The sequence below is a fragment of the Carassius auratus genome, unplaced genomic scaffold, assembly GCF_003368295.1.
Source record: "Carassius auratus strain Wakin unplaced genomic scaffold, ASM336829v1 scaf_tig00214575, whole genome shotgun sequence".
Taxonomy (NCBI): Eukaryota; Metazoa; Chordata; class Actinopteri; order Cypriniformes; family Cyprinidae; genus Carassius; species Carassius auratus.
In genome coordinates this window covers 3179-127002 of record NW_020527719.1, presented here as the reverse complement: position 1 = coordinate 127002, position 123824 = coordinate 3179, and the positions used below count along the sequence as shown (strand labels likewise).

The 123824-nt window shown below is 35.0% G+C and overlaps 3 protein-coding genes and 1 long non-coding RNA gene across 6 annotated transcripts; 2 read left to right on the top strand and 2 right to left on the bottom strand.

Annotated features, from left to right (window-relative positions):
* The first annotated feature begins 24070 nt into the window (after nucleotides 1-24070).
* LOC113092372 (cytochrome P450 1B1-like) lies at nucleotides 24071-28054 on the top strand. Its single transcript, XM_026257957.1, has 2 exons — nucleotides 24071-25294; nucleotides 26181-28054. The coding sequence occupies exons 1-2, from the start codon at nucleotides 24282-24284 to the stop codon at nucleotides 26776-26778; spliced, it is 1611 nt and encodes a 536-aa protein (XP_026113742.1). The 5' UTR covers nucleotides 24071-24281; the 3' UTR covers nucleotides 26779-28054.
* Nucleotides 28055-32813: 4759 nt separating this feature from the next.
* On the bottom strand, nucleotides 32814-58442 carry LOC113092370 (regulator of microtubule dynamics protein 2-like). Its single transcript, XM_026257955.1, has 12 exons — nucleotides 58407-58442; nucleotides 57456-57538; nucleotides 55442-55869; nucleotides 48432-48606; nucleotides 47865-47967; nucleotides 47045-47105; nucleotides 39623-39698; nucleotides 38720-38797; nucleotides 37680-37778; nucleotides 35846-35899; nucleotides 34969-35049; nucleotides 32814-34874 (listed from the first exon to the last, which is right to left on the bottom strand). The coding sequence occupies exons 3-12, from the start codon at nucleotides 55861-55863 to the stop codon at nucleotides 34827-34829; spliced, it is 1197 nt and encodes a 398-aa protein (XP_026113740.1). The 5' UTR covers nucleotides 55864-55869; nucleotides 57456-57538; nucleotides 58407-58442; the 3' UTR covers nucleotides 32814-34826.
* A 17930-nt stretch (nucleotides 58443-76372) lies between these two features.
* Nucleotides 76373-84104, top strand: LOC113092368 (cdc42 effector protein 3-like). Of its 3 annotated transcripts, XM_026257952.1 has the most exons (3): nucleotides 76373-76513; nucleotides 76648-77120; nucleotides 82540-84104. In XM_026257952.1, exon 3 carries the CDS (start codon nucleotides 82741-82743, stop codon nucleotides 83647-83649), a length of 909 nt encoding a protein of 302 aa, XP_026113737.1. In that variant the 5' UTR covers nucleotides 76373-76513; nucleotides 76648-77120; nucleotides 82540-82740; the 3' UTR covers nucleotides 83650-84104. The 3 variants fall into 3 exon arrangements, with proteins under 3 accessions (XP_026113737.1, XP_026113738.1, XP_026113739.1); XM_026257953.1 differs by lacking the exon at nucleotides 76373-76513 and having other exon boundaries at nucleotides 76591-77120; XM_026257954.1 differs by lacking the exons at nucleotides 76373-76513; nucleotides 76648-77120 and adding an exon at nucleotides 80733-81386.
* An 18135-nt stretch (nucleotides 84105-102239) lies between these two features.
* Nucleotides 102240-107378, bottom strand: LOC113092390 (uncharacterized). Its single transcript, XR_003287554.1, has 4 exons — nucleotides 107114-107378; nucleotides 106809-106846; nucleotides 105069-105190; nucleotides 102240-102483 (listed from the first exon to the last, which is right to left on the bottom strand). It is a non-coding gene; the product is annotated as an uncharacterized LOC113092390 (long non-coding RNA).
* Nucleotides 107379-123824: the final 16446 nt, after the last annotated feature.

The window sequence follows — 123824 nt, the reverse complement described above, 5'->3', positions numbered from 1 at the left end:
ATTTTACAGACCTTTCTAGCAGTACTACAGCAATGCAGCACACCACACAGTAATCAAGACGATCTGAGCAGCAGCTGAATGCAGGAATACGTGCGAGCTGGCAGCTATGAATCGAGGTTACGTGAAACTCTTAACTCCTATGCTTTGCTCTCAATAAACATGACATTTTTTCAGGTTCTTATCAGATTAAATGTGCTGGTCTTTGAGAAACTGTGTGAACTTATGTCTAAGGTTTCATCTCATGTTGGTGTACGTGTAAAAAGTACAGTCTTCAGGAAACAATGTGACGATTTACTGTAGGCCTAATTATACAGTTGAAATCTAGCCATATATACAAATAAAAGAGTTCACAAAGGCTGCACAAATGCACTTTTCCTATTAAAAAAGGAAGCTTAAAATCGAGAAATACTGTTAAATATTTAAATATAGGCTATTACTTTTCTCATTTTTAAACATGAATAGGCTATAGCCTACCTGTTTACAACCAGCAAATAGGGCCTATTGTTTTCGTTCACTAGTACATTTAATTCCAAAATGGAAAAGGGTATAGCTCATTACTATACACTATTTGGCATTAATTTATGAACACATGAGTAATTTATAAGGCAAGCAAATGACATGCACTTACAATCATGGCCACATGAGGGCCTCCGGTCACTACTGAGTGCACTGAAAATCAAACACATCACTGAAACATGACCTTTCACTACCAAAGACTGAAACGTTTTGTTCCTTTAGTTATTGGAATGAATTAACACTAAAACAAAGCACCTGGTCACCACAACACCTGTATAACATGCGGCCATATAGTATTTTTGTAATAAATCCACCTTTGAGGACAACACCATAGAGGTTGAAAATGTATAACCCGTAGAGTAAATCAACTGGGAAATGTGCACACCTATGAAAAGTTACTGTACCACATTAGATGTGCTAATTGCACATTGTCACACAATTATTGCCTACTTTCAAAACCACGGAATGTTCACTGAGAGGAGCAAGAAATTACCCATCATTCCATTTATCAGCATTTTCTTAGTGCAAACTCACCTCAGATAACCCTGCTGTGATTCTTCCTTCTTTACACTCAGCACGCACACACCTTAAGGGCTCTTCACTCACCATGAGGAACACTTACAGTTTTCATAGTAAGCTTTTGTGGTTTGATACTTCTTTAAAAAAGGCTGCATACAGGGGAAACCGCAGCAGCACTCCTGGATGCATTAACCGCCTTTCTTTACATACAGTGGCCCCAAAAATTATTTCTAAAACCTGAGCCACGAAGCATGAATTTCATTGTATTACATAGAAAACTGTAAACCAAAGTGCTGTTTTTTTCAAAGTAGGACAAGTACAGCATACTTTTTCAACAAACCATCTCACAAAAAAAAAAAAATACATTACACATTTGTTAGGTTATAGATCATGATGTACTGTTCAGATTGAAGACAAAAGGTATTAGGAAACTTTCTGGTTGTGAAAGAGTTCCCTTATTAATCTGTGTTACTCAGCATATGACTTCATAAATCACTTCAAAAGTCAAAATAGCTCATAAAGGTGAAGCGAGTTCAGAGAAAAGGTTTAATTCTACCACTTTTATTAGTTAGGATCTGTATTTAAAACATGCATGTATTATGACAAAAAAAAAAAGTGAGCCGATCTGTTATCTGTTGCTGATTACTGTGCAGCTTGCATGTAGAGGAAGACATTGAGAGCAGTTAGCGTATCCAGAGGAAGTGTCATGTGTTGTTACTTTAAGCACTAAAATGACACTTGAGATGACACTTCTCACTCCCTCTCTGTCGGATCTCGCATTATGTAACCTTGCGTGCACTTGCACCTGGCCCAGCGCCAAACGTTGACACGCAAAAATGTGTGACTGCATTCTGCTCTCATTCTAAGCACGATCAGAAATTGGAGCATTTCTCACGCATGCAGATTCTGCTCATAGCACGGATGCCAGTCTCTGTTCGAACAATTCCTGGTCATGTAACGTTCCTTCCAAAAACACGTTCTGTAAACAGAAGTTTCAGGGAGTGGAAGTGTGAGAGAGTTAGTGAGTGTGCTGATGCCTACCAAAACAAACACTGCAGCAATCACAGCAACAAATCTCAGCTCACTGATTCAGACTCATCCTTCTGATGGATGCATTGTTAGAAGCAATAATAGAAATTTGAATAGGAATTTAAAAAATAATAATTATAATTAAACGCAATTTCAAATACTTTAAACAATAGTTATGTGCAATGTTATTTTGACTAAGTATTGCACTCCATTTTTTATTAATTAATTTGGATTCAATTATTACACATTTCCGAACCAAATATCAGAAAGATGTTATTTTATTATGCAATTTAAACTACTGTAGTAAGCAGTGTTAATTTGGTATAATTTCAATAATATTATATTTTAGTACAACTGCAATAATATTATAGTTTTTATTAAAATTTAGAATTAATTTGTATATTTTCTGTTTTATTTTAATTTTAGTAATTTATTTGCTTTAGACATTTATTTGAGTTGTTTTATATAAAAAGATCTATATAGTATTTTTTATTATTTTTTTTATTTAATTTCAGCATTTAGCTAAACTAAATCAAAATTAAATATGTTACCTCAATAACCAGACATGAAATGAAAACATGAAATGTTGCCTTGCCAACTAAACTAAATGAAACAAACATTTTTCATGATTCCAAGTATGATTCCAATGCTTTATGGTTTTAGTTTTAGTTAACTATAATACAGTAACCTTTTATAAATAATAACATAAGAATAACAATTGGAAATCTTGCATTTCATTTTCGTTGCTCTTTTGTAATTTTTATATTCATAATTTCAATCATAGGCATCTTTAAGAAATGTCTATTTGTACACACAAAACTGCAATATAATAATAGAATTAGTTAAAATTGGTGATTAAACCTTTTTAAGGAATTGCATATTTACCTTTAAGTACCAAGAGTTTTTTTTAAAGGTGGCATAATATACTGTATTAATCTGAAGTAATTTGTTTTATGAATTTTGCACTGCATTGCATTGTGTTCTATGGTTAACAGAAATGACCATACAATTAAAGGACAATCTCCAGGCAGAAAATTAGCAGCTTTTTTTATTTATAATATTTTTTTTACAGTATAATAAAATTTGCATAACAAATTTAATTTGGAATTTTTACTAGACAAAATTGGCATATAAATGGCTTGCCATGTGTTGAAGTGCATGAGAAATGACACTGGAAACCTTGTAGCTGCTCTTCTCCATAGGCACACAGCGCTCTGTTTTGCGTTTCAGCTCAGTGGGTGGTCAGGTCTCCAGTCACACGCGATCTCTGTGTTCAGCACAAGCCTCCCCCACAGACAGCACGGCGTTCGGGTCACCTTCTGTTTAAATAGCTCAGATAACACCTGCACAACAACACATCCAGCAAGTGCACGAGGGTGCGGATCCTTTATTCTTACAGTTTTACATGAATATATTTTGCACGAGAAAAGCAAATGGCATAATCGGATGTTCTTGTGGAGGGAGTGTTCAATAAACAGCATAGTGTAAATTTAATTTAAAAACAAGGCTAAAGCAACACTCATTACATTAGCAACCTTACTGTCAACGGCAGTAGTGGCACTTATAGTGACACAATGTGTCATTTATGTAACACAAGATCTGCTGATATTGCTTCATTTTTAGCACCTTACACAAACACACTCTGTGGTTTGGAAAAGAAAACTCAGCGTACTTCCACACCTGCTTTCAACCATGCACCGTATTCAGCAGGGAAATGTTTCCTTGGTTCACACCACTATGACTCTGTGGAATCAGTGAGTCAAAACTTGTATTGCCAAATTGAAATCATTAAATTGCATTGCTGAAATGTTGCGGTACGGTTAGCAATAAATCAATATGATTAAGAGTGATATCATCAGAGATGACACTGAGTTACAAAAAAAAAAAGAGCAAAAAACATTCTTATCATTTACCTGCACTGAAAGTGGCAAATTTGCTTTCATTTTATAATTACAGTAGACATTTAGTCAACACATCCATGAGATGATCAAGTTGTGCTGACAGGGGTTTTTTTTCATCAAATGTTACACCAACATAAATTAATAGTAGCTACTGTCTGGCAATATCAGTGGTAGAGCATTGCGTTAGCAGCACAAAAGGTTGTTGGTTCAATTCCCTGGGAACACACATAAATAAATAAATAAAACATAACCTGACATGCAGGAAAAAATAGAAATACTAATTCGTTCCCTCACTGTACTAAAACATGTGATTACTATTGTGTTCCCACAATCTACTATTTTATTCACTCGATTTATAAATAGTGGGCACGATTTAGCAAATTGAGGGAACGCAATAGTAAATCGAGGGAACACAATAATAAATCGGGGGAACGCAATAGTAATCGTGTGCACGTTTTAGTACATTGAGGGAACTAATGAGTAAATCGTGCACACAATTTATTTATTTTTTCTTGCATGTCATGAGCAGGGCTCTGTGTATAATCAAATAAACCTACAATAAGTTGACATACTACTAATAATATAACATTTATTCTTATGTCTAGTTAGTAAAAATCAGTAAAGATTTCACGGCAAAAAGACACGTGAACCACAACCTGAAGTAGCTGTTTTTATAAATCTATGAAAAGGTCGTTTACTTACTAAAAATGAATCAACTTTCAGTCAGATGACAGAAAGACATGTAGTAGAGTCTAGTTTGTTTACAACAGCAAAGTTTTAAAAAGGCCTTAGAAATCTATGTATCAAATATGACATGAGACTTGGGCTGTTAGACAACCACTACAGAACAGCAAAGCACAGTAACACAGTAAAACTTCAGAAACCTCTCAGAGAACTACAGCCACTGCATTAGACTCCGGATACCTGCACAGTTGGACAGGCAGAAGTGAACGAGGCCCTCAGTCAGAGACTGAGAATGTAGACAGGAAGTTCCTGCATCCTTTATGATTAGTGATTGTATATCACTCAACGCTGAAGTCACTTCAGCTGAACGCTGACTGTTTTCTCCCTCCTCAGGCTGTTGATTACCCGAGTCAGTGTTTCCATTAGAGTCATGGAGTGAGAGGGATACCAACACATCATAAACCAGATGGGTTTATGGACATTAACTACACACTCCACACTCAATAACAACACATACCGTTAAAAACACCAGCACTGATCCGGAAGAAAAGACCAGCAAGAATTTCCATGCATACCACGTCTGTCCTTCATGGTGAAAGCATACCATGCTCAGTTGTGACCTGCTTTGTTAAAAAAAAAGGATATTAGAAATATAATTAATTCAATACCAAAAAATATATCTACACAATTAATATAATGTTATGAAATAATATACAACATCATGCTCAACCCACCCATTAGGGTGCAATAATAATAAAAAAAGCTCACTAAGTAATCGTTTATTTGATCAAAATAATAATATAAAAAAATCTGTAAATCTAAAATATTGTAAAACATTTAAAAAATGTAAAAACACTATTTTCTATTTGTGTGTATTTATATATATATATATATATATATATATATATATATATATATATATATATATATATATATATATATATATATATAAATTGCAATATATTTGTGTGACACCAAAGCAACTTCAGTCTCCAGTGTCACATGATCCTTCAGAAAAACATTTGCTCAGGAAACATTTCTTATTACTGTCAATGTTATACACGCACACACACACACACACACACACACACACACACACACACATATATATTTGAAATATTCATGTATTTGAGTAGTTTTATAACTAAATACATTTATCAGTCTTTAATGTCATTTTTGAACATGTTAATTCATCCTTGCTTATTAAAATTATTCATTCCTTTGTTTTTTTGAAATGTATTTACTGAGGGTCACATGGACAAACATTCAACATGTTATTATAAACTTTATAATGTATACATATTTTTTCGAATATTTATAAATGTGCATACGAATATTGACGTTGAGGCAATGCAAAAGGCACCAGGAACATGTGATTAGAGTTCTCGTTCTCTGTCTGCTTCATTATGCGCTTCAGATGGTCATTAATAAGGTATCTAATGACAGATGTCTTTTTCTGAGTGATAGAAACATGACGTTGATGTGAGGAAAACTTCTTCCTCCATTATCACATCACCGGAGCATTTCTGAAGAAACTTCAGGGTTATAACTGTGCTAAATATAAAAAGAGGAACAGTTTTAACAAAACTGTTTATTTATGTCAAATGATGACGTCGGATTGACATTTTATACTTGTGGAAAATTTTATGTAAAAGTTCTTTCCCTCAATGCAAATCATATTCCATGTTTAGATGAATATAAACTTACAGATATTTAGTGTACTATAATGAACCGATTCCATCCAACCTTAATTTTGTGTACATACAGACAGAGTCACACACACACACACACATATATATATATAATGAGAGAGAAATTATATAGTTTTTATTTTTCATTTTAGTTTAGGTTTTAGTAAATTTGTTGTTGTTTTTGTAGTAATTTTTTTTTTTGTAATTTTGTGTCTTACGTGTGCTTATATGTCTATATATTTCTTTTATTTCAGTTTTAGTCCTACAATTTTAATGATTATTTTTTTTAATCTAAATCTATTGCATCTGAATCAGTTTAATCATGCAAAAAATTTAAGGTTATCACAACAATGCAAAGTAATGCTTGACCTCTACACAATATTAAAACATTATTATTCTGTCAAGTCTAAATATTTGCAATAAACATATATTTAGTTTCCATGTACAGTGAAAACACAGATTCCAGCATTTTGCAGGATCTTGCGTGTGAATCAATATCAAAATGACATTGGATCCTCGGCTCATATTAACGGTCTTTTCACAAACTTCAGCCTTTTTTCTTTGCTTTTGGGTGACATAACAAAATACCAGGAACTTGTAAATCGCTTGATAATAGACACAGACAAAATGGCACCACAGTGATCTCTAGCAACCATCAGGATAGATTGAATTTTCTTACATACAAAAGCAAATTCACACCGTCTGCCACAAACAAGCCCATACAATCTTCACCCCAGAGAAGATCTGTCCAAAACAAACAAAATATCTGCTGGAATCTCTCTCAAAGACTAGTGTCAGGGGAATAATAGGAGCTGTCACCGAAACTGGAGAGGATGGATAGACACCAGCTAGGGAAACGATGCAACTCTGCAGAGTTTCCCATCAATGAGATTTCTGTACGTGAAACATGCAAAAAGGAGAACATTCTGCAAATGTTTGTGCATGGAAAGTCCATTATCTGATGATCTGGTGGCCTTTAGATCTAAATATAAGAGCTAGCTCCTCAAATGCCATTTATTTTAGTCCTTGGTTTCAAGGAAAATAAATTACAGATGAGCAGTATTAGATTAGAGGGGAAATTCACTATGGATAAACTGTGTCCAATGACTGCATTATTCATTTGCATGCACGGTCTGCTGTTTTACAAGTTGATTCAGAAAAAGAATTATGCAAATTAGGTAAACGGCACAAAATCCCAATCACTTCATTAGCATATACTACACTCCTGCTACCATAACAAATAAAAAATGCATTAAAAAATATGCATTAAAAAAAACTCCTATTTGAAATCTGTGGGGGAATTTCCCTTACAATAAATAAAAAAAGTAGCTTTTGCAATGTTTTTGAGTTCCATGGATGAAACAAAATCATATGCCTTCCAAAAATTATGAGTATTAATGACTGAATTTCCATGTTTGGGTTGAACTGATTCATTAATAACAAATACACGTACTAATGGAAGCTGACATCAATGCTGACATTAAATAGCAAGACACGCACAAACGGAACAAGAATGCGTCACCAGGCTGAAGTGAAAGTGTTGAATTTATCACCCTGCTGTAAATTAAAGCAGAGACTTACCACTGTCACTACAGCAACTGCCTGGCGAGAAATCAAAGCTTTCGTTAATCCTAGAGGAAGGGCAGTATTATACGAAACGTTTACAAAATACAGGATGACTGTAAACTCAACGCAAAGAAGAAAGTAAACTGAGAAACTGTCATAGAAAATACTTAATAGGTAAAAATTAAATAGGTGTATTAAATAAATACATATATAGTCAAAAATAAATTTAACAATTGCAAAAAATAAACAAACAAACAAAATGAATAAGTAAATAAATAATCAAGCAAGCCACTAAAAAGGCCAAAAGTGTGAACAAAACTTAAATAAATAAAAATAAACAAACAAACAAATAGATAAATGTATAGTAAATAAATAAATAACCTTTAAAAATATAGGTGTATTAATTAAATAAATATATAGGTAGTAAAAAAAAGTGGTGAAATAAACAAACAAGCCACTATAAATAGGCCAAAAAAAAGCATGAGGAAATGTCATTTTAACCAGCAATGAAGCACATTATCCCTTTTGAGATAACAACAATCATTAAAAAGAGAGAAATATGAGAATACTAAGTTAATGTCACAAGTGAAGAGTCTTTTGCCTGTCAGTGTCTGTGTGACTGTAAACAGTGAAATGAGATACTGCAGCTGTATTGTTCAATAAGGGACAGAGGTCATAAGTTCATTTAGCAAAGAGTATTGCTTCTTAACCATACATTATAATAGAGTGTAGTTTTGCACCAGGAGAAAATTACAATTGGCTAGATGCAATGAAGTCAAAAAGTCCAGCAGTGAAAGTGCTCCTATTTTGTATTTTTAAATCAATTAATAATTAATTAACAGTGTAATATTTCAAAATTTTGTTCATTTATTTATTTGCTTGCTTGTGTATGTATTAATGTGTGTAAAACATATTATCCAAATAAATCAGAAAACTTGAAAGTCAGTGTGATCTCAGTTTTTTGTTTTTGATCAATGGTCATCCATTATATGGCATATCTATACAATATTTGTCAAATAAATATATTAAAATGAGCCATAAAAAATCCATAGCAAAGGGGGATCAGAAAAAGAAAAAAAATGATGTAAAAATTCTGATGAAAAGTCAGAAAGCATTAGTAAAATACTTCTATTTTGCATCTGATTAAATAAAAAATGAATTGTGGAATATTTATTTATTTAAAATTATATTATATTTTCAAAATCATAAAACTTTATAGTCAGTGTTTTTTTTCATTGGTTTGGTCATCCATTTTATGGCACAGTTATAAAATATATGTAAAATAAATCTATTTAAATTAGCATACAGAAATATTTAATTCATATTTAGTCATTTTACAATTGCTATGTTAGAAGGGTTAAGGTTATGTTACAATTGTTATGTTATAATAATTTTGTCTTTATTGACAAAACAATAAGAAAACAGTGAAATACTTCTATTTTGCATTTTTTTATGATTAATTAATCGTGGAATATTTCTTTTATTTGCAAGAATTCTCTTTTTCTGAGCACTATTGAATTCATTACTTATAGGGATCAATCTTTTGTTCATAAGGAGGATAAGAAAGACAACAAAAGCAAGAAATGACAGAAGAGAAAGGCATATTTCCTCTTCTTCTGTTCTTATTGTGAGAATATGGTATTTAGGGAGTTGCTGGGGTTAAGCGATGGCAAAACTGGGACAATACGAACACGACAGAAACTCAAATTCAGCTTCCATGTGCAGTGACAAAGAGCAAGAACAATACAGCAGAGTTTTGTCTGTCTGACTCATGACTTGTACTTTCACATGCTTGAACTAAACTGAGCAGTGCAGCTGATCTTCTGGCACATTGTATTGCATTGTTCACATGGTCACAGTGACCGGAGCACAGTAAAAAAGAGACAGTAATCCTAGAGAGCGGTATCGTGGGTGTTTGGTGTATGTGTGCGTGTGAGCGAACTGCCTCTTCCCACTCATCTGGCCAATCCAGTCTGGTGTGTTCCATTCACACTGACACCGATTCTGTGACCTGCTTGCATAAGTTAGTGTAAACTACAAAGAACTAAATCTTATGCACTGTAAAAACATCCATAGAGCTTAGTGACCGACACACACCCACATATACAATCATCCGCTCAATACATAAAAAAAAATATATATAATTCTAAATAATAAAAGTATATATATATATATATATATATATATATATATATATATATATATATATATATATATATATATATATACACACACACACACACACACACACACACACACATCTTTCCACACATCATTGATAAATTCACATTTATAGAATAAATGCTGTTCACATTATTTGAGCACATTTTTGAATTTCTAAAATTACAAAACTTACATATGCATGTATTTATAAACAAAATATATCCGTAATTAAATTGTTGTTGAATTAACAAATATATTATTTATATATGTATATATATATATATATATATAAAATGTATATATCTTATAAAATCCTTAAATATTATATATTTTAATAGTTTATGAAATGTATATTAAATGTAAATGAAATATTACAACAAAATAATTCTGTAAACATTTTAAATGAACAAAATTAAATAACTGAATTAAATTTTATTTTTTTAAAGTTAATTTTATATTTAAAGTTTTTATTATTATTATCATTTATTAAATGTGAATAAATATTAAAATGATTTTTTTTTTATTAACACAATGGTAACGCTTTAGTATAGGGACCAATTCTCACTATTAACTAGGCCTAGTTGATTATTAGCGTGCCTAATATTAACATATTGGCTGCTAACACTAACACTAACCCCTACCCAACCCAACAACTACAAACTAATAATAAGCAGCCAATTAGGAGTTTATTAAAGCAAAAGTAATAGTTAATGGTTTGTTAATGGTGAGAACTTGACCTTAAAATAAAGTGTGACCAACACAATTAATTGAATAAACTCCATTTAAATGATTCTTAAAGGTTTGTTTTTTTTAGATCAGTTATTACATTAATTAAATATTTAAAAAAAAGACTTGATCAGATGATGCAGACTGAAATGGGTTTCACAGGTTTTGCGAAATCTATGCTCTGAAAATTAGAAACTGAAATAAGAAGCTGCTATCATTTATACAATTCTAAAGATTGGAGATTGTATTGAATCAAATCAAACTGAATTGAACTGAACTGAAAATTGGATTCAATGTTAGTCTTTTTTAACCCTGGCAGCCTTTGGTCAGGATTCACTGGACAACATCAAAGTGGAAATTCTGCTAATGGTCTCCTTTCAGTTTTCTGGGAGGAAAGAAAATCATACAGGTTTGGAAGTACAATCATACAGTTTTCTGCATGATAATTAGCATGCAAATACATCATGGCTGTCATTCTCTGAGATATCTCATCTTTGCTAGCTTAAGAAAGTTTGTATAAACACAGAGTTACAGCAGTGGCAGGAAGCAGTGTGTGTGCATTGCTTCAGACGGTCGCGGCACATCAAAGTGCAGCGAGACACATATAATCCAGACTGACAGGCCAGCCATTCTCCTTTTCACATTACCTGTGGCAACACCTCTCCTTTCTCGCTCACTGGAGCAACAAAGCAACCAAATACACCCCTAGCAACCGTTACAGAGGTGACTGACCTTAAACATGCATACTGTCAGAATTCAACAATGTACTACATGAAATAATACAATTAAATAAAAAAAAATAAATAAAAAAAAATTAAAATTAAATTAAATACATGAAATAATAAAAAAGTAAAAAACATTTTAATTTAAATTAAATTAAATACATGAAATAATAAAAAAAAAAAAATTAAATTAAATTACATTAAATATTTTTTATCAGGTTCACTTACATTCTTTGTACTCCACCATGAAGTTTTTTACTTTTTGTCCAGGTAGAATTAAAGAAATCTCAAACTAAACTAAAACTCAAATGAATGTCAAAAGATAAATTTAAAGCTTGACATCAGGTCTGTAAAAAATGCTAAGTTCTGTGCTTTGTAGAAAATGTAACGTAATGAGGCCTTAATGAGGATAAAACTCCCAAATCCCGTCTATGTGTTTGTGTGCAATGGGTCTGCACTGAGGTGAATTCGGGTTTGTGTTTTTGGGGCCGCCGAGGGGCAGCTTCTGTTCCACCGAGACCTTTTCATTTCACAACAGAAGGACTGATCTGCAGTCCACAGCGACAAAACAAATGACCGGTCTAATTAGAGAAATATCAGAATTAATAGAGCATAGAACTTCTGGAGGACTTGGGAATGCAAAAACCCAAACAAAAGGGTCATGGTCCAGTAATTCTTTCCTCCCATCTGTCTTAAAAACTCAATTTATAGACATTATCTATCCATAAAAGTATTAAATATTTTATGCATTATTCAAATGAAACCTACCATTTGTGTCCTTATATGATGATACAGAACAACTGATATGAATATAACAATATTTGTAAAAAATTTCGGTAATAACAATAAATAATATTGAAAAACACACAAAAACAAATACAGCAATAACAGCAATAACACAAATCAGTTTAGGGTCTGTAAATTTTGTATTTTTTAAAGAAGACTCTTATGCTTCCCAAAGGCTTCATTTATTTAGTCAAAAATACAGTAACAACTGTAATATTATGAAATATTATTAAAATGTAAATAATAATATATTTTTGAATATATTTTAAAATGTAATTAAGTTCTGTAGATTATTTTAAAATGTCATTTTTTTAATTTTATTCCAATTGTGGTGCTTAATATCTTTTGGAAACTGTGATACTTCTTCTTTTCAGGATTCTTTGATGAATAGAATTTTATTTAGAATTTATTGAAATTATTATTATTTTATTATTATTTTATTACATGTATGTATTTTTTTGTAACAAAGTCTGTACTGTCACTTTAGATTTTTTAAAATCTTAATGACTATATCTTCAAAAAAGTAATGTATATCAGTTCTATATATATATATATATATATATATATATATATATATATATATATATATATATATATACACATACACACACACACACACACACACACATACATACATACATACATTATATATATATATATATATAAAATTACAATTCATAAAATGTGATCTTGAAAAATACTACATATGAAATCTCTGATCTACTGCAGTACCAAAGCCACCAGTAAACACCCAACCTACAAAAAAGACATGATATTTCATCACCCCAGCACATTTTCAGTGGGTTAGATGAAGGTCACTGTCCTTCAGTGCATTTCTGCGACTCATCTTTGGCATCTACTGTAATGTTCATATTCATTGGTTCCAGTCTAAGAGCTGGTGACATTCCTGCCGTGTTATGGCAACAGTGTGAGATGGTCTTGCTTGAGCAGTCTGGCTCCTGCTGCTGGAGGAGATTCATGTTTCCTTACCAGCTCAGTGGGACATGAGAGAGATTTTACAGCCAGTGAAGCCGAACACTCATTAGTGCCTGTGTGTGTAGGTACTGTATATCAGTGCAGCTGATCAACAACCAACAGATAGAAAAAAGTTTTCACCTTAAATCTTTTTCTTTCTGGAAAATCCATTGTACTCAACTTTATGTCCCAATACTGAAGACAAGACCTATTGTTCTTCAGTTTAATTTTTTTTTTTAATGGAGCTAAGAGGACTAACATTTTAACAGCTAAAACATATTGACAAAACAAACTGGCTAGAATATTTAATAAATGAAACCACACAGCAAAAGAGGTCTACAGAATTGTATAAATGACAGAAGTTATCATTTTCAGTTCTGTGAGTGTAGATGTCATGCAAAGCCTGCATTCACAATCTGTGTTATCTTAATATCAGTTACACTTATACTATAATATTAGTTTACATTTTTATTTATAATTGTTTTCTGATTTCACTTTATTTTTTGTTCAAGTTTTAGTTGTTGGGTTAGAGTTAGTTTAGTTAAGTTAAAAAAAAATGATGTCTTCTGTTTTTATCAATTCTTTGAATTTTAGTTAATTTAGTAGTTAAAATTACATTTTGTTTTGTTTAGGTTTTAGTGATTTTTAATTGTTTCTGTTTTATATATATTAATATATATATATATAGTTTTTCATACTTTTTAGTTATTTTAGTATTTCAATTTAAATAAAACAAAAAAGAGAAATGTTACTTGGCAACTACCTGAAATAAGTTTCATTTTTAAATTTCTTTTAAAAAAAATTATTTTAATTACCTATAATAAACTATATAAAAAAAATCAAGTCCTTTATTATTTAGTTTAATCCACCTTATTTATGTAATTATTTTAATCTCCAAAAACATTCCAACTGGAACAGAGTTTTCGATTTTTGAGACATTTTGGGAATCTGTCACCATCATAATCTAATCTTAAACTGGACAGTTTGCAGAATCTAGAAATACTGGCCTTGGAATGTGTTGGTACCTGTGCATGCTTTTGTCTCTTCTGATATCTACGGCCATAAAACCCTACAATCTTTATCTTGGAGCCAGATTTCCCATTGCTGCAAGACTCTGAACTTATCGTCCCGCTCAAGGGGGTATGGGTGGAGAGGAAGTGGCTTGTTTTCACTGGGAACTCTGGATGTTTGGGATGGCGTGGACTCGTGCCAACTGGTTATAGCGTGCGTGTGTACGTGCACTTTCAGCACTCACCTACTGTAGCATTGTTCTTCCAGGCCACTGGTGTGTTACCACACTCATGATCCCTGCACATGATTGCACCATAAACCTGGAGATACAAAAACCCAGATTCAACAACAACAGCAACACTTGGAATTGTTTTACTCATAAAGGTCAGTTATTCTTACTCTGCATTAAACAAGTGATGAATCATCTAAACCATACCACCAAAAAAAAGAACGATGTATTAATGATAACAAAACGTCCTGAGGAAATGATACAAATTCCTCCCTCAAACAATACTGAGGGCAGGCAGAACTTCAGATATTACTAGCTGTAGGGAAAATTCAGCATGTAGCCATGTCTTGCCAAAAGGGGATTTTTCTTCCTCCTCCTCACTTTGCTCTGTGTCACGCAAGTTCCTTGAAACAAAAGCAAGACAGAAATAAAGAGAGAAGAAATGCAAGAAAAACAGAATTCATGCCAGTGCAGAAATAATTACCATGTTGATTAGTCAAATCTCTGCCCTCTCCGCACGCGACGGACGATCGGCTCTGCATAATACTCTCATGCCTTGTAATATCTGCTGGATTCTTTACAAGGAACAGTTTATGTATTTGTGTATGTGTTATATTTTCTAATGAGGGGAAAAATGTTCAGCAAAATAAAATACAATACAATTCAATACAATACAATAGAATACAATACAACAAAATACAATTAAATTAAATTAAATTAAATTAAAACCACTCACAACCAGTTGTTATACTATTATAGTTGTGGTTTGCTGTTTAAATTTATTTATTTTATTTTCTATTTTCACTTTGACTTATTATTCGATTAATGTTGACAATTTTTATCATGTTTATTCTTTTAAGGTTTATTTATTTCATTCCTTCAATTTTAACTAAATAAAAATAAAACTAGCTGAAATAACGTTTTTTTAATTTTTTTATTTAACCTTTATTATATTTTTTTACTTTTTATAGTTTTAGTTCTTGTTAGTATTAATTATAATAACCCGGCACATAAAAAATAAAAGGTACAAAGCTGTCACTGGGACAGTACCATTAATTACAAAAGCTAAAATGTACATCTTTGTACTTTATTTTCCCTAAATGGTGCCTTAAATATGCACAATAGTTCTATAAAAGTACATACTATACCTAAAGTCCCAGTGAACACACCTTTTGACATTTTTTTTTTTTACTTTTTATAAAATAAAATAAATACAAAAATATCAAAACATAGTAACAAACTCCACAAAATAACAAAAACAGCCACTACAGAAAAATAAACAGGCAAACAATAAAAAATGCAACTCCTTATTTAATTAATTCCACAGTGCATGCTAGGAACTAGATTGCCAACATAGTACAAATCTGTAATTTCTCAATTAATATAAATAAAAAAAATTAGTACAAATATATATATATATATAATATATATATATATATATATATATATATATATATATATATATATACATATATATATATATATATATAAATACTGTAAAAAATACTGTAAAAGTATGTGACCTAGTAGCCAAAAATAAACTTATATGTCAAGAATATGCGGGGGATAAAGCTGGTCACTTCCCTTTATCATAGTGGCAGAAGTTCTGTGCTTTTCGTGCCAAAAATAAAAAACACTTTCATGATGTGTCTTCCAACTCAGAAGCCTTGCGTGACTCTGCAGGCTGGTGTCTCTCATGCATGACTGTCTGTCATCATTAACTGCTAATGAAAACACTGCCGTCATGTCTCCTCGTGGGGGAACAGAACTTCTCTTTGAGCACTGGCTGACCTCTGACCTCTTCCAAGGAGGCTGGATAAATAAAGGAGGTAAAGAGTGGAAGTCCACTGACACGTAAAAACTTGGTTTGTTCATTGCCAGATCTCAATTGGATTAGCATTCAGCAACATAACACAGCTTGATATAGATGGCAAAACAGGTGTAAGGAACTGTTTGTTAAGCAACAGCAGTAAAGGGAGTTATTGTCCAAGAATGAAGATCTAGTCAATATTTACTCACTCTAATTGATGTTCCACAGCAGCTTTGAATTTCTTTCTTCCACTGAACACAAAATTTGTCACAATTTTCTCTGCAACAGGATTGGAACACTGAATAAAATAAAATAAAATAAAAGTTAGTATAAATATAATAAAGACACATGCCATGAATTGTTAACAGTCACAGGATCCAACTTGTTATATTATGTTTGGAGAAAATATAAATGTAGACAACATATAAACACATTAAAGAGAGTTTTGGATAAAATAAAACAAATAAAATACAGAAATACTGAAATGTTATTACATAACTAAAATAAACCCTGATCATAACAAAACAACAAAAACCGCAACAACTGAAAAATAACTGACAAATAATTACTAAATCCAAACACATTTTACATTTTCATGTCACAGTGCAAAAAAAAAAAAAAACCTTTATAAATGATATATAAATTATATAAATATATATATACTTACAAGTAATTTGCAAGATAATCACAAATATTCAGTATTGAGGGAGACAAGCTAATATTTTAATAATCATGAAATTGAAAACCCTATAAAGATCAACCAGTCAAAATACTATAATATGGTGTTACAGCCCTGTTTTGTCATAATCTCAACATCACAAAGTCACCAGATTCACATGATAATTATATTTTTGTATATATTCATCATGCCCTCTTAAAGCCGTTTAACCTGATACTGGCAATGCAATACTCTCGTTCTCTAAAAAACAGACAATGAGATTTATTTTAGAAATAATGTAAAGTCACAGCTTGCCTAGCTTTTACACTCAATTACTGTAGTTTATTTGAATGATTTTTGAGACTTCCGCTACCTACTGTATGTGTTCCCCAGTTCTGCTTTAAAACAGCATTAGGCAATCACACAGTGGAAAAAAGTCATTGTGGGCTGAACGTAAAGCGCAGTCATGCGGTTGATCACGTACCACCATGTGGCTTCCTGCACATTCTCCCCAAAAAGCCCATGTTTAGACATCGGCCACAAATGTTCCCTCCAGAGAAAGAGAAAGGAGAGAAAAGAAACAAAAAGAATGTAAATCCGATGTAGGTGACCGTTTCAAAATTCTGGGGGAAAAATGCCCTCTTAGTGTCAGGAAGAGGAGACGCCTTCACGGACTAGTGACTACGCTTTGGCAAGGGGCCTCTGCAACAGTTGGCTAGACAAAAAAAGCCGCGCAGCCTGATGGAGGTTGCACCTCAATTGGTTGTTAATTTGGCAGGTCGTTAGGATACTTTGAAAGACTCATTAGCATTGTTTGTCTTTTCAAACGTTTTAGTATGTTTTTGAGCTTTTGTAGGGGGGGTGAAAAGAGGGGTTTATCATTTTCCTGGGAAACTGAAGGTTGAGGAGAGTGTGGCGTCATGAGGGTCATTGTGTTGTAATGAGGGAAACCGGCCTGTGCAGAGCGGCAGGGGTGATACTCTGGATTAAACTCTCTGACGCTGCCTGGGATAAATCCAAATATCCTGCTTGCATGCATTTGCATTTGTGTCTGTTTGAGTTTGAGAGTAACACTGACAAACAAAGAAAGGTAAATTCAAAAAAGTTAAAATTCAGCAAATATAACTATAAAAAATTTTATGTATTTTTTGTCATGCACTCTGGTATGCTGGTGACATAATTTGCAATGACATTACATTAAGTATCATTAAGTGTTTTCAGACTCTGTATTTATCTTTGCAAAAAAAAAAAAAAAAAAAAAAGATTTCACCAATGGTCATTTTCTCCTGGTGCAAAACTGCTGTTAATATGAGGGTGGAAGTACAATATTCTTTGCTAAATGAACTTATCTTACCTCCTATTCAACAACACAACTACAATATCATATTTCATAGTGGATACAGTTACACAGACGGCGACAGAGCAAAACTTGCAGCTGAAATGACAAGATTTATTTTGTTCTTAATGATACCTTTCAGCCTTATTATTTTGTTTTATTGCCACTTCCCAATTTACATTTACACTAAGTGATTTAAAAATAAAAATTTGAAATTCATATGCGATCTTTCACTGCAACCAAAAATTAAAATCCTGTCATCATTACACCACCTTCAAATTGTTCCAAACCTGTATTAATTTTTTTCTAGGGAGGCAGTGTAGAGAAAAATAAATCTCTGATAGCCGAGGCACTCCATAATTAAAATGTCTTTACTGCAAAAATGGCATGTCCTAATGGACAACATCATTTAGGACATGTCATTTTTGCAATAAAGACATTTTAATTATGGAGTGCCTCGGCTATCAGAGATTTATTTTTCGCTACACTGCCTCTTAAGATGTTTTACCTTGGACCGAAGAGCACCCAAATCAAACTTAAAAGGGATTGAGCAAGCCATTCATCTTGAACTTAATTTCTTTCTAGTTGAATACAAAAGCAGATACAGTATATTGAAGAATGCAAGTAACCAAACAGCTGCTGTAAGTCGCTGACTTCCATATAGTATAGAATAAATTATGACAAAAAATTTTTTATTTTTTGGGTGAATTATCCATTTAAAACTGATATGCAGACAAAATTATTTGAAATTACTATTTGTGCATTAAACTGAAGTACACAAAACAGAAGCATTTTCTCTTCATTTTTCATAAAGCACTTGAATATTTCAAAGTTTTAGCATTCACACGCTCTTCCTGTTTATTTTCCTTGAAAGTAACACAGGTAAACTAATCTGCCTGATTCACTTAACCAGCCAAGCCACCAGAAACACTGAAAACAGCAAAGATTTAAGCAGGCAGCTCCTGCAGTGTCTAATGTCACGTCTCGTGATAAAGTGCCTGTGCGTGACTGCAGCGCTCAACTCAACGCCCCATGGCCATTTCTCCTGTAGTCTGTTTCCTCCAGAACTCGACTGTTCTGACAGAGTGCAGAAAATAAGCCAAACTCAAGCACACACCTTTTTTCCAATGTACTGTACACACAGCTATGACAAAACTACTGCAGTCAGTGCAGTTACTGAGTGCAAAGAAATTGCACATTTTCCTGAGCTGTCAATTCATTGATATCAGTTTATATAATCACTGGCTTGCCCTGGTCATACTGAACAGCAGATTTTATTATTAGGGTACTGTTTTTGTTCAATCAGAAATCTGCAGGATTTAGAACTGTGAATGTGTCTAAGAAGAAAGATGTCAGGTTTTTCCTGTTCCTACTGGTTAGAAGATGAAGTCATCATTACTTCACTCAAAAACTCAAACATGTGCAACCAGAATGACTTCACTGACAAGGCACTGTCATGCAAAACACCTCTGATGAAAGTCTCGTCACAGTTTTTAAAAATACTTTTGTCATGTCTGAAACATCAAATGGCTAAGCATGATTGAGAGCAGAGGGCCATATGTAAATGTCTTAAAATATAAATGTAAATATAATGTATTGAATAAATAAATGAACAATTGATTTAATAAATTAATAAGTCATTTATATATACAGTATATATATATAATATATATATATATATATATATATATACACACACACATACATATATATATATATATATATATATATATTATATATATATTATATATATATATATAGATAGATAGTAATACAATTTTTTTTATTGTTTAAATTAAATTTCAAGTTCAAATTTGCTTTTATACAACCTATAATATATATATATATATATATGCAGTTCTTCTTGTGTCTCTAGAGTTTCACAGGATGCAGTCAAACTGGCAGCTTTATATAAAAACACATAAAAATGACACCACAGAGCTTTACAGTCACCTGGAAACACCTGGACCACAGCAAGGCATTGTGTGTATGTCAGGCCTGTCTCAGCATGGTCTGGCTCTTTGATGTACTGTAGTAAAGAGTCCTTGGGGTCCGGAGTCTGTTTATCACAGGGAGACCACAAGTCCACCTTTTACAATTTTAAATGGTGCAGAGACCATAACTGAAAGAAACAAGTACTAAAGATATATTGTATCAAGTCAAATTCATGTATATATCGTATTGTTTCAAAAACGAGAAAACTAACAGAGAATAAACATTTCCTTTGCAGTGTTGCATATATATGCAGATTTTAAGCATGTTAAGCAAAAATAACATCTTTTAGTCAGCGCCATATTTAATTTTTGACAGGAATGAACAGTACAGTGTGTTCACTGTTGTAGTTTACTCTTGGTTATCAACATACCAATTGTTCAACATGTTGAGACATCTTGAGATGGCAAAATTTTAGCAATTTATAACCTTTTTCCACCTTTTTCCACGCCCCATGAAGCTTTTTATGGGAGGAACTTCCGTGTGTACTGAAAACAATCAGCAAAAGGTTCGCTCTATGAACGCATGCATTTTTAAAAACTGGGTACAATATGGTGAAATTATTTTACTCACTCTTCAACCGTCGATCATTAAAAGAACATTTAAAAGTGTAACAATAACAAATTACTTTCCACATACCATGCAAAATTCCTAAAGATCATCCTTCTATCCACAGCAATATACAGACATGTTAAATATCATTACAGTAATATGTCTATATTTTCTAACGATTCCGTTTTACAGCATGCAACTGAAAACAAACCTGGAATTAGACATGAGGATTTGAGAAGAAAAATAAAAGTTTCTTATATATCGTAAATTAAATTTCGGGAGAGCAGACCACTAATGCACAGTAGCCTATATGTACAGCGGAATACAAAATAATCGTAGGAGGAAAAGGCTAAAAGAACTGTTCTATATACTGTTGTCAAATCACGTCACATTAATATACCAAACGCATTGTTACTGTCCTGACTTCTGAAAAAAGAAAATGAATGAAAATAGCCCATTCAGTCAAAATGTTTTATGATTTAAAATGATTGGTAACACTTTATTTTGATGGTCAGCAGACAATCAATAGACTATCTATAGGGGGACCATCAAAATAAAGTGTTACCATATGATTTGTTGTAGTCTTTTTGAGTAGAACTTCCCCAAACCGGAAGTACCTCCTATAATTTTAAAACGCAGTAGGCTCGTTATGATAAAGCTGGATAAGGTGTTATGGCATTTTTCAACCCCCTGCCAAATAATTACTCCTCTGATTGCCTAATTCTAACCACTCTCCCACAACTAACCATAAACCTACCAATACCAGGGGGTTAATAATCTGGCAGGGGTCAGAATTGGGCACAACATTTCGGAGGATGCATGAGGTGTTGTTCGCTGCTAATCCACAATTCTTCCTCCTCGTTTTTTCTCTCTTAACAGACGTCTGATGTTCATACACTGCAGCTCTTCAAACATAATACAAGTAAAAACTTTTTTTGAGGCAAATGAGGCAAAAACTGTAACCTCGTCCGCGTTAAATTCAGTTTGGCGTCTAACACGCATATGTAAGTAAATAAACAAATAAGGTATGATCTATAATAGTCATGTTAACCATCGAAATTATTCAGATTAAATAAGACAATTATTCTTGTTTTGGTGTGTAGAGGTGTGGCGTTTGTCCGCTGGGTCCTACAGCTTGAGCGACTGGTTCGTTTTTTTGATAGAGGCCTCTTTTTTTCTTTTCTTTTTCTTTCTACTGTTGTAAAACTACAAATCAATGAAACTACACTATTCTTAACCTGTAAAAAAAAAAAAAAAAACTAACAAGAACAAAACGTTAATTCCACTCACTGCACATTAACCGAGAGATAACCTATGTAGGCTACGTCATATTTAATGATACAAACTAAAACTAAAAACTAAAACTAAAAAAATTATAAAACTACAATATTTGCGTATAAATCAAACTTATTTTTTTTTTCCAAATGTATGTTTAGGCCTATCAGTTTCCCTAATTTTAGAGCAGAGGCTAGTGAATGAAAAATAATTAATAGTCAACCATAGCGTGTATACTCCTTATAAACAGTTTTAAAAGCATCTCTTCATGCAACTTATGAAGTTCGCTGAGACAAATAGCTTTGATGACTCTTATCTTAGAGTGTGTAAAATAATGATAAGTAATAAAAAAAACTGAATTTGTCTAAACGGTGTGCACATTTAGTTGATTGTTCATGTCTTAAAAAAATTGTTATTTTATTACTTATGATATAATATTTAATTTGAACTTGTTTTAAGTCTCGGTTGCTTGCTGTAAAGAGTCAGTCTTCCTCTGCCGATTAAACACGAAGTAATTTGACGTGCCGTGATCTGCGCAGAAGTGCTCGCGCGCTGTCCGTGGTACTGAACACACGAGAAGCTGCTGCTTTCAGTCGGCGCTCTTGCTTCTTTATAAGAATTTCGTTTTTATTCATATAAATGTTTTTATGAACTTTTTACATTTTGTTGGTCAAATCAACTATAATAGTTTATATCTATTTTAATATAGGCCTACGTGTTAAACAAAGCTCCAAACAACCTGATGTCATTTAAACTGAGTTTAAAAAAAAAAAAAAGTGTATAAATTATGAAGCGAATTTTAAAAGACTCACTCGAAACACATAACAGCTATTTACCTGTTTGAGCACCATTTGAAATTGTGCATCATCTTAGTGAAACCAGTGGATCGTGACCATCATGATGTTTTCATATTAAACATTGTGACATTTAGTGCTTCTGTAGGAAAAACACAAATGTACCTATATATTGTTGCTGTTGTTGTTGGACAACGACATGATTTTTTAATTATAACTGCATTTATTAATTAATTATATTTACAATAAGAAGATACAATTATAAATATACTTACATTTGTAATATTTCGGCATCCCAAGTATAGAATATGACAGCATATAAAATACAAAGCACAAAAATTGCAGAACTAAAAACTAATACATTTTGTTTTTATTAATTAATGCAAGTGTCACAAATTATAATTTAGGGCTGGTTGGGAATGGGGTCCTCCTAGTGGCAACAGGTGGAAACATAGAAAGTGGAAAATACTATCTGAAAATCTCCATCATTGCACAATTTTCCATCACATGTTAACTTATCAATTTTATTTTCCACAATGGTGAAGCTTAAAGGAAATATGGGCTATTATTTTCCTGTCAAACGTTAGTTCCTCATGAAAGGTATGGTTTGATCCATTGTTTCAGCATCACAGTACACATCTATTCTCACGCACATCTCCGAAGTTACACATACAAAAACAGAACCGTTTCGAGTCAAGCAAAAATACTTTCTCCGTCCTTTTTGTAGGCATCATATGACCTATCCTTTACTGTATAACTCTTTTATCTTGTTCTTTTTCTATTTGCTGCATGAACCCGTTTATCAAAATGAGGGACGAGTTCATTTATATATTAAAGGATATAAGCAGCCTAGCCTACATATGATATCAACCAGCTATCTGCAACCGAGGAAATATGTTTATATGGAGAAAATGTAAATAAACTGAGTGAAATAACCTTTCACTGGACAACTTTAAACTATTAAACACACTTTGAAGAATATTTTAAATTAACAAATAAACGTTATGCATTGTTAATACAGGCCTATAAAAAAATTCCACAGAGAGGTGACATAGATATGACATGCGATCACATAGAGGCTATCCTATACAACAGTAGAAGTCACGCGTTCAGAGAGAGAGAGAGAGAGAGAGAGAGAGAGAGAGAGAGAGAGAGAGAGAGGAGTGTGTAAAGGAGGAGACTTTCAGTAGTGTTATTTAGTCGTGGATACATTCTAGGATGAATGCATCTTGGACCGACCATCACAACACTTATGCTCTCTGATTTCATATGAATCAGTCAGACTCTAGCCTGCTCAACAGGTTAATTTGCTTTTGATTATTAAGAGTGGATCTGCATTGATTGTGATGCTTGCAAATACATCGATGATGGATTTCCTGGCGGTTCTGGGCGATTTCATTCAGCTGTCAGCGCGTAGTGTTTTACTGTCTCTGCTGGTGTGTTTAACGCTCACGCTCTGGCGTCTTTCCGGTCGGCGGCAGATACCGGGTCCGTTCTCCTGGCCGGTCATCGGAAACGCCGCTCAGCTCGGTACCTCACCTCACTTTTACTTCACCCGGATGGCTAAGAAATACGGCGACGTGTTTCAGATCAAGCTGGGCAGCCGAGACGTGGTGGTTCTGAACGGAGACGCAATTAAAGAGGCGCTAATTAAAAAAGCTGTCGATTTCGCCGGCAGACCCGATTTCGCCTCGTTCCGGTTCGTGTCCAATGGGAAAAGCATGGCGTTCGGTAACTACAGCCAGTGGTGGAAACTGCATCGGAAGATCGCGCACAGCACCGTGAGAAACTTCTCCACAGCCAACATCCACACCAAGCAGACGTTTGAGAAGCACATCGTGTGCGAGATAGGAGAGCTCATCCGCTTGTTTCTGAATAAAACCCGCGAGCAGCAGTACTTCGAGCCTCACCGGTATCTGGTGGTGTCGGTGGCGAACACAATGAGCGCCGTTTGCTTCGGGAACCGGTATTCGTTTGATGATGAGGAATTCCAGCAGGTGGTTGGCAGAAATGATCAATTCACTAAGACAGTCGGAGCTGGAAGCATCGTGGATGTGATGCCTTGGCTGCAGTACTTCCCAAACCCAATCAAAACGCTCTTTGACCAGTTTAAAACGCTCAACAAGGAGTTTAACGAGTTCATTGATTCCAAAGTGGCGGAGCACCGCGAGACTCTTTTACTGAGCCTCGTCCGTGACATGACTGACGCGTTCATCGTTGCTCTGGATAAAGGGCTGTCAGGGGGCCCGGGGGTCTTTCTGGATAAAGAATACGTGCCACCGACCATCGCAGACATTTTTGGGGCCAGTCAAGACACTCTGTCTACAGCTCTGCAGTGGATCATTCTGTTAATGGTCAGGTAATGCGTAAATTTATATTTTAGGGGGTGACGTCATTTACTCACCCTCGATTATTTCATTTTAACAGCCTACACTAGTCAACATCTGAAGTGGATCAAAACCTTTCACAAAATTGTCCTAAAACCAAAATGCGTTCTTGTCTTAAACTTGATGACCTTTTCTGATCCACTTGAAATGTTGACTGTATATAAAATTACAAATTAATTTGGATGTTTACGCTGCACAATGGTCCATGATTTATACTGGGGGGTAAGCATATCAAATTTATAGTCTAACTGTAAAACAGACCAATAAAAATGGTTACTCATCTTGCACTGAGGGGCATATCCTTAATTGTATGCTCTTTAGAATAATCACGCTTTTATGTTTTGTCTGTGTGTGTGTGTGTTTGAACACCATACATCAGCACTTTCATCGCATGAAAAAGAGCCAATGCAATACATCATCTTTTATGTTGCACAGAAGAAAGTAAATATATGGGTTTGGAATGACATGAAGATAAACGAATGATGCCAGCATTGTAATTTCTTTGCACTTTAAGTGTGCAATGCGGCAACTCAGAGATTGTCCATAAGAGATGGACGGATCTCAATAACACCAAAGAGCTCTCCTGTTATGTAACTCTTCCGTGCAGGTATTGGCAGCAACTAATGAGGGCAGGTTACAGCAACACAAAATGAAATCTGACACACTAACACTTTTAGACATGTAGGCCACTCTGTGAAACTCAATGACTGCTTCATGTAGGATACTAGCACAGATGAGATAAGAGGCCAGGTTTATTTATAAATAGAAGTTATGTGGAATACAACTTCATTGTAATCAGCAACCTAAACCATAAACCCAGACAGTTGAAAATGTTGGTCTCCACTTACATACTTGCAGGTATCCAGAAGTCCAGAAACGTCTTCAGGAGGACGTCGACAAAGTGGCGGATCGCAGTCGTCTTCCAACAATTGCAGACCAGCCTCATCTTCCATACGTCATGGCTTTCATCTACGAAGTCATGCGATTCACCTCGTTCGTCCCTGTAACGATTCCCCACAGCACGACCACAGATACCTCCATCAATGGGTATCCCATCCCTAAAGATACCATCATTTTTGTCAACCAGTGGTCTCTGAACCACGACCCGACCAAATGGGACCAACCAGAGGTATTCAACCCACAGCGCTTCCTGGATGAGGATGGAGCTCTCAACAAAGACTTAACCACCAACGTGCTGATCTTCTCCGTGGGGAAGCGTAGATGCATTGGAGAAGACGTGTCCAAGATACAGCTTTTCCTCTTCACCTCCTTGCTGGTCCATCAGTGTAGGTTTAGTGCAGAAACTACTCCCAGCATGGACTATCTGTATGGGCTCACGCTTAAACCCAGAGCCTTCAAAGTGTCAGTCTCACTCCGTGACAGCACAGAACTGCATGAGAGTTTGGTAGGAACGTCTCAGACTCCTACACAAAAGAGACAGAGACCTCAAGTCTGAAGGGAAATCAAAGCATGCAACTTTAATACTTTGCCAAATGAAGCTGGCTAAGAAAACAAACACTGAAGAATCTCTCATATCTGCATTATAGCAATATATTTATAGATGTAAAACTCAGGCATAAACTTTTTTTTGGCTCAGAATGAGCTAAGACAATAAAAACACACCCATTCATTACTGTAACTACATGATGCACTGATTTATAGTTTATTATGCAAGAGTAGCATAGCGGAAGCTAAACAACAGGATACTGCATGGTTTATTAAGACAAATACTAGTTGCTTTCTAAGAGTACTGAGGCATATACATGCATAGCATTATTCAGTCAAGAAACTTCTAGTTTAAATATAGCTTGCAGATATATATTTAAACTCAGTAATAAGTTGTTTAAAGTCAATGTGAAACACTGTTAACAGCCCATTTTACTTCTGTGACATATTTCCGAATGAAACTATATATTCAATGAGAAAAAACTGGTGCAGTAACTGATTTTATCTATTTGAAAATGACTGGATCATGAAATATCATTAAGTCATTACATTTTCTAAAGGATTACAGACAAAATAATTAACTTGGACTAATATGCAACACTTAATCAATTGATTACATTTCATGTTGACTTTAACACATTTGGTTATTATTTTAAATGACTGCAATGAGCTTAAAGTACTTTTTTCAGTTGTTGCTTAGGGTAATTTAGCTCAAACTAGCCCTATACTGCATTTTTAACCTCCCTACAGTATAATCTTACAGCACTTTATTGTTCTTGATGATAATTTCCCGATTCTTACTACAGCACTGTTGAAGTCCGTGCCTTATTATTAGAGACTTCTTAGCATGAATCTATAATTAAAATAAACGTAGGCGGGTTTAACACAGTTCACTTCCATTGTGTTCCCGCAACATCCTTCCCAATCAAATATTGTCTGGAGATCCTCACAGTGGGTCACAGGAAGTCTCCAGTGAAACTATTCTGAACATCTATGTTTATTATAAGCTGAATGTGATATTTCGTATCTGGCACATGATGTGTAGGCGAAAGGAAATACATTTTGTGTCCCTCGGGTCCCTTCTAATTAGGGGAATCCTGAAGGGGAAAATCAGGGTTTGCTAACTGACATGTATAAAATGTTACGATTACTAATTTTTGCTAATTTCTAACTGCTGCAATATATTTTTGAACTGTAATAGCACTTGTTAATAGACTGCTGGTCTGTATGAGATCTACTATATTTTATATGCAAAAGATTGATGTGTAAGTTTGATATGTAGTTCATATTATGTGATACCAACATTTAATATTATATTTTTCTACTTCATATAAGCTCTGACATTTGGCTGCTTTGGCATTCTAAACTGCATTCAGTTTACAGTTTTTGTAATTAAATAGTGGTAGTGGTTTATATCATATATATATAAAACACTAAGGTCAATATATATATATATATATATATATATATATATATATATATATATATATATATATATATAGCATTACTCAAGCTTTTATGATAATAAATGCAGTATAACATTGTCATTTGTAATCAAATTAGTTTTGCCAGTGTTTTTTCCCTCCTGCAACACCTTTTTTTTGTATTCAAACAAGTTGCCCTTAAAATAGTGGCAAGTAAAAATAACCATTCTAACTTTATTGCCCACATCATATCTGCACGCAGCCACTCAATTGGGCATTTAAAATAGAAGGAAAGTGTGTAGGATATACCCGTCCCTGCGAAGTGCTTTATCTTGCTTTCCCAGCACATCCTGTTCTGATCAAGCCCGAGGATTGTAGCCAGCTGAGCTTTGAGTGCGTGACAAGTCCAGATAAAGCCAACTGATTACTGATACACCAGCAGCCGCCTGCTCCCCTTCCAGGCCCTGCTGAAGAAAAGAAAAACACGCTTCACTATTGTTGGATTAACAGTACACTTTCTGTAAAAAAGGCTATAAAGCTGTCACTGGGATGGCACCATAAGGTAGTTTATTTAGATCTAAATAGTACCAATTAATTCAATTTGAAAGCATGCCACCCCAGTGACAGGTTTGTTTACCTTTTTCTAAAGTTGTAGGAGATGAAGGAATCAATGGATCCTTAAAAACTGATTACAAAATAATCAGAAGTAATAAAAACTAAAATAAAAACTAAGATGCAATGAAATATGAAATGCTTAAATCATGTGGCTTTCTTAATGTAACACTAAGTTTTCTTTTTAAATAAAAAAAAAGTTCAATTTTCAGTATTTTTCTTTATTTTTTTTGGTAAAACAAAAAATCGTCTTAAATACAATTCTAAATGCGGTTCCAATTCATCAAATAATTCGTAAAAAAATGATAAGTTTCTATAAAAAGAATTGCATAAATTGCTAAGGCAATATTTACTTGAATTGCTTGATCTGCTGTCAGTTCTATAAGTCTTCATTAAGATCAAATCTAGAAGACACCTCCAGGAATCCAGGTCATGTCCTGTGGGCATTATTTCTGTGCTGTACGAGAGAACAGACTTGCATACATTAGGTAATATGAACCTTTACCCTCTTTATCTGTGTTGTGATGACAAATTATGCCTTAGACAAACCTCTTTCCTCATTTACAAAAGTCTGGGGTCTGTATGTTTTGCATTCTTTTATTCAGCAAGGTTGCATTCAATCAGTTAAACAGACTTTAAAGACATGTATAATAATAAATAAATAAATGAAAATATATTTCAAATAAATGCTGTTCTTGTGAACTTTGTATTGATCAAATATTGATCAAGGATATATGCATCACAGATATCACAACTATGTTCAACATTGTTAAAGGGGGGGGGGGGGGGGTGAAATGCTATTTCATGCATACTGAGTTTTTTACACTGTCAAAAATTAAGTTGTACGTTTGAAGGAGTATTTTTGTTCCAAAAAAAACCTCTTCCGGTTTGTCACAAGTTTCGGAAAGTTTTTTTCGAGTATGGCTCTGTGTGACGTTAGATGGAGCGGAATTTCCTTATATGGGTCCTGAGGCACGTCTGCCGGAAGAGCGCGTGCTCCCGAATAGCAGAGCAGAGACATTCACTGATCAGAGAGAGAGCGTCGCGAATTGTCACAGAAGAAGTGTGCCAGGGCAAGACAACCCTGCACAGATTACCAAAAGAGAAACAGCATTAAGGGACCAGTGGATGGAGTTTATTTTTACAGAGCATCAACGGAGTTGTGCAAGTGTTTTTGTTTTGTTTTGTTTTACAAACAAGGCCCAGTTTGACGCCGGATTTGCACATCGTTTATTTCTTAAGGATAATGCAGTCCCAACGAAAAAGGGTCACAATCGTGTGTTGGAACCGCAGGCGGTGAGTAAAACTGCTTCAAATATCTCTGTGTTGTTAACTTAGCTATCGGCGCGTAAGCACATCAAGTAAACAACATGCGATGTTGTCATCAAACTACACTTTCCACATGTAAAGGTAAAAAAAAAAAAAAAAAGACTACATAAAGTGGAACTTAGGCAAAACCGCTAAGCAAATATATACAGTTTCAGTACATACCACATAGAGACGCCTTTGCTGATGCTGCTCTTGTTAAATTTTAGCCTCTGGATCTGTGTCACAGCTTCCAAACGCTCTCAACGCAAAAGCCTCCTGGCGCTCATGATTCTTTAGCTCCGCCCACACGTCACGCCTCTAGGCGCTCGTGTTTTTCCGGGAAAAATCGGTACAGACTATCTTTCTCTTATAAATATAATAAAAATAAAGACTTTTTGGAGTTATGAAGGATGCAGTACTACTCTATAGGTACTCAAGATTAACAGGATATTGAGTGAAAACGAGCACCCCCCCCCCCCCTTAATAAGACTTTTTTTTGAGCAGCAAAGCAGCAGATTAGAATGATTTTTGAAGGATCATGGAATAACCATCACAAACAAACAAACACAATTTCCTCATGCTAAATATTACTTTTTTCTATATTAAATATATATATATATATATATATATATATATATATATATATATATATATATATATATATTATTATATTATTATTCAATATATATATATATATATATATATATATATATATATATATATTGAATAATAATATTTAATATTTAAGTTGCTAGGCAATTCAGTTTAAAGTACAAAGGCAGCGCTCTGATATACAGCATTGAAGACACATAGACCAGATATATTCCCAAAACTATTTGCTCTGGAACAAATAGATTTATGAGACCAAATACTGTCTGTTAGATTCTCAAAACTAAATATATCTCATGTTTACCCACTCAAGAGACATCAGAGCCAGAGGTAAATTCCAGAAGATCTGGCCCAGGTTAGGCTGCTTGAGTTCATGAGCACTGTCACCCTGGAGCTCAAATCTCCAAAAACTTTGACGCAAATAATAAAAAAAAGACTTCTCTTTAATAAAACTACATTGTGAAACAAAAACAGTATTATTATTAAATTATAGTGGATTTGGGATTCCGCCGTGACACTCACTTTAAGAAATACAGCAAGCAGAGTGATACAAATGGTGAAGTGGTGGGAGGAGCTCTGTTATCACTCTAATATCACACTCTTATCAGCCAATCAGATTCGAGGGCCAGAAAGAAATGTTGTATAATTGTAAACATAATTTCCCCCGATTCAACGCAATCTCTAAGGCTACGTTTACACAACAACGATGTAGTCAAAAATTTAAGTTTTTCCCGTGCGTTTTTAAAACAATTCACATTTACACAGATCCATGAAAAAATGCTGTATTACGTCATCCTGTAGTTGGTGATGTCATCTTGTTAGTAAACAGTACCTGTATGGAAGTGACGATTATATGTTGGACATGATGCGTCTCCGTTGTTGGTTGTAATATTGGTGAAGTACACTTAGTACACTCTTCAGCAGCAACAACAGTGCCATATACTCCGCCATTTTTGTGTATGTTTGTTCGCACTTGCCTTTAAAATCGACACACACTGCTCATGTCTACATACCTAAAACGTACTATGCACGTGCAAGATGTCACCGTTTTCAAAGATTCCCGTTTTGGGTGTTTGCTCTGAAACAATAACGGCGGCATTTCCAAAATTTTGCACTTTGAAACTCATTTTCCAAAATATGCAATTTCAGTCCCCAAAACACTGTTGCTATGTAAACGAAAAAGCAAAACGGATAAAAAGTTTCCCATTTATGGCTGAAATTGTTGTCGTGTAAATGGCCCCTTAGAAAGACAATCTCTGGATACAAACGGTGAAACGGTTGTTATTACTAGAAAATCACACCTCTGGAAAAGGCTGTTAGCCAATCAGAATTAAGGACCAGAAAAAAAATAAAAATAAATAAAAAACTTGTATACATTGTATACATTGTATACAAGTCTTTTCACAATGTTAATGATTTACTGCATTTCTGATCAAATAAATGGAGCCTTTTAGTGAGCATTAAAAAAAACTTATTTCAAAAACATAAAAAAAAATCTTACTGACCCCAAACTTTTATAACTGCAAAAAAAGCAAGAAACGATAAAATGACTAATAGCCAAGAAGCATTATGAATAAATGCAGACCACCTCAGGTACCTTTGGTTACACAATGTCAATCCACATAAAACATGTCGGTACAGAAGAGTCCCTGATCGGAAGCTGTTTGCTGCTGAAGACATGCTGTGGTTCTTATATAAGGAAAGGCAGATGTCCAGACATGTAAATGTTATTTCTGTTTACAACTGATGAGTGTTAAGTCTGTATGAGTGTCCTGTAACATCTTATTAGAGGCTTGACACCTGAAAATAAGCGCTTTTTCTTCCACGTCTTCCTTGCATTCCCTATAAGGTCCACTACTTCCTGGACAAGAGTATACATTTACATTTAGTAGATGCTTTTATCCAAAGCAACTTACAGTGCATTCAGGCTATATATATATATATATATTATTTTTTTATTTATTTATTTTTTTCTCAGTACGCGTGTTCCCTGGGAATTAAACCCCACAACCCTTTGCACTGTTAACGCAATGCTCTACCACTGAGCCACAGGAATTATACAGTATAATACAGGCATAATACTGACTGAAAACTATCTGACCTACATTTATGAAGATAAAAGTGAAGTGTATAAATTCTTTGCCACTAAACAGAATTGCATTAATAAAAATAATGAACATTTTGAGGATTTGGAGTAGACTACAGTGCCACTAAAGCTGCAGAAATAAGGACTTTGCTTTTAACAATGAAAAAAAGAAACTTGAAAAACACAATATATACAACTGTTAGCAATTGTGCTCCACCAGTAGCATAAAAAATTATCTGATTAACGTATAACACACAGACTGATTTCACCTTATTGTACATTGTATTGAGCAGCAGAAAAGTGTTACATATGCACCATTACAATCTTAATATCACCAATAATCTAAAATGTACCATACAGAGAGCAATTGCAATCATTTTAACATAAAAATGCTTGCATGCATTATGCTGAATACCAACAAACGATATTAAAACTATTTTAGCAATAACATAATTCAAAATATTACATTAGACTTACATGGACCCCATAATTTCTCTGTGATATAGAAATCATCTTTGGTCAAAAAATAATGTCTAGGGATTAAAATCTATAACAGTAATATATAACAAAAATATAACGTTCTTAAAGAGAGAATTTGATTAACAAAATTACATCCAGATGGAGTTCAGGTGTTCTTAATAAAAACTGCAAAAGACTGCATTTCATTAGGGAGGATTGTGCTATGAAAGGTTAAACATTTTTGTTAAACATTTCACTTTTGCAATTTCATATCAGCAGCTTTTCTGGAAGAACTAACCATGAAATGTGCCACAATTGTTCTAAAAGTTTGTTTCAGACACTTTTCAGGAGGTTTAGAGTCATACTGTTTCGTAAGTTATGTCTATGAAATAATAATTAATTTCTGTTTTTTTATTAACAGAAATAGGAAGAAATTCTAATTAGAAAGTACATATTAACATGCCCCTAAAAGGCACACAAAAACAAATGGAACTGTCAATGCATGCTTTTAATGCCAACCAGCCAAATCTTTTTGCACACAATTGCACCAGACTTCATGCTAATGGTCAGATTTACTCATCTCCAGGCCATCCGAGATGTAGACAGGTTTTTTTTTTTTTTAATCAGATTTTGAGAATTCATAGCATTATATGACCTGCTCACCAATCGATCCTTTGCATTGAATGGGTGCCGTCAGAAACAGAGTTCAAACAGCTGATAAAAACAACACAGTAATCCACACCACTCCAGTCCATCAGTGTATGTCTCGTGAGCTGCATGTTTGTAAGTAACAAATCCATCAAGACTGTCATTTATGGCTAAAATAATAGTCCTCTATCCAATATTGCTTTTTCCAATGAAATTTTTCCAATGTAATCTGAATCAGGAGAGAAATATGCATAGAATTCAAGCAAAAACTGGTGAACTTTGATTTAGGAAAACAACAGGGGATGGACTTTTTCACTTGAGGAAGCGTTATTTTGAATAATAGACCCAAAAACATGGTACAGTTAAAGTGTCTTGATGGATTTGTTTCTTACAAACTAGACTGGAATGGTGTTGTTTACTACTGGATTATTGTGATGTTTTTATCAGCTGTTTGGACTCTCATTCTGATGGCACCCATTCACTGCAGAGGATCCACTGGTGAGCAAGTGATGTAATGCTAGATTTATCCAAAACTGTTTTTAAATGAATAGAGGAAGAGGTAGATTTTCAGCAAAATTTCTTTTTTTAGTGTAATTCATTCTAAATTCATTCTAACAGCAGCCACTGATGGTCACTGCAGTTTCAATAGGTGACAGCCAAGCTGTGTATTGCAACTATTATGATGTCTAAAACAGACACAAATTATTAAAAATAAACTGTCCTGCAAAACACATACAGTATTTTGTGCGTAAACTAAAAATAAACAAAATATTGCTGCTGGTTTCCCCTTTAATAGAGGAATAATGTGGCCTGGCCAACATTAGTAGCTCATATGTTGGGTTTGTGTGTAAAGGTCACAGTAGAGTTTAAAGAGACGGAACACAAAGACAGACAGCTTTTGTTGGAGACTTGTTAAAGTGATGCAACAATAGTGTCCAATTCCTTCTGTGCCTCCTCATCCTTTAAAGAAAACACACACACACAGAAAAACACAAGAATTACAAAGTGCAGACTCAAACTACAAAAAATCTGATTCATCAGAATAAGAAAACACCTCTTTAGTCTGAATGTTCATTGCAGAAGCAGCGTCACACATCTGTTGGGCTTGACTCCTCTGACCCAAGTCTTTGTAACACTGAAAAGAGATATAGTGAAATAAAAGTAATATACGTGCAGTTACAGTAACACATTACAATGTTCTCAATGCTCCTTAAAGGCTTTACTGGCTCGGTTTCAAAATCTAGTGCACTGCAGAAGTAGAAAGTATAATTGTGTTGCATGTTAAATGATCTAAAACTAGTGGAAGAGAAATAATAAATGTCAATTATATACAGTGCTACCATTGAAGTCTCTTAATCTCACCAATGCTGAATTTATTTGATAAAAATACAGTAAAACAGTGATCATTTAAAATATGATTTAAAACCACTTTAAAGTAACACTTAATCATTAACAATTGTTAATATACGTACACAGGAAATACTGTGAAATATTATTACAATTTAATTCATTTCATATTATTATTAATGTTGATAGAAGTATTTGCAGTTTAATATATATATATATATATATTTTTTTGGAAACCATTATACTTTTTGCAGGATCCTCTGTGAATAGAACTTTTTTTTTTTAATGGCATTTATTTGAAATCACTTTTTTTTCTTTTTCTTCCTTTTGTTACAAGTAGAACATTCTATATTGATTAATATTAAATATAGTTAGGATGCTGCTTTACATTTACATTTAGTCATTTGGCAGACGCTTTTATCCAAAGCGACTTACAAATGAAATGCTTTGGAAGGTAGCTGTCTTTTTAGGTGGTTTTCAGCAAGGCAGCTCAATAGGTTTGGAACAGAGCCAACAAAATTCCTATGTAATTATTAATCAATATTCAGTTCATTAATAAAATAGGCGAGACCTGAAGTCCTTACCTTGGCTAAAAACACATAGTTGAATTTTGAATACTTGGGACTGATCTCTTCTACCTGTAGAATCAAACAAAGGACAAACATAGCAAATGCAATCTGTCATTCACAGGCAAAGTGAAATTACTTATTCACTACAGACTGCTGATGTCTAAACACAGACTGTTTATGTAACAGATTTTCTGCATTTTAGGTGTAGTTAATTAAATGAGATCATGAAAAACATCTCTCTTGAAAGAAGGACTGCACTGCTGGCAGGCAAACATCTAGGGTACGTTTTCAAACACTTTGCGTGTTAAATGAGATATTAAACAATTAACATTGCAGGCAGTAAACCTCCACCTTATAATCAGAGCAATAAATAACACTGTAGACATTTACGAGACTTACACAATCACACAAAATATAAACACTGCAGTAGCCACAAATATGAGGTTATGTTTTTTACAGGGTTCTTACACCCTTTGATAAACAGATTTTTTATTATATTTACATAACTTTTTTTGCTGATTATGATTATTGGATGAGGACTTTACAGTCAATATCTTAGGGCTTTTCCCTCATATTTCTAGGTTTTCCATAGCTTTCTTTAGATTAATTCAGTATTAGTTTTATTTAGTATTATTTAGATTTTTTTTAAGTCTTTCTTTAGTTTTAACACCTTACCCACTATAGCAAAAATAAGTAAATAACTTGTATTTTAAATTGTACATCTAATAATAAATTAACCACTTTTCTTTTAATAAATTAAACACAATTTATTTTATTTATCAAATGTTAAACAGTACACTATGATGATATATATATATATTATTATTATTTTATTTTTTTAATGTATTTATTGGATTTAATGTATTTTAATTTCTTTGCATTTGATGGAAATGTCTTTGACCAGTTTAATGCATCATTGCTGAATAAAAGCATTAATAAAAAATAAAAAAACACCTCTTTTGAACTGTAGTGTATGTGAACATTTCAATTTAAAACCGAAGGCATTTCCAGCTTTCACTCTTTTATGAAGGATTTTCACTAGATGACATTTGTGCATGAACCTCACTTTGTAAATGATAATACAGTATCATGTATGTTCTTAAAAAGCCTAAGGAGATCATGGCTGTTCCTCATGTTTGATTTTATGCACCTACTGCACTAGTAATAGGTGTAGCTGCAACGTTACTGGTGCAGTAGGTTTCCACATACTTTTGGCCATGTAGCATGTAAAGCTGGATTCTGTATGAAGCTGGATCACTCAGTAAGTGAATGTAGAGACAATGCATTATTTAGTCACAAGCTGTTGGTACATTTCAGTTTTTTGCACAAAATTAGACTTATATACACTTCCTTTAATCAGTCGTGCAGTTGCTGTAACTCTCCAGAATGTTTGTTGTCTTGGCAGCGTGCAACAAGTCTAAGCACAGACCCCTTAAATAAGAAGTGATGGCTGGGATACAAAGGACAGGAGAACATCAGAGGAGAGAGCAACTTATGTAAAAACACTGGATGTAGGTCAAGGGCTTTCAGAAATGAACAGGGTTTGTTATTTAAACTAGGACCTCTAAGACATAATCCCTCTACAGCACATACTGTACTAAGAGAATCTCTGCACAGTTTATGGCGGGAAAATCTGGAAACTGGATTGGTTGTTGGAACTGCAGAGGCAGGACAAAAAAAAATCTGTCTACCTACAAATTTGAAAACAAATTTGAATTTTAAATAACTAATTTTATCAACAAAATCTGTTATTTGGTAGCTCTTATCGCCTACCCAAACTTCATGTTTATTCAACTGTTTGGCCTCTAAATAAAGAGGCTCTTTACAATCAATCAAAGGCACGTCTCACCTTGAGGAAGTTCTGCAGGGCGTCCTGGACCGTGGCACTGGGTGGCTCTCCAAACAAAGTAGCAGCGACTTTCCTCTCTATCCACGTACATTGTGACACCTGCACACAACGTGTTTATGGACAAAGCAAAAAAGAACAAGAACTCCACTTATCAACATACAAATAGGCCCATTGCCTAAATAAATGAATTAGTTAATTAATTAATAAAAACGGTTTATATTAAAATCATTAAGAAACACCTTAAGAAACACTCAATATATATTCACTCGAAAAATCTAATTTGCATGAGAAAATTAATTTATGCCAGAAAATTACTGAAATAAAAAAAATATATTTTTGCAGCACTAACAGTCTTTAAACATTTTTGACCAATGAATTTTCCCAGCCCCAATTTTTTCATCATTACATAGAATTCACTACTGTTAAAAAGTTTATATATATATAAAGAAATTAGACTTTTATTTAGTCAGGATAAATTAATGACAAAAATTGCAATAAATAAATGTATGTTACTAAATTGAAATTAATGCTGTTTTTTTCTACTTAACACACATACACACAAACCACGACACAATTTCCAAAAAAATATTAAGAAGCTCAACGTTCAACATTCAGCAAATTGGCATATTAGAATGATTTCTGAATGACTGTGTGATAATGTAGACAGGAGTAATGCTTTAATATCACAACAATTAATTACATTTTAAATGATGCTGAAATTGAAAGCAGTTGTTTTAAATTGTAATAATATTTCTTCATATTTCTGTTTTTACTTGACCTATGATTAAATAAATGCAGTCTTGGTGAGACTTTTTTTCAAAAACATTCAAAATATTATCAACCCCAAACGAGTGAATGCTAGTGTATATTCACTATAGAAATGTATATTAATATTTATTTTTGTATAAATTTTGGCCTTTCAGACTTTGAAATAAAGAAAAAAAATACATTTATCTGATATTTCCAAGTTTTCCATGAGCGTGGGGACCCTGATTCATGAATATCCCAAACATACTAATACCAATCGCCCCGTCACTCACAGCATAACACCAGCGACCCAGCAAGTAATACGACAGAGGATCTTCAGGCTTCAGCTCAATTGCTTTATCCAGATGATCCTTGAGACATAGAGCAAGAGAAAGGAAGAGAGAGAGAGAGAGTGAGTGTGTGTGTGTGAGAGAGATCAGTTTCTTTCAATGTTGCACGACTTGTCTTTTTGTGCTGATCTCTACAGCTGAGATACCACAAATATTTCTCCTGAACTCGCACGAACACAGAAAAACCCACCACACGCATCTGTCATTCAGCTCCTCGTTCTCTCTCTCTCTCTGCTAGCTCACCTGCCAGAGCTCTGCAGGTGTGTGGTGTTTGGAAATCTAGCTGACAGCTAACATAAAATACAGCGTGTATCAGGGACTGATCTTCTCTTATGAAATACGTGTGTGTGCGTGTGGTACCCTCATTCTCTTTCCACTTGTTTTAGATAAGATTATAAACACTAACTCTTACAGGAGCTGATGCTATGCTCCCATCAACACATACAACCACTGAAATCAACTAAAATGACATTTTGGCTGAGATCACCATATCATTTACTGCCCTTTAACTCTTCTCTACATGAAACGCAGGAATAACTGTGTAAATAATTAAAAGTGGAAGTAACTGGAAGTAACTATTTCCTATGTTGACATGAGCCTAGCAGTAAACAGTCCATCTGAACTGCTCATATATTCTGCTGTCTGTATTTAAGCTTTAAACATCCTGGACTGAAAATATACAGGGGGGGTGGGATGTGTATTTGATATATTTGAATTGTTTTGATTTTGCTTTTAAGTGTAATGTTCTACAACATGGCAAATAACCTATATTTGTCTACACATTTGACATCCAATCAAAACATAAGAAATGTGGACATTGTGTAAAGAACAAATACGCATACTCACCTTAAAAAGATAACCATTTTTTATTTTATTCTGAATAGATTCATATTCTGACAGGAGCCCACAGAGTATAGCATACCTATGCAGAGATCGACAAAAACAGAGAGAGAAAAGAAAACAGTAATTAGTAATAAATTAATAGAAGCTATTCTACACTCTTAAAAATAAAGGTGCTTCACGATGCCATAGAGAGAGACCTTTTTGTCTAAATGGTTCCATAAAGAACATTTAACATCTGAAGAACCTTTCTGTTTCACAAAAGGTTCTTTGTGGAGAAAGAAGGTTCTTCAGATTACGTAAAGGTAAGAAAGAGATGGTTCTTTTGAAGAACCTTTTAAAGCACCTTTATTTTTAAGAGTGTGTATTCTATTAATTATAAGAGTTTACTCATTTGTGAAGACACTGTGAAAAAACCTCAATATGCCCTAACCCAAACCTCAATATTCACCTTGAACAACCTGTTTCCACACAAACCAATCACAAAGAGTTTCACAAAGCCAACATCCAAGAAAAAGCTGCAACTGATAAACCTTTAATCTCAGACACCAATGTTAAAATGCAAAAATGATGGTGTGATGATCACAAAACCTGGATGAACACCAAAATGATCTTTGACATCCGCTCTGGCCGAATAAATCACTTTACTTGAATATTATAAAACCTAGTTTTGGAGAGTAACTGTCAACTGGAGACTATACAATAGTTTAGAAATCTATTTTGAGAAGGATAGAATCTGTATTAAAGAAATACACTTCTAATTAATAAAAGTAATAAAGAAAGATTTCAACATTTTTGTCAACTTTCCTACAATATCTTCATGCTATGATATAAGCACCAATGAACAGATGAGTACAAAACTTTAAAACAAAATTAGCATCAGCTCTTCAAACTATAAATATTGCATCTAATAGGAGTTACAAGTCATTTCTCGTTAGAAATGAATCACGTCTCTAATTACTGACTGAATAAACCACATTCAAAACCACTGTAAATTGCTAATTAATGCACACCTGTTCCAAATTGCTAGTTAAACCACAGACATTTAAACTAATGAACCCACCTGCAAAATAATTTGTCTAACGGTTTAATACTAATAGATTTACCTAGGCTATTTTATAAAGATTGCTGTCTTGTATCATGTGGGAAAGAAAGAAAGAAAGAACCATCACAGAATCACAACTGTAAGTAAAAAGAGACTGATGTGCGTGTGTACATGTGTAGTTCCAGTGTTTTGAAGGGCAGGTTCAGAGGTGATCAAAGCTTTTCCAGCATAGTGATGTAAATCCTGCTGGTACTCACAGTCAGACAATGGAGCCAGCCACAAACACCTTTTATGTGCATGATAAAGAGGTGAAGGGGTCAAATGACTGTCACAGGAGGTGACAGGGGCTCCGTTTCTCTGAAGCGACTGGGGGACAGATTCTGTAGCCAAAAGCCTTTGACCTTGAGCTCACCAGAGAGAAACTCAACACCAGGTCAGACGTACCTTTATGGATCGAGTTACTATACTTGTGTGTGTGTGCTTTTGGAATGAAGCTCTTTTACTAGCTGTTTAGACTGCAAAATGCATCTAGGAAGAGATAGCAAGGGCATCTATTTCAACATAACTTCTGTGTCATGCATTTTAATTCATTGATTGTTAGATGAAGTTAAGATCGTGCTGTACTGAATAGTCTCAGCTGCAGGCGGCACGTCCACGGACCACCCACAGTCTGCTTACTGACCATCTGAACTTCCCAATCTAGCCAGATCTAATCTGATTGGCTGACTTTGTGCAACTTTTGAGAGTAAGAACGGAGTTTTTTTCAGAATTAGGAAGCCAAATTGCATTTACAAGGCTAAACCGAAAGAGTGCTGCAGGGATGACATATTTTCGTAAGACAAAACCCATAAATAATATAAAGTTTGTGGTGAATACAAGCTCAAGATATTTTCTCATTTTATTCTATGACATACATAGGGTAATATCCACTTGTGCCGTTTTTTAAGTTTTGTGGGATTCATATAATGCATGAAAGTGAAAAGGGCTAAATCTACTAGGTGCTTTCACAGACTCGTGCTCATGCAAACTATTCAAACTCAAACTTTCAAGGAAAATTTATATATATATATATATATATATATATATTTTTTTTTAAAGAGGTGTTGGGTACGTTGTGGTGGTGACGCTGAAGTCATGACCCTGGTGTAGTTCGTTTATAGCCTGCGTTTAGATTTTTAATTCTAGAAAATATATTCAGGCCAAATTAATTAAAGCTTAATCATGTTCATTTGTGAAATGTAGCATGATGCAAAAAAGTAGAACCATTAACTTTTGATGCTAACTTATTTTCTGCAATAATGCAATGGAAAAATCTTATTGGGTTTTTGTCAACAATTAAACCAGATTTGCACAAACTGAATAGCATACTCCGCTTTGTTTTCTAAGTTGTCTAAGTTGACTAGAAATTATACACAGTTTATGGTTAATGCCATATAAAATGTAAAACTCACTTTATGTGTTGCTGAAATAGTGTGTTCCTGTAAAGGTAGACAGAAAAGTGGACTAAGTCTTTATGCTGTTTGTCAAAAGTCTGGCTGTTGACTGAATAACTGCAGGTTCTCTGCTTTTCATAGAGGATGACTGAGAATGAACATTGCATCACCTTGTTTGAGGAGCTGTTTTTTTTTTTTTTTAGCTTGGCATCACTGCAGGACAGACAGTGTAGGAACACATTTCACGTATTTCTCCCAAAGAAAACAAACACTTGGGCAAGTTTTGGCAATTTCTCTGTCTGGCTACTGTGACTCAATGGGGCAGAGTCGGACAGTTATATTAAACTCTCTACACCAAAAATAAGATGCCCAACCAAAACAAAAGATCACAAAGTCTGTGATGAGATCTTTGGGTACGGAGACGAGAAATGGCAAAAGCTCTGTTCCGGAACCAAGTTTGCTGCCTTCGACAGCCCTTTTAAGTTATCATAGTCATGTCATGCTATTGAAATGAAGCCTAAGCTAGGCAGCAACATTCTGCTGATACTTTGATCGAATTCCAAGAAAACATCAAATATCTCCTTAATGAACCGAACACTCCCTAGAATGCACTGCAATATGCTTATTGAAACAAGATTACAGAGGATTATAAAGATATATTTCATTCAATACTGACAGATGTTATAGTATCAGGATTTTACCTTTGCAACATGCTGGCATCAACATCTGAAACTATTCGATTGCAATTTGTTGCTGCCCGTCACTTATAAGGTACCATTTCATTTAAAATGCTTCCTATGTAGACAACAGACACTGGTTTTGGAACAGAGCTAAACAAAAAAAGTGAAAAAAACAGCCAAAACTGACAACACATTCCTGATTACTTGTGAAAAATGGCAGTGCATGGACATAAAAGTTGAAGATCACCAAAAATAGCTCTTATGATGAATTGCAAATAAATTTGAACTGAAGCAACATGAAGACATACCAGAAGTGATTACTAATAACAACTGCTGGCAGAGTCGGTACAGGTGGAGAGAAGGTTGCTCAATGTTCCCGGGGCTAATTCCTTCCCCCCTCCTTTCACGGATTGGTTTGTGAAGTGTTTTTATTCTTTGCTGTCATGTTCTGGCAATGCCCAGAGGCCTGAACATTTAACCACAGCAAAGTAATGGAAACCAGTGGCAGAAGTTCTGCTGGCTGAATGAACACGTCACACACCTGACAACATCTCCTCACGCCAGCAGTCTGGGATTTCCCTCCACAGGGGCATTATGGGTAAACATCTCCAATAATAAAAACTGTTTACCATATGTGGATACTTGGTGAACAAATATTGTAAATTTAAATTTTTGCATATCTATTTTCAAACATTCTTCCTAGAATTTGTTTGCAAATTAATTTGGGGCTGGTTTTCTTTAACAAACGCTCTCCCTGTGTTTACTTCTGAGCACCGTTTAGCAAAAACAAAGTGCATGCTCGCTTAAAAAATGAGGACCGCCATGTATAAGGTGGCTTTGACGCAGCATCTCATCCATGCAGAACCAAAGTCTAAATCCTAGTCCTACCTACAAATTAATGAATATGCTGCCCTGCATGCACTAATAGTACCTGCAGGAAATGCAATTGTAGTTTCATAATTAAAAAGACAATTTAAAGCAGATGATGTCGAGTTCATCTAAGTTCACCGGCCATGAAATCCAAGAGTGTTAAAGAAAACAAGCAGATGTTTGTTACTCTATTAGTGTAATTCTTTATGCTCAGAACAGGTCGGGGAGGTTTTGTGAGCTTCAGGCAGTTTCCAGTGTTCTGCAGTGAAACTTCTGTAAAGTTTATTCTATCTTGAAATGTGTGTGTGTGTGTGGGGAGAAAGAGAAAGAGCAAAACCAGAATGAAAATGACACTAGAAGAGGGAGAGAAGGGATTTGTACATGTAAAAGTGTGGTTTGGCCACACTGAGGGTTGCTTAGAGTCATTTCGGTGAGTTGAAATATTATATAGACTCACACACTCATGCATGCACAAACCACAAAAAAAAGTCAGCCGAACAGTAAGACTTGTGGCTGCCAAAAGATTATGTAAGTTTAATCAGTATTTTCCTCATGGGCAGAGAAATCCCCTGAGCAACTGGCCACAAACAAAGAGGTCTAAGAGTCAAAGACTCAGACTCATTTTACCTCTTTGCTAAGAACAGAAAGTTCTCTCTCATCACCTTGGGCCGAGCATTCAATAAAGTCTCAATGACAAGAGCTGCCATTGCCATTCAAGGTCACACAAGGGAAAGCAGCTATGTTGCAGAATGGAAGGATAAATGAGATTAAACCATGAGACACTGACCGAAACCTTCAGCTCAGGGAATCTGGCTAAATAAACATCAACCCCCAAAAACTGAACAAATTTGAAGAAAGAAGAGTTAGACAAGTATCAAGATTTTCTAACACAGGTTCACTCAGAAAAGATTTACCAACTGCAAACAGTACAGTTACATTTACTGAGATTACAAGTCAAGCTGAAGTGTTGTGTGGTTGCCTGGGCATTGCTATGCAGTTTCTAAGTTTCCATGAGAATGCAAATGATGCGGTTTAGGAGAGGTTTTGTTCAGAGAGCTCAGATTTATGATTTTCTGGTAATGCATGATTAAGTTTTACTTTGAAGGACTGACCGGAGTCATATATAATCACTGTTAAAGTAAGATATTTTTGCCCTATTTATAATCTAGAAATTTAAACATCTTTGAAAGCTAATAGCACACCTCTCCTCAACAAGTGTCACCATTTGAGAAATGATTTATGTCCGCTGAGTAATGCATTTAATACTTTATAGGGTAAGTTGTCAGTTCAAATCCCTAATATAAAACTGAATTCTTGTGTAAACCACTGATACTGTTCCAAATAAAAAACTAAAAAAAAAAAATTAAACTGGACTTTAAGGACTAAAATGACAATAAGGACATTTTGAATGTTACAGAGATTTCAAATAAATTCTGTTCTTTTGAACTTTGAATTGATCAAAGAGTCCAGAAAAAGGTATCACCATTTCTACAAAAACCTATGAATAAATTACATTTTAAATATATTAAAATAGAATCAATTTCTAACTGCAATACTATTTCCCAATTTCGATGAACATAAAAGCCCTTAATCTTACCCTAAACCCAAAATGACTTCAAACTTTTGGACCTTTTTATAAATCCATTGGAAATTAAATTACCAAATGTTTAAATGTCAAAACATGCAAGAAAAGTTTTACATACAATGGAACTGGCTCTGCTCTTGATACAAGAACATGGTCATAAAACTATATTATAATGTATCCTTCACACACTGCATCATGAAGCAGAGCTGCTGCAAAAAGGACAGGGCAGAATTCAAGAGCTGAAGGCCAGATCCTTAATGAAAACCATAAAGCCAAGGACACATCACAGATAAGAGCAGCAGTTAACTGAGATGTGTGTGTGTATGTGTGTGTGTGAGAGAGAGTGGGTCACAGTGACCTTCCTCTGCACTCCATGTGATAATCCTGGCATCTGTGAGGGAACGGAAAGCATTGCAGAGGGATTCACACAGGCAAAATACAGACACAGAGATCAGTGAACATACCTTCATTAAGACACCCTGTACCAAAACAAATGCAAACAAATGCTGCACAGCTCACAAGTACTGTATTATGCAGTTTTAGACACCGTAAACATATTAAAATGCATATTGCTATATTTTTAAGACAAGCATAGGAACCCTTCATATTACAGTATTTAATGGATTGACTGCCATCAAAACAGTCGAACCATTACAGCTCAAAAAGATTTAAATTAAAGGGAGCCAAAATTGATCTTGCAGTCACCTGCTTTCAGCTAAAAGAAAATAGTAGGCAGCTTGCCCTGTGCTTGGATTAGGCAGTATATGATTTCTGATGATATGAATCTTTCAAAGTGTGTTAAGTGATACGTTTCATCATGCAATACATGAAGCTATGAAGCCATCGTGTGTCTTTCAATGTGAGGAAATATCTGTTTCTCACATTTCAAAACTATATCAACAATATCAGATGGACAGGCACAAAAGCATCCACATATCAGCATGTCAGTCAGTCCACAACATTTTTAATGAAATTAGAAAATATGCCTTAAAAATACCATTAGAAGGTTTTGGGTCTGACAGTATGATTTTTTTCATATTTTTAAAGGAGCCTCTTTTGCTCATCATTGAGATGTATGATGGATAAATGAATACAGTATGAATTAATTGATGAATACAGTAAAAAGATTGATTTTTGCAATTTAAAACAATAAAAAAAAATGTAAATGTATCCCTGTGATGGTAAAACTGAATTTTCAGCATCATTACTCCAGTCTTCAGCGTCACATGATCTTTCATTCTAATATGTTTATGTTGATAAAAAAAAATAAAAATTACACTACACCAAAACTGCAACAAAAACACATAAATTGCAAGCAATTAAGTAGGTGTGTGTGCATGTGTATTTATATGTTAGCTTTGGGCTGTCTTTGCATGTGTTTACATTCCTGGGGTGTGGTGATGCTATCAAGAGGGTTTTGTAAGATGAGTGAGCACATCCAAAGGAGCTGGCAAGCCTGAAAAACACCTCCGGTGCAGGACACCCACACACACACACCCACATATACATTCAGAGACCCACAGACACACCAGAGCCCAGGTGCTACAAACAAATATGCAAATGTTTTCTACTTATGAGGGACAGATTTCTGAAAAAGCTCTTGAATAATGTAAAACCTCTTAAAAAACCAACCTGAGGATACTGAAGCCACACAAACTCCAGTAAAGTCTAAGTTATGCCAAAAGGTGTCAGTAATAGGTTCATGGAAGACTGGAAATAAGCTTGAATAGTCAGTTTCAACAGGTTCATTAAACCTTAAGACAAAAGTCCTAGTTAACTGGACAACAAACTGATTTAATATTAACATGAACTTACCACTGATGACCTTCAGCACACAGTGGATTGATGGAAATGGCCTCTTCACCAACTTTTTTTCCTAAAATAAAAAAAATGTAAACAAAATAAACAAGATGTGTGTGAGAGACCAGCAGCATCCGGAGTGTTTTCAGTCCTAAATGAAACAAAAATGCAAAGGTTTATTTTGCAGAAGATGATCATACACCAGTTCACAGCTGGACTAGTGAGACTTCCTCTAGAGATTTAAATAGAAGTGATAATTGGCCTGCTTCCAAACTTTGACACTAAAGCCTTCACACAGAGAAGTGAATGAAGAACAGCAATTATAAAGGTGCTATGGTTAAAAAAAACTGAACTAGTTAATCCTGTCTGTACATACACACATGGATCAAGCTGCTATTGTATTACATTTAATTGCTAGGGAGAGAAGAAGAAAACGGAAGAGAAAGACAATGGAGAGTGCAGACAGATTAAGAGCAAATCACAGGGCACACAATAATTCATATCATAAAGAGAGATAACACTTGTCTTCTTCACAATTAGTGGATGTTTTGTTTTCATGAATAAGTCAAGATGGTTATAAAATAATTAGGCTGTAAAAAAATCTTAACGCAACTGAATATTACAATTCCTTAATTATTTTAATAAATCACACTTCATTTGATGAATCAATATTTGTTGCGAAAATCTGCCAAACCTTGATAATTCAATGCTATTTCGTGATAGTCGAAAAGCAAGCACTAAATTTTAACCAGTATGTCAAGTTATTCAATTCTGGGCACAAATGTCTGCAGTGTATAAATAAATGTCAACCTGTAATCATAAAAGCTTTGATTACCATTCTCAGCGCAGCTCTTCTTCTCTGCATGGTCTACGGCAAAATCATGTGCATCTGCATAGGCTCTGGACAACCGCCAAAGGTACTGGCACTTCTGATCAAACTGGAAGCACATACAAAACGCGTGTTAATTCAACATTTTACTAATAAACCAAAAGCCATCATACACCAACATCTGGGGAAAGTAAGATTTTAAAATGTTTTTGAAGAAGTCTCTTATCCTCACCGAAACTTGGTAAAAAAAAATAGAGTTATATTGTGAAGCATTATTTTGATTGTCACTCAGTAAATTCCTAATGTTTTGCTCATTCTTATTATTATCAATATTGAAATCAGCTGTTCTGCTTAATATTTTTTTAGAAACCGTGATGCATTTTTTTCAGGATTCTTTGATGAATAGAAATTTTAACGAACAGGATTTATTTGAAATAAGTTGCAATCACTTGTAACATTCTAATTGTAATTTTTAATCAATTTAATGGATCCTTGTTGAACTAAAGTATTAACTTCTTTCAAAAACATTAAAGGAAGTTATATTGAGCCCAAACTGAGCTGTAGTTTGCATACCTCTGCTTTCCTCTCCAGCAGAAAATTCAGGCCTTGTGCTTTCTCTTCCCCGTTACAGCTGTGCAGTCGGTCTGCTTTCTGTAGCAGGGCTGTAAGCTCATCCACCGGCTCCTGCAGTGGCCTTTGCTCATCGTCACTTTCCTCCTCCTCAGAATCTGTCAGTGCTGTTATATACCTGTAGCACACAGCAGAGATGACAGTGAGCCTATATCTGTTATTATGCTTGAACTGGCTTCTTATGAGACTGACACTTGATGCACCAAAAAGCTTTTGATGTGTTATACAGGTCAGTGCTTGACAACAAGAACGTAATTTACATGTTAATTTGCTTAAAAGTGACTCTTTAAAAGGAACAATTCACCCAAAAACAAAAATTATTCACCCTAAGGCCATCCAAGATGCATTAGAAGAAATTTGGCCAAATTTAACATTACATCACTTGCTCTTCAATGGATCCTCTGCAGTGAATGGGTGCCGTCAAAATAAGTCCAAACAGCTGATAAAAACATCACAATGATCTACATGACTCATGTCCATCAATTAACATCTTGTGAAACAAAAAGCTATGCGTTTCTAAGAAAGAAACCAATCATAATGTTTTTTTTGTCTTGTCTGAATCAGGAGTGAGATATGCACAGGTTAAGCACCGTTTGCAAACAAAACCAGTCCAAAACAGTTCTAAATAAAATAAGTTGTAGATTTTGATGTGAAAGTACATAAGGAGGAAGCATTATTATGGACTCACATTTTGCCAGAAACGGCATTGATCGATGGACTGCAGTCGTGTGGATTACTTGTGCATTATTGTAAGGATTTTATCTGCTGTTTTTACTCTCATTTTGATGGCACCCATTCACTCTATTGGTGACCAAGTGATGTAATGCTACATTTGTCCAACTCTGTTCTGATGAAGAAAGAAACTCAACTACATCTTGGATGGCCTGAGTGTGAGTAACCTTTCAGTAAATTTCATTTCTGGCCAAACTATGAACTATTAAAACGAACTCAAATACATTCACATTACAGAGGCCAAGTGGATTTTTAAATGCTTTACAGTATCTTCAACATAAAAGAAACCTCTCAGCAAGCTCAAAAAAAAACAACATGCTTAAAATGTGTTTCACCTACACAAGTAGGTGAAGGACTTTTATTTGGAGGCCAAGCTCAAGTTTGGTAATGAATGTACAAACTTACAGGCATTCTCACATAGGTCACTGATGCAGTCAGTAATGGATATGCATTCATAAAGTGTTTACATGCAAAACATCCACAGGATCTGTGCACATGTGACGCAGATTAATTAACCGTTTACTGAGATTGCCGGTTTCAGACTGACACCTGAAGGCTTTCATGTAAAAACACTGAGGGTTGTTTATTTTTCTTACAAGACATGCAATACCTGCCTAACATTTACAGCCTTCGACAAGCGTCCTTTTTTAATGACTGTAGGCGTGCACTAACACTCGCAGCAGCTGAGATGAGTGTGTAAAAACATTAATTACAGGTTAAAGTACAAATGAAAGACTTGAGAAAAAGTGAAAACTTAAAAGGCTTCCATTAAGAGCTGGCACCTGAAGCATTTGCGTCATTCGCGGTTCGTGAGAACATTTGAGACTTCGAGCGATAGTTCTGCAGGGATGTGTTGGAGCTGGAACCTCCGAGGGCACTTCAATATAACATACAAGACTGTCGCTCATGACAGTTAAAGGAAATCATCCACAGCCGGTGTGTTTTGGATTTAAGGGGCTACAGTTACACATTAAGTGCCAGAGATCTGACTCATTTTGGCCAATCTCATCAGTCTGTCTGAAATGATATCGTTCTCAGAGCCTTATTATGACTAAACGTATACTGGCAACTCTTTTTCTGCAATGTCATCTAGACATAATTATGAGTCACATACCAAAACTAACTCAATTTGGATATCCTCAATGCAACACAAGCAATAAACAAAATACTTATATAATACATATGTTTTGGAAAATTATCACTTTTGAAAGAAGTCTCAGTAAAAAAAAAAAAAAGAAGAAGAAGAAGAAAAAAAACAGTAAGATTGTGAAATATTATTCGAATTATTTAATTTATTAGAATGAGATCATTTTTTTTTATTTATTATTATTTATTATGTTTTAAAATGTCATTTATTCCTGTGATGCAAAGCAGAATTTTCAGCAGCAATTACTTCAGTCTCTGTGTCACATGATCAGTGAAATTATATTTGATAATATTATAAATATTATAAATTAAAATATATTACAAATATATTATATTATTCCACAAAAATATTAAGTAAAACAAAATGTTTGTCAAAAATGTTCCTTGAGCAGGAAAACATCATATTAGAATAATATTTATTTTAGGATTATGTGACACTAAAGACTGGAGTAATGATGCTGAATATATAGTTTTCCCAAAACAGGAGTAAATTATACATTACAGTATTTTAATAATTACACTTATTTTAAATCATAATAATGTTTCTGCTGTTTTACTAATAAATACAGCCTTGAGCACAACAGGATTCTTTCAAAAACAGGTTTAATTAAAGTCTGAATGAAGTTGTCTTTCCTCGATCTGGATTGGAGGACACAGCCACACCAAGGAAAAACAGAATCTTCCACAGGGATTATTTCGATGCCAATCTTTTATCTCCCTCTTTGTCTGGCCATCATGAGCAGAACTGCAAATTCAAGAGTGCAGTGTTTGTTTGAGAGCACGTCTTACATCTGTCCTCAGCAAAGATCAACAACTGTCAAGGATCTGGCTGAACACTCAGATCTCAAGCATCCCTTGGATGAACATTAACCAACATCATTAGCACAAAGGTTTGCCTTTGCATTAGGCCTACTTCCCTGCTTCTGTTTTGTTTATCTTTGCGGGGCAATGAAAACCAGGTCTAATCATCAGATCTCTTCATTTGACGTACAAACACAAAAATGCTAACTTCAAAATTACCCTCTCTAATGATGAATGAATCTACAGTCCAAACTGCACTTAAATTGGAACCAACATTTCCATTTGTCAGCGTTCAGTGCAATTGTGAAAAGAGCCACATGGGGAGGCGGGGGGGGGGGGGGGGGGGGGCTTTTCTGTATGTTTTCATTCATACATTCATTGATCCTCTCATTCATCAGCTAAAGTCTTTCTTTCTGTCTGCTGAGCATGTTCTCTCAGTGGAGGTGCTAACGAACGTTGCTGATCATGAGATAAATCAGCACATTCCACAACTCTATTCTCATTCCAGAACGATTCACGCCTGTCCACTATTTGACTACTGTACATCTGTCACATATCACAATGAACCAAGGACATTTTCTATGAGGAGAAAGTGCCTACTTTGATTTTTCGAATGAAAAAAAAAAAAGTATAATATTGGTGGTAAAAAGTGGTAAATAATGCAAATGCAAAAATTAAATCCTTCAGTTTCTGTAGTGAGCTAAAATGGATTAAATAATGTAATAGTTGAGGTGAATGTAGTTTCATCAATTAAATAAATTGAGAATTAGATTTAGGTTTTTGTTTTTAATAATCTGATTCAGTTTAAATTTTTCAACCAATGGATGGCACACCATATTTACAGTTCTAAAAGCCAAATTTTCCTTAATTCTCAAGAGGGAACATATTACCACATTATTTAAATAATAAACTTACATTTGGGCTCTAAAATGGTTTAGATAGAGAAAGAGTGATGGTTTGTGCTCTTGTTTTGGTGAACACCTCCACTGCCCAAACAGAGCTGAATGAAACTCAAGTCTTTAATATGCATAACAAAGTGCAAAGACTTTGTAAAGGAGAGCTGTTCACGGTTACCATCCCAACAGTCACCGGCTGTGCACACATTCAGATGACTTCATCAGACACAGCCCCTAGAGTTTGGACAAACAGACCGTTCTTTATTCCTCTGGAACAGTGCTAACCCCCAAAGCCAGGGGTCAGTAAGGTTTTCTTTTTAAAGAAATTAATAACTTTGGTTCAGCAAGGACACATTTGATTGATCAAGAGTGACAGTAAACATTTTTAATGTTAGATGCTATAAATTTACAAGACCCTTTAAAAGACCTTAATCGTTATGTCCTTCTCAAGGTTAATGTGCAACCAGTGCCATACTTTCCACAGAGCAAACATTATAATCACAACCAATTATAGCCTCATATCTTCTCAGAAACAGCAAGTCACACGCTTTAAAAAATAAATAAAAGTAAAAAGCACAAGTTGAGAAACTCAAAAACTCACATTAAATCAAAAATGACGTTTCTTTGCTTGAGCATCTATACGGCACAATTCAGTCACCCTCCAAACACAATGATGTACTGTCTGCATCTTTAAAAACCTTTATTATACAGCAATACCAGACAGTCTCACAGATAAACAATGTCTCAGCTCAATTATTAAAGAGCACTCGCACATTTCCATCCTTACGCATCTGTAATCTGACCTGTCTGCCTCTATGTAAACAATAACTTTACATCCACAGCAATCAAACACAATAAAACGGTATCGTTTCAAACATTCAAGTATGAACATCCTTCAGCAACCAAGGCAAGCTGTGACGTGATTGCACTCAAGCAATGTAGGAACGGTGACAGAAATTACAAGCTCCTACATGAGACGGTAAAAATTAGACCGTGATAACTCAGCAGTCACTCTTTGAGATTGATCAGCCGGTGCTTTCAAGAGAGACAGAAAGGAGGAAACTGTTTTGACAGATGAACAGTCCTTTGAAACCCACGCAGGTCCAGGACCAAATTACACACAAGCTCTTGAATCAACGTTCTGTGCTTGATTGTGGTGTTAAAACACATCCTGCCTGCTCAAAGTAAAACCATGATAACCGAGCAACACAAAAGCCAGTCATGGTCTAGAAACGCTCCACACAGACATACAAAAACAATTTATGAAAACTGAACGCCTCAAGTGGTTCCTTTATTTTTACACTTGGAGTATTTGGATGCAAAGATGCACAAACCAAGCGGCTTAAAAAAAACAAATCATTTTTGGACACTGAAGGTGCTGAAGAACATAATGTGTCAAAAATAACAAGAACTAACATTTAATGCTATGGAAAACAAAGCAGATTATTTCTGAATGGCTTTGGGAGCAGAATTTAGTGAGACTGGAATGGACTTGTAAAGTGCTTAGTGCTGAATTTAGTTAACAGTTGTTCAAATGAAAGGCTGGAGGCATTGGAGTTCATCTCGTCTGTACAGAACGCTTTCGGCTCTCTCACTGAATCACACCTAAGATATGCACACACTTCTAATCCTTCTACAACTCTACATTGTTACATTTGCCCAGAGTAGGGGCATGAAAAAACTAAACACCAAAATAAATACATCCAATTTGAAACCTAATTTCATGAATTTCCAGCAACAACCATAATAAGTTATTATTAGCTTTCAATACATGCTGACTAGAGATTCATAATAAACAAACAAATAAATAAATAAAACATCAAAATGAAAATTATTATAAAACAGATAGCTCCGGTCCTTGGTTCTGATTGGTTGAGCCACGTTCAGAGCTGTGGTACATTACTCAGCAAACATACACCTTTTGTGTCTGCATCTGTTGTTTGTTGTTTCTGAGGAACTGCATTGTTTGGCAGAAGAATGTTTTTATTAGTGCTGTCAAATGATTAATCGTGATTAATCGCATCCAAAATAAAAGGTTTTTTTACATAATATATTCTATGCATATTTATTATGTATATATAAATACAAACGCATGCATGTTTATTTAAGAAAAATATGCTATGTTTATATATTAAACACATATATATACATATAATATATATATATATATATATATATATATATATATATATATATATATATATATATATATATATATATATATATATATATATATATATATATATATATATATATATATATATATATATATAATCTAAAATATAAGAATACAAATATATAAATGTATATCCATGTAAATATTTCCCAAATATATGCTGTATGTGAGTGTATATATAATGTATTATATATATATATATATATATATATATAGAGAGAGAGAGAGAGAGAGAGAGAGAGAGAGAGAGAGAGAGAGAGAACACACACACATATTATGTAAACAAAAACTTTTATTCTGAATCGCGATTAATCATTTGAAAGCACTAGTTTTTATTACTGTTATTAGATTTATTAGCTTTGTTTTATTTTGTGAAACCTTGTCCTGACAAGCTACGCAATATCACGTTCATTATCGCAGATGAATTTCCTTCAATAATGAATGCGATAACGCATAGCTTGTCAGTGATCTTCGGATCTGTCAATTAAATGCCGCTCCATTTGAAAGCAGGTGATGGCGATTTACCGCTAATCAGGGAACCAGCTTTACTGACTAAACGTGCATGATAATCGTATGCGATATATCGCCCAACCCTATATAACAGCTAAGGGGGAACAGAATATGAAATCATTTCTCCCTAACAACGCCCCTTGGCTATTATAAATTCACTGTAAACCACAGCTTCACGGGGCTTATTGCTTTATTTGAGTTATAACACCTACATCATGAAACTATAGTTATTAAAACTCAAATAAACCAACAAGCCCGTGAAGCCTTATAATCATAGGAATTGTAAGGAATTTAAAAGTTCTGGTTATTTATATGACCCTTCTTAATTATTTAATTCACATTCTTTGTACAATATTTATGCTTTAACTGGTGACTTCTGAAGGATGGTGTGACACTGAAGACTGCAGTAATGGCTGAACATTTGTCTTTGTATAATTTATTACATATATTTATTTAACATTTTAAAATGTATTCAAATAAAAGTTATTTTAAACTGTAATACTATTTTACAGTACTACTGTTTTTACTTAGAGACTTTTAAATCCCAAACTTTTAAATCTACTTTCTATGCTCTCAAATTCTTTTTGTTATTCCACATAATGAATGTGCAAAATGAGAAGGTGTATTAGCTAAACAAACCTCTCTATGAAAAAAAAGAATAACCTGCCAGGTTGGCATCTCGGTAAACTCACCCTCCTTCACTCTCGGCCTCTTCTGAGCTTTGTTCTTCACTTCTGTCTGAGACACCTGCTCTTTTTCTCCTGGTGGGAGTTCGATGAAGTGGACTTGCTCTGCGAGCACTGATATCATCCCTGCTCCGGCCCCTCAGCTGATCTCTGACGTTGTCCTGCAGGTGTGGAAGTGCATCCTTCAAGGCTTTTACCTCCTCTTTGAGCTCAGACACACAGTGGATCAGAGCTCCCAGCCGATCCAGCACCTCCGCCTGGCCCGTCTGTAGACCCAGGCTGCCTGCCGTGTGATCTCTGTTGCTGCTCAGGTGTAGGACTCTTCCACCGCCTGCTCCTATTTTGCGGAAGCAGACAATCGCCAAGCTGATCCCAGCAGCCCCTGCCAGAACTCCCAAAGCCAGAGCCCTGCTGTCCGCTTGTGCCATCCTTAACTACAAAGACAAAAGAAAAGGTCTATTTTTAAAGGTTTTTTTTCTTCTTAATTCATACATTACAAATATTATTTTACATATAAATCAATAATATAAAAAATATATATTGTAAAAACGTATGTTTTATTATAAACATATATTGGTTTAAGGCGAGACACTGCAGGCAAAAACAATGTTTTTTCAAGCACCTGTCAATTTTGAGATTTTGGGCTTTTTGGTTTTTCATAAAGTGCTTTTTCAAACTAGTGGAAGGAAAACATCCAAAAGACACTGTTAAGTGTTTCTTTTATAGCACTTTATCTGTTTGTGTCAATAGATTTCAATTACAATACATATTTTTAAAGGCCGTTTTCTCAAAATGAGTTTTTTCTTCAACACTGAGCCATAAATCTCCACTTCAGTAGCACGTACACACACCAAACTTGACATTTTTATTCCTGTCTGTATTCTGAAGATTTTTACAGAGGGATTTGTTCATATATATTTTCCTTGATTATATACAACATTTTATTCCCCCCAAAATTGTGAAAATATATTGTTTTCTGGCTGTTCAAAGTATTTTCTGAATTATGGAGTGACAAAAAAAGATAACCAGAATTCCCTCTGTAAAAACATTTGACTCTAATATGTCAAAAAAATTAAACAAAAAATGTGAAACTGACTTCATCTAGTGTTCAGATTTTTGTACTAGAAATGTATGCAAATTAGCACATATTTCATTAAAGAATGCCTAATTTGCATATTTAAACATAACATTTTTGAAAACTTGTAATACAAAAAATGTTTGTAATAATCAATGTAATCAATCAACTGGGTAAGTAAGGTGATAACTATTAGATATTTTTTTTTCCCTATTCACCTGCAGTGTCTCGCCTTAAGTGGATTATTGAGCCCCAACATGAAAAACTGCAAGAAAAATATGACCATTTTTGTATCTCAATTCAGTATTTTTCAAGCAAAACATGCTTTCTTGTAAATTTTATTCAGTTTAAACTCAAGGACATTTTATCAGTTTTTCCTGTGGCCTCAAATTCACTTTCCATCCCGTAGATTTAAAAAAATAAATAAATTAAAAAAAAAAGAAAATAAGTGTCCTAATGAAATCATCCTACAGAAAGTGTCATCATTTTGGAAGCAAAACCACAGCAGATACGTCAGTGAGGTAGCAATGGATGTAACTTATTCTGTGATGTTTTGTGCTGTAAGTTTGTTTATTTTACTCTAAAACATCCCATCCTGTTTGATACAACTGAAAAAAAAAATAGATTGCATAAAATGTAAAGTTTACACTCTTTCAATCTTTATTTTCACAAGATCAGCAAGAAAAGAATCACTAATAATGAAAATACATAAATATTCTGGTACAGGCTCTCAATTCACCTTTAAGTTAAGTAAACCGTAGCAGTGGTATTATATACTGTTTCAGCTGTATACACACTACAGGACTATGCGATCTGTCTATATACGTACATGCAGCGGAGACAAAAAAAAAATAACATTATAACAGCATCCGAGCAGGCCCCATCAGCAAAGTCATAAAACATAAGCATTAAACAGCGACATTCTTATAAAAGAGCAGCTTTTACCTGTTCAATCGCTCCTGAGCGCAGCGGTGCGTCTGCAAAAATAATCCGTATTTGAAGCCGTGCTTGATGCTAAAGGTTCCGCCCTGATAATGCAACCATACAGACAACTTCAGTTAAAACTTACATTCAAAAAATCCACGAAAAATGTTTAATACTGAGAAGAAGTTAAGAGATTAATATTGAATGATTATCTAACAAAAGGAGTGAAAGAATGCATGGAAAAGGACTGCTTACCTACATCTGTTCCTATTAGAAAAGTATTGAGATGGTACCAAGGTAGCAGATGAAATATAATATAATATAATATAATATAATATAATATAATATAATATAATATAATATAATATAATATAATATAATATAATATAATATAATATAATATAATATAATATAATATAATATAATATAATATTCAGCTTTTAAATGGGAATCCTGAGAATACCATGGTTGTTTTTGTTCTCATATTTTTTTTTTTTTTTTTTTTTTTTTTGAGAGAAGCAGCTACTTCATACTTTGTACCTTGAACATTGTCTCTATAAAGAAGCACCATCATTAAGAAACACACTTTATTGTTGTGCATATGTAAAATTGCAGATCATAGCTAGACAATCTAAATGACCTACCAAAAACTGACGAGACAAAGAATCAAAGTTCATTGAAATCACTCATTAACAGATTTGCACTTGTGATCTGCATGTTCACTGTTAATATACGCCACTTTACAAAGGCAAGAACCTAACCCACTCCAGAACAGACTTTCAAAAAAATGTACAACTAGGTTAAGCTCCAAAACTAAATCTACTTGTCATGCATTTAAAATATCTGTAACTTACTCTACAGTTGCATAAACAATGTCTTGAACACAATTGTATGCATATACCAAAAAATAAGACCAAAACCCTGTCTTAACACTCAAAGAAATGTTAGTGGGTTCAAGTCTGGAAAGCTTACTGTAATGGAGCCGATCTGTGGCCTTCACTGCTGTGGAGCTCAGTGCTTTGGTGAGTTTCCCTCTAGTCTATATAAACACAAATATCTGATCAACCTTGAACTATGATTTCTGTTTCAGCTGCACTGATTGGCTTTGAGCAACTTTGCATAAACATTCATTTAATGGCACTACTGGACTCAAATAAAGTATACAGTTCACTGTATATCTATTAGTCTTGCATTATTAGTCATAACATTATTGAGATGATTAATCATTTTGAATAGAATTTGTCCTTGTATTTATGTTCTTGGTTAAGTTTTAATTAATGTTAAAGGGAAGGTCCACCCCAAAAATGGAAATTGTGTCATCATTTACTCAACCTTAGGTTGTTTCAAACCTGTATGGCTTTCTTTTTTTTTTCTGCAGAACACCAAAGAAGATTTTGAAGAATGTTGGTAACCAAGTTTCAGTTCTCATTCAGAATTCTTCAAAATATCTTCTTTTAAGTTCCACCAAAGAAAGAAAGTCATACAGGATTGGAAAAATGTGAGGGTGAGTAAATGATGACAGGATTTTTATATTTAAATAGTTGTAGTAAAGCGACATTGAATTTTGGAGAAAAGTGCTATCAAAATACGACTGACTGATATGCTTATATGAAGACCATCTGCTTTTGGTCCAGATGGTGTAGTTATAACATCTACCAGCAGGTGTCTCATGGATCATGTTAACTGTTGGAACTTTGACCCCTTGGTCAGACCATGCCAAATTAAAATAATTCACATTTTTGAACCTTCCCGTTTTGTCATGGATATGCTCACTAGCCTCTTAGGTCTTCAAAGCTGTAGCCTATCCACATTAATCTAAGCTTTGTTTTAATGTTGTGCCGTTTCAGTTGCTGTAAACTTAATGCCCGCAAAACTGCTGCCAATGTTTTTTTTGTTTTTTTTTGTGATGCATTAAAATCCCAGGAGCCATCTGGCATGACAAACATTCCGTAGTTGACAAACATTCCGTAGACCATTGCTTTCTTCAACATTTCACTGTCTGATTTGAGCAACACCTGAATATCTTGATAATGTTTGCATGCTTTCATGCATTGAGATGCCACACTGCTAACTCATTTGGATCAATGAGATTAAAGGAATAGTTAACCCAAAAAGAAAACATTGGCTGAATGTTATTAACTGATGGGCCGGAAATGTGTAGATTACTTGTGTATCATTGTGATGTTTTTAGCAGCTGTTTTGACTCTCATTCAGATGGCACCCATTCACTGGAGAGGATCCATTGGTGAACAAGGGATGCAATGCTAAATTTCTTCACCTTTTCTGGTGAAGAAACAAACATCTTGAATGACCTAAGGGATTTTAAGCATTTTTTTTATTTTTGGGTGTAGTCTTTCCTTTAATAAAATGCATTCTAAACACCACCTTGTATACACCTTGTTCCACATATTATTTGTTTAGCAGAAAATTAAATATGATATTAATTATTAAATATAACCCTAAACATAAAAAACTGAATAAAATGCATTCAAACTAAACGAAATTAATTAAACAGATGAATAATGTTGGATAAACATAACTTTAATATTTGTTACTGTTGTGCACATTCAGATTTTTTTTTTTCAGTGTGTATGTAAAAGTGCTTATAAAAAGTTGGTTGGAGGCCATTTATAAATACTAAGCTGCTTTAAGGTGGCTGGGTAAAAGTGTGATTTAAAAATGATATCATGCATAAACTGTCTGATTAGCATTCATTTGAACAATCCAATATTTCAGTCTATGCCTTTTCCAGAGAATATTATTTCGCTATCATTTTTTGCATACATCCTGTCCTACAGACATAGCCACGAAAGTTTTAGGCAACATTAATGATAAGTTTTGCAGACAGATTAGAGAAAGACATGCATATGAAACCACAGAATGCAGAGAAATGAAAAAGATTCACCTTGTAACTTTGCAACATTTTATATTGTTGAAAGCAGATGCTGAAGCTGAGCATGGGAAGAGGTCAGCTTTTTTCACTGCAACATGGATACCAGGTATTTTGTCTTTCTGTGACACTGCTTTGCACCCTACATCCTCAGTCTAATATTTAAGAGATGACAGCAAGATTGCACGCATTAGAGAGCTTGCACGCAAAAAATTAGCAGCTTTGTCTTTAATGGACCTGAATCAACTTTGCAGTTACTGTACTTGTGTGTCTCACTTGGCCTATTTTTGTGTCACCTATCTTTAAAATCCTGATGACCAAAACCTTAGCAATGGAAAATGCCTCTCCCTGATGACAGCTGTCCTCCCAGACCGGTTGAATATGAAACGAATCGTTGCACATATAAAAGCTCTTTTATGTACTGTAAAGGTTCTTTCCATGAACTGTATTGAAAAATCCTCTGCTTGATCAGACTTGCTTCGGGTGAGAAAACTTTCGTTTTTAAAAGTATAATTAAAATCCATTTCTGAACATGATTGATTTTAATCAGCCAGTTCTCATAAATATTTATTTTCCAAATAAGGAATGTTCTGTGGGTTTTTTTAAACAAGCAAGAGGATCATTTTAAGGAGTACAAGCATATGCTTTTTACTCATAACACCACCCTGTCCCTGGATCATACTTGCTGAATGAAATATAATAATTGTTTTTAAAAAATTATGTAAAAAAAAAACAACAAAAAAAAACCTCTAAAAATATGATGTGCATTTTGCAACAATTTTTGCTTTGCACAACCATTTGTAAGGCGATGAAGTCTTGTATTATCACTAAATCACTAGAAAACACGCCACAAAGACATGAGTCCTAACTTTCTCTGAAACAGGTTATAACTGTTTATTCTTTTCCAGCCAATTTGGAAATGTTTGACATTACTTAATGCCTGAAAATGATTAATTTCTGTATAGCCAGTGACAGAACAAAATGCAAACATGACCCAGATGTATTCTGCTAAATGTGTGGGTATTTTTCTGCATCCAAACAGGAACAGAAAATTACAGTTTTTATGAAACAAATCATTATTTTGAAGAAGAGAAAAAAATAATCTTTTTTTTCTTTTTTCTTTTTTTTTGCATCTCTGACAGAAAATACACAATATAGCAAAATATAGATTGTGGTCCCTACAAACTGGGAAACGCTGCATTAAAATTCTTCCTTTTGTGTTTTGAAGAAAATATACAAGCTTATGGGTTTTATATGACATGAGAGTGAGTAAATAATGACAGAATTTAAAATCTTGTGTGAACTTTAAAACAACTCTTGTATGCAAAGGAAGTCAATGGAGGATGCAACATCAGGTCCCATTTCAGATATTATTTCTTAGGCTTGTAACTTAGGCTATTTGTGGAAAAATGTGCAGTCGCCCATGAACCCAACCTGTACGGCCCCATTTAAACATAGTATAGTGATGGCGAAGCCCACATGAAGGCGTGCGAGGTGGAGCCTGCATGCATGGCTTCGATTGCTACGTGCAGTTTCACAGACATACCTCTTTTCACGAAAACACTGCATTGTCCCGAACCAACCTGTATTGGCTCAGCCTATAAACACACGTATCAACCCAAAGCATAGGAAGGTGCTGCTTCACATGAGATTGAATGATAGCTGTCATCCAACCAAGACCTCATTCTGATCAGGCCAAAACCGCCAGATTAATCGCCATCCTCGATGTCACGGCATGTTATTCAAAGACACACATGCTGTGTACTCAGTTTCTATATAAAGATCAACGGCTATCTGAGAGTCAGACGCCTGCGGCATGAATGGAAGACTGATAGATAGATAAAGACTCTCTTACATAAAGCCATTCAGGATATTTTATATAACTGGAGCCTCTCATGGTGGTTTTGAAAGATGGTAGATATACAACCACAGCATAAAGGTCAGCTTATGCAACTCCATATATAGATTCTGGCATTATTAAGAGTTACATCAATGTATTATTGTATGTGTGCATACAGACATCAGTGCAAGTTTTGGTATTCAGAATTGGCATATTTAAAGGGATAGTTTATTTGTTGACGGTAGCCATTGACTTCCATAGTATGGAAAAAAACATCCTATGTGTGGTTACCAACATTCTTCAAAACATCTTCTTTTGTGTTCGACAGAAGTAAGAAACACATGCAGGTTTGGTTCAACATGACGGTGAGTGAACAATGACAGAATTTTCTTTTTTGGTTTTAGGGTTGCACAGATTAGTCGATGAGTCAACTTTAATGCCCTGCTTTCACTAGTCACTGATCCATTCTTTTTTAATGGTATTCAGAACAGAAAAAGTAAAAAATAGGAAGATATAAGTATAGCTATGCAATTATATACAGTTAGAAAACACAGATTACAATGGCATTCTTTATAAACATCAAAATAAATGTCAAGCTCAAATGAATTAGTTCAAAAGTGAAACTGAAATGTATATCTCTCATTTATCTCAAATACAAATGTTTACATATTTGCAATGAAACATTTGTTACATTTAAACTGAGTGGTGTACCTTTTTGGATATATACTTGTTTATATGACTGCATTTTAGACTGATGATGAACAGGCTGCGATGTGTAGATAGACATGCTGTGATATTTACTCATTTCATTTGCTCATCTCAGAGATATCAGTACTTTACTTTCGGTCATTAAAATCAAGTTATGATGCAGAATTCAATCTACAAATTTAAAGGGATAGTTCACCTTAAAATGAAAATGTCATTCTCTCAATGTTTTTTGTCTATGCAATGAAAGTTAGTTCTGTTTGAAACAACAAAAGTAAATTAGTACATTTATTCTATGAATTATCCCTTTAAAATTCTCTTTTCTCAAATTCTCAAATTAAAGATTCTAGAAATAGAACATACACTACCAGTCAAAGGTTATTTTCAATTTTTTTTTTTTTTTTTTTGATCAAAGGATTTTGAAAAAAAAATCTATCAGTTTCCAGAAAATAAAAACTAAATGGTTCTTGAACAGCATCAGCATATTGCAATGAATTCTGAATGATCAATGATGCTGAGAATTCAGTTTTGCATCACAGGAATAAATTACATTTTAATATGACATTTTGAATATTTCACTTTTTGTTTTGAGCTTAAAGACACTTCTTTCAAGAACATTACAAAATTGTACTAACTCCAAACTTTAGAATGTGTATACAGTTCGTGGACATCTAATTTACAGTACTTGCTATTAAACTACTGTCACAAGGTGCATGTAAAGAACAGTAGCACAAGGCCTTCCTATTTGTGTAACGGGGTTTGAAAGGTACATATAATCTGATATATCTGATGGTTTGATCATGCATGTGAGGGCGGACAAATGCTAATCAGAACCATCAGCTTTAACTTGATCATAGCAATAGTCAAAATCAGCACTGAACTTCCTGAGGATATTTTTCAGAGACAAAACAAAACAAACAAAAATGCTGTATTTTAAGGTCCAGGAATACTTTTAACATTCCTAATCTGAGATAAAATAACTACCAGACATACATGTGCACAAACCATTAAAGATTCCTAAAGTGTCTTCAGAGAAAAACATGCTATCGTCCTCTCCGTGACCCTGTTCTGTAACCCAGTGCCCCCATGATGTCATAACTCGCTATATAAAAAGGATTCCCATTGGCAGCAGACCCATACGGGAGAAGAGAGACAGATGAGCCGATTGCTTCCTCGTCTCCTCTCCATGCAATGATGGAGGGAAGCCTGTACGTGCTGCAAGTCAGTGGCCTCACATACCAGCAGTAGAAGATAAACATCGGTGTGTAAGCCTGACAGCTATGTGTTCAGAACAGGATCAAGCGATTTCATTCGCTCTATTGCTCTACTGGTCAGCAACCCTAATGGAGTTCTCAGTTGCAGGTCTTTAAAACGTCTTAAAAATTCACACTTCCACAAATTAAGGCCTTAAACCAGAGCAGAAAGTCTTGGAATTAAATGTTGCATGCATTGCTAAAAAATCGTCCTCAGTATTTCCCTTTAACCCTAAGTGCACTCGCTGATATTTGTTTCATTTCGGCCATATGCAACACTGTTCATTTTATGATGAAAGTTACCAAATTTCAAAAATAATTATGTGCATTAATAATAATAATAGTAATAATAATTCCTTACATTTATATAGCGCTTTTTCTAAGCACTCAATGCGCTTTACATTGTCAGGGGGTATCTCCTCATCTAATACTCAAAGTAATATTTACATCTGTGCTATGTATTGTAGCTATTTAGTCCAAATGTATAAAGGTTACAGTATCATAACTACTTGATTCATTGATATAGAACTGAACTAATCAATGTGGTGTTTGGCCAGTTGATTAATCACTGTGCATAATAAAACAAATGTCTTGTATGACAAAAGAAATGTTTCACACTTTCCACAAAAATATAAAATAAATGTTTCTTGAGCCGCATCAGCATGTAAGATGCTTTTCTTTTTTAAAAGTACATAAAAGTACAGAGTACACAATAATACAAATGTTTTGTATGACGAGCTTCCTGAAAGGTTATGTTTAAATATGCAAAGTATGCATCCTAAAAACGAATTTTAAGAATGCTTGGTTTCACAAATTAGAATTAAAGATTTTTTTCACTCCATAATTCACCGTCAACAGCCCAAGAATATAATCATCCATCTTTTTTTTTTTTTTTTTTTTTTTACAAATAAAGTGTTTTATAAAACAAATCTTCAGAAGTTTTGGTGTATGTAAGTTCTACAAAAGTGGGAACTTTTGGGTAAATAAAATCATTTTGCGAAAATTGCCTTTAAAGAAATTAATTTCTACAAAATTCACTTAAATGTGTGTTTTGGATGTGTTCTTTCCACTAGTATAAAATAAAACATGTAAAACATAAATTTCTCTCTTACAACTGTGAGCTTGTATATAGCAGCTTATAGCTGTTGATTTGGCTGTAAATTAGTAGTACTTTTATTGTTAAAAGTGTGCACATGCAGACATATGCCAGCAGGGGGCGCTTGCATTACTGTCATTGACTGTCATCTCTGCTAAACCGACCGCCAAGAGATCCTGCTGTGTTTTGTGGTGTATTTTTCTCTGAATGCATGTTCTTTCTGTGGTCAGCTCAGTTTAACAATAAACGCTTCAGTTGCCTGCAAACAAGACAGAGATTCACCCAGCATGAGTGTGTATTTGCGTGTGAATGACTATGACAAACTTATTCCAGCGGGAATCTGGTTGCACAGAGACACTGACATTTGCAAAGAGTGTTTGTTCTTATTTTTTAAGTTTGTCTACAGTCGTAGGAGGGACCGAGTCTATTAATGGAGCTGTTATGACCAGTCCTGTGTTAGTTTTAAGGTCATTTGGATTTAGAAAGTCCAAACAACACTCGTACTGTCAAGAAGAGCCAAGCTTTTGGTCCATCATGGATTGGTGGTGTTTTCACCTAAAATGACTCCTAAAGAGTAAAATCTTGTTTACTAAAATCAAAACAGCACTTGGAAGTTTTAGTAAAGACTAAACAGTTCTAAGCATTTATTTTTGATTTAACATTTTACTCCCCAGTGACATTACTAAGTTAAATAAAGAAGCTTTTCCAGTCAGTTAACAAGCCGCCTTTTCTAAGTTGTGGAGTGTGAATAAATACCGCATTTTGTCATATTGTTTGTACTGAATTCGTTCCACTGAACTGTCCCTTCTTTGTTTTTGCTGTTGGAAAGTCTGATTCATATTAGTGAATTGGTTTCTTTGAACAGAAACGGCAAATGAAGGGGTTCATCTTTTTGTGCTCTTTTTTTTTTCTATTTTGCATAAATGTTTCTGTTTAAAGTTGTTACACAGTACAGAAAGATATTGTTTCGGTGTCAGAAAAAAATACTTTTAAAGTATTGCATTACAATATAACCTTACTTCAAAAAAAAGATGCATTATGTAACTTGTGCTACTTTTTGTCACCTGGGCTGGGCTTGCTTGTTTGTTTTGTTGTAACAATATACATATATATATATATATATTGTGTGTGTGTAATATTCTGGCACCTGTAAAGGCCATAATCTAAAGATATTTCATTGTAAATGTAAAAGTAAAAGTAAAAAGTAAAGTATGAAAAAAAGTAATCCAATTACATTTCTCACATTACTTGTTACTCACGTTACCCCCAACACTGTGTATGTGTGTGTGTGTGTGTGTGTGTGCGTGTGCGTGTGTATTTATGTGTTTATATATATATATATATTTAATATTCAACATTGATAAAAATAAGAAACCAGAATATTACAATAATTTCTGAAGGATCATGTGACACTTTCTATTGAAGTTGAACATCTGCTGCTTACATACCGTAACTGTAAATGTAACTTGTTGTACTGTACGTGAATGGAAGGTTTTTGACATCATAAAAGATGTATGAGTGTCTTCTGTGAATCGTTTGAGGAATCACACAAGCATCTCTTTTTGTTATCGGGAAGCAAACTTAGCCTCCTGCTGGAGAGAGAGGCCTGATTCCTGCTGCATGCCGGTGGTTAGACCTTGGCCTACACACCCTCAGATATTTCTGTATTCCCCTCGCTCTGCTCCTCTCCAGCCTCACACACAAAACACAGAGAGAAGTAACAGCTAGAGCAATGAGACAGTGGATACTACAAAAAAAGTTGTATGTCTGAGCTGCTCTTTTCCATATGTAAGTGGACACCGAATACTGTATGTCAGGCTTCAAATATGACAAAAGCAGCATACAAGTATTAGATTCTTTTTGTACATATTTCAATCCTTCTATAGTCACATGACAGAACAAAGTGAAGAGTGAATGAGAAACAAAGTAAAAATACAGGTGCAGTTAGTCATTTTTAATATTTACTGGGTGTATTTCATTAAACATGGCAACGTGAAATATTATATATATAGTCAGGTTTGATTACTTTATTCTTTGAGTAAAAGATAAAAAATGTCTTATTTTCACATGGCCTTTTAACATACTTGAAAGAAGTCTATTTGATTAACATTACAATAAAAATATTTGTACACTTTTAAACAACTGTTAGTTTTCTATTTCAGGACATTTCAAAATGTAATTTATATTTACTATAGCTGAATTTTTAGTATCATCACATCAGTCTTCAGTGTCACATGATCCTTCAGAAATAATTCTAATATGCTGATATACTGCTAATATTTATTCATGATTATTTAATTAAAAAAAATAAGACATTTATTTTAAATAAGATATCTTTTGTAACATTATAAATGTCTTTACTGTTACTTTTGATACCTTTATTGCACTTTTGCTCAATAAAAGCAATAATTTGTCAAATAAAAACATTAAATTAAATAAATGAATACATAAAATCCTACTGACCCCAAACTTTTGAATGGTATAATATACTGTAATTAAACTGGTATATTTTACTTTTTAAAGCAACTTAAATGTTTGACAGCTTTCACATAGTCATCACATGATTATATCAAGGACTTGTGGATATACAGTAAGTTGAAGGGTCTTTCTCTGATGAGTCTGCTCTGCTCTTAAAGGATTTGCACATAGTAAAGCATCTGTTTTCTTTTACATGAACACTGAATGACGGATCAGTGGGAATGTGCTTCACACACGCCGAACAGCTGCAGACGAGACTCGACGCCATCCAGAACGCAGCTTCCTCATGATGTAACAGATGCAAAACACAGCAGAAATGATTTGGGTGAGCCACGGGAGACTCAGACTGACCCTCTGGGGCTTTTGTGGTCTGATTTTTCAGACAGTACTTCACAAGGATCTGTCTGTCCAATCATAAACAGCAGTCCATCAAAACTAACAAGACATGTTTTCATCATTCTAGATGCATGGAAATATAACATGGGAGTGAGCAGCTGATGACAGATGTCTTTCAATTTTGGACCTAAACCTAAGCAACTTAATAATTTACTATCCATACACTTTTTTTTTTTTTTTTTTTTAGAAAAATCAAGTTAAAATGTGAATATACATTTGTATGCATATACGGAATCAAGGACTTTTGCATGTAAGTGGTGGCCAGATGTGTGTGAATGGAGTAATTATTTCAAGATTTTGTTTAAAAAGCAATATAGGCTGATTCTGTGAGAAAGATCTGCTCATATTGGCTGCTGTGGACAGAGATAAAGAGCATGTCAGATTACAGGAGTGCAATTCATGTCAGATCACAAACATCTGCACTCCTTTGGATCTTCTTTGGTTCATTTCACATCATCTGACAGATAAACACCTATTTGTTTCTCCCAAGCGAACAGTTACTTAGGAAAACAAACCATCAAGTACAACTTAAATGCAGAAAACAGCCGCATAATCAAATGAATTAATAATTATTGAACTCTTATTGAATCACTGCCAAACAGATTCTTTAAACATAAATTGAACAAAAATTAAAAAGGTTTGCAACATGTTCTTTATTAAATAAACAGTGATTCAAGATATTCTCTGAACCCCTTGCTTTTCAAGTTGACTCCTACTTTTAAGAATGTTTAGACATTTTTACTGGGAAATAGGATGAAATACTTATTATGAAATGCTCAAATCTCCTTTTATGACTAGTCCGTTGGTTTATGTGTGGGGTGACGGCTGTATGATAATCTAATGTCTCCCTCTTAAAACACATGATAACTTTTATAAACACTGAAGGAATGTTAATGACATCCTCTCCACAGGCATATTTATTTACTTTCCTCACTATGTTGGGGCAGTATTCCAAACGACATGCTCTTTCCGTCAATGTAGAAACTCTCCCATCAGTTTTCAGTTAGAGAAAAAGCTCATAAATCGGATTGTCAAGCCGAACCTGGAAGTAGTTTAAACTGCCTTACAATATCCCGGAGAATTCAGTCATCTGAAGCTCTCAGCACTTGAGTGAAGAAATCCTGTAAGATATTTAAAACAAAAAACATTATGATGTACAATGAAGAGTAAATATTCAGGATATCTCACTAAAGATCGGTGATCAAATAAGCATTTTTATGACACTGACTATGTGATTCCTTTTGTACAGATGATCAGATGTTCTTATTATATTGATGCACGAGATGCTTCGGCATCCAGTGGTTGCACACGGTCACATGTTCACTTCAACCGCACACGCTCCGGAGCAGCTGTCTTGCACGCGCTCTGTGGCTCTGCGTGTCTCCTGACAAACGCTCAGTGACCATTGATACAGTGAATGTTCAAGTATCTGTTGCATGTGGTCTGCCCTCGACCCCTCAGGCATGCACACACACATTTTACAAGTTAAGTGTCGATTCTTGATCAAGCACAGACACACTGAATTCAGTGTTGAAGGGATTTATATCATAAGACTCTAGATTGCACATGTTCCTTTCCTTTTCAATGGTGCTTGCTTATGTAATGGTGAGCATCTTGGTAACAATTTACAGCAAGGTTCCATTTTGTTATCCTTTCTTTAGTTAACATGAACTAAAAAAGAGTTTATTTATTCTGTTGAACACAAAATAATGTATTTAGAAGAATGTTGGTATAACAAGTATGAAATAGTTGAATAGTATGAAGTTACCATTCTTCAAATGATCTTCTCCATTCAGGTTTGGAAAGACATGAGAGTGAGTAAATGATGATTTTGGTTTGGTGAACCGTCCCTTAAACATTGACATGCATCTAGTCCTGCCTCAAATTAATAACTACTTATATTGTCAATTTATATTGTCAAATTGTTTTTGATTTATTTAGATTTTCTTTGGAAACCCTAAGAGCTTTTGTGTAAGTTTGAAACCAGTGGGATGGGAGTTTTCTGATGGCCATCTGCTCCTCTTTGGAATGTTATTTACGTACTATACTGATAAAGAGTGACTTTCCAAACCTTCTGAAGGGAGTGACATTTGGAATTTACAGATGAGGACTGATAAATAATTATGGGAAACTAATTATAGCATACAATGACAAGAAGAGCGTCCCAAAATTAGCCTCATATATCTGGGATCAGCACATTGGAATGCAGGTAGAAACTCACATGAAATGATTTAAAATAAACAATAACTAGTTAGTGGAAGGAAGGCGTTATGAAATATTTTACAAAAACATAGCTGCAATTCCAAGGCTTCTGACCATAACCTGAACCCAAACCTGATCTAATGAAAACCAGACGGTTTCCAGGACCAGCAGGCACATAATCTGCACACTGGAAAATAATCAAGATGTTTCAACCAATTATTATTTAGTAACTAATTTAGTGTTATTTATTTTACATAGTCAATTTCTGTCTTCAAAGTGTTACCTGAATTGTAATATTTTTAGTTGGCTCAGCCTTTGCTGAAATAGTTTTATAGTCCATTCAACTAAGGGATATGACTTTTAATTGGTCATATCCCTTAATTTCTAACATAAAATCTATGTTCTGTTTTGCTTTTGTTTTGAATGTTGTTTAAATTTGTTCTGTCTTTAATATATCACCTTCAATAAACCTTAAAACCAGTTCCTTAATGACATCATCCTTCAGGAAGTGACATCTTTTGGAGGGAAAACAGTACAAATATTAGCAAGTATTTTCAATGGATCTGATGATTTCTGCAGTGTTTTGTGGTACTAGGCTTTTGTTACTCTTAGCCATCCTGTTTCATAAAATTACAAAAATAAATAAATAAAAATAGGTAAATAAAATCCATACCCAATCAATTTATTAACATCATCTCTTCAGTTTCATCCAGTTAGTTTAGGACTTATTTATTTATTTATTGTGTATCATTTTTTGACATTGTGTAAATAATGAAATTATAACAAATAGGTGTAACATGTCTGAGGAATTAAAATATCTCTGGTTTATTCTTCTATATAAATACTTAAATTACAACACAAACATTTCTGAAAAATTCAAGAGGCACTGTGTTACAGCAATGACCCCAGAATACAAAGACCCAGAGCAAAAATAAATCCATTCTGAAAGCTGTGTGGCCAGTAAGGTTTAGTCAAAAAAATGCTCCTAGATGCTTTAGAAACCTCAGTTATACAATACGCCTACTGTATTTATTATTCATCTAGCCAAGAATGTGACCTATGTAGATACTTCCCCCATCTGTATTTATTTATGTTGAACATATATCCCAACTCCTTATTCTAAAATACAATGTTGTGTCCTCCTCTTGCAGAAGTGCACTCTGGGAACTGACAGCAGTCAGACTCTTTAATCAGTACGACTCCCACTCTGTGACCGCACACGGCCTGTAATAAACTGTGCATGCGCCGCCTATTCTCATGGAATAAATAGATACGTTCTGGGGTAGTGCTTTCTGGCCAGTTCTTTTCTCCATACCACACACTGATTACAAGACGACATGCTTCCGGAAATGGCTACTGGAATTCTTTTGGGAATAGAGTACTGACTCCCTTCATTAGCCTCCATTATTTAAAACCCAAGTGCCTACACTAAAACAGTTTTCACTCAGAAATTGCTAGTAAATTTCATAATAATAAAAACAATATAATGGAAGTCAGTGGATACCAGCAATATTTGGCTGCCCACATTCTTCTAAATATTGTCTGTTTCATAGAAGAAAGAAACTCTTACAGGTTTGGAATTTGAGAATGAGTAAATGATGACATTTTTAGTGAATTTTTCCTTTAAGGAAAGCACAACCTCTTAGTGTTTGGAGGTGATCTGCCTTCAGGGACGCATGTGTAAACAGTGAAAGTGGGAGGCTGAGAACATTTTGTTCATGAACTGAATGAATAGGAATAATAGTTTCAACATTGTGCAAGTCTACCATGACTTTTGTCCTCGTTATGTTGTTTTTTTCTACTGTATTTACAATATTAAAGCTGATAATAATGACTTTTATATTTGCTTTCACTCTATTTTTGTCAAAATATGTCAAAAGTCAGCAGGACATCTCTACGTCAACCGCAAACAAGTTCCCAAAACCTCTCAAAAAAAAAAAAAATTTGGCTGGTTAAAGGTTTTTTTTTTGTAGGAAAGTGTTGCAGTATGTGTGTGGCATTTCAATTTGGAACCCAAACACTGCAAACACGGAGAGCATCACCCACCTGATACTTGCGGTCTGCTTGGCAGTTTGTTTTCTACCGTTGGAGAGGAAGGTGGAAAAATCATGACCCAAGCAGAACCTCAAACAACCCCTCACTTTCAGAAGACATCAGGACGTTTCTGAAAGGTCAGGAAAATAAAAAAAGAGTACGTGTGATGCAACTGCTTGGAAATGCAGAAATTCCAATTTCATTATAAGAAAATAAGACGGAAAGTTTTGTAAATATTTGCTTTTGCTTACTTGGAGGAACAAGGAAGAGTGAGATCAGTGCCCAGTGCTTTAACCACAACCACACAAATCAAAGCACAAGACAAAGTCTGCACTGTTTATTTGAAAAGTTTAGCCTCTGTAGCAACATTCATTGACACATTTATTTATATATTCAACAACTTGCAAACATGGAGAACTGTTGAACCGTTGCAGTTAAGCTACTGCTTCATTTGCTCTCTACAGAAGCAGGACATGTAAAACTTAAGAAACCCAGGTTAAAGCCACTTACACCCTGGATTAAGTGATTTTCATCACCTTTGGAAGTTGATTAATTCCTTTAACCCCGTTTTTTGAAGTCTCGCTCCACTGTAGGGTTAACATAGCAATTTATGTTTACATTCAATTTTGCATGTTTAATTATCCTCACTTACAAATGAATATGTATGTATGTGTGTATGATATCATATACTGTTTCTATAGTACTCCTTAAGGTTCTACTAATAAAGTTTGTACCTAGTTGTGACACATCTTCATGATGTCAAAGGGTAGGTAGTGTAAATTACTAACCCAGAGTAAAAAATGAACAGTGTGTTCATTTAGTAGACAGTAGAGGAAGTGACTTCAGTGGCAGCAGTTAGTCAGCTCTCATGGTTTTCGGTGACCAAACATAACTTCACAGGCTCTGATTGTTCTGTGGTCCAAAACAAGCTCATTTGAAACTGGGAAAATCAGGTAATTCTTTCATTAACATCACAACATTTTCAACACCAGGTCTGCACTCATATGAACTCAAATAGTCTCTTTTGGGAAGAACTGGAGGTGTTCCTCTCAGATTCCTCTAAACACTAGTGTCCACAAACGTTTAGATGGCGATTGCAGCTTGGCAAACATGAGGACAATACTCAGTATTCTTCCTGCGACCATGTGCTCTCCACATGTGACATCATGCCCACAACACAAAAAGACTTCATTCAGAAAGCTTGTTGTCAAATAGTGTCTGTTTCACTTAACTGAATGATTGTTAAAATTTTGGATAAAACCCACAAATTTAAATTTGGTCACACTTTTATTTTGGGATCCAATTCTCACTATTAACAAACCATTAACCATAACTTTTGCCTCAATAAACTCAATAAATAGTTAGTAAGGTAGTTGTTAAGTTTATGTATTGGGTAGGTTTAGGGATGTAGAATATGGTCATGCAGAATTTGTGCTTTAGAAGCACTAATAAACAGCCAATGTGTTAATAGCAGTGTTGGGGGTAACGCATTACAAGTAACTCGAGTTACGTAATCAGATTACTTTTGTCAAGTAACTAGTAAAGTAACGCATTACTTTTTAATTTATAAGGAAATATCTGAGTTACTTTTTCAAAAAAGTAACGGCAGTTTCTTTGTTTTTCCATTTATTGACTGACAGGTCTCCTGTCCCCATACTGAGAGAAATCAGAGTACAGTGTGTCTCCTGTGTGCTACTGTACAGACGTCAATTTACTTTTCCTTCAGCCTGAGATTTATTCTTCACACATCCTTGGTGTGAAAGGGCTTTTACATTTTATATAAATATAACTTCTTATATTAAAAACAACCAAGCCCTGCTCATATTTAAAAAGTAATGCGAAAGTAACGTAATGCATTACTTTCCATAAAAATTAACTAAGTAACGTAATTAGTTACTTTTTTGGGGAGTAACGCAATATTGTAATGCATTACTTTTAAAAGTAACTTTCCCCAACACTGGTTAATAGGCAGGTTAATAAGCAACTAGTTAATAGTGAGAATTGGTCCCTATACTAGTGTTACCATAAATTTAAAGGGGTCATATGATGTTGCTAAAAAGAACATTATTTTGTGTATTTGGTGAAATGTAATGTGTTTATTTTATTTAAAGTAAAAAAAAAAAAAACTTCGTTCTGAAAAGGGAGGCGTGCTCTGATTTGCCAGCTATCCAGTGCATTGTCATTGAACGAATACCTAAAGCGTGTGACGGAAATGTTAGGCCTTGCCATACTGTGATGTGTGTCCTGGTCAGGACAAAAATAATGAAACCCATTACAAACAAGCCATTTGTTGCATCCAGTGGGGACATAATTACTGATTATAATGACTTATACTGTCTTTTTACGCATTGTGTTGCATCGCGCAACTTAAACAAATCCATGTCTGCATTCGTTATTGGAGAAACGACAAATAACAAGCACTACTCTACACTGCTCAAAACTCACGTTTGAATCATCAGTGGCAAATCCTTTAAAGCTGCAGTCGGTAACTTTTGACGCTCTAAGCGGTTATTAAACAGAACTGCTTACGTGTTGCGGAAGGACATTGTAGCGGATCTACTTCTCTCTGTTTATTTCTATGAAGAATCACAAAGGTACTGGGTTACTCCGCCGTGGTACTCCTGAAGCAATCTAAAATAGTCCGAATATTATTATAGTTATTACACTTAGAACACTTACTATAGGTGTACCAAACCAACCAAACCATGTTTTTAGCCTTGTAACAATCCAAAGAGAAAGGAAAATGTGAAATCACATCATATACATATACATTATGATGTTTTAAGCCCCTAAAGAACTCTATTCCAAAACCTACACTACAAAATAATAATAATGATAATAACAACAAGAATAATTTTTTAATAGAATTAAAAAAACAATAAATTTACTTGTTAAGCAACACTGCATAAGAATGATAAAATATTTTTATATTAGTATATTTTATTTTATCATAACTGAATTGACTGACTTTTGTACATTTGTTTTTTAAAGTTGGTGTAAAAACAAATTCAGATTATCTTTTCATATCATACAATTTGACAGTTTGAAGACAGTTTGCACAAGGTGAGTTAAAGTGACTTTTATTTTTATGTTTACATACACATACACACACACAAACTTTTAATGCTTTATACATAAAAAAAATTGAAATAAAACAAAAAAATGGATTGTAAAATTAGACAAAAAAACGTATTTTAAATACCCTGATTCTTTGCGATGTAATAAACTGCAATGCAGACAGCCGCCTTCTAAGGCAGTATCTAAACTGATCTGGAACCTCATAAGATACTGATTTGGAATGCTCTATATAACCATCTATTCCGTGCACCACAAAAATAGCGCTTGTCACCCCAAGCTCACTCGACTGTTTATTCATTTCCATTTGTTAGCATGTTGCAAACAGTGTGATACTGTGATACCCAAGCATAAAAATCCCTAGCACACACATATATTTTAATTCTATAAATTAGCTTATGTGAATATACTGTTTTTAATTAGATTATACTAGTTTTTTTTTTATGTAGCATTAAATGAGGCAAACTTATTGCTTTTATTTCCATCTTGAAATAATTGTTTTCAGTTTGCACATCTCAGTTCATTGTAGGATTCTTTCATTTTTAAAGCATACATTCAATATTCCCTTATATGTTGCCCATAATAAGGTATCTCATTCTTAGGAACAGCTTCACACATATAATGTCTCTTCTCTCCAGGTAGGGAGCTCACTAATTATAGCATTTGGAATAGAGCCAGTCTTTCTCTCTCTCTCTCTCACTCACACTCACACTCACACACACACCCACACAAGAGCAGGACAGACTCATTGCACCCCCTCCTAATCCTGTCAACCATGAGCTCACTGCAGAGCACTATATGTTGCCAAGGAAACCTATTTTAGGTTGAGGGTGATGAGAAGCTCCACAGAGGTTTACAGTGCAGTGCAGCTGCAAAAAGAAGCAGATTTTCTCTCTAAATAATCAAGAACATTATATATGTTCCTTTATCTCTCAATCTATTTATATATACGTCTGTCTGTCTGTCTATCTGTTTTTCTAGCACGTTGCATTTCACCTCTCAGATGTTGTAATGGTGTCTGGTAAACGCTGAGCCAATCAATGAGGCAGAGATGCTGAAGTCGGCAGAAATAAATTGCAGAATGGCAGAATAGAACAGGATCCAAAGAAGGTAAATGTATGTGAGAACTGTGATAGAAAAGAAAAACGTGTGAGAGAGAAAGTGTGTGAGAAGGGAGGTGGGGAGTGACAAGACGAACAGAGAGAGTGAGAGAGGAACGTTGTATTTCTTCTACTCTGTTTTAGAAGGGAAGGACTTTGACGTTCAGCAGCTGGGAACACAGTAGGAGAGGCTCCACACTCCACATTCGTTTTCCTCCTCCCTTGAGCGAGCGCTGTCTGTCTCTCCAGGAAATACTGCCGCAGCTCCAGCGGGTCGGGATTGCTGAAGACGAGAGAATTGGATTTCAATGCCACCGTCTTCCCAGACAGGCAGGGACAGGTGCTGCAGGCGGAGGAAGGAGGAGCAAAGCAAAGCGGAGACACGCCGCAACGCTTCAGAGGAGGAATTCTGAAACAGCTGTCCAGCAGACGTCCTGCCTGTGAGAAGTAAACCCTCAAGGGCAGAAAGAGAGAGAGAGTGAGAGAGAGAGAAGACGAAAACGGCAACATGCTACACCACCCAGAAGCTGACTAACAGTTTGGGTCAAGGCACCTCCGGAACGACAACTACAGTGTGTAGAAAAGAGGGACATCCATCTGCAAAGACACAGGAGCAGGTAAAACTAGATACTGAAGATTTTTTGGCAGGAATATGTGCATTATAGCAAATGATTATTTAAATTACATGCAAATAGGATTTTCTTAAGGGTAGGTTTCTTTGGTCCAAGCTTTAAAAATAAAGGTTCTGTATCGGCATCTATACTGTAGTTCCATGAAGAGGCTTTAACGTCAGTGGAATCTTTCCATTCCAAAAATGATTCTTTATAAACTCTTAAAAATTTAAATTTCATTAAGGATGCCATTGAAGAACCATTTTGGGTTCAACAAAGAACCTTTCAGTGAACAGTTCTCACTGTGAAGAACATTTTAATCATCTTAATAGGCTTTTTTCGTTATAAAAACGTTCTATGGATATTAAAAGTTCTTTATGGAACCATTAATGCCAAAGAAGAACCTTCATTTTTAAGGCATTGTTGGCATTGCTGCAAAATCCCCAGCTGAAACCTTAATTTTTACGATGGTAGATGACATAAGACCATGTGGCTACTATTTGCTGGTTGGGCTTGTGAAACCTCTTTCTACTCATGCACATGGCTGTCATTACGATGTGAGATTTTGTACTGCAGAATACTTCGCGCAAATTCCCGCACACCACAAAACAAGCTCAAAGCAACCCGACACCTGGTTCCTCTCTGTTCTTCAAGCACATACTCAACTGCTTGACCAGAAAAGAGCTTCTGAAATTCCTCGGATACATTCCACTGTCCAACAAAACTTGGAAAGTCAACTCGACTCTTGCACGCAGGAAAGCCAAAGACAACAGCAGCTTGAGAACAGAAGCCTTGGAGGTGGATAGCAGGGTGTAAAAAGCATGAAGTTGAGGCGAAAGAGACCTCGCTCCACCCTGGTTCCTCCAAAAGCAGCAGCAGAGTGTAATTAAGGGTTGCTTTATGTAACACACTGGAAGCCTCAAATTGGGCTGACTGTGGTATTTGTCTTTAATCATTTAGAACATTGTCCAACAGGGTCGTTTGTGGTCAGAGGAATTTGAAAAGATTGAAAGCTTAGGCCCAAAACACCCAAGAGAGGAGGAAAAACCTGAACCACCCAAGAGAGGAAAGCTTGACCGGCCCAGATGATTTAGCCATGCAAGCTCTGGGATATTGGACCTGTAAAAAGAACAGCTAAAAACATCCAAATGATGCACATGTGCTTTAAATACAGCATCAGCAGCAACAGCAACTTCTTAGACAGGACCAAGTGGTCTGGTTTTTAGCCAAAAAAGGCTATCGCTAAAATAGGTCAGAGGAAGAATCAAAATTGGCGCAGTTGTGGGGCTGAAGAGAGTCTTAACACATTTCTGTGTACAGTGGGAATGGCATCATTGCACTTGTTTAGATCACTGCTCGCACTTGCTCTAATAATAATGTGATCCACATACTCACACGTGAGTTATTTCCTGAGTGCCAGCAGCATGCAATGATATCCATCTTCAGACTTCAGACTGCTGCTCTCACCTCATTTGGACTCTTTTTTTGCTTCATTGTTCTTTATTTTAAATTTGCCATTTTGTCTCATTCCTGTGCCTTGAGTCTTATTGTCACATTTGGTCATATTCATTCTCAATTATTCTGCCCAGTTCAGTCTCAATCTGACTTTTTTTCTCTCTCTCTCTCATTTAGTCAATTTTTTTTTACTTATTCAGTCTCAGTCCATCTCGTTAATTCCATCTAATTCAATCTTAAAGGGATAGTCCACCCAAAAATGGAAGTTCTGTCATAATTTTCTCACCATCAAAACTGTATGGCTTATTTTCTTCTGTATTCAGTCTCATTTATTCTGGCTTGTTCAATGACATTCAGTCAATTTTCTTCTTATTTAGTCGGACATTTCTGTTTAGTTCAAATATAAAGGGATACTCCATCCAAAAATGAATATTCTGTCATTATTTGCTCACCTTTATGTTCCAAACAAATTACTTTCTTCTGTGGAACAGAATATTTTGAGAAAAAAGTTTTGAGTGGGTTTATTCTTTTTTAATGTCCATTATATGGAAGTCCATGGGCTTCAATGTTGTTTGCTTCCCAAAATATCTTGTGTTTTGCATATGAAAAGAATGCATACACATTTGAAACGATATGAAGATGAGTAAATTATGACAGAATTTTCATTTTTGGTGGACTCTCTACATATTCTGTTTCAATATGCCTCTGTCAAGTTCAGTCTCAGTCTGGTTTGTTCAATGACACTGAGTCTATTTTTTTCACATTCTGGAACATCAGTTTCATTTTTTTTTTTTTTTCTTCAGTCTCATCCTGTCTCAGTAATTCCATTTAGTTAAATCATAAAGGCATAGTCCACCCAAAATGAATATTCTATTATTTGCTCACCGATTCAGTCAACATTGTTAGCAACAATGTTAGTCAATGTACTCAATGTTGTTTGGTTTCCAGCATTCTTCAAAATATCTTACAGAAGAAAGACATGAGGGCACGTGAATGAATTTTTATATTTGTTAGGAATCTCCATTTAATCTACCTTATTTGTCCTCATTATGCCTTAGTCTTAATTTACGTCCATTTTGTCTCTTTGCTGGTGGAGCTCATGCTTCGGCTTATTCAGTCTGCCAGAAGGGTCTGCCGACATGCACTTCTGAGGGGTGTGTGATGATACGGTTCCCCAGGGAAAGGGGGCAGACAGATCCATCTCGACATTCTACAGGGGCGTCAGGGCACTTGGAAGTGCAACATTTGCCCCTGGACTCATTCCAGATCTGAAATGAAGGCAGGATATGGCCCTGAGATAAAGCCATATCAAGAGGGTGTGAGAGGCAGCTGCCCAACTTCTAAACCTCAGCGGCTGGCTGTTGCATTGAATGGCATTGTTTGTTATTGTTCAACAAGTCATGGCATTGAATCATTCATTCAAAGACATCTCACACCTGCTGGGGTTTAAGGTGAAGACTAACCGTAGCTTTAACCTTAAACCCTAACCCTTTAACCTACACTAAGTATTATTTGGGATTCCTTTGAGATTTATTTCACCCGGTCCAGGGGTTCGCACACCTGCTTGCTTTGATCATGCCATGACAGCAGGATTTGTGTGAATTTGTGAACTTTTTCGTCAGTGTAACCAAACAAGCGAATTTCTAGATGTTGCTGTTTAATGTAACTGCAACAAAAGCTTTAAGATTAAAGTCAAAGGGAGTTCAGTGTTAATTTAGTATTATTTATATACTATGATTAATAGGCTCTATTAATAAATTGTATTTCCTTTTATTCTTAAATTTTCAGTGTAAATTTTAAATGTAGTTTACGTTTTACTTCTTTTTTACTACTTATGTTAGCTATATTTATTTTTGTTTATATTATATTGTTCTTTTAATAATAATATAATACATAATAATAATGATAATAATTCTTCTTATTATTAGTAGTAGTAGTATTTGTTACATCAAATAAACTTTATCTGAAAAAATATAAAAATATAAAATTTTCATCAGTCAGTGAGTATATATATATATATATATATATATATATATATATATATATATATATATACTCACTGACTGATGAAAAATATATATATATTAATGATGAAACGCAGAACACAATTCCTCAAACTTAGCAATAACAATGGTTTGATTTGAAGAATACAGAAGTTCAGAGTTCTGGTTACTAGATATGGTTTTACAAAAAAAATACATATATGACAAAGTAGCAAAGTGAAGGCATATTTGGGGACAATCACAGCTCGGACACCAGAAGCAATGCAACATTCCTTCTGCACACACACACAGACACACACACACACACATTTTCCTCTATCACTGACACACTCATGCAGCCACACATTCTTCAGCCATCCCGATGATGCTTGTCACTTCTAAAAATAGTTTTCCGTTGACTGAGGTTTATTTATGTTTCACTGAATCAGTGTCCAAAAATGCTTTTAAAGCCCTATGAACTCACACGGTGACCTCTGAGCTGGTGCAAAAATATGTGGAAAAGAAAACACAAAGACTGTAAGATGACCAGAATAATACCATTCATCCAGACTCAAACAGACTAGCCTACATCATTGTCAAGGACTGTACTGCAGCTGACTTTCATGGTACTCCTGTAGTTTATCAGCTGTGTGATTTGTTAGGACGTTACCACAGGGTAGTCGACTATTCCAAGGAAATTGAATGTTTTGTGTTTTGTAAACAGTGTCCTCCCCGGCTGTCTCTAACCAGGATCTTCAGGTGATGTGGATCAGTGAGCTGTGACATCATTCAGACTGGCATTTTAATTACTGTGGTGGCTCAATGTTATCAGATGGTAATGCCATTGTATTTTATTATTCAATGGCCTCACATTGTATTTGGACACAGATGGTACTTGGTTTGATATTGCAGTATAGTTACACATCGGTGTGCGTAATGTTTCTAATAATTCAACTCAGTTATTCCACTTATTCCAGAGCAGTGGGCAGCCAATTATGCTGTGGCACCTGGGGAGCAGTTGGGGGTTCGATGCCTTGCTTAAGGGCACTTAAGTCATGGTATTACCGGCCCAAGACTCAAACTCACAACCTTAGGGTATGGAGTCACACTCTCTAACCATTAGGCCACGACTTCCCCCAACTGTTTTCATTACTCCAGCCTTCAGTGTCACATGATCCTTCAGCAATCATTACAAGAAAAAGTTTTCCAAAAGTTTGAAGTAAGTTTGGAATATGGTGCATATTTACATTTTCACAAAAGTTTCTCTCTTGAAATGAAAATGGCTCCAGGTCTTAAATGGTTTAGTGCAGAGGGTCTTTAAGGAGCGAGCGTACGTTGGGCTCTGCTGCAGAGGGAATGTGGATGTTTTTTCAGTCATACATATTTGGCTAGCTGTGGCTGAGTTGCTGCTTTAGTGATTGTTTGCAGTCTGTCAGTAAGGGTCAGTGTTTAAAGGCCTCTCAAAAGGAAATATGTCCATAAATGGGCAAGAAGTCTCTCTCCCTCTTATGATCTGTGGTTACCCTTCTCCTTCTCTCTCTATCTCTCTCTCTCTCTCTCTCTCTCTCTCTCTCACTTTCTCTCTCTCTCCTATCTGTCAGTTCCTGCCCTCTAAAGCCACTCTAAAACTCTATCAATTTCTACTTTATCTCTAGAGATCCTTTCTTTATCTTTAAAGCTTGACTCACGTGGTGTTAATTATACATGTAAACATGCATATGGTCATTTTGAAATGAATAACATGTCTCTCTATGTATATATCTACTGTTTCTATGTGTCATCTATCTACCATCGCTCTTTCTGTAGCATTTCCAAAAGACGTTTCAGACAGTGTTAAATGTTTTCTTTGATCTCTCTTTGTACGTGCTTAAGATACATATGACATTTACTTTAACATTTAAAAGAAATTCACTATTGGATTTTTGAACACAACAAAAGTCTTTGATGCAGAGTACAAAGAAAACTAAATTATTTCTCCATCTATCCAGGTTTTCATCCAGGTAAAGGACATTAATCCAAACATTCGAGCTGGATTATCTTCAGTGAAGATTGAGGACACATTTAAAACAGCTGCACTCTGAGAATGTAACGCCTCCACTTCTCCAGCAAGTTTATTGCGCGACTAAGGAGATCTGAACTTCCAGAGTGTTCCCCGTTCCTCTCCATAACCGCTGGACTCTATTGCAGGGATGCCTGCCAAAACGCCCATCTACCTGAAATCCAACTACAGTAAGAAGGGAAAGAAATGCCGTCTGAGGGACATTTTATCCCCGGATATGATCAGCCCGCCTCTTGGGGACTTTCGACACACTATCCACATTGGAAAGGGCGGCGAGTGCGATGCCTTCGGTGACATGTCGTTCCTGCAAGGAAATTTTGAACTTCTACCGGGGAAAGGTGGTCGTGTTCGACCTCAATATGGCATTCACGGGGAGTTCACAAGAGCTAATAGCGCCTCCGATGCGTCTTGCGTCGAAACTCCATCGCCGGTCCTGAAGAACGCTATCTCACTCCCAACCATCGGGGGCAGCCAAGCACTGACTCTACCTTTGATTTCCACCACCGTGTTTCCCATGACCCAGGATCGCCTGTCTGAGCCATCTACTCCTCCAGCCGATTCTGAAGATCTGGAAATCCTGCAGATGGAGACCCTGCTTCAGTCCATCAGTGCCTTCAGGAGCGACCCCAGCCCCGTCCCAGAAGAAGAGGATGAACCTTCAGTCGACCGCACTGAGACGCCTGAGAAATCACTTGCAAAGAACAAGATACACAGCAGTGAAAATGAGCTTGAAACATTTTTGTCTGTCTTTGTTAATGGGAATGCGGATGCCAATGGGAACTTTAACAATGGTAACAATGGCGATTCAGTCTTTGAGTATGAACCGGAGATGTTCAGCATCAAGGGTGACTGGGCGGACAGAGATAGCGGTGTTGAAGAGGGTCGTCTATGCGATTCGGACTTTGAAATCTCCAAAAGCAAAAGCCACTCACAGGAGTCGCTCTCTCAAATCACGGGATCCCTGTTCTCTCTCGAACTCGACTTGGGCCCATCCATTTTGGATGATGTACTCAATATCATGAATAAGTCAGTTTCTTAGGAAGTGATGTTTATTGAGAACTAAAGGGAATCTATTTGTCATGAGCCCATTAACATGACATGCCAATACTGAACTGATGAGGCTGAATTTTCTTTCCCAGAGTAAGTTTTTAGCCTTTAGCTTCGGAGTGTCTTGCACACCTTGTTTTGCAAAGTAATGCGACTGATACACAGCCGCTGTGCCTTTTAAGTTAAATTTAAGCATGCATAGATTTTGATGTTGAACATGCAGATCAAATGAGGCTTTTTCTGTGTACTGTTGCTCATCTACAACATCAAACAAAGCCTGTGTGATAATGTGTACATTTCTGCAAACATATACGATGTTCCCATCACAATGTCCTTCATGTACAGATATATTTATACTGACAGTTTCATTAACCACACTACCAAATCTTAAAGGCATATACCTACAGCATATATGTTTTTACGTTGTGAAGCTAAATATGAAAAAAATAAATGAATAAAAAAAACTCTCTTGTTTAGTTTATTATTTTGTTTGATTGGTTTTTCTTTTTTGTTATTTCAGAAAAAGGGGACAGGTAGGGCTAGTTTTCACAAAGAGTATATACTCCAATGAAGGATAAAAAAGATATATATATCAGTAGTTTTAGTATATTATTTTGAGCTTTATAAATGTTTTGCTATTTAAATATTGCTGAAAGGCCTATAACAGATTATTTAATGGCAGGTTCCCATTGTGACAACTTGCCCCATACCGCTAGAGAACATGACCTACTATTGGGGCATGTTATCACAAAAGGCTAGCATGTGTTAACTGAAGATATATATCACGGAAACTGACTTTCCGCAATAAACCTACCAAGAGAAATATTCCACAGTTTACCATACTGAGGGATCCCTTTATGAAGTTCAATGTCTATCAGTTCATTGTTAAATTATAAAAGCAGTCAGATACAGCAGCACATGAGCATGTAACAGTAGGTGGACAGTAAAAAAACAAAGGAGATGGAGAAAACAAAGAGAAATTGACTTGTCTTGTTAGCATCCTGCATTCCTCAGATTGTGTCCTGTAGTAGGAGTGGATGTGGGTGAGATTGTGTCTAAAAGGAGATGCCAGTACTATTCATTTGTGTCTCGTTGGGACAGAGAGAGAGATCAGCCTGTAGCATTCTCGGCATTCCTGAGAGAAAACAAAGACTATGGCCATAAATAAAGCCACTGGACTGAGGCAGAGGGTCAGGCTCTACATGGTCGTAAAAACTAATAGCCTGAAGACAAACTTTGTCCTGTATATCAAGATCTTGCTGCTGCAGTGTCTTGGCAACGCAGAGGTTTGTTTGCAGCAATACTGAAGAGTCTGAGTCTAAGTGCCAGACAGCTGCAACATAATTCAGCTTTGTCCTTAAAAATTATGCTTTTTCATTCAGGTTTCAAACTTTCCATGGAATCTACTTCTGCAAACGTCCACAGAAACTGAGCAACTGTTCTTAAGAAAGCTGTATTAATTTTCTTCTCTCTAAAGGTGAAGTGAGTCATTTCGGCAACACTAGTGGAAGCATATGGAATTGCAAAATGAATGGCTTATTTCGCAATAGCATACTAGTAACCTACTCTTTCGATTTCTGCCAAGCAAACATATTACAAAATCCACAACTGACTGTTTTCAAACAGGTTTTCTGAACACTTCCACTGTTTGCCATTGGTTAAAAAACATAGTCCTGCCCCCAAACACTGAATTCATTCATTCTGCATCCTTGTGTTACTAATGTGTTAACTTGTTGGTTGGTTGATTACATTTCATTGGTCCATGGTTTGTGCTTAGGTGATACATTACTACTGGTCAAAAGTTTGGAATTATGAAGAGTTTTTCATTTTTCTTAAGACGTCTCCAACACTAACTAAGGTTGCATTTGATCAAAATACATGAAAAGTAAAGTAATATTGTGAAGTATTTTCACAGTTTTAAAAAACTGTTTTCTTTTTTAATATATTTTAAAATGTGCAAATTTGAATTTTTAGCATCATAACTCCAGTCTTTAGTGTCACATGATCCTTCTAATCCTTCTAATATGTTGATTTGCTGTTCAAGAAATATATTTTATTATTTATCATCATCAGTGTTGAAAATACCTGTGCTGCTTAATATTTTTTTAAAGTCGTTGGTAAGTGAGATTTTGAAAAAAGGCTTTTATTCAACTAGAATGCATTAAATTAATAAAATGTGAGAGTAAAGACATGTATAATGTAACAATATATATAATAAGAAATGTTTCTTCAGCAGCAAATCATCATATTAGAATGATTCCTTAAGGATCGTGTAACACTGAAGACATAAAACATCATAATTATTCCGAACATTCAAACAGTAGTTTATTTATTTATCTCTGTATGCAATTCAACCTCCACTGTTACAGAAAAATGCACATTTTATCTCTAAAAAAGAGAGACCTTTCCTCTGAAACCACTGGAAATTTCCACGAAGACCTGTAAAGCTCATGCCTTAGGCAAAAACATTACAGTTGAAGTCATCCACCTTTGAGTTTGTACTTGAGTGGAAAAGTTTTTAGCCGAGGTAAACACAACTCTGGAACCTGTGATGTGCCGTCAGGTAAATTACTGTATTTACTAGCACTCAGTCAAAAAGCAAGTTATCATGAAGTTTCTACTTAGGGTGTAACAGATGCTCAATATACATTTCATTATATACTTTCCAAAATGTAAAGGTGACATCATACTATTTTTGGCATATACAAAGATGTAAATACTTTAAAACACCATAATTTGCGGTGTAGAACTTCAAAGTAAGCATTCACTTATGTAACTGTAATCAATGTAAACTCGCACACATCTCAGTGGGAGAGCTGGGATATATTGTGTGTGTCCTGTTGCATAACATTCGTTTCAAGTAAGGCCATGCAAAAATGTTACTTTTTTCAACAGGGTTTCTTGTGCCTCTAGCTTACTTCTATTGATGTCTGTTATACTTTGAAGAAAGGGAGAAAACAAGACCAAAAAAGATTTCAGATAATGATGATAACACAGCCATGAATCGTACACCCCACAGTTTTAAGATTTAATTTGAGAAGGTGAAAATAGACCGCATATCAGATAATCTTGAGAAACTGTACGAAAAAATATTAGACCTCAAAAGTAAGCATTACAAAATGTTCTCACATTTCTTGCATCTCTGTAAATGTCTCACTATCATTCATTTCTGTTGTTTGAGTCTCACTCAGGCTGAACTAATGAAGGAAACAAGGCAGTGAGAGATGGGCTTATTTTCTTTTGCACGTCACACACACCTCAGAGAGTTTAATCCAAGCAAATACACCAGGAGATGATGAAAAGCATCTCAGAATGATCATTTTCCTCCATTACTGTTTTTTATGTCGTAGTAGGTCTTCTGTTATTAGTACATATGCTCACCAAGGTTGAATTACAGTAAAAACAGTAGTATTGTAAACTATTAAGAACTGTTTTCTGATTGCATATATTTTAAAATGTATTTTATATCTGTAATGCAAAGTTGATTTTTTAGCGTCAATACTCCAGGCTTCAGTGTGAAATCATTCTAATATGCTGATTTGCTGCTCAAGAAATATTTTTTTGAAGACAGTGATGCATATTTTTTATTAATTTATTATATTTTTAATTCAAGTTTTACTCTTGTAACACTTTCCAAATTATCGACTGAGGGTCTCCAACTCATGATCATGCCAAACACTACACTGTATGAAGCACAAACGCAGCAAACCTCTATTTCCTGGAATAATGTGAGACTGTCAGGCTCTTGATAAATATACTTTGGCTCATGATACGGAGGTGCCAAAACAAGCATAATTCAAACTGAAGGATTTTCCACCTGGTCCAGAGCAGCGCTCGCTATAAAGCCGCCAGTGTCTCTGACAAGAAGGTGTTACACAGGGGAAACCTCTCATACAGCATTTCTCTGCTCCTGGTGTGGAAGCAAATACAAAGACAGAATGTACTGTTGGCTCTTTTACACTGACAGGAAGTGTTTTGAAACAGGGCCATATTTGAAAGAATGAATGCCATTTCCTTTCCATAGCAACAAATGAGATGCATTTTAAAACAGGGAAAGGTTTGGAATGGTGTTAGTCGATGTCTGGATAATGTTCCGGTTACAGGAAGGACACGCTGGCTATGTGTTGTTATGATGGAGAGAGAACACTGGAATGAAACACATAGTCACATAGTTCAGCTAAATGACTGCATCCAAACGTACTTTTAAGGCAAGTCAGTTTAGAACGTTACAAAAGATTTCTATTTCAAATAAAAGCTGTTCTTTTGGACTTTCTGCTCATTAAAGAATCCAGTTTTTTTTTTTCCCCACAACAATAAAAAGCAGCATAACTGTTTTCAACATTCATAATAATAGCAAGTATTTCTGAAGGATCGTGTGACACTAAAGACTGCAGTAATGATGGTGAAAATTCAGCTTTTAATGATACATTTAATCCAAAATATATTCAAATATTTCACAGTTTTACAGTTTTTATTGTATTTTATAGGAAAACATATAGGCTTGGTAAACATACACTCAAAGACATTTCAAATGTTACCAACTTTCGAATGTCACGAAAACAAATTCCTCGTATGTGTGAACAAACCTGGCAATAAAGCTCATTCTGATTCTGATTCTGATTCTGATTCTGATTCTGATTCTGATTCTGATGGTAGTGTACAATTATTATTTTAGCGACTCGAAAATGATTCCTGAAAAATCCCACATTAAAAAAAAACATAGAAGTGGAGTGTGAAATGATGTGTGGAACACATTTTAAACATTTACTGATGTTTGTTGACTGTTTCCTTGGAATCAAGGTCTGTATCTCTGTCACATGGCAGCGGATTTGAGGAGAGGTCAAAGGTCACAGGCCTACAGGCTGAAGAAGAGGCACATCCGACAGCATGAAACAGACCAGACGACACTGGAGCCTGAACCCCCCACCGATTCTTCTATGCAGGAATGTTTTCTCGTCTCCATTATTACTGATGCTTTCTCCCTGTATTAGTGTTCCTCTCTCTAGTTTAATAAGCTGTTAATGGTTTGTTATACAGTCCCGTTTTGGATCGGCTGCCAGTATGTCTCTTTATGTTTTGTTTAGAAGAGTTTCAGCCACTTTAATAATGCTGAGCTGAGGTCATGAACTACACAACGAAATAGACCCATTTAAGGTAGAACTCCTTCGGAAAACCTTCAGAACACAAGACGTAAGTCATTCATAGAAGACAATATTATGGGGAAAGAGTCTGTCTTAGAATATTATACCTGCATTGTATCTTCATTGTCAGGCCTTCACGCAAGTATTTGGTAATGTAACTTTCATTTTTCATGTTATTTGCAGTTAAGAGTCAAAATGCTACTGGGACTAAGATATGTTTTACAAGACAGTTGAAGATCCAAATATTTAATATTTAAACACATGAGCCCTCTGTGGGTTTAATATGGTATTACACCAGAAGGCTTTTTATATTTTAATTAGAAGTTTCTTTAATGAAATTTGAATGAAAATAATGCCTGTATATTATGTAATGTAGTAATTTTATATTCTTTAGACATTTTTGTTTCTTCATCAGTATGAACATAATTACTGAAAGTCCAGTATTTTCAGATGCATTTATTATTACAATTTTTTTCAGATGGACTTATATTAGAATTACTATTACTAATATGTATTATAAAAAAAATACTAAATTTTAAACTTTGAAGACACTGATATTTACTGATTGATTGACTGACTGATTAATTGATTGAATAAGGTAAAACTACATGCACTACAAAACACATACATGTTTTAATGTTTTTAACAATTTTTTTTTTTAATTTTTTTTTAGAATATCTATTTAGCATAAAGCATATTTAAATGTACATCAGTTCTCTGCCAGATAAATAGGATTCACTGAGTGCAATCTTTTAATAATTTATTTCAGTGAAGACCATGACCTTCAACCTTTGTCACTGACTGACCCTTCTAGCAAGTGGAATGTCTTTTGAACAAGTCACACTTTATCAGTTGAACTCTGACCTTGGGCATGACCCTCTTTCACAATAAATGCTAACCCTTCAGAGGTCACTTTCAGCTAGGCATGCAGCTTTAAGATGGAAAACGCATAACTGCACCATCCAACTGCAAAAAAAAAAAAAAAAAAAAAAAAATATATATATATATATATATATATATATATATATATATATATATATATATATATATATATATATATATATAATATAAAAATATTATTATTATTTTTCTTTTTTATTACTTTTTTAAGTATATTTGAACTGGTCTGTTTTAGAACACACTTTGCTCAGTTTTTAACCTTAAAGTAAGATCAAAGTTCAAATGGTTTAAAGTAAAAACATTTTTGCAAATGCCACTTGATATTTGGTATTCTGTTTTCTTATGCTATATCAATATATACAAACACACATAAAGAATATCTAACAATATCACTATGAAGTAAATCTGGAGCACAGATTTGAACTTTCAGATGGTCACAGGTTCATTTGGTTTATACATTTGAAACACTGCAAGGCACATATTATAGCTTTAAGTCTTTGGGAAAACCTGTGGCCTAAGATTTTGACATTCTCTAAACTGTTTTGTTTAGACTAATGAGATAATCTGATTCTGTGCCTCCCAGGGGAAAGAAAGTGTTTGAAAAGCAAGAAGAAGGAAAAAAAAAACAATATTCCTCGATTTGGCCCAAACTCAACACTTTTTGCATGCAACCTGCTAATTTAGCCTAGTTAGTGACCACATTGCGTGCCAGCCGATCATTAGACGGCAGCTGCTGTCCTGCATCTGTCACATGTCCAGGTCGCCCCGTTCAGACCTGTCAGCTACCCCACAGCATAATGTAAGATCTAAATCAGACCCACAGAAGCCAGGAAGAATTTTAATTAGTGGCGAGAGAACACAACAAGGTTAAATCAATGCTGAGGCAGAAGGAGAAACAATCGCTCCCGTTTGAGAGCGTGATGGCTGCACAGAAACAGAAAAAAAAGCCTGAAGCCTCCAGAGAAAATGGACAAATCACACAGACATGGGCCGTTTTACAGACACCTTTTGTGCTTTCCCAGGAGGCACAAACTAGAAAACCTCTGTGACAGTGAATTTGAGGAAAAACCAGACTAACAGGGAAAAAGAGATGAAATACATTAGAATAGTGTTCAGTGGAGTATTTTGATTGCTTAGCTGAAAATGACAAATGGGAAAATGGTTTTAAAATGATCGAAAATAAAAAACTTAATCTTTGGTTAAAATATTAGCATATTTAAAATACAAAATATACTACAAATGTAATATTCTAAATATATTCTAAAGATTCAGGGACAGGAGAAAGATATGTTCATACAGAATCATCCACATTATGAATCATGTGTCTTGCATTCATTACTATTTAAAATAATGAAGTATAGCATTGCCATTTTTTTTTTTACTGTAAAATCAGTGAAATCCACAGTGAAATTTATAATAAAATATCCTAATGTCAACAAAATAATTCTTAGTAATTGCAAAATTCTTAATTCATGATAATGTCAACTGCAATAGCGCACATAATATATTATTTATATAATTAATATTCATATAGTAAAAAATCTAATTTTATTAAAGTCCTAAAAAATAATAAAAAATACAATCAAGATAGACTTAATTAACCTTGATTTTTTTCTCCTCAATTATATTTTTTGTTTGTTTGTTTTTTACTGAAGAAAATACAGTTTTAGAAACTTCTGGAATCACAAAATCAACAAAACTCTTTCTTTCTCTCTCTCTCCATATACACATAAATTTATATATTATTTTTTTGTTAATATTAAATTACGTAGGATGTTTTTTAATGCTGTGTTGAACAGTGGGGGGCTGTAGTCTATGTATGCTTAACTCATTTGTAACTAATTGTAAAATTAGATAGGCCAATACATTTATTTATTTATTTTTGTAAAATGTTCATATTTACCTGAAATTTGGTTTTAGTTGTTACTTTCAGACATCTGAAACTTGAATGTTAGCAGAAAGGATGGCAACTAAAGATAAGTTTGATTACTCTATGCATATTCTATGATAAAAGTTAATATAAGATCTGCTATTGTGATTTTTTGTTGCTTCCTGTATTGTGAGAACCGAAAGAGGTTTAGCACATACTGTATTGTAATATTGGATGGGGTAAAAATAAATAAAATAAATAAACAAAATAAAACAAACAGATTACACCTTGCATGCTAAATGATCCCTTTAAGCCCCAGAATGATCATGTTTAAGAGGTTTTTGCTAATGACATAAATCCTATTAAAGGAGTTTAACCTGGTGCCAGAAAGAACACAATATAACAATATAATCGTCACAGTTCTCAAAGACATTTTCAACCTTACGAAAACATTCCCCTAACTGACCTCCACTTATATCACTCACTCCAGCAAGACGTTACGTGATGCCCTGTACTTTCTATGCCACAAAACATTCGGCGTAAAACTGTCAAATGATTTTTCAGATTTTCTGACCACTTTCCACATCTGACATTTATCTTCAGGTGAATCAGCCTATAAATGGCTTACTAGTTTCCTCTGCATATTAAACTGCATAGAAACACGTAAACACATCATAAATATAAGCCTTAAATGATTACTTTGTCAAAAGATTTGTTTACAGCCATTAGTTGCATTTAATACTGAAACATATTAAATCACGTATTTATGCACAACAACAAAAACATACTGTATCTATATACAATAACATGAGTGAATGATGTGATTCATTCTTTGAACTCCAGCGCCACCTTGTGGCACAAATAAGTTAATGAACTAAAGCGTTCTGTCATCTACTCCTAAAAAGGATTGAGTTTATTAACTCAATCCTCCAACATAGAGCTAAAACCAAGGTTTAAGGTGATTTTGTAGAAATCAAAACTATACGCTTACCATTTAAAGACATGAGAATGAGAAACAAACTACCTCGTGTTCTTGTAAGGGATGATCAAAAGTGTCCCTAATGTTCACTTCCCTTTGAACTGGCTCTTGGGGTCCAGCGAGTCCGTTTGTCCTTGTTTATATCTCGTTAAGCATCCCTCTGCAATTATTACTGATCAGCGGACTGAATACAGTCAGCAATTGATCTGAATACAGACAGATCAATACAGATGCTACAGTCTAAATCAGCTATGAGCAACTGGCCAATTTCTTGTCTTCTCTTAAGTGATGCTTCCTCTGACTCTGCATTCAAGTGTCCATGGCAACCACATCTGTGTTGGACACTTTCAATTGAACTCAGGTGAGAAGTCAAGGTAAGAGCAAGACAACGTGAAATCAGGGGTCAGATTTCATGAACTCTGAAAATACTTTTAACAAAAATGAATCATTTTTTCTATTTACTGAAGATGGAAAGGAATAACACCTTGTTTATGTAAGACATATTTCTACTGGAAGGGGAGACTAGCTTCAGATCAAAAAACCAAACGCATTTCTGTTCTTTAGCAATGGTTTTGTATATTGAATTTTTTTTTTTATATATATATATATTTTTGTGATTTTCCTTAATATTAATTCTTAACATAAAAACTTTGATCTGAGTTCTGAGGTCAAGGTTATTTTTTTATGAATGTAAGAATGTAACATATTTTATATTTTGAAATCTTACTTTACTGTAATCACTTTTTCTATCATTATTATTACTATAAAAACAATGCTTTGATATTTTTGCCAAATGGTTTTAATTTTAGCTAAAAAGCTTAAAATAGACTGTTTAAAGTGTCAATACAGAAACTTACGTCAAAAAATAAACCAACCCTTAGAAATACTCACTGAAGTAAAGCGTATAACTACCCACAGTCTTAAAAAAAAACTGTATGCACATCAGAATAAATCTACTGCTCATGTGCATTCAATTATAAAGTTTATGACAATATGTCCATGCTGGGATATCTATTTTTTAGGTGAACACACTAATAACTCTCTAAATCATTATCAAATGATGTTTCCTCATGTTACTAAGGATGTTTATGTTTCTCATTCTTTTTATCTGTCCCACTGAATGATGATAATCAGTTGATGTGTGCAGCAACATGCTTCACTGCAAATCAGTACATCATCAGAGGCATTGTACAAAATACAAATTTAATGATTGCATCTCTGCCTTCTAATTACAACGTATTGTGAAATATTGTGAGCTCCTACCTCAATAGCACTAGCAAGGTCACAGGGTCCAGTTATGAATAAAATGTATACCTTAAATGCACATGTGAGCCAAAACAAAAATCTAAATATATGTCTCCAAATAAAGATTCAATGAGCTTCATATCTTTCTTATGAGAAACAATAGGGTGTCAGTGCATCAGATCCATAACACTGGTTGAATGACATTTTGTGCAGATTAATTCATAGGTATTGATTTTACTGTTTAGGCCATTAACACCCTGGACTTCTCTCTTCAGAGACTGACCTTACATCACAAACCATCCATGTCCTCTGAGCGCAACATGCATGCTGATTGGCCGACTCAGGCCTTAAATTAAACTGCTGATGACTCCCTGGCTCTCTGGAAGATAAAAGGCAGCGTGGCTCGGGGGTGCTGGCCTTGGTTTTCTTTCTCTTTAATTTCACCCCTCATGTCAGCAGACCCAGAGACATGCAGGGCACCTCTGGAGAATGAGAGAGAGAAGTCATTTAATGAGCAAGGAAAGCGCTATTAAAAGAGAAACTCTGTTCAGTCTCCTGAGGGTGTTTTCGTCCCCTCTGCGTGACACTTTAAACAGGGAGTCAGGGGTACAGACACACATGCAGAATACTGCTTTATGATGATCCTGATTGGATATAGTCATTAAAAACATACAGATTATGAAGCTCCAGTTGCAAAAGTTCATATGTTAAGAAGTGAATGTGTGTGAATTGGTAAGGTTTGAACTGAATAGATTTGGTGGTAAAAAAAAATAAACATAAATGCTCCAAAATGAAAGATATGACAAAAAGAAATTTCCCTGTGTGAGTTCTTGTTTTAATATTTATAGTTATTTATTTATAGTCATTATAGGCTAGCAATAGCCTACCATGAGCAAAAGTGCTGTTAACAATTTAGATTTTACACAGCAGTTCATTGAACAAACAATAGCTAATATTACGTGAGAACTTACATTTTAGTAATAATATGTAAACATAGCTCCAAACTAAATCGAAGCAGCATGTAACGATGTTGAATTCTTGAACGAATAATTTTTAATGAATGATCCAGTATAAGTGAGTGCTTAACTGTCATATTTTTGACACAGTACAGTGAATATTGTCTGTTTTACTATATGAAAATAGCTCCAAACAGCCGAAGCAGAACCGTTGTGCATTAACAGTTGAATCCTCTTTCTGACTGAATAATTTTAATAAATGATTCAATATATAATATTAGCTAATACTTACAATTAGACACAATATGGCCCATGTTGTCTGTTTTATTATGTGAAAATAGCTCCAAACAAAGCAGAAGCAGAAGCGTTGAGCATCAGCAGTGGTCAATAAATTAATCTGCGTTTCTGAATGAATCATTTGAGTAAATGAATCAATGCGTGTGAGCCATTCAAAGTTATCTATTCTGAAAGTATATCACAACCATATCCTTGCTGGCAACAATTCAATCATTCTGCTATTTAGCATTTCACACAAAACAGAAGAGCTTTGCATTCTTTTATTATCAGAATTTATTTATTTAGTAAATTATGCCGTTCTTTTCTTTGATTCACTGTGTACAGTGCATTTAAGAATTAGTCTTCTCTGTGCTTTCCTGTGGCTTATATTGTAACATCAAAAAACAGAGATTAAAGAATACATAAGTAGACTATAAGAAGTAGGCTAATGTATTTCAAAGAAAAATGCAATCAACCAAAATGTGCTAATATCTTTTCAAAGATACACCTGACATATTAAATATTAAATTAGAAAACTTTATTTAAAAAGACAGCAAAAGCTTTTGAAAATGAATAAAATATTGTCTATTCACATTTTGTTCAAATAATAAAGCCTTGATTGGAATAATAGAACACAAAAACTGTAAAATGTTGAGCCTTAATAACAACAACAGCACATTCAAGAACAGCTACAAAACAAACTACCTCGAGGCTGAACCGTCACTATAAAGCATGTCACTGAAACAGCCAAATATTGACCTGATAACCTATATATTCTCTGTCAGTTCAAACAAGCCTCCCTCTTCTCCACCTGCAGTTTTTCTCCATGCATTTACCATATCAGTCTACATAAAATAAATTAAAAATGTAAAAAAAAAATTAAAAAAAATGATCATGCATTTGTGAGACTGCCTATGGGGCATTGTTTTAACTGCATCCTGGTTCATTTATTGTTAATTATATATTAATAATATATAATGTCAAAAAAAAAATTTTTTTTTTGTTTTATAATTTGGAAACATTATAGGAATGTTCCTTTTGAAGTCCTAACATTTAGAAAAGTTAACTTTGAACAAACATTATTAACCTCACTGGACTTGAGAGAACATTGCCAGAATCTTAGCCAAAGTTCTGAGAATGTTCCCTGTTGGATGGAATACAACACACAGCCTAGGGAATCAGATAAAAGATGAATGTAGTGGCAAAAGTGTGTCAAAACAAACCGAAATATTCTGCTATTTGAGAACAAAAAGACAAAACATATTCCTTTTCCTAGAATTTTGGCCTAGATTTGAATGTGCATATTTTAGCTTTGAAGTACTTTTCTCAAACATCCCCTGGAGGAAAACAAATTCCCCTTTTAATATGTTCCCTTCGTATTTATTCAACACTTTCAGCAATAAATGTTGCTGAACCATTTCCATGTTGGGAAGCTCTGAAGATGGAAATGGGACACATTCTAAATATAGTGACCACAACAAATAATTCATCTAATACCAGCACAATCCATTTGCATGGAATGCCACATCTTTACTAATTTGCATGACAATTTATTAAAATAATTAAAAACCTATTTGATTTGATATGTAAATTACATTTTCTAGTAGTGATGCTACCATATTCTGAGGAAACAAATATGTAAATTCAAAAGGATGTGAATTTATGTTCAGACTTGCTGCTTGCCTCACAACCTGAAAAAACGGAAACTTCCAAAAAACCTGACAATCTTTATGCACCTTTATACATACAGTAGCATAATAAAAATGCATGTCCCCATAGCAACTCATGGAGAAACTAGAGAATACTGGAGAATACTGCCTAGACGATACGGATGATATTCAACCATGTTCTATTCAAAGCCTAAAATACATTAGATGTTTTCCTACAAGGCCCACACACATGTCAGACTATTTTCCATTCCTAATCTTATATTTTGTCATTCAGAGTCTCTCTTTGGTAGATTATGCTCATGGACGTCAACACAACCGCACGCCTGCACTTCGTTCTCTTATTAAGCTTAGATTTTCATCAGGATCATCTGTGAGCATCCTGTCACACAACGATTAGTGTCAGAAATGTAGGGCACAGAAATCCTGTAGGTGTAAGCATGTTGAAGAGAATTTCAGTTTCACATACAGTGAAAAAATACAACGAGAAGAGCTGTGGCACTACACAAAGCACAACATGAATGGATGGGAGTTTGTTTAATTATATGAGGGGTTTAGATCTCTTCAAAATGCACAAAACCTACCTACAAAACATACCTACAGGTACTTAAATTCAGTCTATCATGTTTAATTTATTTATAATTATTTTTGAAATTTAAAAACAATTTCTTAGTGAAAATATAATGAAAAAGTTTATAATAATACCTCTTTTTTTTTTTTTTTTACAAAGAACAAGAGTGGCTTAATGTAGTGCGGGTTTTTTTTGGGGGGGGGGGGCAATTTTAGACTGACCTAACAACCCATCAAACATTTAAATGTTGGTATAAATGTATGAAACATTATGTATCTTTTTCTATGTTCAAAATTTGGAAAAATGTATATAATAACAGAGTATGCTACATCATACATTTATCTACCAAACCACCATTTTCTCTTATCCCAAATCACTACGGTACATTTATAATAAGTGATTATTTTTGAACTATTGTAGCCTGTTTAGGTCATCACCGCTGCGGAGTAACACATACCTGAGTGAATCGGCATAGACATAAACTTGGATAAGTAGCTCCGGTTAGAATGTTCTTCCGCGGGATGCGCTGTTTATTGACCGCTAGAGCGCCAAAATGTACACAGTGTTAGTTTAAAAAGCAGAATAAAATATTATAGGTTCAAAGTAATAAAAGAGTGATAAATTATCCTTTATATTTCACCTCATTTTAAAGAAAAGCCTATATAAAACAAACCTTTCTTGAACATCAAGTGTACCTTTTTATCAGAACGAAAATATATTTTTCTTCAGAGGAAACACAGCAATCACATTTCACTCATGTTTGTTTCATTCCAAATCAGGCTGCTTCAGTAAATATCACATTTCTGACTACAATCATGGTCTGCACGCAGAATTCTGAAGCAGAAGAAAACAAGGCGCTTCCGGATTCCTCTGCAAACTACTTTGCCTCATATCCTTGTGACATTTAGAGAGTGACATTTGTCTAAACTACAAGTTTTGCTGTTGTGGAGCTTGTTCCGATCTATCTCTCTCTCACTGACAGGAGTGCTCACATTAAAGAATTGCTATACAGCAGGGGATCTACCGGGGTGAAAAGAAAGCCTTGCCAACCCTGTTGCCACCCCAGTTGGCAGCAACGAATTAAAGGTTATGGCCAATTCGGAAAATTTACGAGCTCCGAACTCCCAAACTGACTCAAATGATTCGCGAACCCGCTTTGAACTCCCGAACTGACTCAATTCGCGAACCCGCTACGAAGCTACGAACTCCCGAACTGATTCAAATAATTTGCGATCCCCAAACTGACTCAAATGATTCGCGAACCCGCTTTGAACTCCCGAACTGACTCAAATGATTTGCGAAACCACTTCGAACGCTCAAATTGATTCAAATGATCCGCGAAGCCGCTCCGAACTCCCGAACTGATTCAAATGATTTGCGATCCCCAAACTGACTCAAATGATTTGCGAACCGCTCCGAACTCACTCAAATGATTCGCGATCCTCATACCTGACTCAAATGATTCGCGAACCCGCTTCGAACTCTCGAATTGATTCAAATGATCCGCGAAGCTGCTCCGAACTCCCGAACTGATTCAAATGATTTGCGATAACCAAACTGACTCAAATGATTCGCGAACCCGCTCCGAACTGACTCAAATGATTCGCGATCCCCATAACTCACTCAAATGATTCGCGATCCCGCTCGAAACTCCCGAACTGACTCAAATGATTTGCGATCCCCATAACTGACTCAAATGATTCGAACTCCCGAACTGACTCAATCTGCCTAGGGCACCAACTCCCAGAGGTTGGTGCCATCCCTGTTGCTCCAAAAAAAAAAAAAACATCCTCCATTCCCCCATCCGCAGTCGCGACCACTCGCACCTCAATGACCTCATGTTTGCGGCTGAATGTTCATAATTGATTGATGAATCCAATCCAGCTAAGAGAAAATAAAACTAAAAGTAAAAAAAAAAAAAAAAAACAGACATAAAGTTTGATGTTGGACGAGTATCAAATTTAGGGACCGTCTCTAAAGTTACATGCGATACTGGTATACACTTTTTCTAACGTCAGTAGTATTTGAGGAGTATGACTTTTAGTCATATAATCAACTGTTATTGTTCATGTAGGTGTCAGATATAATGCACAATTGAATTAAATGTTTGATGTTTATTAAAATAATCTGTAAATCATATGTAGATTATGCTACTTTTTCACATAGGCTCAAACACAAATTTGAAGCTCAATAGCATTTGAGGAGAAAGACTTGCAGTCATAAAACAATTGTAATGTTTTCATCTAGGTGTCAGCTACAATGCACACCTTATAAATTTTTTTATATATATATATTAAAATAAAGTAGCTATAAATCATTTAGGTCAAAATTAGGCCCGTTTATCACTTTCAGGCACATTCCTGTGAAAGTTTTTTTTTTTTTTCAGGTTCCCTTACGAAAATTACCCATGGTTTTAACAATAACACCACAAATCATTGTTCTTGTAGCCATGGTAAATGCAAATTAACCATGGTTTTGTTACTTCAAATAATAATTTACAAAGTATTAATATACTCTAATATTTTTTTGTTGTTGTTGTTGCTATAAAAACAGACCTAAGCCATCAATAGCCTTTAAAATGACCTAAAATGCATTATATAAAAAAATAATGAGGCAATAATGACTGGTTAATAATAACAACAACACTGTTATGACACTGTTATGGTCACTTATTCCTTATATGAACTGTTTCAAATGCAAGACATTGATTGCATGAGATTAAGTTTGTAAATGGCAGCCTGTGTCCTTTTGTAGTGTGCACATATACTATTTATCATCAAACTGTGAAAACTGTGACTAAATTCAGTATATTTACATCTGCCATATGTTGCCACCCCTCAAAAATTCCTGCCCCCTTCTTGCCACCCCATCAATATTTTTCTACATCCGCCCTTGACTATACAGCAATTTGCACATTTACCAACAACGCCACATTCTAGTCCAGAGGTTGACAACCTTTTTGTTCCATTATAAAATGTTCTTTAAATCAAATCACATAAATTAGGCTACATAATTATGACTTTCAAAGCCAGCGATAAAACCCTCAAAAACTGATGCAAAAGAACATCACTTAATTTAAAATTGTCACACTAATTGGCATAATTCATCATATTCGTTTAGAATGCAAACTAAATTAAAACGCTTTAAATTGACTTTTTATTTACTACATATTTTAATTAGTAATTTCAATATTTTATATATTTGAACTCGATCACTAAAATTGAAAACATCGAGTGGAATATGTTTTTTTTCAATGTCTCTTTCTGCAGGTAACATATTACGTCAGTAGGTGGCGACACGTTACCGTCTTTATGAGTGAGTTACCAATTTATTCAAAACACTGATTCATTTAAATGATTTGTTTAAAAAAAATATGGTTTCTCAGTCCCACACAAAATTATATGATTTCAGACTTGAAATGTATCACATGGATATTAATAATAACACCTTCAGTGCATCATTTTTTAAGTTTAAATAACACAGTTCTTGCTGGGAAAACGACAGGTAAGTTTATTTTGTGCTTGTTAGAAGTAAGAGTGAATTAATTATGAGAAAATTTTCATTTGGGGGTGCATTGTTCCTTTAAGCATCTGTCCATTTTTTTTTTTTTTTTTTTTTTTTTTTTTTTGCCGAGTCATCACTTTTCTTTCTCTGCATTGAAGTGAGAATAATTTTATTCCTCAAAGATTGATTTTTCAGCTCAGGAGACTTAATGAAGTTCTCAGTCATGTTTTATTCAGGATTCAACTTATTGTATTTCAAACCTGTTTATTTAAATATGCACAAATGGATTAGTTGTTGACATAAGAGCTAGATAGATCATTTGGTTGTTGAAAGTTCAAAGAGGTCATATTGAAATCTCTGACTTTTCATTGCAGATTTTGGGACCCCTGCTAATCTGAGCACATCATTATTAAACTCATAAAATTACAGAGGAGACAGATATGAGATTACTGTTATGCCTTTAAATAAGGAAACCATAAAAAGCTGGAAACACATTCGAAGCGGGTGTAAATTCTCAATCCACTCTTAATTTTTTATCATTAACCGTATCAGAGAAACAATAGAGATACTAGGATTTTTATTTTATATAAATTGAATCTCAATCTCAAATACTATGGGTAATGTTAAAAGGTGGGGAGTGGGTGTAGATATTTTTAGCATCTATAGAAAATTGTAATAATCAGATTTCCACGAGGGACTCATTTAGTTCAAGAAGACTTAACAAGAGAAGAATTGACAAAGAGTCTTGGCATAAATCAGCTTAGCAGTTTCAGCACTTTTACAGAAATCCGTCTTTAATTCCTGTCCATAGTAAATCCTCTGCCGCGCTGCTGTCTGGAGAGAGATCCGGCTTTTAAGAACTGAATGTTCCTGAGTGATAAAACAGATGTTTCACCTGAACGCTCTGCTTTTATATCACTGATGGTCCTTCACTGTGAGTGTCTCTGTTCAATATTCTGGCTGACTGAACTCCTCATCACAGTATGTGTGTGTGAATTCCTCAATCTATAGCAGCTTTACACTGTTAATTATTTGACTGTAAATTTACAATAAATTGCAGGTTAATAATTGCATGACTTTCACAGTAAGTTACTGTAACATTTTTACAGTAAATTATTGTGAAATGACAGCTGTATACTGTGACTTCACAGTAATTCTGACATCGCATTACTGTGATTTAGCGGTAAGCTGCTGTAGAATTAATGTATTTAACTGTGAAATTACAGTTGGTGTCTATGTATTACTGTAATTTAACAGTAAGCAGCTGTAGAATTCATGTATTTAACTGTGAAATTAGTGTCTATTATTGTAATTTAGCAGCAAGCAGATGTAGAATTAATGTATTTAACTGTGAAATTAGTCTATCTATTACTGTAATTTAGCAGTAAGCAGCTGTAGAATTACTGTACATAACTGTGAATGTCTATCTATTACTGTGATTTAGCATAAATGATGGACCAAACAAAACTGATAAAAACAGTGACATAACTTTTATTTTTTAGAAGTAAAATACAATTTAATTACATGAATAAAACACTGGGCAACAGGGATTGACACTGGGTAACAGGAATGTGTGTCAAAAGAGAAAGAAGGAGACAGAGAAGAGAGAGTGAGGGAGAGAGATGTAAGAAAAGACAAAAAGGTGGGAATAGAGAGGGTCGCAGGTATCTCGCTCCTTCCCTCGCAGCTGGCACCTGCATAGTGTGGGTTCTATCCACTATATACAAAAGATAAGAAAGACAAAAAGTTTAAGTTACTCTGTGGTGGACTGACTCCCTGTAAGTATGGTGCTCGCATTGTAACACTAATCCTAAAATGTCTACAATTTAAGTAATTTCAACTATTAAAAAAAATGTGAATAGTACTCTCAATTAATATTAAATCAACAAACCAGGACTCTAATCACTCCTCTTACTTTTACCCAGTCCTATTATTTTTCACGTGAGTAACAGGACTGAAAGTAACATGATTGAGGTTAAAAGGTTAGTTCACCCAAAAATGAAAATTCTGTCAGTAATTACAGAGCACAAATTAAGATATTTTTGATGAAATCTGAGAGCTGGATCACTCCTCCATCGGCTTCTAAGGGTTTGAAACTTGCTGGCCCAGAAAAATGTATTAAAGACATCTTTAATATAGTCCAAGTGACTCCAGTAGCTCAATCTTAAGTTTATAAAGCGACGAGAATACTTTGTGCGTAAAAAAAAAAAAAAAAAAAAACTTTATTCCACAATTCATTTCCTTCTCTGTGGGCCTTGAGTTTTTTCATGTAGTAAAACAGCGTAGCGCTTCTGTGTTATACGTCACACGTAGGCTCACTATTGGCCGACGCTGGTCATGTGTGTGATGCATGTGACGTATAACACAGAAGCGCTACGCTGTTTTACTACATGAATTCACCCGAGGCCCAGAGAGAAGGAAATGAATAGTGGAATAAAGTTTTTTTTGTTTTTTTTTGGGGGGGGTTTTGCGCACAAAAAGTATTCTCGTTGCTTGGTAAACGTAAGATTGAGCCACTGTAGTCACTTGGACTATATTAATGATGTTTTTAATACATTTTCTGGGCCAGCAAGTTTCAATCCCTTAGAAGCCTATGGAGGAGTGAGACAGCTCTCAGATTTAATCAAAAATATTTTAATTTGTGTTCCGAAGATGAGAGAAGGTCTTACGGGGTTGGAACAACATGAGGGTGAGTAATTACTGACAGAATTTTCATTTTTGGGTGAACTAACCCTTTAAGCAAAAATTGCATGCTAAATTGCATAGTAATTCAACACAGTAGCAAGTAATGTAAATTTACACTTAAAACTATTGTAAAGTACTGTAAATTTGACGTTTTTTAGACGTCACGGCATGTTAAAATCAAATAAACGTAAAAACAATTAATTTTACACATTTATTTTGCAGTCTGTCTAAACTCTACATTGAATCAGGAGACACTATAGAACACATTAAAGGGATAGTTCACCCCAAAAATCTTTGGAACACAAATTAAGATATTTTAAGAAATCCGAGAGCTTTCTGTATCCTCCATGGACAGCAATTATTTTACTTTCAAGGCCCGGAAAGATTGTTAAAATAGTCCATATGTATACAGTGGTTAAACCTTAATGTTATGAAGCGACGAGAATACTTTTACTGCGCAGAAACAAAACAAAACAAAATAGAATACCGACTTTATTCAACATTTTTCCTTTCTGTGCCAGTATCCGATGCTGTTCACGTGATGTGTTCTCGATCATGCATGTGATTGCATTGGGCACAAAAAGTATTCTCGTCGCATCATAACATTGAGGTTGAACCACTGTAGTCACATGGACTATTTTAACGATTGTTTTACTACCTTTCTCGGACTTGAAAATGGTTATAACATAGTAGTCTATAGGTGGGATCAGAAAGCTCTCATATTGCTTAAAATTTTCTTAATTTGTGTAGAACAAAATTCTTGTGTTTGGAACATCGTGAGGGGATGTAATTAATGACAGATTTTTCAATTTTGGGTGAACTAACCCTTTAATAGCTTCAGTAAACTTCTTACTGCATAACTACATCTAGCTTAAAGGAACACGCTGACTTTTTGGGACTTTAGCTTATTCACCGTATCCCCCAGAGTTAGATAAGTCCATACATACCCTTATCATCTCCTTGAGTGCCTCTGTTTGACGCACCCACCGCTAGCCTAGCTTAGCACAAAGACTGGAGGTAAACAGCTCCAGCTAGCATACTGCTCTCAATAAGTGACAAAATAACGCCAACATTTTCCTATTTACATGTTGTGATTTGTATAGTCACAGTGTGTACAAATAACAAGGTCATATGAGACACAACCATCTTCTAACTGTATACATACTGGGAACTATATTCTCAGAAGGCGAAGCACTGCTACTTCTTTGGAGTGATTTACTCCAATTCTGAGCAAACTCTCTGCTCCTCACCACAGGGCTTCTCAGGTGCTGTGAGAAAATCACTCCCCAAGTAGCAGTGCTTCGCCTTCTGAGAATATAGTTCCCAGTATGTATACGGTTAGAAGATGGTTAGAGTCACTGTGACTATACAAATCACAACATGTAAATAGGAAAATGTTGGCGTTATTTTGTCACTTATTGGGAGCAGTATGCTAGCTGGAGCTGTTTACCTCCAGTCTTTGTGCTAAGCTAGGCTAGCGGTGGGTGCCTCAGACAGACTTACGGCAAGCACGGAGATGAGAAGGGTATGTATAGACTTGTCACAAAAAGTCAGCATGTTCCTTTAACACAGATACTGTGTTTCATTAGTCCGTTCTTAAATTGGAACACAGCTTACATTAGATTGACATCCATTCGAAGTCAATGAGCTTCCTGATAAGAGTGCAGACTTGCTGGTTCATGTGACCTCTCTGCCTCTTAGATTTTGTGCCTCGCTCTGGGTTGATGCCCAAGAAGCACCTACAAACAAAAAGACAGAAGAAACCTGTTAGTTTAATTTGTGTGATGAAAAAGGTGTCAGTTCCCAGTCACCACCTTCAGTGGGTCACTGCTTTTGCAGTACAGAGTCAAATTAAAGTTAGCTCAGTTTAAACAAAGGTGTAATTCAGGTGTAAGTACTGCAATTCAGAAAAAAAAATGCATGGAACTGAACTGAAAAACATTTCCATCACAAACACAGTCAAGAATAGACCTTCACCAAAGTAGAGGTGTGTGATTTACCTAGGCAAAGCATTGGCACACAACAATTTACATAATTTACATGTTCCGTTTGCAGAGGATGGAGTAAGAGCCTGTTGCCTGTCCATCTCCCTATGGCTGTTTCTACTTGTACTCTTCCTCCTAGAATTATTACCCGTTCACAGATGATGTGATAAACATTTCATTTCTTATATCTTTTTCACAATAAAGCACCCAGTTTTCTAGTTGTTTCTGACTTTTTTAAGCTTTGTCTCTGGTCTAATCTGGTCTGGTCTCCAGCACAGACACACAAATTAAGGCCCCGTCCACACTACTGCGTTTTCGTTTAGAAACGGAGAATTAAAACGAATATCTCCGTCCACACCAACGTTTTAGCTGCGTATAATGCTGTGTTCACACCAAACGCGAATAGAGCGTCTGGCGCGAATGATTTCAATGTTAAGTCAATGCAAAGGCGCGTTTACGCGCGTCTGGAGGTCTCGCGGCGCGAATGGGGCGTTAAGCGCGGCGCGGAAGACGCGAATTGACGCGCGAATAGAGCGCTTCGCGCGAAACGCGCGTTAAGCGCGAATGGTGCTTTTTGTGCATTTAGCGTTTGACGCGAATTCGCGTCTGCCGCCCGAGTTGAAAAATTTGAACTCAACAGTATGTTCCTGCAGCCTCCGGTTGTGCAGGAATACCCTTCTCCACTCATTCAACAAGGAGGAACGACAGATGTTGTCAGTGAGCAGTCAACCGGAGCTATATGAAAAAAGTTCATATTTCTATAAAGACAGGAATAAAAATGACCTATATATATATATAAAACATATTAATAGATAAATTGAATATAGGCCAAAGATAAGAAACGTTTCATTTTACCCCAAACGAATTATATTTTATCTTGAACCACTAAAGACACATCAGAGCCAAATGTCAGAAGATCTAGCCGAGGTAAGGCTACTCTCGGCGGATACATGATGACGGAGCTCCCGCTGATCGCATGGAGCTCATCTCCGAGATCGGCGAAACACATTTTTTAAATAGACACTGTCATTATAAATAAACCGCATATTTGAGTTTAAAACAACTGCATTCTCGCCTGAAATACTTTTAAAACTACATTTCATGACACAATAACAGTAATATTTTGAAAATTATCCGAATAAAAATGGCGGTTGAAAATGCTGCGTGAACTCAGCTGGATGAAGCCCCCCATTCATTTTTCTGTTGACGAGAAAGACAACGGTTGCTCCGTTTCACACACACAGCAGGGAAGAAAATTATAAAGTTACTAATTTGAGATGAATTTAATCCACCTTTGCCCAAATCCACAAACACCATAATTTATCTAGTTGATAATAACTGTCATAATACCCACATTAAGGCCACATCTTACCTTATAACTTTATTTATCGTCGGTCAATGTAGAAAATGCTGTGGTAAAAGAGAGAACGCTGTTAGAGTAACTAAGATAAGCTTTAAGTAAAGCAGTTAACTTAATACGGTATAATTAACACTACAACCAACGTCTTTTCATTCAAATTTGCGCGCTTAAACGTCGATGCGAGTCTGCTCCAGCTAAGTTACAAAAACATGACAACAGAACCTACAACTAACGCTAATTTGGTTCATACTTTTAAATTACATGCACTATCATATAAAAAACATCAAATTGATAAAGTTTGACATTTAAACACTTACCGCTGTCTGAATCCACCGAATGAGACCACGTAGATCAGAGAGCTCTGATGACGCTCTGATGACGCTGCCGCAGTTGCCACTCAAAAAAGACGGCATTCACAGTAGTTTCTTGTAAAAGCACCGCGCCTGCATTATTTTCACAGTAAAAGTCTAAATACGGTATTATATTGTGAATTATCACAGTTAAAGCCTGTGAAGTGGTAATAATGTAATTAACTGTGAAATATTACAGTTATATCTTGTGAAATCCTGGAAAAATTTTACAGTGTACAGTAGGCAGATGTTTCTGTACAGGTGTGTTTGTATTCCTGGTGTTCCTCTTGAATTTTTGCAGATTTTAATTTCATCAGAGATTAAAATAATACAGCTTGTTTTGCATTACATGACTTGTTCACCAGTGAATTCTCTGCAGTGAATTGGTGCCATCAAAAATGAGTGTTAAAAGCGTCACAATTTTCCAAAAGTAATCCACAAGACTCTAGTCTATCAATTCAAATCACGTGAAGTAGAAAGCTGCATATGTTTTTCTTTTTCTTTTCTGGAAAGAGACAATGTACAATTTGTAACATTATTTTAATATTAAACATTGCATTTAATGCACAAAACTCCTAGACAAAACAGAAGTCCATTATCTATAATAACGTTTCCTCCAGTGAAGTTATCATTCAGACAGATTTGGATTTGGCTATAACCTAAAAGCTCTAGGAGGATAATTATATTTAGCCCTCAGAATAATAATAATGTGCTCAAATTCAATATCATAAGCTCAGACAACATAATACCATCATGCATTAGTTATTTCATTTCTTTACAATACAGATCACCAGATTTGATAGTTTTATTAGGATGCATATCACTGTTTCACAAGAAATCACATAATGCGATCCTATCCTCATTATATATACAACATTTTTTTTTTACTTTATGGGTCAACAGCTTGTCACTCTGATACCTTCAAAGGGACATCTTTGAGGAGTCAAAGTTCCTCAGCAAAATCGCATAAACAAGCCATTGTGTGTAGAGAAGTGTTATCTGACAGTCACTGTGTTGAGACCCACAACACACAACTACAAAAGCAGCAATGCATGATTGATGAGTGATATATTCCTGGCTGTTTTTGATCAGTATTTTTCTTTTAAAAGGCCGTTTTAACACCGTGACCGACGCTCTTTGAAGTTTACTGCATCACCGTACTGCTCAATCTGCCTGTTGATCGCTGATCTGTGAAACTTGGTGCTGATTAGACTCTCACCATAATTATTTTGAACCTCCTATTAAAATAACCATCTGCACTGCAGTTGATATGAAAATGTATTTTTTATGAATGTGAAAAGATTAAATATGCAAAACAAGAACTGTGGAAATGTTCAACATAGCAACTGTGAGCGGGAGGATGGGGGCACAGCATGCTGATTTAATTAAATGAATTAATTCATGAATTTACAGTAAAGGCGTTTAATAAAACATATAGGTGTGTATGTCTTTTGGTGGGCAGGGATTAATATTCAGAGAGAGTCAAGACTATCATTGTTACAAAAAAGTATATTTCAAATATATGCTATTTTGAACTTTATATTCAAAGAAACCTTAAAAAATAATCTATGAGTATCACTTCTCACATAAATATTAAGCAGCAAAAACTGTTTTCAACATTGATAATGATAAAAAAATCTTGTGCAGCAAATTAGCATATTATAATGATATCTGAAGACTGGAGTAATTATTCTGAAAATTCAGCTTTGTATCACAAACATAAATTACATTTAAAGTATATTCAAATAGAAAATGGTTATTTTAAAAAATGTAATAATATTTCACATCATTACTGACTTTACTGAATTTTTATGACATAAATTGAGGTGAGAATTTTTTTTTTTAATCTTGAAGAAAATATGATTAATACATCATAAGGATCAAATTTTTATATGCATATTACGTCTATGTGTCATTTTTGTTGTCATTTTGCATTTTGTCTAGTTAAATAAAGATAAAACAATGTTAAATTACATTGTATCAAAGTGAATAAAAAGAACATCTTGTGTGCCATCACTGATGCCAGCTGTCTGAAAAGAACCCTGATATTACGCCATGCACTGCAGATTAAGAACAAGATCAATGTTAATCTTGTTAATAATTAGTCATGCATGCAATGTTAGAATCAACAGAACAAAATGTTCCACATGCAGTAAACAACCTTGCAAGGTTTCTTCCTGCTCAATGCAGGACTATTGGCATGCAGAAAGGACAGGTCACCCACCGGGCCTATGCATGCAAATTCCTCATTACTATGCTTTCTGGCAGATAGAACTGAATCCGACAAGCTGAGCAGGCAAATCATTCCCACAATGCCTCCGGAGGGAACCGAGTCTGACAGAAGAGTGTGCTGTATGGATTATCATCCTAATGTCAAGCCATCCTCTGCATCTCAATGGTGCTTTATGGTAGTTCCCTACATAATTATGAGAAGGTGTAATCCGAGATGCTGAGCTATGATGAGGGGCACAATGAAATGGGAACCAAATTGAGGACATGAATGAGAATGTACAACACAGAGACAGGGACAGAGAGAGACAGAGAGAGAGAGAGAGAGCATGTTAAAAACAACATCTGTGTTTCAGAATCAGTTTAACATCTTACTGTGAATAAATATCTGATGCTCTGTTATGCAGTTGGTTCCACATGAGGTGACAGAGGCTTCATACAGCAGAACGAAGCTTGAACATCAGAAATAAACTCGACAAGACAAAGCTCTTTGCAGTCTTCACACCCAGATGAACTTTCCTGACATGTGAGAAGAGCAGAAAGCATCACATCCTTCAGGCAAAAATTACAGATTCACTTTTATTTCAAATACTTTAAAAATATCATTAAATATATTCTAAAACACACACACACACACAGACACACACACATATATATGGCTGTTTTGCACTGTATTATAGGCATTATGTCCATTCTGATTGCTTTGTTTTTATAATATTTTATATTTATTGCTAATATTTTAAATAATATAAAAATTTTCCATAGTGCACATTTAAATAAACATAAGACAAAATGCATATAAAATAACTAATTTATAAAATTATACAAAATATTATACATAAAATATTTCAAGTAATAAGAAAACTTCCATAAAACAATTAAAAACGTTAAAAGCAAAATGTTTCAAATTAATTACAGTTTTAGTAACAATAATATAAAATGTAAAATAATATAAAAACAAAAAATTGGTAGTGGGAATGGCTAAAACGGACAAAAACGACCCTGCTATTTTGATACAACCTACCAGCTGATAAGGTCACTCTGATGCATCTGACTCTCAGTTCACTCACTCACACACACACACACACACACACACACACACCTGCTTGTAATGCCAAGCTACTCGACTCAACCCTATTAGAGTTGATTGAGTCACCATCTTGGGTTTCCTCTTTGACCCTTATTTATATTTCATCTAGCATCATTCAATGGGGATCAGTTGAAACTCGTACCATTCTGCTTATGTATCCAATTCCAGAATGAAGCTCATGCTGGTGAATCAGGCCTCTGTCAGCGTGACACAGTCTGATAACAAAGCCTCTATGTAGGCAGAATTTTAAGACATCAAAGGCATGCTGTTCCATGAGGCTTCCTTTGCACATTTTTTGGCAGCATTGCATGTTTCCTTCAGAAAGCAATCACATAATTCATTTTGATGAGTGCAAAGGGAAAAAAAGCCATGCAAGGTGGTGAACAAAGCAAGATAAATCTCACTATTTGACCCAGTTTTTGTGTGCTATATACGTTTGATAAAGAATTTCATTTTTAGTATTGCAACATTACAAACTCTATTCACGCAATTTGCAAGTTAAGTCTTGTGTGTGCCTTGTGTGTGGTGTGCTAATAAAATGACTCGAAATGTATACCTATGTAGAGTGTTATAGATATTTTTTTAGTTTTTTTCTGTCTCACAATTCTGAGAAAAAGGTAAGAACTGCCAGATATAAAATCTGAATTGCAAGATGTTAACATTTAACTGTAAGTAAGAAATCAAAACAGAATTTTGCGATAATAAAAAAGTCAAAATGTATTTATGTTGTTAGTAATGGGGTTTGGCCTTTTGTCAGGAATGTTGACCCACATCCACCACTGTATCTACTTCAGAAATAAAACAGCTTTTCAGACAGGAGTGAGTGATCAGAGAAAGGACACAAGCTGAAGGGTCCGTTCAGCTGAACACAGAGCTCATGTCAGTGAATCCGCTCTGCCGTTGTTCACTGACATTTACCTGACTTTTAGAAAGTGAGCTGAACTGCCGGAGGTGCTGCTGGATATTATTCCACCATCTCACCAGATTTCCAGTGACCTGTTCACACACTTTCATCATCCTCCCATGTGCTAACCTAAATCTCAAAGGGTGAATCCTCACCAACAATATAAAATTCTGTTTTTGGGTCACGTATGATTCCTTTGCACAAAAGGCCTTCTTGAGTTCAAAAGTGATGCAGCGCAAAATAAATATATTGAAGTCTGTGTAACGATAAAGAAATCTCCATATTCATCGGGAAGAAGGAGGCGGGAACCGGCGCACAATCAAAATGAAACTTTAATTACAAAAATAAACACAAAACAGCGCGTCAGCCCCTCACGGCGACTGACGCGCATAAATTAAAAGCAAACACATAAACTAATGTCCCAGGCCTGGTCCTCTCTCGTCCTTCACGGTCGTCGCTCCAGTTTTATATCCTTCCATCTCCTACGTGGGACTCGATACTGGCGGTGGGGCGCAGGTGTAGCTCATCTCCAATCACTACACCTGGCCTCACTCCTCGTTCCCATGCCTCTCGGCCCCGCCCCACTTGCCGAAGTCTGTTTTCAAAAAAATAAAATATAACTGGTAACTGCAACTTTGTATTTTATCTCATTTTTTTCCTTGTGAGTTTATGGCTTGGTTTCACACACTGGGCTTAGACCAATCCAGGATTGAACCATAGTTCAAAAATGACATTAAATTATTTTTTATAAATGTTCCTTAGAAAAAAAAATTACTGATGTGCATGTTGAGACAAAAAAAAAAGACGCTGATATATATTAAGATCGTTCAGTGGAAGTTTATTTCAGTTGAAAAAGCTCAGACTTACAGTAGAACTAGGCTTAAGCCTTGTCTGTGACACCAGTGGTACATCTCACAATTTAGACTTTTTTCTTCCAATTAAAAAATATTATTATTATTATTATAAGAAAATGTGACGTGATATAAACTCAGAATTCAGAGATATTAACTCAAAATTGGGAGATATTAACTCTTAATTATGAAAAAAAGTCTGAATTGTGATACAAACCCAGACTTGTGAGAAGTCAGAATTGTGACATAAAAAGTTTGAATTACCTTGTTTATTTTTTATTTTGTGATGGAGAAAAAACAATTGGGAGATATAAACCCAGAATTCTGAGGGGGGGAAACATTTATGAAATTTAAATTTAAAATTGTGAGAAAAACCCTGAATGAGCTTAGACCTGCAATTCTGTTTTCTTGCATTTCTGCCATTTTTGGCAGTTTATATCTCACAATTTGGTGTTTGCATTTAGTATTTCTGACTTTTTCTGAGAACTACAAGAAATCGTGAGATATACAAACAGAATTGTGAGATATTAACTCAAAAAGTGTAATCCAGTTCATGAACACATGACTCTTTAGTGAATCAGAGACACACAGTATACTACATCCAGAGCATAAACCAGTGTGGTCCCTCAGAACGAATTACGATGTGCTGCTTTCAATGTATCGTTCAAAATGATGGATTATGGGTTTGAATCATACTGAGCCATTGCCCTACATAATTTACAGCATTGGCAGAGAGACCATTTTTTTCATATCTAAGTAAAACAAATTCTGGCAAAAAAAAAAAAAAAAAAAAAATGGGTAGCAAAAACTTGCCAAAGGTAAGAGCTGAATGTCTCAATCTGTATCATCGCTCTTACTGAATAGCTTGCTGACAGTTTGATATAGTGTGATCTTCAGTTGTTCCACATAAATCAGCCTCCTACTCCAGTGTTGCCAATGTCGTGTTGTGAGTATGGAGGAGTGTGTAATGTGCTTTCCATTTAACGGGTGGTTAGTGGAGCGGAGCTGTCGGGTGGAGCAGAGCACTGTGGGACAGACACGCTCAAGGATTTAGCAGCACATCATGTCTCAGCTGACAAGAGAACAGGCATTCTTTAATCCTTTCACTGAGCAGGGAGAAAAACGAAAGGTGAGAAACTAAGAAAAAATAAGTATGTGTTGGTAAGTGCTCGCGCCTCTGTGAGAGAAAGAAGAGAGAGAAGACAGGTATAATTCCCTCAAAAAGTGAAAATCATTTACTTTCCAGTTCACATCGAGAAAGACAACTATAACGATGCATTAACATCCACACCAATGCATGATAATATGGATATACTTTGTATCTCACAATTTAAGTTCTGAGCTTGCACCTCAAAATTAGTGGAATAATAAAACTGCAACTTTTTATCTCACAATTCAGAATTTTTTCCCCTCACAATGCAAGTTAATCGAAAGTATTTCAAAACTTATTTATATCAAATTATCCTGTTTTTTTTTTTCCTATAAAAAGCAAATATAAGCTTGCAATTCTGAGGAAGAATGTTCAGAATTCAGACTCTTTTCTAGGAAATAAAAAATAATTGCGACTTTTTAACTCACAATTTTGGCTTTCTTGCAATTGCGAGTTTAAAGAACCTGAATTGTGAGATATGTGTGGGGGAAAAGTCATTTCAGCTTTTTAATCTTTTTTTTTATCCAGTAGTGAAAACAAGCTTCTATAAGATAATGCTCTTTTCTTAATGAGCACATGCAGCAGTTTTGTTGTTTGTCACTTTTAAATGCTAAAAGTCTTTGGCTGTAAATGCTTTCATCTTGAAAATAAAATCATACTGAAACTGTTTCCAAAAATATTATTCCCCTGTGTGATTATCATTATACTCCTCTATTCTCATCAAATTTGAAGGATTATTAAAACGTATTGCTAATGTTATAAACCTTGGCCTGATTGGGCCTTTACTCAGTTTAGCGAAGTTATTCCACATTAACTGTTTATTTATTTAAACTGTTTATTAAAAAATTTCTATACTGATTTTAATTGAAAAGATTTCAATCATAACCTGAATAAGTTCAGCTGATTCTTTCAACACAACATGCACCACAATGTCATGAGACTCAGAATAATGCCCTCAGCTAGTGTTGAGCTTAAACCACAGCAGCACAGCCGATGAGATGTCAGGAACAGGGTACGGATGGTGTTTGCTGAGGTGTTAATGGATGACAGAGCAAAGAGTCACACTTGAGAGTGACAGTTTCTCTGAGGAACCAGAGTCAGTAAAGGCTTTTTATGCTATAGCAAAGGTAAAAGAAAGACAAGAATGAGACACAGAGAGATAGACAGATGTGAAGGAGCCAGAAGATGAAACAGGGCTGCGTGCGTGTCATCATTATTTTATCATATGCTTTCTGAGGATGTGATGTTCTGATCAGATCAAAAATTCTGGGGAACGGCATATTTTAAAACAGAAGTCATTTCCAGCAGATACTATCAAAACATAATGAAATATATTATTTTAGACATGGTGAAATGTCCATTTTCAGATAAATGACATTGTTTCTGTGTAGCATGTTTATACACTAATGACAATTATAACTAGGTTCTTCTTTTGTATAAAAGGAGACATTCAATGTGAAACTTTTCATGTTTTGCTCTGTATGACAGTTGGTTGACAGCCACCCACACTATTACAAAAGGTACCAGTAAGTCAGTATACTAAAACATTTCTGACCTCCAGTATAAAAGTCTGTAGCTGAACTTGTCTATCCAAAAACCTCAATAATGACCTGAACAAGAATTTGTTTTGCTCTGTTAACCACGCACACTAAACTGTTATAATAGACCCCCAGTGAACACACTGCTGCTTTGATCACTACACTGTTCCTCTAAAGGAGAAATACTTTCATGCTGTTCAGATCATTTTATGAAAAAAAATAAGTCTTAAAACTGAAGCAAAAACAAGACCTTATTGTGAGTTTAACTGCTGCAGGCAAAAACACTGAAGTACAAGCTAACAAAATACAGTTAATATCACACACATTATCTGGGCAGTCATCAGCAACAAACAAACAGCAATCTAAAGCTGAATCTCTGATAAACAGGTCACATTGTTTTCAGTTCTATTTTCTAATTCTATAAAGAAGCAGAACATTGTGGTTCTACACAGACAAATAAAACTGTGATTATATGTATAATGTCCTCAGTGTCCTACATTAATAAAAAGCTCACAGTGAAGGGGAGTCAAATAAAATGAGTCAAAAACGCACACACAAGTCTTGAATGCCTCAAGGCTGTTGTCATGATCACTCAGTGTGAGAAATTACTAAGTGCTTGGACTCTTGTGACCCAACCTGGTTGAGCCATTTAAGAGACGCACATGAATAAAAGCTCATAACTCAAGTCAAATCAGGAGAATCACAGGATGTACGCAAACACACATATGATCAGTGAAAATGTCAACATGTTGCTTTGAATATATCACTTGTACTCTAAGCAATGGTGTTATTTTATTTTAAACCTAAACTGTACTCCACTAAAATCTCTGTTAATGTGCTCTCTTTAGTATTTGTAGGCGTTCATGCATGAAATGTGTCTTTTGTGAAACAGAAAGGCTATTCAGATGTTAAAGGTTCTTTATGGAACAATTTAGACAAAAAGGTTCTTCTATGGCATTGTGAAGCACCTTTATTTTTTAAAGTGTATGGACTCAGGGGTGTAGGTATTGGTGGGGACATGTCAACAGACATTTAATTGTTTGATCAAAATTATTGCTGTGGAAAATTGAGTAGTCGCTGGATATTGGATTTGGTTTTCAACCACTAAAAATGGGTATTATTCAACTTATCTGGATATGGAGCTTCATTGCCATCCCCATATCTCTAGGACTGAACAATGTATGGCCTTGAAAATGAAGATTTCAAAAGAAATTTCTTTTAAGGACTAGAATCTAAAATCATATTGAAATATCTTTAATACTTCTTGAGTTATAGGCATGCAATCTTATGAAAAAAAGACTACTCCATACAGGTATGTTCAATGCAGTCGTTTTGACAGAAGGAAACAAGATACATCTCTAGCTTCAACAGTATTTGTTCTTCAGACCTTCTTTTTTAAAGAGGTCATATGACTGTTTCCTGATCCTTGGAGAGTAGACTACAATGCCGGCTGTTCTGACTCACAGTCTGTAAGTACGTTTACATATTTAAAGGATTCAAACGCAAGTTTTGAGCAGTGTACAGTATATACTAATTTTCCTGGTTCTAGTGATGTTATGCAGCTGTGAAGCTGTTTTTTAAGTAAAAAGTGCTTCATTGAGAATTAGAAAAATTTCACACTTTCCCTTTTGCCTGTCTGACAACTCCTCTCCACCAATACCCCATGGACATTCATCCCAGCTTTGATCTCTGATCTCTGAAGTCTGGTACATCATCCTGGGAAAGGGCAGACATGCCATCGCCTAAACATAGAATGGCATTAACATGCATGAGCTTGGGTGTATGAAACATTCCTGTGCATGCAAGGAAAAGGAGGGGTGTTGATGACAAAAAACAAAGAGAGTGAGAGAGAGAGAATTGGGACAGTGTATAGTTTTATTTCCCGTCAGGGATTGTAGGGATTCATTCACATCCCAACTCCTCATAATTAGACTCCATTCAGCAGTTGGTGTGCTATGCCGTAAACTGTACAGTATAATTTGCTTCTTATTAAAAAGAAAGAGAGAGAGAGAGAGGAGAAAAAAAGAGTAGATGCATGAATGAAATGACCCAGTTTCCAGAGACGTGAGTCAGACGAGTGTGTGAGGGGAACAAACTATTTTCTAGGTAATTAATGAAAACACACAGCATACAGAATTTAATCATCAAGGGTTTTCACATGAGGGCATCAACATTAGATATTTTATCACATGAAAAAAGCCATATGAACCTGTTAAAATCAATAGTTAAATCATACCTTCTCAAAAGTTTGCAAAATGTGCATTTAAAGGAATAGTTCACACGCTGAAAAAAATTATACAATTATTACTCAAAAATTGCTGTAAATTTCACTACTACAAATAAATAGCAAGTAATGCATTGAGTTAAATGTGACATTTTGAAGCAGAGAGACTGAAATAGCATTTTCTTACTGCAATTAAATCTGCTTTTTTTGCAGATTCTTAATCATTTACTCACCCTCATGAAATTCTAAACCTGTATTACTTGCCCTCTTACTATACAGCAAATATATAGGAACTGACAAAAAAGCACCATAAAAATGATTCAAATTTCTAGTCTTCTGAAGCCGTATGATGTGCAACTAGAATTTAAGTTATTAATTGCCACAATCTGCGATGAGGTGTTTCGTCAGAGCATGTGCGTCATTCTCTTTGAGTTTGCGAAAGCTTGAATGAGATCTGACAGCTACAACAGCTCGCCTTTATTGTTTTGTTTTCACACTACCACTGATTTCAGAGACAAGTCCTTCATAAAGCTTGTAAATAAATCAAATCTTTCTCCACAGTTTCTTCTAAAAACTAATGGGAGCTGTAAAAAATATCACTGGGCAGGGAAGATAAAATGCTTATAAAATCCTCTGATTATGTTCCAATAAGAACTCAGATTTGTACGTAATAGATGGTTTATATTACGAATGTTCTAGGACAATTGGGAGAAATCCTAGGAACAGTGACCCAGTTCATCAACAAGGAATATTTTCTACACAAATGTAGAGCTGTACTGAGAAGACCTTCTTATAAAACACATTTTTGTGTCAAAAATATCAGTTTCGAATGCAAGCTGCTGAAATATATGAAGCTGCTTATATATACTTTTTATACTATTTTGCACATATTTATTACTGTTTATATTAAATTATTATATTTATGAGTGAATATTGTTTGTTTGTCTGCCATTGTTTTATGTATGTTGTTTTTATGTATTCCTGATGGGTGAGGGAGCACCCCTAATTTCGTTTTACCTTCACAGTGCGATGACAATAAAAGGCTATTCTATTCTATTCTGAAATAATTTTACAGTTTGCACAATTTCAGGTTCTTGTGAAACCTCGGTTCTGGTTTAAATCAAAATCCTCACATAAGACTTATATATATATATATATATACCTATACTGTGTTTGGAAACAGCATATTAAAATTATTTTTGAAGGATCATGTGACACTTTAGACTGGAGTAATAATGCTGAAAAAAAGCTTTGTCATCACAGGCATAAATTACTTTAATTAGCCTTCACGGCTGAAAGCTGCAGGGGCATTATTAATCATGATGCTGCTCTCCAATCACCTGTGCTTCATTTGCATGTTTGTAATTGAAAAAAGGGAGTAAAAGCATCACCTTTTTGGTTGTCTGAGGTTATTTAATTAGTATAAAATGGACACAGGTATGTTTTTTTAAAGCTTAATATATTGTTGAACTGTGTTTTTAAATATTCATAATTCCAATTTTGGAGGGAATGTTTGTAGAGCTTGATTGCTTTAATTTTAAAGTCTGATTCTTCACCAGTGCCAGATGAATCTGAGTAACAAACATTCCCATGGGATCCTCTAAAAATCCATTGATAAAAAAATCACACTTTTCCCACTGTAGCTTAGGGTTGGTTTATTTTTATTTTTTTCTGAAGCCCACTTAAAATATATTACACTGTATTAATTTGACCACCTACTGTACTTCCTTCTCTCTGACCCCCTGAATTAAATGCGAAAGTTCATAACCTTTTCATGACTAATGGCTGATTTATTTTAACTGATTTATTTAGTCTGTCTTATAAATATGCAACATAACAGACTGCTCATTACAGTCCAATACTAAACACAACAGTTCACTTAATAGCACATTAGCCTCCATATCATGACTATTAGTGCTCATAAAAATACATTAAATGCTGAATATCACTCATACTGCCATTAGTGTTCATAAAAGCACATTAAATATTGAACATTACTGTCACTGTTGTTATTCTTCATAATATTACCACCGTTCCAATCATAAGCACCATAACAGTGCATTTAATAATGCTTTATATCACTACACTTCATATAAGCTTATAAAATACTGAATGTTGCCATTACTGTCATAGGTTTTAAAAACAACAGAGTAGATACATCACCATCTCTCTCTCTCTCTCCTCTCTCTCCTCTCTCTCTCTCTCTCTCCAGCAAGAACTTTCGTGCATTTCTCTGCATGGAGGTGACATTTTTCTTCTGAGATGAATTCAACCTTACTGACACACTGAACTACAATCACTGGATTGCTTCTGGACGGACGCTGAATCGGGACACTTTCAGTCACCATGCTGGGCATTCACTTAGAAAAGAAATGAATTATTTAAATGAAACATCACCTGAGACTAACCTTGGGGATTATGATTATATTTTCGCCGATGAGACTTATAAACTCCTGACGTTCACCATCGGATCTATCGGTGTCCTGGGCTTCTGTAATAATATCATCGTGATTATTCTCTACTACAGGTTCAAGAGACTCCGAACACCAACTAATTTGTTAATAGTGAATATAAGTGTCAGCGATCTGCTGGTGTCAATCACCGGAGTTAATTTCACATTCGTCTCGTGCGTGAAAAGAAGATGGATCTTTAATTCTGCCACATGTGTTTGGGATGGATTCAGCAACAGTTTATTCGGTCAGTTCTAATGTATCGATATAGTCACCCAAGTTTTCAAGCAGCTTAGCCTACTTTGAATTCAAACAAAGTCGTTCGTAGCCTAACGTTACATGTTTATTTCCAACGAATGTTTACTTCTTTAGATCAAGAAAGACAGGTCAGACCTTGAATAGCCAATGTGTTTGTCTCCTAATGCTGTTTGGTCATTGCTGTCATTTCGTCTTTTATATTGTATTTTATTGATCTGTTATCTGAATTTTTTTCGTAATTTTTACAAGTGTTCTCGGTCAGTTGTCAATGTGGTGAAATGGTCGTATGTGCTAAACAGAGAAAATGTTAAAAGAAACAAAACGCTGCGATATGTCACAATTAACGAAGCATTTCGACTGCATTACGGAACTTGGCGCTTACGAAATGGTCCAGAAAGTACAGTTATTTAAAAACAATATTAGAAATGATCGTTGCTGCTTCATTCCTATAATAGGTATAACGTGCTTTACCACAGAAACAAAACCGGACAAATAAACTATAACGTTTTATTTGGAACCGACGCAGTGAACAGCGACATTACTTCAGACGTTGTTGACCATAACTGCACGACACTTTGCTTAATACAATTGTGTTTACGTTATTTCAGCTTTGTAAATGTCTAGACTTTTTGAATGGGCGCGCGAGACCTTTCTCACTCGTCGCGACAAAAGAGCGGGAGCGATTCTGACAGGATTTCTGATACTTACCTCACGACAAATTTTATTAATAACTTCAAAAAAGCTATGGGAACAACACTTTGTAGTACAGTCTTAAGCTTTAGGCAGATCATCTGGAAGGAGCTATGCAGCGAAAGCGCTGGTAATAAAACTAAAAGAGCTGCATGTAATATAGCAGCTCAAAACATTTGGTCTTGCAAGGACTTGAGCTAATTTTGTGGTCTCTGACTTGATTATAGGCTACTTTTAGAATCTTTGTAAATCTGAGAACTTGAAATATTATTGAGAAATCTTTTTAAACAGAGACTGGGGCTTTGTCTTAATAGGAAAAGGCAATTCTTTCCTACAGCAAATGATTTCGTATGAACATCTTACTCATTTAGCACGATCTAATTCAAGTTATTTAGAGCATATCAAATTATCTAAAGGAAATGCATGTTTTCCTCATCTAATCATATCAGATAGCTTCACAGTCTTAAGAACATTTATGCTTAATTTGATTCACTTGATCATGTGACCATTTACAACAACAAGCAAACAAACAATCCAAGCATCCATAAACAACTATGACACATTTATTGGAATAAAAGTCCATCTGGCGCATGGAAAGATGAGGTTGAATGGAGACACATAATTGCACTTTAATGGTCCAGAAATATCTAGCAGAAGATCAACTAAGCATCTGTGAGAGATTATGCTTTGAGGAGAATACCATAATCTCATTTCTGAAAGATAGATGGTCATTTTAGGCATCTGCTCCCCCAAGGTCACACCTGATGCTATTTTAAATCCAAATATTATCATCACACATGATTGCTTCTGTACTGCCTCCTTTGACCCATTTAGATGTGAAATTGGCTGCGTTTGATAAAAACATTTGTGTCTATGACCTCCATTTGTGCTCCCTTGAGAGCTTACTCATTTAAATAAAAACAGTTTTGATGTAGCTCAGTGTGCAATACTGCATTATATTCTACATCAGATTTACTAATCCCAGTTCTATGAGAAGTAAAAAGAGTCTGTGTGAATACATCTGACAGCTGAGAGGAAACACGTTAAGTGCTGCTTCCCCACGGGCCTGCCCTCTGGTCACAGAGGACTGTGGATGTCTGGGTAATTGGGGGGAATGTGTTCTGTGAGTTTCTTGCCAGAGGAGTCTCTGCAGATACTGCAGTTCAGAGAAACTGTTATTTACTTCTAGAAATGATACCAATTACTAATCCATCATCTGTTGAACGTGAAGCTGTTTGCTGGGAGCTTAATTTCTGTAAAAGAGAGAAGCTTCATTGCTTTTTATTTATATTTATTTATTTAACGCTTTTCACAATGCACAGGCTTTTACAGAAAATCATTAATGCCAATTTTTATTGTAATGTTGTTTACATTATAGTTGGGTGTATCTCAAAATCTTTCAAAAACATGGTTATATATGTCTTAAGAATCTTAAAAGAATCCACATCTAGTACCATTAGCACACAGGGGCGGACTGGCCATCTGTGTGATCTGGAGAACGACTGGTACTCCAGGACGGGCGGCAGGCCTGCCCACTACCCACCACGCACGCAGTCATCACCTCATTCAGACTATAAGTCGCATCAGTCAAAAAATACGTCATGACGAGGAAAAAACATATAAATCGCACTGGATTGTAAGTCGCATTTATTTAGAACCAAGAACCAAGAGAAAACATTACCGTCTTCAGCCACGAAGGGCGCTCAATATTTTAGTGGTAGCTCCCTCTAGCCACTATAGACAGTAATGTTTTCTATTTGTTCATTTCTCTCGGTTCATGTCAAATTAATTTTGATAAGTCGCACCTGACTATAAGTTGCAGGACCAGCCAAACTATGAAAAAAAGTGTGACTTATAGTCCGGAAAATATAGTAAGTATGGAACATGAGAGGAGAAAGAGTTACTTGCTAGGGATGATGTTAGGAAGTTGATATTCAGGTTGCTACATTTTTAATGATTACAGTAGTTAAAACAGCTAAACTCAACATTTTAGCTGTAAAATGCCCAGTGTTTGGAATAACGGCGTTTAAAAGAACGGCGTTAGGTAACGACGTTATTTTTTCAGTAACGGGGTAATCTAACAAATTACTTTTCCCGTTGTTACAACGCCGTTAACCTTACTGAACGTTAAATGCGGTGCAGTCAGGAGCAATCCGATGAAAAACTGGCATTTTCAAGTGGAGATATAAGCACTACTTCAAATTCATTGTGGTCAAAGGCAAGAACGTGCATGTAATGTGTAACACGCATCTACAAAGCTAGTGGCCAAAAACACTTTTCTTACAAAGATAATACTTGAAGTGCAGAATAAAACTCTTGCTGTCTGTTGACGTGCAATAAATATCGAAAACTGCAAAAAAAAAACAAATTCTCTGCACATAGCAACTTTTATTTTATTTTTTTATTTTTTTTTTTTTATACAGTAATGCAAATAGTTACTTTCCCTGGTAACAAGTTACTTTTTGGAACAAGTAGTGAGTAACTATAACTAATTACTTTTTTAAAGTAACGTTCCAAACAGTGAAAATGCCACATGCAGTAGCTAATATTAAGAAATATTTTGTGCTTTTACTTTTAAAAATGTTGTTAACATCATGACGAGGCTATAACAGTTACTGTTATAACAGCATATTATATAATCTATTCCATGCTATCTTGGAATATTTTTTTTTATCCATTTCATAATTTGTTTATTCAGGTTGAGCTTAGACTAAGAGCAGAGAAAGACACTCACAAGAGTTTTTTTTTTTTTTTTTTTTGTCAAACCACTCTCAGAAGAAGACAAAATACCTGACAGTACGGAGAGTTTTTAAGTTGAGTGTTTAAATCAACAGTACACAAAGATGGCGCAGACAAACTGTTGTCGAATTTCCGCGCGCCGATTGCTTTGGGCTGTCCCTGTCCACGAACATAACCAGGTGAGCAGATCACTCTCTCACTATTTGATTGCTCTAGTCTTTACCCAGACAGCAAGCAGTTTCGTGCCAGAATGGCCCAGATGTGGTCCGGTTCTGGGCCGAAACTGCTTGCTGTCTTGGTATCCACTCATCATCATGCACCAATCAGAACACATGAGAACTCTTTGACCACAGCTGCTGTGCTTCAAAAGCTCTTGCAGCAGCTCAACACTGGTTTTCTCTGAGATGGTCAGATCACATCAGATTGTGGTTAATCTTGTATATCATGACTTATATCTACTCTTCCTCTCCCTGCAGTTTGGTAATATAAAGATTCCTCCTTTGAACTCCCACCTCTTCTGTGGGCTTTATTGTTCTGGGTCTGAATTTGGGCTCC

What these genes read in the sequence shown, in the direction of transcription:
- LOC113092372 (XM_026257957.1), top strand. Translation starts at nt 24,282, where the DNA reads ATGCTTGCAAATACATCGATGATGGATTTCCTGGCGGTTCTGGGCGAT. An exon ending in ATCATTCTGTTAATGGTCAG is followed by an intron (nt 25,295 to 26,180) that starts GTAATGCGTAAA and finishes ACATACTTGCAG; the next exon opens with GTATCCAGAAGTCCAGAAAC.
- LOC113092370 (XM_026257955.1), bottom strand. Translation starts at nt 55,863, where the DNA reads ATGGCACAAGCGGACAGCAGGGCTCTGGCTTTGGGAGTTCTGGCAGGG. An exon ending in TGCTGGAGAGGAAAGCAGAG is followed by an intron (nt 47,968 to 48,431) that starts GTATGCAAACTA and finishes ATGTGCTTCCAG; the next exon opens with TTTGATCAGAAGTGCCAGTA. An exon ending in TGAACATTCAGACTAAAGAG is followed by an intron (nt 34,875 to 34,968) that starts GTGTTTTCTTAT and finishes TTTTCTTTAAAG; the next exon opens with GATGAGGAGGCACAGAAGGA.
- LOC113092368 (XM_026257952.1), top strand. Translation starts at nt 82,741, where the DNA reads ATGCCTGCCAAAACGCCCATCTACCTGAAATCCAACTACAGTAAGAAG.